The sequence below is a fragment of the Numenius arquata genome, chromosome Z (assembly GCF_964106895.1).
Source record: "Numenius arquata chromosome Z, bNumArq3.hap1.1, whole genome shotgun sequence".
NCBI classification, from domain to species: Eukaryota; Metazoa; Chordata; class Aves; order Charadriiformes; family Scolopacidae; genus Numenius; species Numenius arquata.
The window spans coordinates 25,882,078-26,003,973 of record NC_133616.1 but is presented as its reverse complement, the minus strand read 5'-3'; the positions used below and the strand labels follow the sequence as shown (position 1 = coordinate 26,003,973).

At 39.7% G+C, this 121,896-nt stretch overlaps 2 protein-coding genes across 3 annotated transcripts; one reads left to right on the top strand and one right to left on the bottom strand.

Moving 5' to 3' along the window:
• The first annotated feature begins 1,783 nt into the window (after positions 1-1,783).
• SCAMP1 (secretory carrier membrane protein 1) lies at positions 1,784-44,048 on the top strand. Of its 2 annotated transcripts, XM_074165967.1 has the most exons (9): positions 1,784-1,962; positions 16,099-16,176; positions 22,086-22,184; positions 22,456-22,567; positions 26,179-26,307; positions 35,393-35,552; positions 36,765-36,866; positions 38,771-38,888; positions 40,692-44,048. In XM_074165967.1, the coding sequence occupies exons 1-9, from the start codon at positions 1,906-1,908 to the stop codon at positions 40,854-40,856; spliced, it is 1,020 nt and encodes a 339-aa protein (XP_074022068.1). In that variant the 5' UTR covers positions 1,784-1,905; the 3' UTR covers positions 40,857-44,048. The 2 variants fall into 2 exon arrangements, with proteins under 2 accessions (XP_074022068.1, XP_074022069.1); XM_074165968.1 differs by lacking the exon at positions 16,099-16,176 and having other exon boundaries at positions 1,906-1,962.
• Positions 44,049-51,336: 7,288 nt separating this feature from the next.
• On the bottom strand, positions 51,337-67,013 carry LHFPL2 (LHFPL tetraspan subfamily member 2). Its single transcript, XM_074166758.1, has 2 exons — positions 66,584-67,013; positions 51,337-51,593 (listed from the first exon to the last, which is right to left on the bottom strand). Exons 1-2 carry the CDS (start codon positions 67,011-67,013, stop codon positions 51,337-51,339), a joined length of 687 nt encoding a protein of 228 aa, XP_074022859.1.
• Between the last annotated feature and the right edge of the window lie 54,883 nt (positions 67,014-121,896).

Sequence of the window (121,896 nt, the reverse complement as noted above, 5' to 3'; positions counted from 1 at the left end):
TGATGATATATGTAGAGCCATTAAAATACATAAAAGTGTTAACATTCTGAGTTAGCCTTCAAAAAACCCTGGATAGTGTGCCCCACAGTTAGTCTATGATTATTACATGGGGAAAAAAAATCACATTGGAATACCAAAAAGTTACAAGGCTAGTTTTACTCTCATAGCAATTTTTTTTCATCTCATCTGCCTCAAATCTCTTTTTTTTTTTTTTTTGCATTGAAATTAAAGTTCAAATCACTTCTTTAGAAAGCATGTAAAGAAATTCAGGATTCACTGGTTTTAAGTGTTGCATCAATGTAGACTTTTTGATACTAAGCATATGGGATTTCAGATTGCAACCATAGCTCTGAACCAAAGGTTCTTCAGTGCTTCAAACAGCTGCTCCCATTTATTTGCATCATTTGGACCAGCTTCTTCAAACTGCTGTGTCAGTGTTTCTGAGGAAGTACTTGAAAAGTCTTTCAAACAGTTCAAAATGGTTGAAGACTTCCAAGAACCCCTTTTAATGTGTCCACCCATGGAAACAGGCCTTTGTGACCATGGTTCAAAGCCATACCTTACCTACAGCCCATGCTGAACCTTTGTACAAGACACCTGAGAAGCCTCACGCTCGGCAAGATGTCTATCATGTCAACAGAAGGGAACAAGAGAGTAAAATTGTGTCTTGTCAAATAAGCCTCACATTTGAAGGCTTTCTTGCCTCCACATGTGCACTTCATTCCAGGCCAGATGGCCTCTCCTGACCCACTCTGGGGAAAGGAACCTTGAAATGAAGGGATTCATTTTCTTCTTCCTTACAAAGTTTGTTAAGATTTCCTTCTAATAATCCTATGAATGCTTAAATAAATAAATAAATAAAATACCATCTGTTTGAATTAACATAATTTCTTGGGAGTATTTGATTAGACAGCGCAGTACGTGGAAGTCATCAGTCAGGCAAGTGATGTATGACTGCTAATCTGTAAATACCTAACAAAAATAATTCTTGCTTGTTTGCTAAACCTGTGTCCACCCTCTCCCTAAACAGAGAGATCGCACCGTGCGCAGGTACTCCTCTCATCCAGCCCCCTGGAGCGGCCTGTTCTGTGCTGTTGCCATAGAAAATGGGAAGGAAGCCTCCAGTTAGGGAAGAGGTCACTCTTAAGCAGCGATATTATTTAAGTATCAGCCAGCCAGCATCCTGGGTAGAGGAAAAGGAGAGGCCACGCAACCTCCTCCCTGTGGGGAACGCCCGCAGGGCACCGAGCAGCCCTGAGATAGGGCTACCAAAGGCTGGGGGGGGGGGGGGGGGGGGGGGCGCGCGTGCGTGTGTTGGCCTACGCTGGCCCGGCCGGCATCTCGGAGCTGCCCGGGCGGGCGCCTCTCCCTGAGGAGAGGCCCCGCTCCCGCCATGGCCGCTGGCAACGTCCGCACGCCCTTTCCAGCTGCCGCGCCGGGAAGCCGCGGGCCTCCTTCCCCGCCCCTGGCTCCCGGTGACAACCGAGGGCGTCGAGACAGAACTCCCTCTGAGTCCCCCATCAGCCCAGCGGCGAGCGGCCAACAGCCCTCCTCACCAGCAAGTCTCCAACCCCCGCCCACCCCCCACGTCCCCAGGAATGGGCTCTCCCACGCCCCTCCTTCCCCGCTCTGGGAATGGGCTCTCCCAAGCCCTGGTTCCTGCCCGCCCCGGGAACGGCTGCTCCCCCTCCCTTCCAGGGCCGTCCCGCTCCGCAACCTCACTTCCGGGGCGGCCATTTTGGGAGGTCGGCATTCCGTCTGGCTGGTGGGTGGAGGAGGGGGCGGGCTCGGGCCCGGGCCGCAGCGGCTGGTGACAGCGGCGGCGGAGGGGTGGGGGGGGCAGCCGGCGATTGTCGGGGCCGCTGCAAGGGAAGAGCCGCCACCCGGTGATCGCAGCGCCCGGCCATGTCGGACTTCGACAGCAACCCCTTCGCCGACCCGGACCTCAACAACCCCTTCAAGGTGAGGCTGGGGGGGGGGGCGGCGGCGGCCGGCCCTGAGCTTGCCTCGGTGTGGCGGCTGGGAGGGAGGGAAGGGCGGGCCCCGGCCCATCTACCGCTGCGTGCGGGGCCCGGGGACCGCTCCCGCCAGGGAAGATGGAGAAGGGCCGGCGCTGCGGGGCGGCCTCGGGGGGGGGGGGGGGGGTAGGGGTGGGAGGTGCTGGGCGGCAGCGGCAGGGGGGTACTGCCCGCCGCGGGGTTGCGGGCATGGCGGCTCTGGGAGGGGGGTAAACAGCCGTTTTGGAAGCCCTAGAAAGGGGTACGGGCGTTTTACAAGTTCAGGTTTCCGTGTTTCTTTCTGTTGGCTAAAATAATACAAATCGCGTTTCAGGTGCGTTGTTTTGAAGAAGGGGGGTGAAAAAAAGGTGTATTGATTTTGGCGGTAACTTTGTGTGTCTATAATACAACTACATTCTTTATTCTTCCACTTGACTGACCCAGATACCTAAGCTTAGTGATTTTATGCCCTTTTTGCTGTCAAGCCTGCCCCCAGCCCCCATAAGCCTACCTGCTTCTTTACGTTATTTCTGAGGCACGTAGGGAACTGATGGCTAGGCATAAGTTCTGCCCTGCATCTCGAAATGCTGCGCTGTAATGTATTCTAAAGCTTTTAGCTTTTGCACCATTGACCTGTCATACAGCCGAGAATTGTTGTTTACGCACTGTTCTGGCTTCAGCTGTCAAGATGAGCTGACCTCCTTGGATGCTTCCTCTCCTTATCTTTTCTTTCTTTGTCATTCAAATCCAGTTCAACTGATTTATTGGGCTACTTAATTTAATGATCGTCCTGAACTTTTTTCACCACTTTTATTTAATGCTGACACTTTAAAGCACACACGTACTATGTAGCAGAAAATTTAGGATTTAAGCTGAAATAATTAAGCCTTTTAAAAAACAAGCAGTCACATTTCAAGCATACTTCTGTGCAGGTAGCTGCTGGAAGCATAGTGTTATTGACATTTATTCACTGAAGTCTGTCTGAAACATTTTTTATGGTCATAAAATTTAGTTGGTAGTGTTCTTGAGGCTAGACACTGTGTTTTTACTTCATGTGTGACACAGTGCAGTGACCTTCCAGATGAACAGCAACCCTGGCATTGAGGTTGCTGCCAACAATAGTTTGGACTGGCACCAGTGGCAGTGAGCACTGTTCTTTTACATACCTTTTGGCACCAAGCACTGAAAAGGTGTAGTTGTTCTAGAATATGTCTTAAGCAACAAAAATATGTGATACTTTTCCTTGCTTTTTGTAATAACATCTAGCAAAATTCGTTATGTATCCAGAGAGGTTAGGGGTATCGAAGCAGTATAGTTGCCCCTGAACCAGCCCAGGCAGCTTGTCCTATGCAGTGTTTCTGAGACCTCAGCTAGGGACCTACCTCAGCCATACTTACAGTTGGAAGGCATTGCTTAGAGTGCAGTAGTTTATTACAATTTCTCTTCAGGGAAAGACTTCTATTGTAGCTGTCAGGCAGAATCCACACTCTACTTCTCATCTGCAATGCATCATGATAAAAGGATATTATAAGAACTTCTCTGGTGCTTGAAGCTCACTGTTAAACATACTTCTGGATTACTTTTACTTGCAGGAAGTAGTTGTTGTTTTAGGAAGACTATATGCTTTTCCTTTTTTGGAGGGTTTTTTTAATTCTTTCAATTTCTTCTGCCTTCCATCACATTCCACTGCTTGCAAAGGTAATCTTTACTAATCCACACATTTACTTGATGGAGCAGAAGGCCTCACGTATAAATCAAGCTTTGATTGTCATCTTGCAGGCATAACAACTTGGAAATTAGTGGATGTTAATACGTGTCTGCATGTAGGTTTTATCTGACTGTGTTTTAAAATACTTTCCACATAGAACCAGTATTTCCAGATGGACCCTGACAACCTAAGTCACCTGAACGCCTTATTCAAATGTACCCATATTTTTATTTGACTGTGCTTGATCATTTTATGATGAGATTAGTTATTTTCCTACTTTTGAAGTCACTTCCTGTGCTTGTGTAAAATCAAAAAGTAGTATGGCAAAGAATAGGGAGGGGAGCATCACGTGGAAGAGTTGTTGCCAAGGTCTAAAGATAGACCCTTCTTTTTCTTAAATATTTGGGTTTTACTAATTGTCTATCATCTACTTGTGAGATTTCCTGTGACTATTCTCATGTCTCTTTAATAAAAAGTTTCCAGCAGGGTTTTTTACATCATGTTGAATAAATTAAGTATGTTCTATGGGATGATAAAGGTAAGGCAGAAACATCTACTTTGCTCAGTATTTTGGGTAGTTAATTCTTTTGGAAACCTGAAATTAAATTATGTTTCTTGTTTGGTATCTCCTGAAAGTAATGAAATTTAGTTTGTAAAATAGAATTTATTGTTTCAAGTACTAACCTGCTTGGGTTGACCATAAAACATTGTTGATTTTGAGACAGTGGCTGCTTAACCTCTGCTTTTTTTTTGGTATTCTTTTAAAAAGAAAAAACCCAAAGGCTGGTATGCTTTTGAAGTGATAGTATTGCTCTGTAAATAGTAGTCTTCTGGATGCTGCACCATCAAACCAAGAGGTGTTTTTGTTTGAAAGACAATGAAACAGAAACTAAGAGTCTAATATTAAAAAGCTTTTGATCACATGAAAGTTGTGCAGAAGGAAAAGTGTCCATGTACCCTACAAATGGAGATGTGATAATCCTGCATAATTTGATGTAGCAGCATTATGAAGAAATACACATTTGGTGTAGCGTCAAGTATCACAAATGAAAGTGTACTGATAGTGAAAACTGTTTTATTTCTCTCACTGAGTAACCCGTGTCACAGCTTGTGAGCATGAGTTCACACGTGATAGAGTTATGACTGACGAACGATGCAGTCCCACAGCAGCCAAACAGGGTGAGCAGAGCAAGTCCGGTGATCGTAACTGCCTTCAGCCAAGAGTCTAGACAAATCCATAGAGAGAAGGCAGATCTGAGCCCAAGTTGGAAAGTCAAAGTTGAGATCAGTATCGGGTCCAGCAAAAGAAACAAGGGTTGACCAACCCTGATGATGACCAGGCCAGTCCTTAGTGAATGTGGCAGGTCTGACCACCTAGGAGGGATTTGGGCATCCTGAAGGCCATGACAGTTTATTCTTGAATAGACTGTCTTCTTTTCTGTAGCTGTCTTAAAAAAAAAAAAAAAAAAAAAAAAAAGAAGCAAGCTACATTAATGTCATACAATAGGGGATAGTTGTAGTCTCCTATCTTGGGAGATGATACAGATGCAAAGGTTCTGAAACTGCAGTCTGTTGAAATCTAGTGCAAGTTTCATTTACTCTGAAACAATTCAGCAATTCATCCACAATAAAAACGTGGTTTACTTTCTTGGGTTTTTTTGTGGTTTTTTTTTTTTTTCCTTCTACAAGTTAATGGTATTATTACTAAGAGAAGAAATTCTTTTTTTATATACAGAGCTATGGATTTCACAGGCTTTTGCTTGGCTGACAGTAAAAGAGGGCTGGCTCTTACAGTCATCAAATATATGAAACACTTCTGAGTCACTGTGGAATCTAGACTGTAAAAACTGGTTTCTGTGAGGAATTCTGTTGGGTCAGTTCGTCTGATGTGTTTAGAGATCTGAGCAGGTGCAGGTATTTGATACTATAGAAATTGTGATAGGACTGAAAACAAAGATACATTTCTTTTTAAATGTGAATGGTGACCATTACGTAGAAACCAAATGACAAAGTGATGCGAACAGAATGCTCCATGTTCTTGTTCATTTACAGCATGGAAGGGAACAGTCATGGAAACCCTAAAATGTATGTAATGTTAATTATGTGAGTAGTTTCTTTGAGTGGGATTAGGTATCCAAACTGTGGTTAGCTGTGAGTTGCTGCTCCAAAAAGACATGGGTCTTTTGTAGTTCTGTCATGAGTGCCATTCTTGTGTGGATGTCTGAAAATGGCATTAAGCACCTAAATTGCTCTCACTGAGGTCATAGGATTACTTGAGTCAGTAGAGATAAGTATGTTAGAGCTTAAATTCACTACAGAGGTAATTCCAGTTATAATTTGGATATTACACTTAATCTGACTCACATGAGCACAAATGGATCTTCTCTCTGGTCTGGCAGGAAGTACAGGCTGGAGGTTTGATGCTGAAGCTAATAGTGTGCATGACTGTTGTGTGGCAGCAGAATCTATACAGTTTTACCTTGACTACTCAAATGAAGCTAAAGTGATAAAAACCTACAGAAAGAAAGAGAAGTCTTTATTTTTGAAGGATCAAAAGGACCTTGATTAGTTGAAGTGTTCTGCTTTAGAATTTAAGAGTTTTGTTGTCTGCCTATATATATAACTGAGTTTTAATTCTTTTGTATGACTATAAAATACACCCAATTAAGTTGTCTGTCTTTAAATTAGTAAAGGACATAAAATACAAATATTTTTCTGACTTTATTACCTGGTTTCCCTTTATGACTTCAAAATTTATAAATTCCACTGAACCTTGTGTGATTTAGTGCTGAACATCATGGTATTGGATGTGTCCTTTAGCTGTCCTACATGGTAGTTAACTTTCAGGAGTACACTTCATCAATGCTTTAACTGCTCTCTTACCTATTAAAACTGTTAAGTATTTTAATAGATACTCAATATTGGTTATAGCTGCATTTTTTTCCCCCAGATTTTCAGTAAAGTATTAGCACATACTGCGTTAGTATTATTGCATTATATATTGAGATTTAATGTTACAAAGGGGAACATAACTCACCCTTCAGTGCTGACGAGGGAGAAAGATTAGGAATAACTATAAGATGGAGAAGATGCTTTGTTAGGCATCCAATACTCCTTTGCAAGATGGGACCAGTGCAAACTTTGGGACAAATTAGGCCTTGTGAGCCTGTGAAGTTCTTCTTGGTTTCAGAGATGGGGAATTTGTCTTGCGCAGTAGCTCAGAACCTTTCATAGCTCTGCTTCCATCAGATAATGTGGCGTATAACGGACACTGCTTGAGAGCCTAGTATAAGAAACCCCAGTCTGCTACTTTTGTGTTAGCCTATGTAATAATTGTGTTCTGAGAATGCTAGAGTGAAAATCTTTTGAATGTAATTCTGCGAGGTGGATGGGAAATGGCTGATCAGTGAATGAGATGTTGAACTGGAAATTGTGAAAGAACTGTTGTAGTGGTTACCTAGTTTCTGTTTCATTGGTTTTTTTGTTTTGGGTTTTGTTTTGGGTTGTTTTTGTTTTTGTTTTTTTTTTTTTTAATTAGAAGTACATAAATAGTCTTTCCTTTGCCTCCAAGTCATTAATTCTACCAGGTGTTACATGTGTAACCTTTGAGGATACTTCTTTCTTGTAATAAGTGGTTTTTAATCATAGGTTAAAATAGACTATTGTAGGTGCAAGGCATTAAGGCTTCCTTTATACTGTTAAATGTAAACTGTTTATGCTGCTAATGTATTATTAGGATAGTGGAACGTGAAATCTCAATTAAGTTGCTGATTGTGAATTTTCTGTAACTTTACTTGTTCTTGGTTGTGGGGTGATGAAGGAACAAGTAGAGCGTGAAGGAAGAGCAATGTTTGATGCTGCATCAAAACATCAGTAACTTCTTGAAACTTTTCCATGTGCAGCTTGTTGTAGCATGACCAGGGAGGAAAAGCCTTTGGGGAGTTTAGCTGTCTGATTTATACCAACTGTTTACTGAACATGTGCAAATTGCAATTTCAGAGGCTTAATCTGGCTGAATGTACAGTGTTACAGGACCGAAAGACACATCATTCATGTGCAGGCTATCTTTTCCAAGTGTCAGGTCCTAATTTAAAAACTGAGACCCAACCGTTAACACAGAGGAAAAAAGCTTTGATATCCATTGCTGGCCAAACAATTTTTTTCTCTCAATTTTGTTCTCAAAAGATAAGCTTTGTCAGAAATCTCTCCCAGAAACTGCTCACGACGACATACTGAAAGCAAAGTATATTATATGGAGAGTTTCAACTGAAACAGCAACAGCTTTGATTGTTCTCCGGAACTCATTTGTGAAAAGTAGGATGGATAGTTTTCTTTTTGATCAAGAAATCAAAAAACTTAGGCCAACAACCATGATTTCAGGTGTCTTTCATTGCATTTTTGCTTAATTTTCTGAGCTAGTCATGTGATCTTGGGAAGTACTCAACAGAAATCAGGAAGTTACTATAAAAAAAAAAGAAAACCACAACACAAAACAATGCCAAAACTCAAGATAAATTCTTACTGGAAAGTGTACAACTAGTATTATTCATATTTAGAAAAGGCTAATATGACGTGGGTATTTGTAATAATTAATGGAGAGCTTATCTTGAATCGAAAAGAGTAGCATGTAGCATTATTTTCAAGTAGCAAAACAAAGCCTTTCAGTACAAGTGGTAAGGATAACAAATCCTAGTTGGTCAAGATTGACTTTGCTAGATTTGTGGATCTAATCTCATGATTTCCCCAGGGTGGATTCACCAGTCTGCTTTCAGTCCTAGTAGACCTCTAGCTTCTGCTTCTATTCTATATGCGCTCAGAGTTTTTTGAAGGTGTAACATATTTGCTGAGCATGTTGAGTAGCTCGGAGTATAAGACTGGGGCAGTGCCTCCTTTGCTTTCTGGGAACTACCTTCCAAGCACAAAAAGCCACAGGGAAAATGCTTAGCTAGGTGAAGGTGGTTATGGAATGGTAAATGCCAGAGAAGTTCGCAAACTGAAGGCTGGTTGAGGTCAGTGACTGGTAAAGCAGTTAGGTTGGATAAAGTTAGTTGTGGGGATCTTGAATTAAAAGACAAAAATTGTGTGATGGCAGAGCTGAAGGGTGACGTACACTGACTGATGAGGGAGGTGATAGGATTGATAAAATAACTTATTGATATTTTAAAGGGACTTAATCTTCTAAGAGATTTTTGATGAAGAGAACTCTTTTCTCTGCTTGTCTTGAAACTTAGTCCAGTCATTAAGGGATCATTCTTAGCCTTTGCACTTAACATAAAACTAAGATCCAAAATGAAGATTTCAAGAGTCGCCTTCAGTACCTTTTTCTTCCCTCAGCTGTGGAACTATATAACTGATAAGGTGTTTTGCATATTTTGTTTTTCTGACTTAATTCACTAAAAATAATTAATCCTCTTCTTTATAATTCATTTTCGTGTTCATAGTATCTTGTTTCTCCTTAGTCTTTTTTTTCCTAGGATGAGTCAGGTGTAATTCTGACAGTTTACTCAGATATTATATTTGGTGCTATCCCATGTAAATTCAAAATAGAAAAAAGGGGGGAAATAAAGAAAAATTCTGTCACTTCGAAGTACAGCTTTTCAGTTTTATACTTTTTTCAAAACAACATGATTATTATATTCCTCTGATGTACAATACTGCTGGTATCCAAGTATTGGAAGATACTTTGTTGTCTTGCTTACTTGTCCTTGTCAACCAGTGTTAAAAATTGAGCTTATTATCCCATTCCCTTAGTAGTTACCTTTGTTCCTTTTGTTCTTTTCCTTATAAAAGCATCTTATGCATTTTTCCCTCTTTCTTTCCTACTTCTTTTTTTTTTATTAAGGAAAGGTGATTTTTATTTGAAATTCTTGTTTTCAGTTGCTGATGTTTTAAAACCATTATAATATCTATCCAAATCAGTGTTTAGAATGAGTATTTATAAATCCTGTTTCTTAACCTCTGCTATACGATGTTCTTTGCTGGTCCTTGGAAGCGAAACATACTGAAAGAAATAAAATGTTCTGCGCAGGGCACAGATGTCACTTATGTACTTCCATTTAGGAAAAAAAAGGCAGCACAAGCCCATATTATTGTTGTTATATTTTTAGCCTGCTTTTTTTGCTCTTTTATTCCATGTTAAATTATTTCTTTGGCCTTTTTGGTAGAAGAATGGACGTACCTCAAAAGTGTTAAAAACTTTTAACAACCTGAAGGACAGTTTGAGGGGAGGATTTCCAGTTCACTACTTTACTTAAAAGAATTCAGAATCACAGCTAGCAACATAAACTTAGCTGATGGTATTTTTAAGAATATTATTGGGTTATGTATAAAGAATCATTACAGATGTTTCTACTTCTTCAGCCTTTAATTTGCTGATCTCTTTTGTATTAATGAAACCTGGCAGCTGATGACTAGTTTTAGTCTCCTAGACAACAGAGGTCTCTGCTCCCTTTAATTTGATTTTTTAAAAGCTGTGAAAACTTGTGTAGAGTAGATTATTCTGCTCCATTTTAAACATTCTCAGTTGTAATTAATTGAGTTTGCGTACCCTCTGTGCTAACTGCGTATGCAGGTTTTTTTATCTGTATCTGAGTGGTGTGAGCGTAGTTTGTTCACCTGACACAGGAGGCATTTTTAATAGTTCTGTAGGTAGGTGCTAATGTCAATGTGGGATATAAATGTGTTGTGTTCTCCGCTTTTGTTTTGCTGGATTGTGTTTGGTTTGGGTTTTTTTTTTCTGACTGACTTTTCCATTCTTGATGTAAATACTGGAGTGCTTCTTGTACCTGACCTCTAGTGATTCAAAGAGCGTGTGATGCTAGTCTTTGCTTTTGAGGTTGACATTATAGGAGAGAGACTACAAGAAGCAGGTAAAATGAAAAATTTGATGGGAAACTGTTAATTAGCTTCTGCTGGTTTCTTAAAACTCCATTTTCCTGAACTAATTCAGATCTTGAAAATGTCACCTGAAATTACTCTGTGTTGCTTCAGTGCACCAGTAGCTACAGTAGCAGGGTGTGAAACATGGCCTTTTCTTCGATTCTGTTTCGTGGTTGGTATCGGTAAAGGTTAAATAAAAAGATCAGAAAATCACAGGACTGAACTGGCAGGATCTTGGGTGAAATAACACTGGAGAAGGAAGTGTGAACTGGGAAGAGGGAACAAGGAGTTGGACGAGATGAGAATTACAGGAATCGGGGACTGGGACTGGCTGGATGTCTGAGGAAAATCAGGTTGTGGTAAGGAATAAGTGCAAGGGCAGGTCCGATTCAGGCAGAAGTACTGGTCCACCGGGACGTAGCTTTCTCAGTCAGAGATAGGACCAGGCATTGTACAGTTGCTGCGTTCAGTGGCTTACATCAGATATTTAAAATCTGTCCCAAAAATTCCCTGTCTTTTGTGTCTGCAGAAAATAACCCAATTTTTAATCGCTTAAATCATGCAGCAGGTTGAGGTCTCTGGATACATGATGGTTCCAGCAATGCTGCTGCTTTGTGTTGGTGTCTGTATATTTTCACCTATTGGAACTTGTCTTTGTGGCTTTTTTTTCTGTTTCTTAGTATTAAAAAACAAAAATAACTTGTTTTAACTTTATTATATGGAAAAATAATTTATGCAAACCCAGTTTTACTTATTCCTGTAGAACATTAAAGTTTTCACTGTTTTGAACTGCTAGAATATGTCATGCAACATAGAAATTTGATAGCATTCATTGAAGTGCCACTTTTTCTTTGGGTATGTGGTCCTGCATAACATTTATTGTTCATGTTCATTATTCAAACGCTGATTGACTTCTAAATTCTATTACTCTGCAGCAGTGGTATGAGGACTTCACAGTTTTTCCTTGCTGTTTTTAGACGGGTTGGCATTTGCTCCATTTTTAAAATGAGATGCAAGGAATGTAAGGTGAAAGATTCAAAGTAATTCTTTGTGTTCCTTCTGATCAGGAATAACCAGGTTCTAATCTCTTCAGAAACACTGTAAGTGTTTTGAAAAATGAAGTGCAGCTCTCGTTGGTGCCAGTTGTTCAATGAACCGTACATATTCAGAACAATTTGAAGTCTAGCAGCCTATACCTGGGCACCTAGACTATGAAGGGCTTGTTTCTTTCTATGCTGAGGATAGTTCTAGCATTAGAGAAGATTGCAGTGAGTGAGTATAGGAGAGATACAGATCTCCAGGCTAGTACTTACCTCCTCCAGCTATGAGGTTACTCTTCTTTTCCTGTGATCTCTGGTTCACTTCTCCTTGAGTCTTTCTGCTTGTGGAAGAAATCAGGCCATGAACTTCTGCTGAAGTCCAGACTGTGTGATTGAGGTTTTCTGAGAGCAGAATTTGAATGCTACTTGCCATGGCGGGGTTCAATTTGTGTATTTCAATACAATTATAATTATTTCTCTTACTAGGTACTGAAACTATTCTTATATAGAGCTGATAATGAATGTCATGCAGGTTTTTTCAGAGTTGCTGCTACTTTTGCAAACAGTAGCAGTATTTGGCAAAAGTATAGCAATTGTTAATTGAAAACGAGAATAGACTTAAATGGAGGGCTTCTTGCTCTACTCACTGTGTGTATTTAAGCATACAACGTATTTTAGATTTTTTGACGTAGTAAGCTTTTTTGGCTCAGCATATGTTTTCTGTTGTTTGTCAGTGTTAGAATGTCACAATAGCTGTGTCGTGGGGTCTGAGAAACTTCTTTCCCCTGATCATCTCTAAAACACTCAGAGAAAAAAGGCTTTCTTTCATCAGATATTTATTATTGTTTGCATATCGTACTTCTAAATATAGGTTGCTCTTCTGTATTTGACTTGACCATTCTTTCCTGCTTTTTGGAAATCTGCTTTTCAGTGTCTAAGTCTGTTATTCTAGTTACTCAAATAATGGCATTTATTGTCTTTCGCGGGCACATTTGGGCTGAGTTATTTGGTTAGTAGTGTACTCTTAAAACACAGATATGTAGCGTTGAAATGTACTTTTTAAACAGCTAATTTAACTTAAAAGTACTAAGTGCTATTCCAGTTTTAATAATGTAGACATACTGGTTTCACGAAGTGGCTGATGGTTAACTATCACTAGTTTCATATGTGCCTATACTTGAATATTTTTATGTGTGGAAGAGGGAATTAAATGAGAGCATTGGTGGAAGAGGTACCATACTTAAAGCATGAACAGAGTATTTTATGCTCTGCTAATTCACACTGATGTGTAAAGGCTAGAATACTGGGTCTGACTAGGATGGAGTTAATTTTTTTTGGTAGCAGTCCCTATGGTGCTGTGTTTCAGATTTGTGACCAAAACAGTGCTGGTAAGGCACCAGTCTTTTACCTGTTACTGAACAGTGCTGGCACAGCATCAAGGCCTTCTCAGTTTCACCCTCTGCTTCCCCCTGGGAGTAGGCTGGGGTTGGGCAAGGGGTTGGGAGGGGAGACAGACAGGACAGCAGACGCTGACTGACCAAAGGGATATTCTATACTGGCTCCAGAGGAGGGCCACTAAAATGATCAGGGGGTTGGAGTACCTCTGCTATGAGGACAGGCTGAGGGAGCTGGGGTTGTTCAGCCTGGAGAGGAGGGGTTGTTCAGCCTGGAGAGGAGGAGGCTCCGGGGAGACCTAATAGCAACCTTCCAGTACCTGAGGGGGGCCTACAGGAAGGGTGGGGAGGGTCTGTTTACAAAGGCTTGCAGTGACAGGACAAGGGGCAATGGCTTTAAGCTGGAAAAGAGCAGATTTAGATTGGATATTAGGAACAAGTTCTTTACTCTGAGGGTGGTGGAACACTGGAACAGGTTGCCCAGCGAGGTGGTTGAGGCCCATTCCCTGGAGATATTCAAGGTGAGGCTTGACGAGGCCCTGGGCAACCTGGTCTAGTTGGGGGTGTCCCCTGCTGACTGTGGGAAGGTTGGACTAGATGACCTTTGGAGGTCCCTTCCGGCTCAGACCATTCTATGATTCCATGATTCTACTGTTGCCATCATGCTTGGCGATAACATTGGTGGTGCAGTTGTGGATACTCCAAGGTAGCCATTGCTCAGAGGCTGGTTGGGCATCAGTCTGCTGTTGGGAGGTGGTTAGTGATTGCCTTTGTGACACTTGTGGAGCTTTGTTGCCTTTTTTTTTTTTTTCTGTCCCTCCTCCCCCCTTATTATTGTCTCTTTCTCAACACCCGCAAGGTCTACGTGCTTCTGCCCTTCTGATTCTCTTCCACGTCCTACTGGTGAGATCAGTGAGTTAGTGATTAGGTGGTGGCTTAGCTGCTGGCTAGGGTGGACCCACCACAGTAAGTTAAAAGTTTTCAGCTGTATACAGCTTTTTACCATCCTGTATGCTGAATTATGAAAGTGTCTGTCTTGTATTAACTTTAAGTTCATCAGTTTTGATCTTGCACTGACACGTCTAGTAAACTAACTAGTAAACTAATGCCTAATTCAAATGTCAGATTTAATTCTTCCCATTTTTTTAAGATCTTTTTATTCAATGTTCCAAATAATTCATAGTTGAATTTTGAAAACAAACATTCTGCACACTCACGCACTGTCACAAAATATTGTGCAGACGAACAACAAAAACAAGGTAATGAAAGAACATGTTACAGTGAATTAGTCCATGCAAGACCTGATGAGATTTTAGTTGGAAGAGTGCATTCAAGTCTGGGATGGTAACTAAAAAATACGGCAAACTTGTGGGGGAGACTGTCACCAGGGTGGCTTTATTGAAACTACTGATTATGGTGTAAGTCAAATGTAGGAAAGCTGATTTTTAATTGCATGTAACATTGCTTTGTATACATTTATAGAAAGGGTGATTGCTGTTCAGTCAGCATTAAAATACTGCTTTGCAGCTAAATGTATGCTTTAGCCAAATGTGGTAGCATTTTATCTGACGAGAAGGATAGCTTTTGTGTATACTTATGCCTGTGAGTTTGATTAAAATATACAACAATTTTTTATTTTTGAAGCAATCGTTTTCTTGTCAAACTTTTTTAATAGTAAATTTAAAACAAATTACCTCATATTAATAAATCTATGACTATAGCTAATGGAAAAACCAAACCTGTTCTCATTTGTTGTATCTTTCAGGATTTTAGAGTTGATAGATACTCTGCCCTGGTTTTTTTTTTTTCCTAGCTGTGAATAGGTTCACTGCAGTTATTAAGAAAATACTGTTCCTACATATGTGAATTGAGTTACTGCTGTCAAGACTAAGCTAATGCTAAAATAGATGCTGATTCTAAGAACCTAGATTTTATTTTTCAGTAGCTTAATAGTTCATGTATTTACTTAAGTGTAGATTAAGTCACTTACTGTATTTTTTAAAAATTAGACACATTTCATGTAGACATTTTAAATGTAGCTGACTGACAGAAATATGAATGTAAATGTATATAAATGTAAATACTTATCTTCTTTGCAGTCTTTATCAACTCCAGTTTATTTTCTGATCTTGAACTCAACTGTTGCAATTAAGAAAATAATGTGTATCTAGACATAACAGTTATAAATAAGTAAATAATGTATTTCCAGCTATTTTGTGTATTTGATGTACATATAAAATATTGTACACTTGTTTTATGCATTTATGTAAATATAAATGTAACCAACCATATTAAATAAATGGATTTATTAATTTTCAAGAAAATTAACCTTTCATCCATTCTTACGTTCTGAAGATGCAAAAACCTTAAATTAATCCACAGCAACAGCGTATTGAAACCAGGCATCACATGGAATAAGTACAATTTTTCTTCATACGCAGTTAGTGTAGTCTATGGTAGCGGGCACATCTGCTCTTCTGCAGAACCAAGCCTGCCTGTCTCTAGCACAGAGAAATGTTTCACTCCTGAAATCACTTTATCAAGCTAGACCACAAGCATTCCTTACTGTATAGTTCATTGGAGGAAAAAATTTACATTTCTTTCTTAATTTTACCAGTTCAGGTAGATGCTGAACCAGAGGTGCTTTGGGCATTATGGGAGACTGTTTAATCAGCTTCATTTTTCTGAAATGCTTTTTTGATCCCTGAAGGTGTTGGAAAAAACCAAGAGTTACAGAAAGCTCTTTTCTTCTATTTTGCTTTTTGGGTGTATAGTTACGGAGTCCAGTGGTAAATATAACAGGATATAGTTTTCTTCACTTCTCTATTGAGAGCTATTCTCCTTATAAATCAGACTTATGACAGATGGAGTTTCTTTTAGGCTGTGTTAATCTAGGTTTATAAGAAGCTCAGAATGGAATTATGTCATTTTGGAGACAGAGGCAGATGTTTACAGACTTTTTTAGTGAAAACAAACCTCTTCTATATTGAAACAAAAGCTGAGTTTTATATGATAGGATATGTGTTGATTTGTTGCTCATATACACGTGCATACATTTACAGAACTGTTTTCTCTTCTAGGATCCTTCTGTTACACAAGTGACAAGAAATGTTCCTCCAGGGCTAGATGAGTACAATCCTTTCTCTGATTCAAGAACAGTAAGCACATTTATTTCTTAATCATGCTCTTAATCTTTTTAGGTAATATTTGTGAGGTATTGTTTTCAGAGTTTCAGACTGATGTAAAACATGTGATGAGTTGCTAGAGGTAATAGAAGATGTGTAAGGATGGATAGCCTCATAACGTCTTTAGAGGATTCAGTGGGTAGGTTGACTTAAGTGAACTTTGACCTATTAAGGAAGAGTGGTTCTCTGAAAGGAGGCCAAAACAGAACTGAGTTTTCCCCCTGTTCAGTAAGACTTGTGGTAGTCTGTCCATATGCTTTTCTGAATTTTACTCGCTTTAAAGCTTGTGAGTGTGGCACACTTCCCCAGTGTCTTGCTTTTGATTTGCATTTCACTTAGTTAAAGTGCTGCTCAGAATAAGGAAAACATTGTGGTTCAGTAACAGTACACAGGCTATGAGTAGTTGTGCTGTAGTAAAAGCAGTAATTTATGTCCCAGAAACAGTTGCTTTTTGCCTCTAATCTGTATAATTTTAATTTACTTTGTGCTTATTTTCACCCATGGCAGTGAAAACACAATGAATGGGGCAGTAAGTTCATACTCTAACACCATTTTTCAGTCATTACTTTTGATAGTGAAAATCTCGTGCGAGATTAGCAAAATATATGGATTATTACTGTCTGGCAGTACAACTTATAAACATTCAAATACTGTATTTTTCAAATGTAGGCTTTTTTCCTATGGCAAATCTAATAGTGCTGATAGGGAATGTTGGTATTTGAGTTTTTGTAGTGCAGGAGTAAGGTTTCATACAGTGTTAAAATGCTAGACTGGAAGAAGCTTGTTTTTGAGTATGTCTTGGATCAGCTGTTTTAAGGCAGAGTATTTACAACTAGCAACAATATTAAATAAGTCTCCAAATTTTTTTTTCTCCTAAGTCACAATATCACAAATTATATTTGACAATCTTTTTGAAGCTTGAAGAATTTCAAAATTCCTTTGTATTGACTATAAGTTATAAAGACAGTAGGTCTTGTTTAAAAACAACCTACTACCTTTCTCTACCTTAGAGAATGCTACCTTTGTCCTGGGTAGCATTCTCTAAGCAATCCTGCTTCAGCAGGGGAGTTGGACTAGATGATCTATATGGTCCCTTCCAACTCTAAAAAAAAATTCAGAGAAATTCAGTGAAAAAATAATACAAAGCTACTCTGACTTTTTTTATTACATATGTACTTATTTTAACATGCAGCTCTGTGGGAGAAGGAAAACTGAACTATATGGCTAAGGTTATCTGGCCTTGAACACTCAGCTGTGCACGTATAAAAAAGATCTAATTGCGTATTACAGATGTCACTTATATAGAAAATCAGGAGGATGGAGAAAGTCAGTGTTCAGATCTACTGAATATGTGCTATATTCATGCACTGTGATTCAATTAATAGTCTATAGGATGTTACAAAATTAATAAAAACTGAATTTGCTGAATTGAATGAGCAGTTCATTCAACTCAGCTGAAATGAATGAGCAGTTCTCTTTCTGTAGAGGAAAAGAGCTTTCACAGGTTTTCTTGCATAAAGCAAGACTGAAAGAATAAAGTATATATTCAGCTACGAGTTCAGTAATAATCAACCTTTAGATGATGCTCCCCTTCCCTTTCTCTGTACCTTGTGGATGCTGAATATGTAACTATTTAATCTAACGTGCATTTGTAGAAATGTGCTTAGGTACCTGAGGATATGCTCACAATTCCATGCGCTCACCACTCTTTTCCTACCAGCTTTGCGTGTAAGAGAAGGGCTTACAACGTGTGTACAAATAAATGTATGTCACAGGACTAAGGGAAGAGACAATGGAAGTGAATGCCTTTAGAGATCAGATAAACAGAGGTAGAAGCAGGGTCTGTGAATTTTAGGCTTGAGGTATTACAATGTCCGTCTGAGAAGGGATAGAAATTACTCTGCATTTTGTGTGCTACTCAAAGAAAAAACATCCAAATAGTTTCTGAGGGCTTTGATTTGCTGCTGTTCTTTTTTTTTTCTGCCTTTGTTGGGCAGCTGAGTCATCTTGAACAGTTTCGTGCAGGTTTCTACATCTGAAAACCATAATGGCGCTAGTGAGCAGAAAGGATACGGCCTGGTGGTAGCAAAATATGTCCTGGAAATTTCTGTGCTGTTTAGTTTGAGAATTGCTGTAAGACTTAAAATTATGTTTTTTTCACTATGAGGAAAAATGTCTAGTTGTAGTTTTTAAGGAAGCTGAGAATGGTATGCTTCAATTAGAAATCCAAATTTCTAGTGGTAAGATGGTATCTAACAGCCTGTAGCGTTAACACAGCATTTATCTTCTTTCTCCCTTCCCTCCAAATTCAAGTTAATAAAGCTTGGTGGACTGCAAAAATAGCTCTCCTTTGCAAATCCAGACAGGGATGTTCCTTCTGTGAGAAGGTGACTTCAAACTCTGAATACTGACATTTGTTAGCTTAGTTCAGTTGTGTTCATTTTGTTCTGCCTTTGCCAAGGGAGGTACTTCCTATCAGTTCTTTCTTGATTATCAGGATAGGACAGGAGAGGAAAAAAAAAGCATATTCTACTTTTTCTCAGTATTTCTTATTCTAAATTTTTTTTTCTTAATATTTCATTGCTTTTTCTCGGTCAGTTTAGATCCCTCACTTCACAATGGGAAATTTGGTAGGAAAATAACATGTCAGATACGATGAGGAAAGTGAATGGACATAGGAAATTTTAGGTCTGAAGTGTCACCACCTTGATACCTAACTGAGAATTTTTATTTTTATTTTTTTTGTTTCTTAACAAATTTCAAAGCTTGTCTTATTTTTGATTGTTAAATACAATGCTTGCAAATCCGTCTCCATGTCAGAATGTAAGGAACCTACTGTATGCTAGCTAATATTCCAGTAAATACTTTTACTGGAATTTTTTTTTGCAGCTTTTTTTATGAAGTTAGCTTAATTCTTAATTGACCTAACTTCAGAGATGGTAATTAGAGAAAACCTGTGCTTACTCTATATTTGGAAATTTGGAAATTGATGTGAGACATTAACTTCTGGAATTTTGCTTTGTACTGCCTTTTTAATAACTGTACAAAAAACTGTCTGCCTTAGTGTTTGGTCTAGCAAGCCAGTAAGTGATTATTTATGACTTTTAATTGCATATATAAAGCAACACTTGTTTTCATTAAGGCTTAGTATGCGTAACCTCTGTTCTCCCTGGTTCTTGTTTGTTTGCCATGTATGCATTTATACTGAACTTCTGTTTTTCCAGTCACTGCTGAATAGTGGAAAACATATTTATAGGAAAAAGGAAGATATTAAGTGGTTTCTGACAAAATGTTATCACAAATTACTTTTTTCTTCTTTCTTTTGCTGTCCTCTGTACCCCTCCCTTACATTATCTAGTATTGGACAGACGTAGGTAGTATGTCAGTTGAACTGTATTTAGAAGTCCATGCAGTTCTCCAGATCTGCTGCACGATGCTAGAGCTTGAAGATACACCTGATGTAACTTCAGTACCTCTTGCTTCTAGGACGATGCCAAATTTTACAGCTGTTTTAGGAGAATCCCGAAGTGTACAGCTGTGTTTTACAGATTTTTTTTTGTTGTTGTTGTTTGGGTTTCTTGGGGGTTTTTTTGGTAGCTGAATGATTTTCCAAGGCAGCTAGATACTTCTATTTGTTTCACCTTAAGTAGCTGGGAGGTGGGGGGGTTGCTTCTCAGCTTTGATTAGGAGTATAAAAATGAGTACTTCAGTCTGATAGGAAGACATAGTGCAACCTGAGTTTAAAACGCTTGCGTGCTGGTCACTTTTTAAGAGTCACCTTTTAAGAGCCCAGGAGCAGGCAATTCCAAAGTGTCGGAAGTCAAGCAAGCAGGGCAGAAGCCTGGCTTCGATGAGCAGGGATCTTCTAGAATTTAGGTGGAAAAGGAAAGTGTACAGACATTGGAAGCAAGGACAGGCAACACGAGAGGACTACAGAAGTGCTATTCCCCACTGTAGGGAGGAAATTTGTATGGCTGGAGCTCAGTTAGAGTTAAAGCTGGCCAGCACTGTAAAGGACAACAAAAAGGGCTTTTTAAAATACGTTAACAGCAAAAGGAGGATCAGGGATTACATTGGCCCGTTGCTTGATGTAGTGGTTTTGCCTTAGCTGGCAACATAGAACCATATGGGGAGAATCAGAGGAAAGAGGCAAAACTCATAGGTTGAGATAAAGACAGTTTAACAGAGCAGTGAAGGAAAAAGGAAAACAACAATAATAATGATAGAGGAATATACAAAATGTGATTAATGTACCACTGCTCACCCACTGGAACCAGAAGCCCAGCAATTTCTGTCCCCTCCCCCACTATATACTGGGCATGGCCTTACATGGTATCAAATACCTGTTTGATTAGTTTTGGGTCAGCCTCCCCCTAGTGCCTTGTGAAAATTAACCCCATACCTGCCAGAACCAGGCCACTTGATAAGTTTGGTCACCTCACAAATAGGGATGTAGACAAAGCAGAGCTGTTTAATGCCTTCTTCGAACTGATGATGGGCCCTGGGGGGATGATAACTCCCAGCCGACTCTGAAGTTGTTTGAGACTGGCTGCTCCAGCTGGATACACATAAGTCTATGGGGCCTGATGAGATCCATCCTAGGATACTGAAGGAGCTGGCCAATGTTATTATGGGACCTCTCTCCATTTTTTTTTTTTTTTCCAATGGTCTTAGGAGTTTGGAAAGGTACCAGTTGACTGGAAGCTGGCAAAGGTTGTCCCAATTTTCAAGAAGAGCAAGAAGGAAGACTGTGGTAATTACAGGCCTGTTAGGCTCACTTCAGTACCTGGTAAAATTATGGAGAAGGTCATCTGGGAGTTACCGAAAAACACTTGAGAGACAATGCAGTCATTGGTCATAGCCAGCATAGGTTCATGAGGGGAAAGTCCTGCTTAACTAACTTAATTTCCTTTTATGACAAGGTCACAGGTCTAGTTGACCAAGGGAAGCCAGTAGATGTGGTGGTTTTAGATTTTAGCAAAGCTTTTGATACTGTCTCTCATGGTATCCTGCTGGACAGAATGTCCAGCACACAGCTCCATAAGTCCATATTACGCTGGGTGAGCAATTGGCTGATGGGTCAGACTCAAAGAGGTATAGTAAACGGGGTTACATCAGGCTGGTGGCCAGTCACTGGTGGGGTTCCCCAGGGCTGAATTTTAGGATCAGTGCTCTTCCGTGTTTTTGTGAATGATCTGGGCGCAGATGCCTGTTGTGCATTGGATTGTGATCTTTGACTAGTAACCTAGAAAAATAAAACACATTAAAGCAATATTGAACTTCCATCATTTGAGGTAGATTTGAGCAGTGACACTATGTTCCCCTGTGCACACGTTAGGAAGCTAATTATGAAAACACAGTAGCATACACAAAAAAGGAATGGCTTTTTCTGTACTAGAGGAAGAAATGCAGTATTTCAGCAGCTGGCTGTATCCTGTGAATACAGTAGTTGGAATGGAACTCTAGTTAGCCAGGTGATACAGGCCTTTGTTAAGTAGAAAGCTCTGGAAGACATTACTAATAAATGGCATTGTGTTTCAGAATATGAATAGATCACTGTTAAATACTGCAATTCTCTTAAACAGTAGCTGTTCATGTCTGAACAAAATTAAAATTCTGTTTACTTTCTACTGATACCTAAAATTCCCTGTGTGTTTATGGCAACTAGTGCATTGTAAAAACAAATAAGCAGAACATTGAATTACAGAATATAGTTAACTTCTTTTTCCTAAAGGTTATAAATATTTCAGGCAGCATATCAGATTTTCAGTTTATCAGTAACACTTCGTTTAAGACAACTAGATTGGTTCTTACAGAGTTAATGAAAAGATGTTTATTAGAATAGGAAACTGGTTTCCTATAATTGTCTCTTGTTTTCTTAGCCTCCTCCAGGAAATGTGAAAATGCCTAATGTACCCAGTACTCAGCCAGCAATAATGAAACCAACAGAAGAACCACCTGCTTACACACAAATTGCAAAGGTTTGTCTGTAACTTTCAGGCACTAGGTTCTTTTTAATTATAATTATTTAAGTACACTTCTGGAATAATGTCTTTTATAAATAAGCATTGCTTTCCTAATAATTTATGAAAATTAATACTGCTTTTAAGTAATTGGTTAATGCATGAATTTGTGCAAAATAGGCCAGTCTTCATCCATAGCTGTAGATGCTTAATTATAGAAGACAGACTTGAAATACTTATTTTGTGTTTATATTTGTTATCAATAACTAACAATGCTTGTTTTGTTCAGGAGCATGCCTTGGCCCAGGCAGAACTGCTAAAGCGTCAAGAAGAACTGGAAAGAAAAGCAGCTGAACTAGATCGCAGAGAAAGAGAAATGCAGAGTCTCAATCAGCAGGGGGGTATGCATGAAAAAAATACTTCTTTAAATTGCAGAAGTCTCCCTTTTTCTTAGAAACTGGTTTAGTTTTACAGTGAAATTGTGAAACAGATCAAAGAGGGAGTTTTATAATCTCTTCAGGAAGAGAAAGTTTATGTTCCTTGAGACAGTACATACAGTGAATAAAAACTGGCCTGCCCGGTGCAGATTTTCACTGGAAAAATTTTAAATGTGGCCTCTGTTACATGTTACTCTCTGCTATGAGCTGTTTTTATTATACGTTAATATCTAAGTAATACTATTGAATAGAAATGGAGCATTTTCAGAAGTAATAAAAGTAACTTCATCTTTGATTTCTCTTCTGTAAGTACTTATATCTGTAGGACTTTCCTGTTTTGAAACATTTTCTTATCTTTTGCTGTTACAGACATAATATTCTATGCAAGTAGCAGAAAGATCTATTATTAATCTTTTATTCATTTTTCATATGACACTTTGGAACCCATAGTCAAGATCAGTATCTCATTTTACCACAAACTGTAAGTGTGCTGTGCAAAACCATTAGTTTTTATACAGCACTTTCACAAGTGAGAAGATTTACATCCTCTTAACTGAAGATACTTTGCTAGAAGTAGATCTGTGGGAATATTCCTTTTCCAAAGGAAGAACTTCAGACTGAAGTTAGGAAAAAACCCCGAAACACAAAACACTGTGTGCAAGGTTGACTTTGTGGAGTCTTCTCACTTGGATTTGGAATTCTGACTGTTTCTTTTCCACGTGTGCTAGTTTTTTTTGAATATGCAGTGGTGCAATTCCAGATTGCTTAATTGCTTAGTAATTCAAATTCTCAGGGAATTCTATGGAATGGAATATTTTCAGTTGGAAGGAACCTACAGTGATCTAGTCCAACTGCCTGACCGCTTCAGGGTTGACCAAAAGTTAAAGCATATTATTAAAGGCATTGTCCAAATGCCTCTTAAACACTGACAGATCTGGGGCGTTGACCACCTCTCTAGGAAGCTTGTTCCAGTGTTTGACCACCCTCTCGGTAAAGAAATGCTTCCTCATGTCCAGTGTAAACCTCCCCTGGTGCTGCTTTGAACCATTCCCACGAGTCCTGTCACTGGATCCCAGGGAGAAGAGCTCATCACCGCCCTCTCCACTTCCCCTCCCCAGGAAGGTGGAGAGATCAGTCATATGCCAGTCATATGCTAGGATCTGTGAATGGGAACTGCTATTCTTCTTCTAACGAGCAGAATCATGGTGGTACTGTCCCTTCATTAAACCACTTTTATTTTCTCAGTATTTGTTCTTTCCAATCTCTCTATTAAATCTCTGTACCTGTTCTTGCAGATAATGATTTTTTTGGTTCTTATTTCATTTCCTTCTCTGTGTATTGATCTTCATCTAATTTCACTAACTTATATTGTGATGGTCTGGATTGATTACTTTTCTCTTCCAGGCTTTAGGGACAGTTTTGTTCATCTGTATCTTAGGAAACATAACCCTGATACCCCATGCATGTTTCAGGATATTTATAAAATGGTTATTTGTTATTAGGTTGCAGTTGCTCACATCAAAGTACTTGAAGCATCCATGAGGAATCTAAAGGATTCTTTAGGAAGGCTGAAATAGAAGAGAGAGCTCTTAAAGCTTTAGAGAAGGTACTATTTTTTACCAAAAGACTGTGTAAAAGGTTCTTCAAATCAGGAATTGTATGTTGTGACTGAGAAGAAAAACATTCTTTTCCTTTTAATTTTTTTTTTTTGTTAAATTTTGCACAGTCATTTGAACTCCTTTGGAAACACTGTAGAGTTTTCTTGATCAGAGGACAGTGTCATTTGCAATACTCTAGCTATTTGCTTTCAATTAAGATGCTGGCTGCACATCTAGGACACTGTCATATGCAATTGACTACAGTGGAAAGATCTTCAAGCTGGTAGGTCAGCTCAGATTGATGCCTTCGATCTTCTCTGCTCAGGTCCTGTACAGCATTGCATTTGAGCTAATTGAAGTGTGCTGCTTCCTATTTTAGCTAGTTCATTTGGGCATGCCTGAAAATCCCTTTCTGTGCTTGCATTAAGCTAGTTTGAACCTGCATTCCCAGTGTAGGCATGCCATTGAAGTTATTTTAATAGATCTAGAGCTGGTAACTTCTGTTAATGTAATAACTCTGAGCTGGCTCTTTGCTTATCAAGGTACTCATGCTCCAACACTGTATCCAAAGCGTATTTAGAAACAGACCATTTCGGTTTTGATCTCAAACCATCTCACCAAGCTGTCTTTCAGTCTTAGTTGAAAATTTTGAAAACCTGTACCGCAGCAGTGGGAAAGTGCATGAAATACAATTTTAAAATAACTCGAATTATTATAAGATACCTGAATTTTTCCTTAACTCTGTCTTGAAACTACCAGTCCTGAGAGAAATAACTACGTACTGTGGAATGAAGATTTGAATTATTCTCAGATGTTTTTCACATAAGAAATCCCAAAGTTGTTTTTAATATGGATGGAAGTGTTACTTGATTATCTTCTCCATGTTCCCTCAGCCAGTCCCCTGCTCTGAAAGGCTTGGTAAAAATTTCAGTAAAAGAGGCAGAAACTTAGCAGATACTCAGTGCTTTGGACCTGCTTGGGCAGAGCTGACAGCTTCGTCTTGTTTGGGTGGGGAAACAAATAAATAATGCAAGTATGTAAGCTTTGCAAGTTTTCTTATCACATGAACTGCTAGTAAAGACATGGTTGAAGTTAGAAATTGCAAGCAAAACCTGGTCAGAATTTCAAATAAAGGTGCCTTTAGGTTAATCTCTAGTTTAGCTCTACTTCTGCAACATGGTAATTTGTATGTCTCTTGGATCCAGAATTTTAAATGCTATGGTAAAGGTTTGTTATATTTCTTATCTCAGTTGAATCTCTGAGTCTGTGGTTGGTATGACTTGTGTTTGGCAGAATGTATTCTCTGGCCTGTGAGTAGATCAGCATACAGGAAATGCAGTGTCTTGATTCTCTGTCCTTTGTGGTGTCCTCGCTTTGTCACACAACTGTCAAAATACAATGATGCTGTAGGGTGTCTTCTTGTAACAAAAGTAGTTTAGACCATTTCAGTAGCTGCCTTTCTTGAGGCTTAGGTAAAGCTTTGACTGCAAACTACATTGGGAAGTAGTTTGATGTGTTAGAGAGAGCCTGGTGTTAAAAATAATAGGATTCTGAGAATGCAGAATGCTTTTCAGTCCCCAGTCTCTGTTCAACAAAGTATTTGAGTATGGTGGGACTTGAGGGAGATGTGCATTTAGAAGTCAAGGAACTCTACCTGAATCTGGTTTTTTTTGTGAAGACTTCTCTTTTCTCATTACTTTAGGGGAATTGTCAGATGCCTCCTTAGTCTTTTACATAGGTAAAATATTGTACTTTCCTTGATCTCTCTGCACTTCACTGTATTTTATTTCTGAAGTTTATTTTCAGTATTGTGTGAAGGTTGCTGATAAAACTCTTGGCTTTTGGTAGCCCAAGTTATCCATATGCTTGTGAAACACATGCATAAAACAATTTGAACAAGTATAAGTGTCTATCTCTTTCTAGTGTACAGAGATGAAAACTATATTATAAAGCACTTTTTTTTTTCCTGTTTTGCAGGTAGAAAAAATAACTGGCCACCTCTTCCTGAGAATTTTCCAGTAGGTCCTTGTTTCTACCAGGACTTCTCTGTAGACATTCCTGTAGAATTCCAGAAGACGGTAAAGATTATGTACTATTTGTGGATGTGTAAGTATTTTTTTTAAAGAAAAAACCAAAATGCCTATTCAAACTTGATGATAAATGCCTGCTACTTTGACCTCTGTAATGAGAAATTGTTTTAAATTGAGAAGTTAAATGTTGAAGTGAAATCTTTTCATTAGCTTCAGTTTTAAAAGTACTGAATTATTTCACGAAAATTCCATGGAAAAAAAGGAGGAGGATTATCCTAAGGCAGTTTGGTTCAAGTATATTGCAGCTTTCTGGTTTAAGTATCTCTGTTGTTGTAAAATGAGCTTTGACCATTTATTAACTTAGAAATGATTTCACTGTTCTTAAAGTCAGTTTATATATTAAGAAATATCATTCACAATCATTGTTAATAGATTTGTGTGTCTAAGAAGTATAATATCCCCTTGCTTTAATATACATAGTTTTATATAGGTTTTTAGTCCTTAGTGGAGACTTAATATGGTATTAGTCTATTTAAAAAAAAGAGCGTAAATTAACTGAAGAATCAGTCCCTGTTAAAACTGTCCTTTGCACACCAAGAATGCTCTATACCATCTTTGTGGGATTAATTTTGCCCTCATTCAGGTGTTGTGTTTTGACTGAAGAAATGCTGGATGAACCAAATATACAAATTCCACAACATTTGTTTCTTCTGCCTTGTCCAGTGTGATGAGAACCTAATAATTACTCTGAGACTGAGGACATTCCAAAGATTTAGGCACTTTGATGCCTTAAATATATTTGTAGCATACTAAGGGAATGTGAGTTTCAGAACTTTTCTGTATTTTTTTTCAGGGCTTCAGATTTAGTTAGCAAATCTCCCTAATTTTACCTGTTAATCTGGTAATCTTATTACTGTGATTTAACCACTTAATTGAAGTGCATAGAATGAGCGGTCAGCATTGAATAAAGTGAATTCCGTTTCATTATAATCCACAGTTTTCTATATTCATTGTTGGGTCATTAATCTTCAAATAAGCAACTAAATCCACTGTGGAATGTGTGACTAGTCACTCTCATAAATCTGACAGATACAGAGATTTATATGTAATCTAAGATCAAGTACTCAAAAATTTTAAGACAGTTACTAATTCTGGCCATTTGTAGGACTGAGTTCTGAAAGTGCCGCATGTTTCAAGCATAAGGTGAAGTTGAGTAGTGAGAGTTGGAATATTAATGCTGTTTTTGTCTTTTTCCTTCTGATGGCATTAAATAAAGGAAGCAGCAATGATACACTATTTCAAGATACATAGGAGTTGTACTTTTATACCAAGATGACAGGTTGTCTTCTAGGCAGACTGAGATTTTAACTGACTCCTATTCCTTTATACTTCTTTAGCTCAAAATACTCTCTGATTTAGGGATTACTCAGGAAGGAAGGAGAAGGGCATAATAAAGGAAAAGAAAAACAAAATCTATCTCAGGCAAAAAAAAAGATTGAGTACAGAATTCTGTGCCTTAGGGCTGGCTGTTGAATCAGTCCTTGTGACTCTTCTTTCCCAGGATCATATCTACATGGTTCTAAGGATTCATTTTTCATTAGAAGCATTCATATGCTTCTTCAGTGGAGGCACTTATTACCATAGCAAACCAGCCTGCTTCTGCTTGCTGCTCCACCCTACGTTTTATTTCTCCTTCCAGAACTTCCTAGTTCTTGTAAGGCCTAGGGGTTCTGTCAACATAATCACATTTGGATAAATCTAGTACTACGTGCTCAGCACTTTGTAAAGTAGGTTAGTTTTCCTCTTCCTTTTTAGCAGCCCTAAGAACAAACCTTTCTGGTTCAGTTTTCTGTATGTTTCCATGGTTAGTAGCAATTTGTATATCCTTATTCTTTGGCTTTATGTATCTGAGGAAACTTTTTCATCTGTTTCAGATCTATATGCTCTTTATCTTATGAGAAAACAAGTCTGTTTCTATACCTATTCCATGTATTGATCCATCTTTTCCTCTATTTTTATCAGAAGTTGAGTTTCTGATTCCTTGATGTGGTTTTATCTTTGTACGTATTTGTTTTGTTTTGTTGGGGTTTTTTTCCCTAGGGAGGGTTTTTTTATTTTTTCTGACTGAGTGCTCCCATGCTTTGTGAACTACAGCAGTCAATTAGCAATGACTTCTGTCAGCTGCCAGTGGAGCTTTTCTGTTCTGCTTGGTTTTGTAACCATTGCTGCTTTAGCAGCTTGCAGATAGAATGACAGTTTTCTGGGTTTTTAACAACGAGCACTACTTTTTAGATCTTCCTATGCTGTTAGTAGTGAAGCGTCCCATGTCTCTTGACCTGCATGTAACACCAAAAAGTTTTGGCTCAAAAGCCCATGTTTTCCAGCTACTTTCCCCATAGGCTGATAGCATGTTCAAAATGAGCAATTCTGATTTTCAAAGAATACTTCTTATTTGAAGTTACAAACTGAAGAGCTGTTTAATCTCATGGAAAGCTTTTGTGGCATTTGGGTTTGTTACTTTATATAGGTTGTGAATGTTTCCATTTTCTATGAACAAGACTTTTAATGGTTTTCAAGACCAATGACTTAAACTGTAGATTCCATTACAAAAATAATGCCCTGAAGTGCCAACTTTTATGGCATTTTTTCTGTTCTGGAGAGCTTAATCTCATCCATCCTTCTGTCTGAGGATACTTATAATAGCACATATATCAGTCTGTCTTCATGTTTGTTCTACCTGTTCCTGAGAACCTCCAAGGATGGACACTTCATAAAGTCCCTCTAAGCCTGTTCTAGTGTCTTGCTGTCTTTTATCATTACAAGATGTTTCCCAGTATATAATTTAATTCTTCCTTCCTGTGTTTGATCTTCCCTTTTCTGTCCACTGTTATTATGGAGAACACATTTATGCCCATTAGTCATCTCCTTTTGGCTAAATTAGCATAGTTTCCTCAGCCTTTCTTTGTAGGTTATGTTTTCTAGGGGTCTGATTGTTTGTTTGCTGACTCACAGATTCACTGCTTGGTCCACACCATATTGTTATGGTTATTTTAGTGTGTAGCATCAAGAATTTTACAATGTGAACTGTGTCTAGTATTTTAGCTGAAGTCCTATTGTACTGTCTAGAGAAAGAAAACACCTTCACATTTCTGATGTGCTTATGTTACATGCTGATCCAAGCCTGCTTTAGAATATGTTCTTTCCTGTGGAAAATACTTTTTTGTTTGTAAGGTGTGTTTGCACATCTTGCCCACCCCCTCACGAAAAAGAGCAGAACAGAAAAGGAACAAAAGCCTATACTAGATTTTAAGCCACTCAGTGCTCCAAGGTTGTGTGTGATCAGACTTCACCAGCTTTGCCCTCACTTTTCAGTTGTTTGTGGCTTCAAAACCCTCCTTTTTGTAGGCATTGCATTCCCCTTGAGGCAGTCCGTTACAGGGTGACAGTCCAGCTGATTCCTGAGAAGAACCACAGTCTTTTGTTATGTTTCCTAGAGAGGACCTTGGTTTCCTGAGAATACCATCAATAAAACATTACTGAAATGAAACTTACTGCAAAAATCCATTTTCATGCAGTCCCAAGAGGGACTCCAGAATAATCATCTCGATAATGTAGATGCCAAGTAGTGTCAGTACAACCTTGGTCTTTATCTACAATTTCAAATACACTTTCAGACATTATCTATAGTTTTTTTTTTGCTGTCGTTCATTTTTGTTTGTTTTTTCAGACACTTTATCTACACTTTCAAATATACTTGCAAACACTAATGGATGATAAAGTGTAGTTAATTAAGACAGGGAATGTATATCTAAGCGGGATTCTTTTATACAAGGAAGTTTAATAAAAATGAACTTGAGTCTGGATGATAGAGTGGTTTAGGTTGGAAGGGACCTTAAAGATCATCTAGTTCCAATCCCCCTGCCATGGGCAGGGACACCTCCCACTAGAGCAGGTTGCTCAAAGCCCCATCCAGCCTGGCCTTGAATACCCCCAGGGATGGAGCATCCACAGCTTCTCTGAGCAACCTGTTCCAGTGTCTCACCACCCTCAAAGTAAAGACTTTTTTCCTAATATCTAATCTAAATCTCCCCTCTTTCAGTTTAAAACTGTTACCTCATATCCTATCACTTCACTCCCTGACACAGAGTCCCTCCCCATCTTTCCTGTAGGTTCATTTTAGGTACTGGAAGGCTGCTGTAAGGTCTCCCTGCAGCCTCCTCTTCTCCAAACTGAACAGCCCCAACTCTGTCAGCCTGTCTTCATAGGAGAGCTGCTCCAGCCATCTGATCATCTTGGTGGCTGTCCTCTGGACTCGCTTCAACAGGTGCATGTCCTTCTTATGGTTGGGGCCCCCAGAGCTGGACACAATACTGCAGGTGGGGTCTCACCAGAGTGGAGCAGAGGGACAGAATCAGCTCCCTTGACCTGCTGGCCATGCTGCTAGTGATGCAGCCCAGGATGCGGTTGGCTTTCTGGGCTGCAAGAGCGCATTGGCAACTCGTGTTGAGCTTGTCATCCACCAACACCCCTAAGTCCTTCTCTTCAGGGCTGCTCTCAAACCATTCTCCATCCAACCTGTATTTGTGCTTGGGATTGCCCTAACTGATATGCAGGGCATTGGAATAGGCTGCCCAGGGAGGTGGTTGAGTCACCATCCCTGGATATGTTTAAGAGACGTTTAGATGTGGTGTTGGGGGATATGGTATAGGGGAGAACTTTGTAGAGTAGGGTAGATGGTTGGACTCGATGATCCCAAGGGTCTCTTCCAACCTAGACGATTCTATGATTCTATGACCTTGCATTTGGCCTTGTTGGACTTTGTGAGATTCACATGGGCCCACTTCTCAAGCTTGTTCAGGTCCCTCTGGATGGCATCCCTTCTGTCCAGCGTATGGACCACTCTCACAGCTTGGTGTCATCAGCAAACTTGCTGAGGCTGCACTTAATCCCACTGTCCATGTCACTGACAAAGATGTTAAACAGCACTGGTCCCAGTACTGACCCCTGAGGAATGCCACTTGTCACTGGCCACCACTTGGACATTGAACCGTTGACCGCAACCCTTTGAGTGCGGCTATCCAGCCAATTCCTTATCCACTGGGTGGTACATCTGTCAAATCCATGTCTCTCCAATATAGAGACAAGGATGCTGTTCAGGACAGTGTCAAATGCTTTGCAGAAGTCCAGGTAGATGATGCCAGTTGCTCTTCCCTTACCTGTCAACACTTTAACCCTATTGTAGAAGGCCACCAAATTTGTCAGATACGGTTTGCCTCTAGTGAAGCCATGTTGGCTGTCAGCAATCACCTCCTTATTTTCCATGTGCTTTAGCAGAGTTTCCAGCAGGATCCGCTCCATGATCTTCCCAGGCATAGAGGTGAGACTGAGTGGGCTGTAGTTGCCTGGGTCTTGCTTTTTTTCCCTTTTAAAAATGGATGTTATATTTCCCCTTTTCCACTCAGTGGGAGCTTCACTGGACTGCCATGACTTCTCAAATATGATGGATAGTGGTGTAGCAATTTCATTTGTGAGTTCCGTAAGGACCTGCGGATGCATCTCATCAGGTCCCACAGATCTGTGCACGTTCAGATCTCAAATCTGATCTTCTCCTGCTGTTCCTTGTTCTCCCAATCTCTGCCTTTGCCTTCTGCGACTTGGGCAGTGTGGCTAGAGCATTTGCTGGTGAAGTCTGAGGCAAAAAGTCGTTGAGCACCTTAGCCTTGTCCATGTCCCAGGTGACCAGGTCTCCTGGTCCAGGTTTTCTTCCAGACAGGGCCCACATTTTCCCTAGTCTTCCTTTTATCACTGACATTCCTATAGAAGCTTTTCTTATTGCCCTTGAAGTACCTGGCCAGATTTAATTCTGTCTGGGCTTTAGCTTTCCTAACTGATCCCTGGCTGTTCGGACAATTTCTCTGTTTTCTTCCCAGGCTACCTGTCCTTGATTCCACCCTCTGTAGGCTTCCTTTTTTTGTTTGAGTTTGTCCAGGAGCTCCTTGTTCATCCATGCAGCCCTCCTTGTGTTTTTGCTTGACTTCGTTTTTGTGGGGATGCCTGACTTCGTTTTTGTGGGGATGCCTTGCTCCTGAGCTTGAAGGAGGTGATCTTTCAATATTAACCAGATTCCTTGGGCCCCTCTTCCCTCCAGGGCTTTATTCCACAGCACTCTGCCAAGCAGATCCCTGAAGAAGCCAAAGTCTGCTGTCCTGAAGTCCAGGGTAGTGAGTTTAGTGTGTGCCTTCCTCACTGCCCTAAGGATCTTGAACTCCACCATCTCATGGTCACTGCAGCCAAGGCTACCCTTGGGCTTCACATTCCCCACCAGCCCCTGCTTGCTGGTGAGAACTAAGTCCAGCATGGCACCTCTCCTTGTTGGCTCCTCTATCACTTGAGAAGGAAGTTATCATTGATGCATTCTAGGAACCTCCTGGATTGCTTATGCCCTGCTGTGTTGTCCCTCCAACAGATATCAGGGTGGCTGAAGTCCCCCATGAGGACCAGGGCTTGTGAATGTGAAGCTGCTCTTATCTGTCTACAGAGGGCCTCATCCACTCGGTCTTCCTGGTCAGGTGGCCTCTAGCAGACCCCCGCTGCAATGTCATCTGTCCCTGCCCTCCCTTTAATCCTGACCCATAAGTTCTCCATCAGCTCCTCAGCAGAGTTCCATGCTCTCCAGCTGGTCATTGACATAGAGGGCAACGCCGCCTCCTCATCTCCCCAGCCTGTCCTTCCCGAAGAGCCTGTATACTTCCATTCCAACAGTGCAGTCGTAGGAGCCATCCCACCATGTCTCCATGGTGCCAATAAGATCATAGCCCTCCAGGGACATGCACGTCTATAACTCCGCTTCTTTATTCCCCATGCCACGTGTGTTTGTGTAGAGGCATTTAAATTGGGCCCCTGATGAGGCTGGCTTTCTGGCTGGTATTCCTTTGTGCTGCACTCCAGGTGCTCTCCTCCTGACCTGTGAGCCTTTATTAAGGATCCTGTGAATTACTTTCCTGTGAATATTTATTAAACTATTGTAACTTCTCACTGTTGACTCATATTCCGGCGTGGATGCCCTTTTTTTTTTTCTATCCTCAACCGCTTCCACAGCTTAATGAGGAGGCTTTCTTAGATCACTTCACATTAAGTACTGTGTTGGTATAGCTGTGAAGTTATTGTCAGATAGACATTGCATGTTGCAGACTTCTGCCAAAGCCCTAGGTTATTTCAGCCCTCAGGTGGTCATTGTCTTCAAATAACTTGTATCATGGTTTAATTTGAAGAGGCAAATAGGTGGAAGGTACTTAAAACCATTACGCTGAACATAAACGCACCTGTCTGTTCGTACAGCCGCAAAGCTTATCTGCATCACTTAGTGGGGCTGTTGGCTTAAAGAACAAAAGCTTTTCTGTACCTTGCAGCAGGCAGAGAGAAGGGCAAGTGGAGAGAAAGGGAGAATTGTCAGCTAAGTCCCAAGTCTTCGTCAGTAGCTTGCTAGTACTCCATTTTTACGGCTGAGTTTCTCCATGACAGTAGTGAAGTAGGCCCCCTGTGTTGCTGGTTTTACTGTGTTCCTAAGTATCAGTAGCGGGTGTGGGGTTTCAGCCCTCTTCTGCACTGGTGGTATTCTTTCAAAATTTGTCCTGTTACCATCGTTGCAATTACAAAAAAAAGTATTAATTTTCAGAAAGTTCAAATTCCACTAGAATGTGGAATTTTCACGTAATCTAGAGGGTCTCCCTGCTTTCCAGCGTTTACTAAAAAAAGAAAGATTAACCCTTAGTAAGTTTTCTCAGATTTATCAAAGGAAGCAGGAATTCAGATTTGTATCTTGTATTGTACTTTACGAGGCATACACACACAAATTCCGAAATGAGTTGCTTTGCTGACTTCTTGGAACAGTGCCAAGATATGTAGGTGCATTAAATGCTTTTTATTTAAAACTACAAAGTTTTCTGTTTCTGGTGACTCTTAGAGGAAAATATGGTTTATTTGAGGGAAGTGTTTTGAGTTTCATCAGCCTTTCATGCAAATGATGTGGGCATTTTGCTTTAAGATTTTTTTTTCTCACTAAGTTGATAATAGCGCTTATTAAAGTATTAGTTAAGAGGGCAGCAAAGAGTGAGTCTTTTTCAGGATCTTTATTATCTTTTATTAACTTTACCTTCCAGTAGAAGGACTAAAATGTTTCTCTGAACTTAAATAGAAAAAAATGTTGCCGTTTGTGCACTCTGAATTATAAATACTCTACTTTATCCTTGTCCACAAGTAGAGAAACTGTCATCCCGGATAGCAAAATCACTGCTGAATCACTGGTTACTGCTGAACAATGACAGAAATTCACATTAATTTAAGTCTGGCAGAATCACATGAAGTAGTTGTCCTGTTTCTTAATACTACCATATTTTTTCTGTTCTCGGAACAAAATGTATTTGAAATAAACTGTGAAGTCGTAGTGCCAGTGCATTTTCTTTAGTAGAAATTCAGTAGTTAACCTGTAATAAGGTCTGCCAATGAGAAAATGCTAGTATGGAGCGAAGAACGGAGCATCAAAAAGGCAGATGTTTAAGACAAATGTTACAAGAAATATTTGAATATGCAGTATGTATTAAAGCATCTACAGTAGCTTCTGGCAGGTATTGTTTTACTGAGAAACATTTTTACTAAGTGGGCTTTCTTTTTGGCTTTATTACATGGAAGACAAAGCTTTTCATTGAAAGATTTTTTTTTTGAAATTTTTATTTTCAAATTAGAATGTGTACAGTACTAAATTTGTGATGCATTTTATATCATTTATAAGCTTTCTCAAAATATTCACTAGTCAAATACACGTATCCAGTTATTACTGTAGAAAAAGTATTAATTATTGCAGCTGTAGAAACCTCTTTTTTCATTATTTTAAGATTGAAAATGTTTTCTTTTTATGATAGGACTTTTTCCTTTACCATATACCTGATAGTAGTTGAATTTTCACGTTCAGTACTTTCACTTGGGAATTACAGGGTTTACCTGAAAGTTAGAAAACTGTATAAAAATCTTATTGCTGGGGGTATTGATTTACTGTCAGCATGCTGATGTTTTGTTAAAAATGCTCACTTTGGCTATTATTTTAACAGTTGTAATAATTTATTGTATAAATGTAACTTAAGACTATTTTGCTTTTGCTTCTACAGTCCATACAGTGACACTGTTTCTTAATATCTTTGGATGTTTGGCCTGGTTCTACGTTGATGCTACGCGAGGGGTTGATTTTGGATTGAGTATTCTCTGGTTCTTGCTTTTTACCCCTTGTTCTTTTGTCTGCTGGTACAGACCACTCTATGGAGCTTTCAGGTAACGACTTCAGCTTGACTTAGGGTATTTAAAAATTTGTCAAAATGCATTAACGTTCCAGAATTTGCTTGATATCGTTATGATAATCCTTTCATAGGCTGTCATTAGAAACATATAGTACGTTTGCCATTAATTCAGTGGTTGCATTTGAAACATAGATGGCAATAGTTAGGAATATCATGGAATATCTTCTGAAGTATTTATAGCTTCTATCATTGACAAAACATTTGTAGGATATACTAAATGTATTTGTATTGGGATAATAACCATTTAAAGGAAAATTCTTACTACATCTCTATCTCTTCACACCAAAAAGGGGGGCGGGGGAGGGAGGGGGGAGTTTTCTGTGAAAATTGGCATGTAGGTCCTCTAAATCCTGTAGTCTTACAGTACAGTCTTGGGATTATTTTTTTTTTTTTTAACATTGAAGTGATGCAGGATATTGTCAGTTAAAATGCACTAGTTCTTGTAGAGGAAGACTGATGGCCAGAAACTGCGGTTGAGCGTAACCTTTAGACTAAATGAGATGTTTCTTTTTTGCTAACTGAAGACATACTGCTGTACCCACGCATCTTTGAGCAATCATATAGTTTAACTTGCATTTGCTCTCTAGTAGATTGGTTTAGGTTTTTGTTGGGTTGTTTGGTTGGTTGGTGTTTTTTTTACTTTCAGTCTTTGTCAGGCTGGCATTTTAGTAATTTAAGCAGCAAACCTATTTTGTATACTTTGCTTTTAAGCTGCTTCAGTATTCCGGTCTGTGCTATGTTTCAGTAATTCCATATTAGATTTTTTTTCCTTTTACAAGTAAAATACTTTCTTCCCATCCTGCCAGCACTGTGAACTTCAGCCTGAGCAGAATTCTGTTCTTCATGCATTGTAGCAAAACTTCTATGTTTAGTGTAAGAGGCCCTGCTGTGTGCTGAACAGAACATTAAGGAATAGTGTCTTGCTGCTATTCTCGCCTCTGTTAGAGGTGCAAGTGGTAAAAATACCAAATACATTAAAGAAGGAGCAGCTCTTTTAAATAAACACTGTACAAAACCACAGAATACTTTAAGTCACTGTCATGAATGAAATGAATGGATAAATAAATAAAAATAAATAACTTTCACTCTAGTTAATACAGAAAAAAAAATTTAGATTGGTATTGCAGTATTTGCAAAAAGTCACTAATTTCCTGGTTGCTTTAATCTTTTTTCCCCCTTCTTTCAGGAGTGACAGTTCATTTAGGTTCTTTGTGTTCTTCTTTGTATATATCTGTCAGTTTGCTGTACATGTACTTCAAGCTGCAGGATTTCAAAGATGGGGGAACTGGTGAGTATTCTGTTTGCTGTAGCATTGTACTATCTGTAAGACAAACACTAATATTTGATATTGCAACTGCAATGCAGTCTGTTTTTTAAAAAAAATAAAATATCTTGTGCTCACTGGAACTGTTACATTTAGCACTCAAAAACATCTTTGGAGCACTCCTAACTAGGAAAGGTGGGTGAAATACATCCCAAGAGGGTAAGGTACTTCTGTTATTAGGCTGGTCAAAATATTATCCTTCAGTGTAAACCACTTTGAACAATTCTTTTATACATTACATCCTCTAGTTTGGTGGTGTGTGGAGGTGTTGTTTGCTCTATATTAAAGATAAAGACATAAGCAAAACTTGAGAAAATGAAAATAAGTTAGATGGTAATAATATACCATTTGCATATTATTTTTTATCATTACTTATTTCTAATTATATCAATATACTTACTACTTATTAAGGAAATCTATGGCTAAAATTTGAAAAGTGAGTCAAAAATGTATTTGGGTGTATATAGTGGTATATATTTGAAAAGCTTATTTGTCTGAGTCGGCTCCTTTTTCTGTAATAGTTCATTTTTTCTTTTTGATGCTTGTAAGTATATGAGCTTTCACATGAATATTCTATGTATATTAGCTTTTATTTGAGTTTTCGAGGTCTGATACTTAGATTTTACAAGGAAAAGCTATTGGGAATCAGTCACCATCCTTGGAAAATAAACTAACAAACTTGAATTGACTAAAAGCATGGCTGTAGTAACCAGCTGGCAGCATAGAGAGCTATGACGGGCAGTACTGTAGCTGGGTAATACTTCTCTGTACCAGTGCTTTTTCCTGCTAACCTCCAAGCATACATAAGGCAGACAAAACAGGGTTGCTTTAGACCTGTAGTGTAAGGAAAGATTCTGTTTTATTATTTTTGCTTTTGAATCCACAATTTTGCTTTTTCACAGATACATGGATTGAGTTTAACAAAATAAAAAAGTATTTTAGAGGGTCAACTGTCCCAAGTATGTGGAGTGTGCTTTTAAGGATACCTGGGGAAGGGGTATGAAAAGAATATTAGAAAATGTTAATTATCAGAAATTGTCAGAAAATGCTAATTACAGTTTAAATTCTGGAGTTTTGTGATAGCATCCAGTTGGACATAGGTGATATCAAAGCAATTTGAAACAGGTAGAGGAAAGTTTTAAGGTTGTTCAGGTTTACAGAATTTTTTTGCTGCTTTTTTTTTTTCTGTGGAAGAATCTTTTCCATCTTAATGTTTTATTTTCCTTTAGGCAGCCTGCTTTTGTGGTTGCAAGTTTGATATTGTATTTTTCTGTCAGTATTTCAGTGTTGAAGAATGGGCGAATGTTTGAAGTAGATACTGATATAGCAATCTTTTCTATTAGTTAATCTAGTAGTGTAGCTACTTCAAAAAACTGTCATATTAACCTCAATGGAGAAAGCATTGCTGTGTGGATACAGTTAAATGAGGCTTTCCACATAGCAGCTCTGCATGTAAACCATGGTTTTGGTTTATATTTAAAGAAGTTAGAAGATATATTTTTAGGGACATTTTTACTTCCACAAAATTATGTAGTCTTAAATCAGTCTGAAATGACAGCATGACCAAAAAGAAAACAAAACCCAAATGTTGATGTGCAACTCTAATTCTTCACAGTTCTTCTCAAGGATAGTGATCTTTACTACAATTTTTTGTATAGTTTCACTGCATGCATGAGGAAAAATGGAAACTAAGCTCTAAAAGCTAGTTGTAGAACTGATATACGCTTATGAAAAATTCCGATGACTTTTCCTTCAAAAATATTCACAGCTGATCAGAACCAGGAGAGTATAAAACTTCCCTTGGTATGGGTACCTGTGGTTGAATGGTTCATGTGCTGTGTTACTGAAGTTTGTCTTTTTTCTTTCAGTGGGTGGATTTCATCTCTTACTGGTCTTAATAAGAGTATTCCTGTTGGCATTATGATGATAATCATAGCTGCACTTTTCACAGCATCTGCTGTTATCTCATTAGTTATGTTCAAAAAGGTACGTTACGTGTTACTCCCTTCCTCTGTTTCTTATACTTGACCTGGATTTTGCTTTCCTGCATAAGAGAGGTGCTTTCTCACAAAGTAATGGGGATTAAAGTACATTCCTGGGGTTGTGCCTTATGTATTAACAACTGTACTTTTTTGATTATGCTGTTTGTACAACGCACACAGTTTCTGCAAACTAAAAAGGGGAAGGATAGCTCTGAATGAGAGAATTTGGGAGGTAGCCCACAATGAAAGGGTACCTGAATGCACTGGCCATGATGATTGTACCTGGAGATACCAGGTTGTAATTTTCAAATCTGTGGTGATTCACCAGGCTGAGTGAAGTGTGATTCAAATGATTGCACAGTTTCAGCTCTTAGCTAAATCATTCCTGTTCATATCAATAGAAGATGCCTGGCATCTCAGAAAAGGATTTTTATTTCTCTGTTTATATTATTTTAACGTTTTATTGTCACTTAATGATTGCATAACATGAAAGCTCAAAGAAAGATGCTTATTTCCCTTTGTTCCTTTTTGTGAATTTCTAGAAGACCTAAGTTTAGATACTATTGTGCTAGTAAGTTTTTGTTATCGTTTAGAATAAATGTAACTGAGAATTTTGATGATGATATGCTGGCAATTCTAATAATTCAACCTCAGTTAACACTTAAAAATTTTTCACATGCCCAAACTTTTCTCACCTATTTACAGTAAGTTAGAAACTTTAAGCATTGCCTGGAGATCTCCCTTCTCCTTTTTTCTGCACAAATACTCAGGTACAGGAGAAAGAAACAAGCAAGTAAAATGTATGGTGGAGCATTTTTTTTACACTCTTCCTACCATATGCATCTCGATTCTTTTAAAAAACCTGCATACTCAGATGTGACCTGGTGTATCTTTATGGGTGAGAAATAGTGACATTTATAATAAAGAAAAAATGTTACAACATTAATTTTCCTGTTACGCTTGAATGAAGAAGTCTTTGCAATATTATTTGACTTTATTGTGACTTCATTGAATATGAGTCAGAAATAGCATTTTAACTTGAATACTCAGGTAATTGGAAGTTACTCAGGATTTGTTTTTTTGTTGTACTAGAGATTATACACTGTTTTGTTTAGAGTATTTATAAATTGTATTGTTTAAGACCTCTGTTTATTATGCAGAGCTATTGGTCATCACACTAGTTTAGTGGTTGCATAATTGGCATTATTAGAATATTTTATACTTTTTAAGAGTCAGTCATAGCCTTGCTTGTTCTTGTAACAGTATGAATCAGAGAAATTAATTTTTTAAAAAAAATTGATGTAGAAAAAAGTTCACCAAAATGTTATTAACACAGTGGATTCAAAACTACTTTTTTGGGCTTGTTTCCTGCTGGTTTTTTTTAACATGCATCCTTACTAACTCTTTTAAAGAGTATGACAAGTTGTATGCAAATAGAGACAGAAGACATTTTTGCAATCTGTGAGCCCTGCATTCATGCTAAGGATGCAGCCTGTTTATGTATTTAAATATGTTATTTCAGACAGCAGATACCACACACATTCTAGTAAAGACCTTTGAGATCTCTCTGAATTTGCAAAAGGTTACAGGTATTCCTACAGTCGAACTGTTCATATAGCAGGGCAATCAAAATTTATAGGACTTCTGGAAAAAAAGCGCAGTTTTCTCATTCTGGATGCTCCCAAACACACGAGCAAATGAGATTTCCCCACCACACAGCTCTACTTTGTGTTTGAGACTTTGCTATTAATCTACCAAGAAATGGAAGGTTCAGCACCATATTTTCACTGCTTTTCCCCCTCCCCAGGTGCATGGTCTGTACCGCACGACCGGTGCTAGTTTTGAGAAAGCGCAGCAGGAGTTTGCAACAGGAGTGATGTCCAACAAAACCGTACAAACTGCTGCAGCCAACGCCGCATCAACAGCAGCCACCAGTGCAGCTCAAAACGCATTCAAGGGTAACCGAATGTAGGGAAACATAAAAAGTCATCACAGTTCTCTTTGAGTGTACTTTATTTTCCAGTCACCTATTATATCCCCGAAAAGCCTAGATGAAAATTCACACAGCATGTTTGTCTCTTCTGCAGCTGTGCATGGGTAAAATGGGAAATGTTTCATTTATTTTATTATAAACTTACTTATTTTAAAAAGATAACCATTCTTTGCCCTTCTTTGAGATGTTGCAATTCTAGAATATAAAGCCTTCTGTATTTTATGGGGGATAAATTATTTCAACAATTGGCTTGAGAATGAATTGTGGCAGATAATGATCAAATAAACGCATTAAGAATTTGGAAGGTTTTTTAGTGGTTCACTCCGGTATTTTATTTAACTTCAGGAAAGCACTTTGGATTAATTATTTTTCTTCATAAGAACTTTTTTTTCCCTATTTGCACTCCAAGAAGTGGGGTAGACTGAGAGACGTAGAAAGTTAGGTTTGGCTACTGCTTTTGTAATTTCAGCAGCTGCTGGAGGACAAATACAAGTAGGGTAGATACTATAAATTCTTGGGTTTTTTTGTTTTTTTTTTTTAGGATAAGTCTTTTGATATAAACCTGTAAGTTTGCATGAATACTGTTGAGTTATCTATCTTGTTTAAATAGTGTTTTGGTCCAGAATTTACATGCGCCACTTTATAATTATAGCGTGCGTTTGTATCTATTTTCATGGAGTATTCTCTACCTGTGAGAAATGACTATGGTGCATAAACATTCTCTGTCATAGAATGTGTAATGCAGTGTACAGTTTAAGGAAGTTACCCGGTGGTTTCAATCACAGAGCTAAATGATTATATATTTGCTATTTTTCGTTTCGGTATTCATGTCTTGGGATAATAATTTTGCTGGAAAAGAAACCAATATTGACTTCTAGAACACTAGTTTCTTGCCCCCCTTCCCTCTTCTACATGCAGTGGTATTTTTGTTGTGTTTGGGATTTTTGGGGGGTTTGTTTATTTTTTAAGTGTAGATTTGTGTTTAACAGTGGTACTAAATCTCTAGCCTAGTCAGTCTGTTTACGGCTTGTCCAAAAACCTAAATATGCAGTATTTAATTTTCTAACATGAATATTGTCTAAACCCAAGCTTTTTAACCAATGGCATTTAACAGATACTTGAATTCATTTTGACATTAACTCAGCCATCTCTGTGATGTGATTTAAACTGGGGGTGGGGAAAAAAAACAGCTTTTAAACTATTTTGAGTTGGAAAAGTGAGAAATCTTAATTTTTAACAAAGATAAATTTTAACTCGTTGAACCGGAGGCCTGAGAGGTTAAATGGGTGCTGTGGAACTGAACAATCCACAATGGTACATACCATCATAATATTCTAGAATATAATCAGGTCTTAGTATAATGTCATGTTTCTCTCCTTTGAAGACTCTTTGTGTTCTTGGATTGCCTCATGAGTCTTATGCACAATACTTGGGCTGTTTTTTCAAACTCTGTTTTAGAAAATGAAAGCGGGAAGGACCACATCCCACAGCCTGTATAAGTATAGTCTGTGGCTGAAATTGATTCAGCTCTTAAGGTGAATCACTTTTACTAAGAGCATAAAATTCTGAGGACCTCCATGTTCTGAATGTGGACCGACTTTTGTAGGTTCTTGTTCACTACACTTTATTCATTATAACAGAAGAGCATTACAAAAAATAAAACCTCTAGCTTAATCCCTGCATCAGTATTGTACTGTTAGCATGAAGTCCCTATTAGTCTCATTTCTTTTAATAATTTCTTTAAATCCAACTTGAGTTTGGATAAATGTCGTAGTTTCATGTGTGCCGAAGTTTATATTAACAAATATACTTGCTTCTAAATGTCCTCTGCATCATAGAAGTTAAAAGCAAATTAAATATTCTGTGTAATAGGGGCTCTAAAATTTTGTACTAGTGGACATGCTAGCATTGAACTTAAATTTGTGTGGAATGTTATTAAAAGCTTTCCAGATAAAGGCCACCGTTTTCTGTTGGGATCAGGCCTCATCCTTCTAGCAGCTGTATACCGAGATTGTTCTTTTCATGACCTTTTAAACTGAACTAGAAGGTTGTATCTAGAAAGTCTACTATGGATTACTTTAAAATCTAAATTTCAGCAATTCTCTTGGGCCGGAATCCCAGGGATCTCATCCTTGCAATTTAAGTTGAAGATTGCATAATAACATACATTACCGGAACGTATTGTGGAAAAAAACCAGTAGGAATAAAACCTGAATTTGGCAGGTAGATTTTTTTTCCCAAATGTTTAAAGGCTCTTTGAGAAAACAGATTTAATGTTCTGTGTATAGGGAGCACGGATGTATAATGTCATGGGTTGAATGTTGTTCAGATTTAAACCTCCGAAGTGAAATTCAAGGTTCAGTTACATGTGACTTGTTTAAACCAGAAATCTCTGACACTTTGCAGCCCAGAGGGGAGGGAGAAGTTTGCGTTTAGCTTTGACAACAGAAGGCTGATACTTGTTAAAATATTTTGTACCTAATGAAAATTAGATTTTGCAGTCTCTCTTGATTAATATCAGAGTATGGCGCCCACTTAAGTTGTCATTTTGTAGTATTGTGGCAAATTGAGTACAAAGTTTAAACACTGGAATGTCAGTAGTCATTGATCTGTAATTTAGAAGTTGGTTTTATTTATCTGAGGGATGTTTGTATATTTTGTAAATTACTAACAATGCTCTGCCATCCTGGTGAATGTCACAGTTCTGTACAAATGCACTTCTGTCCCTCTGTTGCATGTCTGAGTAGTTTAGAAGTTTTGTATATTTATTGTATTAACACAGTGTAATAGAATAAAAAAAAACTTTTTTCCTGGGTGTTTGCTCTGTATAGTTTCGACCAATATGGGGATATTTCTTCTAACAGTCAGGTTAACGTGCAGGGCAGATGATCTGTGTAAAAGTTTCACTTGGTTTTTATAATTCTGTATATAAATGCTGTAATTCTGCTGAAATGGGGAAGCAAAATGTCTGCTATCAAAATAATAACATTAAGGAATGGGGAATTGGTCTACTCAACTGTTATGAAGAACATTCTTAAACCCTTGCAGCCCACCTTCTTGTGCTGTAAACTCACAAGGGTTAAAATCTAAATGTGTTCTGTCATTACTGAATGAAATTCTACAAGTATTAACTGAATCCTGAAACTCTGTTGAAAGTAAAATGAAGTTGCTGAAAACAGCGTTGCTTCGGTAGTGTTTATTTTCCTAATTTCTGCTTACAAATTGACATTTCTGTATCACTGCTGTGTCTTGATTTTTCATTTTGTTTTTTGGGCACCATCACAGTCACCACAGGGTTTGGTTTTGTTTCTTTTTTTTTTAATAATATCAACTGTAACACCTCCTCTCCAGTACCGGATTTATTACTGGGTTTTCTTTTGAAGGGTGAAAGGAGTTCCTGTAGAGCAGCGTAACATGACATTTGCAAATGCACAATAGAGAGGACAGCGCTCTGAGGTACGGTCAGGATTATTTTGGGAGATGGCAGATGTGAGTTTTTGAAGACGCTCGCACACATCACTTAGTAGGGAAATTCTTCATCAGCTTGACCTGTTTCTTCATAATTCACAGATCTAGGATGGCAGTGGCAAGCACAATTGTGCAGCACGAACCAGTCATTTTATGGTTAGAATTATTACACAATTTAAGTGCTGTTGTGGGGAGATAATTCTTCTGGTTTGCTGGGGCTCGTTTTTGTCAAGAAGTCATAAGCAGGAAGCAGGGAGGGCATGCACGCACACACAGAGAAAACAGCACAGGGAAGAGAACTGTGGTTAAAGATACTCAGTGATGCTTCTGGGAAGGTGTTTCTGTGAAGGAAAGGGCATGCACCTGGAGCACTACAGTTATGGATCAGTAGTAAGGCACAGTGGATCAGATAATTTAAAAAAATGTGTGTTAGGTTTCACTCTGTTACGTTAAAATGTATTAAGAATTAGCTCGCACCTTTTTTTTTTCCTGCAAATTAATTTTATGCCTGCAGGTAGCTTTTATTCTCATCAGTAGAAAAATCAGGAGGACTTACGAAAGAAGTGGTGCAGGCTTCTTACCTCTGCAGCAGAATACTAGTTTAACTTTATGCTAAGATTAAACTAGATACCATGTCATGCACTACCGAGGCAGGGGGCCAGGGACGGGGCGGGGAAGTGTTGATGGGAATGATGACTTGTGGATCACGCTGCCATGCCTTCTGTTCTGGAAATAAATAAATAAATTGTCCAGCTGTTTAATGGAAGCATATACAGCTCATCTAAAATGTGCTTTTTCTTGGATGAATGGATAGTGATTAAAAAACAGTGATTTTAATTTCTTTGTTTTACTGTCCCTCAATATAGAATGAGGGGTAATCATTTTAAAGAGGGGAGATTTAGATTAGCTATCAGGAAGAAATCCTTTCCTGTGAGGGTGGTGAGACACTGGAACAGGTTGCCCAGGGAGGTTGTGGCTGCCCCATCCCTGGAAGTGTTTAAGGCCAGGCTGGATGGGGCTGTGAGCAACCTGCTCTAGTGGAGGTGTCCCTGCCCATGGCAGGGGGTTGGAACTCAATCTTTAAGGTCCCTTCCAACTCTAAGCATTCTATAATTCTGTGCTTTGTTACCCTCAGTTCAGGAAGGGAAACTTTCAGCCAGTGAGATGGGAAAGTTTGGGCTGATTTTTGGCGATGGAGGCTGTATGGGTAACTGGCAGCGCGCTTGGAATGGGGCTGATGTGTGCCTGGAAAACACAGCCTGCTGTGGAGCCCAGTGGCTTGTCACCAGGCTCTCTGCTCTTCTGCTCGGTAACAGGCACAGCAGGGCTGGGGGTGGGACATGCTGGCTGGAGCCCAGGCTGTTTTGAAAACCAGCTGCCCCTGACCACTAATGATGCCGCTGCGGCATCGGCTGCTCTGCCACTGTCTCTCTCAGCTGACATTTGCTGCAAGTAGATTTTTTTACAATGTTTATAGCCTAATTAAGCAACCGTGTGCCATCTGAGCTGTAGTTGTTGAGGCTGTGCCAAAGCACGTGTTGCCGTTTTGCAGCGCAGGGCTGTTGTCTGTGCTACAGACATGGATTTGGTGTTCTGGAGAAAAAAGTGGAGATGCTGGATTGGGCAGTGGATGAGGGGATGCTTTCTGTCCACAGTAAGAGACCAATTGGAAATGGTCTGAAGAATGTGATTAAATTTGGAATTATTTTTTCTTTACCTTTCTCAGCTAGACCACATTCCCGATCCCACTGCATCTGAGCCATGCCTAAAGCTGGTCAGGGACACCGATTCCCACGCTCTCGGGATTTCACTGACATGAAGGTACCACAAATCAAGTAAAAGGCATCTATTTGAAATTAAACTTTTGGGAATCACAAGATCAAAACAACATTTTTATGTGTCTGTCCCTCTGATATTAACAAAATAATACATTCACTTTCTCATTTCTAAACCTAGCTGGAGCTTGGGGAAGAAGTTGCTAGAACACAGACATCTGTAATAATTCACACAATTAGAGAACTGAACTCTGTGTTCTGTATTGCCAACTCCATTAACTTTACTGAAAAAGGGAGGCAATATTCTTAGCTACACAAATCGGTACTTCTTTGTGTTGCTTTTGGCAGTAATTTGTATTTGTAGAATAACAGCTAACTGCTGTATCAGTACCTGCAACTGCTGTGGTGGGGCATTCAGTGTCACCTGTCCCCTAACTTCTGGACTGAAGGTTTCCAAATGTTCCAAGTTTTAACCAAGAGCTACTTCTTGGAAGTTTAGAAACTGTTGGAAGTGTAATTAAACTAAAGGCAATTATTATATGTAAATTTAATAGAAATGGACCATAGCAATTTATGAGACAAAGGTGACATCCTGGCTTCTATTTAAAAACTGCTGAAAGCCTTACTCCCCGTTCTGCGATAAATTTGCTTGGAGAACAAGCAAATTGGGCAGGTAACTTCTGTGTAGTGTTTGTCCGGTCACAGGTGAAAGGGAAGCCACGTTGTGGCAAATGCCATTTTAAAAGTCTGTGGGATTGAGCAGTATTTGTGCTGAACATCTGCTACCCCTTTCCGTGAGAATGGAACTGCAGTGCTTTAGTTGCAAAACGAAAAACATTTGTCAGACGTACATTCAATTAGAAAGTCTGTTTAATGCAACTGTATTGTATAATACATAGCTACAGCTTCAGATCACATACTTTTTCATCAGTAAGTGGTAATAATAGGTAAAAATCAAGATGGAAATCTGAAACACTAACAACATCAGTGGGCTGGGATCTTAAATGCTATTAAAGCTACAATTAAAGCTCCCTTGCTGTGGCTTTACTTGTCCAATATGCTTGAATTAAGGTAGTCAGACTCCTGTTAAAAGTTTGAAAAAAACTCACATTTTAATCAAAATTTAGATTAAAAAATAACACATTAGGTACATCATTCATGCTAACAAATGTACATAGTGGTGACTCAAGAACAGAAACACAGTACCACAAATAAACCATGGCTCAAAGCCCACTCCAGCTGGATTGCCACAGCCACCCTCCCTGCGCGGAGCAGCTGCGGCCTCTACCTTTGCTGCCACGCTCTGCGTTTGTTGGGCTCCGTCCTTTCCCGGAGGCGGGCAGCACCAGCGCCCACTGCTTCCAAGGAGGACTTCAGCTCCTCCTCTCCCCTTCCCCCCCGGGATGCGGGATTCTCTGATGCGGGATAGCAATGCAAAATGGAAATGATTTGGCTGAAAAAAATTCTCAGAAGCCAGAGAACTTTATTGAGTAGAACAGACACAGAGGTGATAGAGACAACCCAGAAATAGCTCAGCAGCGATGTTTTTTTGCAGTGCCACACTGTACATAAAGCACATTAAGAAACCTTGCTGAGCCTTTTCAGCTTTTAGATTGTATAGTGCCAGAGACGGACACAGCTTCACATTTATATTATCTGTATTGTGTAGATCTGAGTATTTCAAATCAATCTAGGAAAGATTTTTGTTTAAGCTGCGTTTACTCGTGTTGTTTTCATTTTCAAAATCAGGGATTCCATTGCATTACTCTAGTCTTCAGCTTGTCCACACCACCAAAACTCCAGCCGCTTCTTCACTGGGAAGTCCCTTTTCAAATCTCTTGTTTAAAAGCAAAAACTAAGGAAAAAATAAAAACCACAACAAAACCCATTCCTGGTATTGCACATCTCACACAAGTTTGTGTATATATATATATATTTTAAATATGCTACAATTTAAAAAAAAAAATCTATGGCACTTTACAGAGTACAGGTTTACGAAGTTGATCAAACCACAGATGTTTGAAGAATTCTTCAATACCACAAAACCAAAGTTAAACTAAACTAATTGGCACACAGGTTTTAAAGAATCCACAGCAAATTCTTCTAGAGCCTACGCAGTGCATGTACATTGAGAAGCAGTTACACTCCGCAGCCCCCTCATGAAATTAATTAAATTAGCTTTAAGCTGATTTCTCTTCTTTTTTCTTTCGGTGTTTTTCTTTTTTTTTTTTTCCCCCAAATACCTTTGAAAGCTACTGCTGAGGTGAACTTCAGGAACAACTTTAAACAGCTGTCAAGTTTAGTGAGTGCACCCTACACCTGATAACAACCTCCAGAAAAAAAAAATCTGCAATATATACCATCTTATCACTTGCTAGAAAAACAGAACCCTGAGAAAAGAAATTCTGATTATTTTTTTTTTTCTGTTATTTCTTCCCAGCCTGTCTTCTATCTGTGCTATGTGATGAACATGGATATTCTTGCAAGTTAGTTGATTATGTTGTCGCAGCGCAAGTTGATAGTAATACCAGCAACAAGCAGAAAAGCTGGTTCTTCTTGGTTACAAATGCAAACAAAAGCAAAACATGCCACTGAAAATATCTCCTTTGTACTTAAAAACTGCACTATTAAAAATTTTTCAAGCGTTCTGTAGATCACAGCAGAGGTCAGCTAGTAACGTAAATGAAGGTTGATCATTGTTTACTTCTAAGGCAAAGCAGTATCCCCTCTATAACTTTTGGAAGAACTGACCTTATTCTGACTGATCAAGTGCTCAAGCCAAAGCAGCATTTGTCACCCTAATATTGTGTCAAGATTTATGGGCAGTGGTGACGTGGACGCTCGATTGCTACCCACCTAAGAAAAGCTAAAACCCTAAATCTATTTCATAATTAATTCTTACCTGATCTATATGCTATTCTTACTCTTCCTGCGCACCCTCTCCCCCGCCCCCCGCGCCTCCTTTCCCAACTGGTGGCCCAGCCTCTGTGGTGCACACTCCAGCAGAGGGCTCAGGAGGAACACCACAAGGACGGTGTGACTCCCCTTGCCAGGCCTGGCGGCTCTGCTGGGCCCGAGGGACAGCCAAGTGCCTGCCCTTCAGAGGGGATGCTTCTGTGTACAGGGAAAAAAAAGCCAAGGAGAAGACCACCGGTGTGGACAGGACATGCCAGCTGTGATTTTCATCCTTGAGACACCGCTTCGTGAAAGTCACTTTGTGCTAAATCACATCTTGCTTTGTGCAGGCAGTTGGTAGAAATGGTTCCAGACCATAACTTTTGTGTTTTTTTTAAAATTAAATATTTTTTAAAAAAGTGATTTACCCGTTTTACACTAAAATACGGTGGAAGCGGGTGTCAGGAGCAGGTGAAGGCAGGAAGAGGCTAGATTAAAACAATCTCTTTTTAATACCAGCAGAAGCTGGCCTTGTTTGTTGCAGAGCAGCCCAGAGATCACCCCCACATCCATCCCACCCGTGGCTGGAAGGTGCCCCGGACAGGGACAGGCGCAGGCTGGCAGCTGGCCCTGGTTTGCTCCACAGATAGTCCGGGCCGAGGCGGTGTCTGAGCAGGGACCGAGGGCTGCTCCACCACCACCACCACCACTGCTAGTGCTCACCCGTGCTCCTGGCTCGCCCTGGGCTGGTGGTCCTTGCCTGCTGAACAGCTCTTGTATTGCCAGTCCCTTCAGCAGTGTGCTGTAGTCAGGTATCTACCTGTACAGTAACAGCATTTTTTTTAATACCTATAAATAACTAATGGCACAAACAAGAATCTCTGCTCCATATTATAGAGTGAAGTGACGGAGAGTAACATTGTCACAGGGAGATGTTAAGCTAACAAGACGTAAGGAAGAGGAGTCTAAAATTCACTTAGTGTTGCATTAGAACTACTTCTCAGATGAATTATCCCCAACGCTCATATGGCACAGTTGCACCATTCCTTCGTTTTTTAAAATATATTTTAAATTTGTTTTCAGAAGTAGTTCTAGTAAGTGATGCAACACCACAAGTAATACAACCAACTGCCTTTGAGAAAGGAATGTCATTTGTGGCAAGGTCTGTTTTTAGTTCTGCTGATTTAGTTGGAAAAAGGTCCATACTACGTGTGGTTTTAAAAAAAGGGAAGAGATCTTCCCAGCCTTGTAGAATTTGGCAAGACTTCCTGAAAAATGTAAATTTCTTAAGGACTCATGTGGCTCTGGGTCATGAGACAGACTGATCTGTAGACTAGGAATGAGGTTTCACTGGCAAGAAAAAGAATAATACTGTTGAAGTTCAACGTGTGTTCTACATTTTCAGGAGAGGCTACAGCCCAGGCTAGGCTGTTGGCATTCACAGGTAACGCCCAGCTGTCCTGTGGGGAGTTCTCATTTGCTTGGGATTTCAGGACTTTTAATAAAGGCTGTAGAAATATTTCTAACAATGGTTATTTCAAACAATTTTATCAGAATCAGGTGAAAGCCAATGTAAGAACAGCTTCTCTGTTTAGTCAATGGAAACAAAATCATTTACTTGCTACGTAACAAGTGGTGCACACCTTGCACTGTAAGTTTCGAGACAAAGAAGCCTGGCAGGGACTCAACTTTTTAAATGCTTTAAGATTGGTGTAAACTTGGCGTCACGTCAACATTGCTCTCTCCAAGGTATACTTACTATCTGAGAAGGCACTGTATTTTTAGGTCAGTCCAGTACCAAAAAGCACCTCAATGAAAAGTATGGTACCAAACCAGGTGGTGGTGGAATATTCACAGGTGAGGGGAGCCCTTAGAAACAAAGCCTAACTAAAATAGGCTTCTCTTTTGTATGATAAAAAAAAAAAAATAAATGTGCTGGCTTTTAAAATTTTAAATCCAAATTCTTCAAAGTGACCAAGGTGGGTAAGGCAATCCGATCAATCAGAATTTGTCAGCTATAACAACAACATTCCTGCTATATACACGTGATTCCTCACCTCCCCAGCCAGATTAATATATTCCACTATGTCCTGATCATAGAATGAAACTAAAAATATCCCCAAGTATTTACATTCTGCTTTCTCTGGATCCTTCCTCTGATCCTCATTGCCCAGCAAGGAAGAAAGACCATTTCAGTAGTTCAGGGCTGGAATGCATGGGGCTCAGTCACACAAATGGTGGAAACGGGTAAGCGGATCTGCTTTTCCAGTCAATGGAAAGCAGATTAAGATCCAGGCACTGGTGTTTTTTCCCCGCTGGCGTTAAAGGAGGCAGATAAGGTTTTTTCCTTCTTCTATTTCTTCTTGCACTTTGTCACTGGATGTGGCTATTTCAGCTTGCGCCGAGAAGACCGCACAGATGAACGTCAGAATAGTGCCACCAATGGCTGTGTAGAAAGCCCAGCCCAAGGAGCAGTCTCCTAGTTTGTAAGCAGAAGCGTAAGGTCCACAATAGCTTATTGCTTTCTGGCATCCCCAACCGGCAGGGTAAAGTATCAAGCCTAAAATAAGGAAGAGGCCTAGAAATAAAAACAGAAAGACAGAAGTTTAACAGATGTTCAGTTTAGCACCAAATGCAACACGTGTAGTAACGGTTATCATGGTCACTCCTTACTCCTAAATACCAGGATTAGGAGGAGAAGACTCATCCTCATCCATCCAACCTTCCACTACTGATTGTTTCCTAGTGTACACCATGCAGTGCTCTACCTTAACGTGGAGCTACCTTGTGTTTTTTCTTACAAAAGGCTTATTTCATATGATAATGGCCTAAATCCTCCTTTCAGTCTCCGTATTCCTTCTACATCCTTTGTTTTCTCATGGAGCTTGCAAAACATTCGAGCATCTCAACCTACTGTTTATATTTGCACTTTTCAAATCCTTAGGAATGTTTGCCTCCACTTTTGAGTTTGTGTTCAGCTAGCCCTCATTCAGCTTTATTTAGTCATTCATCATAAACACTTTTGCCTTTTTTCCTGTGGATTTTTCCTACATTGATTTTCTTGCCTGGAAAAAGAAATAATAATAATAAATAAATACAATAATTTAAATATAAAATAATATAATAATTTAAATATAAAAATAATAATTTCACACTGCACCTGCTTGTTTGGTCACATTATGGCGTAGCACAAAAATAATATTGCTAGTTCAGTAAGCTGCTTTCGTAACGAAGGGATTCTGGAGTCAGCCCCAAACAAACAGGTGGAAGTACCCACAATAACCAGTGCGTGGGTAACACCGGGATCCTCTAAACAGGCGATCGACGGCTGCAGAAGGAAAGCACGTTTCTAGCGACGCAGGAGTAAAAGCCTCAACTCCCCAGAGACCCTGTGCCTCAGGCTGGAAGTAAAAACCTCAGAGTAGATGGTTTGCCTGGCTGATCATCTCTCATATTCCTAGCTGTCTCTCCTCTGAGGACCACTCTTTATCTAAGCAGTGAAGGGCTTCCTTTAGGAAATTAAAATTCACATTACAGTCCCTGCACACATGATGGGTCTTTGCGCAATGCCGAGAGATTTAATCAAAATGCCTAATGTGCTGCTGGCGACACTGCTCTCTTACGGGCCTGGCTGAAAAAATGACAGATCTCCCTCCTGCAAGGTATGTAAGGAGGAGCTAAACATCAGGGCAGCTCATAGGTATCAAAATTTACTTTCTGTTTTGTTTAAAATTTTACTCAGAAGAACAGGAAGAATTATGAAAAGTAGTTTTTGCTTAAACACAATCAGTTTATCCAGAAAATGAATACAGCCTTCCAAATCCCATTAATACTATTTATTTGTCCTGCACTGTAAAACCCTTTATTCAACCTGGCACCTTGACAAAAATAGCTGGTAAAGGTGCTGTTACCATCTAGCAGTGGGCTGAAAGTTGTGGTTTTTATGTATGGTGCTTGTTCATCCATTAGATTTTATCTAATCCTGAAATTTCTACCAAGTAGTTCTTCTTTTTCCCTGTACTAAGAAGATTACCAGGAACAGCTGTAAAGACTTGTTTGCATCTTCTTCTATTCAGTCAGACTAGCCTGTTCTGTGGCATGTTCGGTTTCCCTAATTGTTTGTTTAAAGAAATTCAGCCAGATACAAGAAAACTTCCTCACTCAGGAAGAAAAGCTGTGTCCTAGCTAGTAAGCAGTTAAAGTACACAAAATGCAAACCCCATCATCCAACTGTCTAAAATTAATGTCTATGAATGCCAGACATTTCACAAAAGAAAGTCCTTCCTCCAGCGTTTTTCTAACGATGACACAACACCATGGGCATGAATGAACTGAATGTCATTATTCTTTGGGGCAGCAAAATCCATTAGCGAGTGATATCCATTCTCTTGTGAAGGGATTTCATCTTTGCTTACATTTAAGAACCAATGACAATTTTTATGCAGTGTTTCCTGGCTGATTGGCCAAACTACATTAAGTATAAAGTATTGCTTTATCTTGGACAGACCTGGATAAGCTGTGCTTTCATCCTGCTGAGCCCAGCAGCTGTTTCAGACTAAACACCAGCAGTTCCTTCTCCTCTACTCATCACTAGTTTCCTGTTCTGCGTTACTGGCATGACCATGCTATGTATTTTTCTGACTGTACACTGGTATGGGCTAGTTGCCATTTTCTCTAACGATCACAAGCCCTTTGGTAGTTAAAAATCACCATCACTGAATTAAGAAGCCGGAGCTGAAATGCCAATGTAGCTGCTGCCAACAAGGAAGTTTTAAAAATTTATCACTCCATCACTCGCAAGCCTAGAGAGTCTAAGTTTAACAGCAAACCTGGCTTGTGGCTGAGACACAAGCAGGACTGAGAAACTACACCCACCTCTTTTTACCAAAACTAGAGCACTGAACAACTCCTGAAAGCTACTGCTTCATAGTATGTACGTCCCGAGCTGAAAAGGCATTACCCAAAACTCAACCCCCCCAAAAGGCTGCAGCCCTGCTGTCAAGTGTAGTCATCAGGACTTTACTGAATTGAAATTTTTTTGGTAAGTGTAGAAATATTAGACGACAGCCCATAATTTGATAATTTCAGCTGTTTTCTCACAGATGAAAACAAAATTTGGAGAAAAGTCTTAACTACGGACTCGAATATGGTTAGAGTCTCACCCGATTTTTCCCTTAGCTAACTCTGTGAATGCTATACTGGCCTAGCATAATAAAAGAAAAAAAAAAAAAGTTATGTTTTCACTACCAAACCTACCTTCTACTACTCCATTTCAGGGCAGACAGAAAGCTTCTCAGGACATGCACCTTTTCTCACTATCACTAATATTTACCATCATTTCTCATTTCATTAATACCTGGTTCGTACTTGCTAGGAAAAGTGAATAAAGATGGATGATTCAACCAAGCCAATTCAACATATCCACAACAAAAACATCACTCCTTGGATTTCACACACACTAACGGCGAGTGGAGAGGCACAGATTTCCTCATCGCGTATTCAGCTCAAAGCTCCAACACCCAGCGCAATGGCTGAGCTGCACAGGGTGCATAGATCCCTTCCCCACTCTCCCTACCTGCCCAAAAATGGGTGCTCGAGTGAAAAGATCAAGAGAAGCTTTTCCTCCTGCTTCCAAGCAACTACAAAATAAACAGTCACAGGCTACAGAGCTCATCTCAATGACTCCTGCAGCTTAAACAAAATAGACAGAAGATGCTTTACCACCCACCAACAGAGCAAATCATGGGCTAAGCAGAAGCCAGCAATCCAAGGCACTTATCTGTCCAACTACTTGTAACCAGAGCAGCAGCTTCCAGAGACTCCACAAAGAGAAACACTCCTCTGCTCCTGGGAACAGGGATGAAGAAGGAAGGGAAGGAAAAATGCCCATGTGGAAAGAATAAGATAAAGACACAGCAGAGATAGCAAGGGCAGAAGTTGTGGTGCTGCTTGGAAAGTCACGGTCTGCTTTTAAACAGGCAAAAGGGTTAAATGCAATACGAAAGGCTTTGCAGTCTCTGTGCTCTTCCACCTTTGACCTAAGGAGCACCGCACAACCATTTTATGCAACATGAAAAAACCAGAGGGCTGTTTCTACAGCAAACAGCGTGGCCTTGATCTACATCTAACACACGTACAAGAAGCTGCAGTTGAGCAAAACCCACTGAGACGACAGTCTGTGGCCAGATGATCCACAAGGGGAAAAAAATATGGTTAATTCTCAGCACTGATTTCCCATATCAGTGTCTACAGGGCAGAGCCTGGTGAGGTCCCTTACGTCTCTTTGCTTCTTTGACAGAAGTTTAAGCTTAACTGCTTATATCCCTGTCTTTCTGTGGCTGCTGCTCAGTCCCCAGGGCTCGCCTGCCTGCAGTTCCCTCATTTCGGTTATTTATTTGCATTACCACAGAGCCTGCCAGCTCTGCTCACAGTTCCTGCCTCCAGTAGCTGACAATCTGCTTTTCAGACAGGAGACACACAGATGGAGCACAAGGCACAAGCGAGACAACCTCGAACAGCATACTGGCAATAGCATCATCACATCCACAGACAGTCTTCAGAGAAACGTTGAAGGAAGAGACGTGGGTTTTGAGTTGCTCGTGGACAGCAGAAACCCGCATCGGTGCGTGAAGCTTTGTCTTCGAAGAGTCCCCGGGGGAAAGGCAGAGGAGGGCGCCGGAAGGGCCGCACTGAGCCAGGAGCAAAGTACCTTGCCAGGGAATGAAACAGGGTGGAGAGCGTGGCCTGGAGCTCACAAGGGGCTGGAAAGCGGAGCCACGCGCCTTACTCCTGGCATGCGCTCATACGCACAGCGCACAGGAACACAAGACCAGCTCCTAGTACAGTCTACAGATCTGTATATAAAAGTTGCTCTCTGGATTGATTGACTATTATAATTCCCAGGTTTCTTGAATTCGATTCAGTTATTCTTACACTTGACTCACTCAAATACTACTTCTGCATTTAATCTGTATTGTGCAGCTTTCTAAGCCATGTAATGCTGTAAATTAAGATTAAAGCACTTAAGCTTTTGTTAGCCATAGCAGTACCAAGCTCAGTTTTGTGTTGTATAATTTTATGCCAGCATAATGTGATAAAGCAACAATTATCTCATGTCGACAGTTTGCCCTGAGATGTATATTGCAGAAGGATAGTAAATATTCATGATAGAGATTTCTTTTTCTTAATACATCGGTTTTTGCTCTTGTCCCAGTATCTCTGAAGAGAGGGCAATGTTCCAGAGGAAGAACAGAGAACAAAAATTGAGTGCTCTGTCTGAAGAAAAGTTTTCTGCAACAAATCCTTTCAGTTCTTCATGCTGACATGCAGTAAATGAGAGTTTTAATTCACAGCCAATCTACCTGTGGAAGTATTGCTGTTTGTTCTCCCTGCTGGGAGGAACAAATTCATTTTGAAAACATTACAAGCTGTTTTCCACTGTGCTCCTCTACAGGCTCACAGAGCGCAGGCTTGCTCTGGTATAGACTTTACCCCCTCTCTGAGCACAACTTCAGTGTTGGGAGTGCAGCTTCTGCTGTACACGTACTCTTGCTACTACTTCTTAATTAGCTCCATCCCACTTCTTTAACTTATCATGGTAATTTTTCATAATTACATTTTCCTTTTTGTTAGTTGTTGCAAGCTCTCAGTTACCTTTCCTCTTAGGCTTCCTTAAAACAGAGGTCTGAAAGAATGCTACACGGTGCTGCCAGATGCCCAGGAATGACAACAGAAAACTATTTAAATTACTCTTTTATCCAGAGACCTCATCTAAAACTCTTTACGTCTGTCAGCAGAGAACATTTTCCCATCTTTCACTGAAGGCAATTTGCCCACATAATATTTTATTATCAATCCCTAACTATCTGCTTTCAAAAACAAGCCTTAAGACATACAGAATTCAGATGAGATTTAGGTTTTATTGGATTAGACTAAAATATATTTCCTGATTGATTACAACACAGACAACCTATTAAACACCAGCCATTCTATATTCAAACGATGTAAAAGCAACTCCTTTCTCCCAAAATGCCAAAGCAAAACGTTACAGCGTACTGTGAAATATCGATATAAATAGAGCAGACTGCACCCCCGTGCTACAACGTTTCTGAAGACAGTCAATAATGCTTTTTCTATAGAAGAAGCCTTTTTGTATCTGTGCGCCAAGAACTTTTCCCCTTTTAAGGACCTGGAACTGCAGCAATCACTCCTCCTGTTTTTATACAGTGTCAGCTGCCAGGCTGACATTGTGGAAAACCAGCAGACCAATCTATCGTTCTGGGCATTTGTATGTCACATTACATGCTGGGGTCAGATCTGAGTAAAAGCTTTTTCATTCCATCCATGGAAGCAACTTTCAAGACAGGGGTTAGGCAGATGCTTGTTTAGCTAAGTGAATGCATTCTATTTAGTTTTGACAGTCCCCTGTGCAGCTGCTGTTGTGCCATATTAAACAACAGCATACACTAACAAAGCCAATTTCCATTGCAAAGCCTGAAACTATCTTCTCATTTCCTAGAAAAATAGCAAAAAAGCTTTTAAATGCTGCTGAAGAAACAGGAAATTAAGCAGCTGTGATCAATGAGGTGGCACTGCAACCGGCTCCCATGGAGCAGGCACAGCTGAGCAACAACCTTTCAGGAGAGGAAGCGAAAAAGGGTGAAGGCCGGGAGGGATTAGCCTTGCACAACACCGTGCAGGCCGGTGGCTTCCTCAGTGGCAGCGATCCTGGTCATTCTCCTCTCCTGCGCAACCACAGGAGATAAACGCCCAGCCCAAGGGCATTGTACCAGCCGGGCAAAATAAACCTGGCTTTATTGCTCATATTCCCAAATGTGCCAATAAGCTACCTGAATACCTGAGCAATTTCACGTGTAAAGTATTCATACAGATGTACTACGCTGGCCTAACCCAAGAAGGCTTTCACATATGCAAACTATCCCTGACAAACCCCTACCCCAAGCAGAATACTACCAGGTTGCCATTTGCATGCTTTTGACCGCTTCAGCCACCGACAGACAACCGAAGCGCCAGCCTCCTACTCAGCAGCTGGGTAACAAACACCTTCAGCCCCGTGAAATGATTCAGTAATCCCATTTTAATCAGATGAGAGCTAACGAGGTGGACGTAGGCCAGCTGATGTGGTGGTCTCGGCACTCCACATGTAGGATGTAGGAAAAGGGTGAGGGTAGTGCTGAGATGCTGGAGGGGAACTGCACAGGATGCTCTCCATCCTCCTGGATGACTGCCAGACCCACTGAACACAAGCAGCTGACCAGAGGCAAGAAGGTCTTTGCCCAAAAACAAAGGGGAGACTCTGCAAGCCCTAGAGCCTTGGAGTCGGCCTGTGGCCCTTTTGGAAACACTGCACGAAAAATGAAAGAAAAGTTCATAACATCAAACAGATAAACGCTTTAAAAAAGCCTACCTGGACACTACACTCAATGCAGGTTTGCACAAGCAGAGTGGATCTGGGATAAGTTGGAAGCATGGCTGTTGAGGGTGGGGAGGGCTGCTGGTGGACTGTGCTCCGAGGCAAGGTCCATACCTGCAATCGCTTCAGAGGACTGCAGCCTTATAGAGATTTCAGTGTGCCTGGGATACCCTAAGCTGAGGCAGAAGAATGAATTGTTTATAAACAGGTGATGGCTTAAAACCTGCACAGATATTTTTTTCCCTTTAGAATTGTCTCAGGGTCATATAAGGGTAAGCAGTTACCAGAAGAAAAAGCAGTTCCCTAACCACTGCCTTCCCCAAGCTAAGGAAAAGGATAATATCTCCACTCTTTTCAACAGTAAATTATCTATACCATTTGCTTATGTGTCTTTTCCCATTTATTAAGCAAATCAAAGACGCTCATTCATAACCAAACCTATGCAAACATATGTAAAATTCTGATGGCCCTACTGATGACCCTGGAAACAGGGACAGGACTACAGTGCAGAGGGCTACTGGTGGGAGACAACTATTAAGTATGTTTTGCTACCTACAGAAAAACACCAAAATAAGTCAGTTCATCAGCTTGACATGGGTTGTTTTGGCAGAATGACATCATATGGGGGATTCAGGGTTTGGTTTATTCAATATTAGTGTGATCTAACTGCCTGGACTTCTCTGTAATGAAACATGACTCTGCAGACTCCTGTTTTTAGGAGAGGGAAGGGCAAATTCACCATTAGCTTTTAATAATTTTTATACGTGTGGTGAGGGTGCCCATTAGTTGGGAGGGAAGGAAATGCAGAGGCTCAAAGTAAGATCAGCCCCAAGCCCTGAAATGACACCACTGCCTCTTTGCTGCCCATCAGCCACGTGGAGTCATGTCACCACCCTAAAGGAGCTCCTGTGTGGTGGATGCTAACCCTGCAATTAAGTCAAGATAAAGCACCTTATAGGGGAAAAGCCAAATGTTTATAAGTTTTCAGCAATGCAGAGGTAACTGAAGACCTCTCCAGTCGTAGGACCACTGCTCAGGCACAGTTGCAAGGGCTGGTCACTTCTCACATTCTACTTTAAAAGCCAATGAAGCATTGAGTGTTTTTAATCTAGGACAGCCCAATAAAAGGCTTGAAGCTGTGAAATGAGAAGCTCAGCTGTGGATGGTAAATTCAGGAGGTTACTGAGTCAGGAAAGGAAGTATCAGGCCACATCAATTATTCTGTCCATGAAAGAAGCAGAGGAGAAGACCCAGTACATTTCATACCACTCACCATAACCTTTTCCCCTGCTGTTTAAGCAGTGAGCGCCACGACCTCCAAACCATCAATCACTTGTGCTGAATCAGCAGAAAGGGAGTGAAATCCACCACCTGCTGACCGTAGCCCTTTAAATGAGGACAAAGCAACAACCTGCCTTGGCTTAAGCAAAGAGGTAAAAGGCCACCTTTCCTCAATGCTGATCCCACAGCATTAACGAGATCTTGGGGGTTGCAGGGGAAGGAGCTGCAGATGATCTAAGGCTCAGCAAGAAGGAAAAGGGGAAGGGGAGGCAGGAAGGGAAAAATTTTGGATGGCTTCATGGGTCGTACAGCAGCAGAGTGCAGTTGAGGAAGGAAGCAAAGCTCAAAACCACCGATTTCCTTCATCACTACACCAGGCACACCAAGGACAGGAGCTAAGCATAAATTAGCCTTCTGTCTTGAAAGAGTCACTCTCATCTTTCTTCTTTCATCTGAGTAAAAACACAGCATTTCTTGAGTTTAAATATTTTCCTAGTGTTTGCATCCTATATGCAAACAGCAGCATCAGTCTTGGCTCTGAGGCCTGGAAGCAAAAATTCAAGCAAAAATCCGACGCTCCTGCTACCCCCTTGGCGTCTTGGGGGACAGACAGCACTCTCTTACTCCCGCATGGCCAGGAAAGGGGTGTAAAGAAGTTCTCAGCATCTCACCTATGCCAGCAGAGGTAAGGGACCTCGGTGTGCACATGCGCCACAGTAAAACACTTCTCAGTGGGTAGCGTGAGAGTCTCACACTGAGCACTGTTTGATGGAAGAGATTTATGCTTGCTGAGAAAATCAGCTGCCAAACTTAATCACTGAAAACCTGTATTTTTGGTTTATTTTTCCACTCTGTTTACAATCTGCTGGGTGTTGTCAGGTTCCCACATGCCCACCTTGGTAATGCAGGAGATGAGCCGGCCTCCAAATCTAACAGAACACTGAAATCTCACTTTATTTCTTTGAAGTTACTAATACTCTCCCTCAGGCTCAACAGCAATTTAGTACTTGAACTCAATTTTCCTTCCCTGGCATATTCCAACACAGCAGTCCCCTTCGCTTGAACTTTCAGCAGCCAAGTGTGTATTAGATGTCATGCTGGCATTTGGCCATATAGGTTACAGGAAGCACTATACCGCAGACAGCAAAAGCAGTTCAGACTGTCAGGATTTCCATTATAAATCCCCCTCCCCCACTTTTTTCTTTCTTCCCACCCCAAGAATTCAGAATTCTGGCATCAGAAAAGAAAAACTGTGAGCGGAATCCAAAAGGAAATATACTTTTTGAAAAATGCATGCTCTGCATTTTAGAAAGACAAACAAGAAGTTTCCTTGCCTTCGAGGGCAAAACCACTCTCACTCTGCTCTCCTGCTGCCTGGGCTCCCCGGCCGAGCAACAGCTTCCGTCGCCTGCAGCAACGTGAGCTCACAAGGTGCTTTCCTCCTTGCTCGCCAGCTTGGCCCTTTCTCGGAGTCTGAGAAAATGGTCTTTTTTACAGCGTGCTGCTGCCTACAACTGAATATCCTAAACTACTCGGCAACCATCATGACCTTTCGCATGACACTCTGAGCATCAAAGAACTCTGGCAGCCTCGTGCCCCCTCCACAGCAGCTAACTGCTCCTTCTGCATTTTCTCCCCTCTCCGAGGAAAGCCCTGGCTGACCTCCTACTTCCTCCTCCACAACTCCCAATGGCCTCCTTACCTTCCAACAGCCAGGAGCAGGCAGCCGCAGGGCCGGATCCTACTTCATACACCCCCACAAGCAGCTCCAGATCCTCTTCCCCTTCAGGTGGTTCCCATCACGCTCTGCTGAGGCCACCTTTCTAATCACCCAGCCTCCCAAACGGAAATGATGACCAATAAGTATAACACGCTGAGCTGTTTCTTAGTGCAAGAGATGTAAAAAAACCCTCTCACAGCTGCCTTCAAACTCTGTTTCATTTTAGAAAATTGTGGAGAAGTTTCCTTGCATTTGAGGGTAAAGCTGCACTCCTGGAACTGTAATATTGTCCAGGGACTGTGGTAGTTTCTGATGGAGGAACTCCCCAAGATACCACAGCAGGAACAGGGGAAGACATGAATAGTAATAAAAGGGGAAAAATAAGAAATCATGGAAAGGACAGAGGAATGAACATAGGAGAGCTTGTGAGACACCTGAAAACACGAAGTACCATGGAAGAGATGTCACTGCTTGGGACTGGGCAGGACAAGGGCCAGGGTGGAAAACAGCCTCCCAGAGCAAAGCAGGGGTACAAGAGGAAATGCTGGGCAGGAACAAAGTAGGGTGAAATGTTAAGGAAACCTCAGCCTTGGGTGATGAGAGGAGAATACTAAAGCAGGACCCTGGAAAGAAAGAAGCCAAGTCATTCCCCAGCAATACTGGAGGAGAAACTGCTGGGGTGAGGGAGGGAAGCCCAAAACTCGCAGCAAACATCTGGGCCCAAGCAGACAGGCTCTGACGAAGTGGCCAGGGGAAGCCTAATGCTCCTGGCCCACCTGCAGTGGTCTTTGAAGACACAAACCTCTGGTTTGGCTGACTGGATGTATATCTGCTAACGGCGTAACTGCCAGCCTGGCCCAGGCTGCTCAGCCACAAGGCAGCAGCACACAGCCATGCGTTCACCCGACCGAGCCAGAGACACCCCTCGGCACGTGGCTGGGACACAGCTGGTCTCCTGACCGATGCAACCCAATTTTTACATGCTGGGTTTTTTTCACTTGTCTCTCAGAAACCCATTTAGTCAAGCCCCACTTGAGCTAGGAGACAGCGGACCATGAACAGAGAAAGTGGTGAGGGAGGGGGGGGTGACCTGCGAGAGGCCTATCAGATGAAGCCACCAGCACTCTGGAAAGACTTTAGAGAGGAGCAGCTATTTTATGCCCTTTCAATCAACCTGCCTGGCAATGCAGCCCTGGAGTAACAGACGCTGAACTCCCAAACCCAGCCGCCTCCCTGGCACGCCACTAGCCTTCCTCCTCCGCTCTCCCCGAAGCCTTCCCAGGCCCACGATGGTGTGGCTCCCCACAAGGAAACGCGGGGGTCTGCTCGACTTTTGTGGTTGAGATAATGTACTTGCTGCTATTTAGCTTCCGCCTCCCGGCACAGGGTCGGCACACTGGTGGGTTGTGGCTCACCGGCAAAGTCAGGCTGTGGGAAAGGGGCCATATCTGCCCAGCCACGACACCGGGGGCCAGCTCTGCCCAGCTGTGCCCTTAGAGGTAGGAAAAAAAATTAAAAGAATAAAAAAAGTCAAGAAAAAGCCAAAAAAAAAAAAGCCAAGTTGATGAACTTCACCAAGGAAACTGTGTCAGAGATGGAAACCAAATCTGGTTTAGGCTCTGTCCAGGTTATGTTTAGATTATATTATTAAGCACTAAAGTGAAGCACCCAAGCCCAACTAAGACTTGTAAACACATATGCCACTACCCTATATGCATACCAAGATATGTCAATGGGAAATCTAGTTATATCTGCCCATGGCAGGGGGGTTGGAACTCAATGATCTTTAAGGTCCCTTTCAACCTGAACCATTCTATGATTATGATCTAGTGTCTCTAGTTGTATTTACTTCCTATAACTAGATTATTAATGTGAAAATGTACTTTGAATTGGTTCTTATTAGCTACTGTATAATAACATGCTGCCTCTTCTAGCCTCTGCATTTCAAGTGATTCACAGACTGCAAAAATAGAGTACTTTTCCCAAAAAGACATTCAAATGAAAGTCTCCCTGGTCTTTTTGCTGCTGGGTAGTAATTATCTATTTAATTACATAGCTCCACTCTTTGCACTCTCTATTGTAGGGAAAAGATGCTTTTCCTGATGAAACAATCCTCAAACAGCTCCAAAACCAGGGCCAATGATTACTGTTTCTACAGCTCCAGAATGAAAGGTGCTGCAGTCTGAAAATAAGTGGTAGAAGGTCTTGCTCTATAACAAGGAAATTACAAGAGTTTAAACGAGAGCCATATTTTCTTTCTTTATGGCTTTTTCTTTGTAATTTTCTGCCACAAAAAAAAACCCTCTAAGGACCAGATTTGTGGGGGGCTCTTTCCTGTTGACCTAAATGAGAGTTTGCGCATTTGTCCAAGGGCCATAACAGAAGAGATGTTGCTTTCTGTTCTGTAATTTCACCGTAGGCATCATCCAGGTCACAACCAGTGTTGCTATACTGAAAAGATATATCCGGTGTCTGTTACTGTTTTTTCATTATGAATTCCAGGAATAAATGAACTTCTTGTATGTTTTTAATTATATTAAATCTCCACTGCAAAGACAAAGAGATTTTAAATGAGATTAAGTCTGCAAGATCCTGAGTTCCTGTAGATGACTACCATGGGTGCATCTCATCTTTGAAAATGAGATGTTTGACATACTTGCAAATATTGGACTGATACAGGGTGATAAACAAAACAATTTTGTGAGTTCTTCTCCTACGTTTATTAAAAACATAAGTGTTCACATTTGAAAGAATGATCTTACGCTTAAGACGATTAAGGCAGGGTTATATCTCATTCTCTGGTCAGGGCATTCGTCTAGCTATAATCCCTTACGGATTAACCATGCCGACAACTGTCCTTGAACAACTTGTTTAAGCAAGCTGAAGCAAATTTTCCAAAACTCAGGAACTGAGAAATTTGAAATTAACAGCTGCGATAAGTCATAAAGAAAATAATTTAAACCAAGTAAGCAGATGCTGTAATGCTACTGGCACAAAAGTAGTAGTGGACCCAATAAAGCTAATCTTGAGAAAACAAGTTGCTAGCCACAAGACGCCTGGCTGCAAATACTGGCAGGAGTACTTCTCATAGCAACGGTTTCAGTAACGTGACCCTTCTGTTACCCGGTTTCATGCTGTGTCATTTATCTGAATTAAAAGAAAGGAAGTGCTTCTATCCTCAGCTCAAAAAGGACTGATCTATCCCCTGACATGTAAGAAATGCTTTGTTGACCGTATTGTTCAATTCTTGAGGACACAAGCCCCGTTGCAGGTACAGGTGGTTTGATAACAAAACATAAAACTGTCTTTGCACATATTTTCTCACAAATGTATGGTCTCCAGAACAGTATTCTAACATACAAGAGCCTACTTCCTGCTGATCTTGATGTTAGACTAGGTATTTTGAGATGGTATCAGAGCTGTAAGTAATCTTTTCAGCAGATCCAAGTCTGACATGCCAAACATCTACTTACACTGCTAGCCAATCTCTCCCATACAAATAACCCTCCAACAGTAAAGAAGTAATGTCATCTCCTGAAAAACAGGTTTCATGGGTTATTTCTGAAGTACAGGCTAAGAAAGAAAGAAGCTAAAACCTTCCCTGGCTTAATCTGCACTGCAGAGCTGGTTCCTTGTCACACTGGTTCTGGCAGATTCTGTAAACCAGGAGAGACTACAGCAAAACCTGTAATTTTTATCTAAAGGAAATTCATCTGCAAATTGTATGCCATCGTGAACTGAAGCATCTTGAGCCAGCTCAGGGATCTAATTCTGCCCCCGAAGCACTAACCTTACATTGTGGGTGACATGAAATAAGTAGAATACTTTTATACCGAGGATGCATGAAGTGGAAGATGGTGAGAGCCACCACGCTAGGAGTCAGTGCCAGCCAATCCCTGGCCCGTACCACTGGCTCTGGAGGGCTGCAGCAGGCAGAAAATTCATTTTTTGCCTGCCTCCCCATGTGCCTTTAGAATAAGATTAATTTAGGTCTCAACTAAGCAAACCAGATTCATAAATGTTGAACACCTATCATTACACCTCCTGTCTAGGTATAGCCACCACAGACGTGTTTGGCCACCTCAGTGGAGGTAGGGAGGGGAGAAGTCAGATTCATATTTCAAGCAAACAAGTTAAAATCCCTTATTTTTGTTGTAACAAAACCATTTTATGAATTGAAAACATCTGCTTAAGAGCACCACCAAGAGGGAAAGAGGAGGTGGCCCTGCTCATTCCCTCCTTCCTCGCAGGTCTCTGAGGGCTGCCAGAGGCAGGGCAGAAGACCACTCTCCTCCTCCAGACAACCACACGCACACAGCACAAAAGATGAAAACCTGCCTATGGGACAGGCTCTCCCCACAGCTCACTGGCGAGTACAGAAAGCCAAATACTTCTCCAATGTCGGTTTACTAACAGTCATTTAATCTCTGTAAAATCCATGGGTTTAAGCGTTTCTGCTTGAATCTACGAAATCTGTAGAACTTATTCATCTTTCCAGGAGAAGCACAACTGATACTCGGACAGTGAAAAGATAAGCTCACTGGGCTGTGTAACTTCACCTGAACAATAAGCTGGCTAAAGGAAGGGTTTATTGTAAGGTATTGCTTGTCAAGCTCCCAGCCTTGAGGGAGGCTGCCTCGCCTGAAGCACTGGAGAACTGGGTGTGTGCCTGCAGGCTCTTCTTATCCCTGGGGTGGTATTTGCTCTCATTGCAGTCATGAAGCCTCTGAGACACTGAGAGAACTGCCTTTGGTCCAAGAAAGCCTTACTAAAGCAGTGAGAGGGAGATAGACTGCCTTAACGCAAGTATTAACTTTGCTCTCTGCTGGTAACAAAGGAGAGAAGTTTTTGTTACAGAAAGAAATTCAAACAGAGGGACAAAACTGAACAGCAAACAAAAGCAACACCGGTCAGTTCATTTTGGCACACATCAGGCTGAAATCCTGCTGCCAATGTCAATGCATTACATGCTGTGTAGCTATAAATTTCCGTTGTGTTTGAATAAGCACCACCATATAGAAACGCTTTGGTTCTGCCTAACACAGCCTGTCTGTAGACAGGACGAAATCACTGTATTTCTTCAGTTAAATGGCCCCAAAATCAAAATCTTTAGTTGCTCTCAAAGCACACGTACCTGCAATCCCTTGTAGCAGCCCGCAGACATTAAAAATGCTTTTCTTCATAATACTCTGCACACACATAGTAAAGACAGACACAAACGCCACGGCACAGAGAATCATGATTCCCACAGCTAGGAAAATAGCGGTTGCCTGCCAGAACCCACTGGCAATCTCATTGAAGTTTTCGGCGTAAGGACCACAAAGCGTGTCTCGTCTAGAAAGCTGCATGTGGGAGATTCTGGTGCAGCGCCCGTAGATGCCCAGCGTTGGATGGTAAGGCTCCTGCGACCCCCCCGTTCTGTTGTCCACATCTTCAGAGCTTGAAGGCTTTGCTTTGCCAATCAGCCAGTCGGCGCTCATAAAAGCAATGAGCTCTGCGAAGGCCACCACAATACTCAGGAGAGTCCATAGCATTGACCGACAAGTTACAATGACATGACACATATTGATGTCCAGTGCTTTTGATCAGTGCAGCTGACAGTCTCAAAATCCAGGCACAAGGCAGAAAAAATGAAATTATGAAAGAAAAAAGGGACCCAAGGAAAAATCACTGTGGCTGCTTTGCCTGCTGTTCCAGCTCTCACAAAGGCCAAGATGAAATTTCTCAGGAGAAAAAGTGAACGGCCCCAAGTTTTGCAAGCAGTGCAGTCATTTGTTCTCTCCCTTTAGTTCCTCCTTTTTTCTTTCTGGGATGCTGAGCTCTGAAGTACGCTTTTCTTTCTTAATATTCATACTGGCACATGACGCTGCAGGCTGGCGGGGGAGGCCACAAGGACTGCCCACTGTTTGACATCACACACCTACAAGAAAAAAAGAGACAACACATCAGCAGTGGAAAAAAGTCTTCGTTTCCACCCCCACAACGAGCCAAGATCTCGCACAGATCCACATTAACATGCAAAAGCTCTAGCAAGGGCCCGTCAAACAGAGCCTGCTGGAAACCTCATGGGTTTGTCCCAGGGGAGTGATTAATCTCCCGCTGCTCGGCCGTACTTATGGTATCTGCTCTACACCATCCCATTCCGGGAGTTTGTCGAGCACTTCGCAAGCAAAGGTCTTAGTAACCCAGCTGTCCCACCCACTCCTACCACCACGCCCCCCAATCATCTTCTCAGGTCGAAATTACCAAGGTTGCTGGCAGTGACCCAGCAAAATGTTCGTACACGTTTAAGCAGTTTCACAGACGTGCGGCTCCTGCCTTCAGTTTGGGGAGGCAGCACGGGGCGCCTTCGGGAAGGAAGCTGGGCACAGCTCCATGTGCCATGGGCACCAGGGTCCAAGGAGCAACGAAGGAACCTTGTTCCAACGCTCTGGGCTTCTGCTGACTGCAGCTGAGCCAACCCCGGCCTCAAGAGACGATGAGCAAGATTGCAGCTGGGGAGAGCCCGCCCTGGGATGAGGTGACCCAAGCCCATCCCTTTGAAGCCTGGGTTTTGTGGGAGTGGTGCTTCCCAGGTTCTGTGCCCAGCTCTGCAACCCTGTTTCAGAAAAAAAAAAAAAAAAAAAAAAAAAGAGTCTGCCTGCAGGTGTGTCACACGCCTCACCGTGAACTGATGCCAGCACTGGCAGCCTCTGGTGACTTGCGCCACTGTAAACAGGAATCTGCGGAAAAACGCCCCGGTGGCTGCCACGTGGCCAAGAGCCCCGGAGACAGAGACTGCCAGTCAGCCTTGAGCTTCTTGACTCCTCTCAGTTCCCCCCTTCCACGGTCCTCTGCAAGCTGAGACTGCAGCAAAACGTTCCCCAGGGCTTTCAACGGCAGTTGATGACATTCCCAGAGTTACACTTCTCTTAATACAAGAGGCAACCAGAGATCGCTATACTTCCAACTCGTATCCAGATACTGGCTTCAAAATAACAAACGGGTCATCGCACACGCCTCTGCGCTCCAACCGAAACCGCGTCGCCCGAAAGCAAGGGCAGGGGGGAGCAGGAAATGCCCTCACGTTACCCCTTCCGTGATGAGAATGTAGCACTTCCAAGTTTTCCTTACAAAAAAACCAAATAGTGACAATGAACTGGAAGCAAGAGAGTGGAGAACCAGATCTGGAGCTCACTGCTGCGCTGCTGCCAAACACAAAGGGGTCGTCAGATGCCCGAGAAACAGACATCCCCAGTTGTTTTTTTTAGCTTTGTCAGGGGGTTGGTATTTAATTTTTTAGGAGCTTCGAGCCCAGTGGTTGAATGCTAGTCCTGCTGAACGCAAACCAAAACACATACCCACAACTTCAACACATTCACAATTTCATCCAGCAATTTCTCCTCTAGTAGTTGTAGTGAATCATCCGCAAGATTTTATCCGCCTTTCTCCTCCTTGTCTAGATCTGCAGACTCCGCTGGTACTAGCAGATACACAGACTTAAGCTGCTGTGCCAACAATTGAATTTTGTCTCCCTTAGTTTGACGTTACAGCATTGCCTTAAAAAAAGGCAAAAGATATTTAGATGTGCTTTTAGCCATACTGAGATAACAGTCCAGCTCATTTTCCGTTTTTGGGGGAAAGCACGAACATTTCAAGCAACCTGACATACTCATAACTTGAATACACCCTTTGTAATAACTGAGAGCTGAAGTGTCAATCTGCCAAAGAAAAGTTCATTTTCTCAGTATTTCCACTTTAAATAACAACTGGAATGTAGGAAATGTCCACGACAAACCTACAGTCTTCTGATGTCATCTGCATAATTAAAGGCAATTTAATAAAAAATGTCTTTATTTCTTACGAGAAGTTCCAAAAAGCTCTAGAATATGTATGAAGTTCCAAAAAGCTCTAGAATATGTATTTCTGCGCAAGCACCCCACCCGTGTGAACTCCTCAACTTTCTCCTGGATTTTAATTAAGGTGCAAGTGATATAAGAGTTGAATACTCATCATAGCTGTTACTGTTTACCCTGTACCTGCTGAGCATAAAATCAGACAAAAATTTGAGCAATCTGGTCTATTGGGAGGTGTCCCTGACCATGGCAGGGGGGCTGGAACTAGATGATCTTTAAGGTCCCTTCCAACCTAAACCATTCTATGATTCTATAATACTGTTCATTGAACACAGATGAGAACAAAGTTCGTATTTACTTAAGTAGGTTGAAATTCCACTAACAGCCATAAAACTACGGCACTGATAACAAACGTGGGATACTGTATTCAGGTCGGAAGACCAAACCATGGGATTCCTTTCCATTTGAAATGCAACGCAAGAATAAATTGCAGTACCATTTTAAAACATGGTATCTCCATAAGTCACTGCATAAGCAAAATAGCCTGTCTAAAGAGGATATTGACGTCATGTCAAATCTCAGGACTTCACTGGGACATACACTTCCCTGTTTCGCAACACAGGGAAACTTCACAGCTCCTGAAAGTTAGTAAATGTCATCAATAACTACAGTTCAACAGAATATATTTTGCTTTCCAATGAAACCTTCACAATTCTGCTTTTCCCAGGTAACGAGTATTTTATTCTGGTACAAAATGTATCTCCAGAGCAACGTATCATTATTCATGGGAGAACTTCTGCATAAATTTATTCTTGCACTAGTGATGCCCTCAAACAGGAGTGCCACTCACCTACAGCTCCTTTTTGCGAACAGACGTACAGAAACATACAAAGTATGATGGTGGGACCGGACAAGGGGCAGAGTCCACTCTCCTACAACTCCTGTTCATGAGCAGATGGACAGAAACATATAAAGTAGGATGGTGCATAGTCCTGAGGAGGGACAGGGGCATTTCTTCTTTGTGGGACTTTGAAAGGAAAGATTGCAGATACAGTACTGGAGATAAGTTACAGTTCAGTCACATTTGCGTAGTTAACCTTTTCCTTCCAACACACCCCACCTCAAGTTTCCAGATGAACCTAACCAATTCTCACAGGGCTCCAACACGATGATTGTGCCATACGGCAAAGCCTTTCCAGCTACAGAGTGTGTTAAATAATGGTACTTCATGAAGATTCCCTCCAGGACTCTGCTCACTCCTCTTCTTCCATTTTTGCTGAACAGAAACTCAAGCTAGGCCCTTGTGAGTTTCAAAATTGGCTGCTTTATTCCTCCTCGCAGTTTCCCATCCCTCAACAAATTTTTTCCATGACAGAACTGTGTGTTCTTCACAGCAAACCACTCAGTATCCACTTCTGACTGACTGTCAAAATATTTGCTTTGACAGCCCAAATTCAAAATATACAACAGTTCTTTAACCCCTTTGGTATTAACTCATTCAAAATAATTTTCACTGAGGAAGCAGACTACAAAAGGTAGGCTCGTCCCTTACTCATTTGGGCCTCCCCCTACTTTTACTATTGCATGCAGTTGTACAGATGTGGAAGGAGGCTGTCTGTGCTGGGGAAGGGGGTGCCCCAGGAAGGAAACAGCCCTGCATGGCAAGCACCATCCCACCCCACCATACAGCCCACCATTCCTTGGCTGGACAGCACAGCTCTTGGAAGGGTCAGAACTATACCTCCAGTCTCATTTACACTGCTCCCTGCACCATGCTCATGGTCAGGCTCTCCATTAAGTGAAGTCTAACGCAGTGAAAAGATGTCAGTGAGAGCATCAGATCCTCACAGCATCCAGAGAGAAAAAAAAAACAGAGTTCTTGCATGAAAAAATCTTTTGGTTGTTCTAATTTAACAAAACAAACCATCTTAAAATATCCCTAAAACTTTCATCCTCTTTAGATGCAACTTTGACGGCCAGATACTCTGCCTCCAGTTTTACTTTCACATCTCTAGCTCAGACTATTCAGCCATTGCCTTTTACTACACAACGTTGCTATATGCTAAGTAAATAAATAACATCTATTTTTCTGAACTAGATAGGGAAACACACTTGCCTCCATTACGCTTACACTGCCAAAACCAGAAAGTCAGAAGTTGATCCAAATTGTAATATTTGAATTAAGGTTTTGATTTTAGAGATGTTGAGCTGCAGGGTTTTGCTTTGGCATACCAGGCAGATAGGAAGGAACAGCTGCAAAGTTCAAATCTGAGTCAATCACATACTATGGCTGTTTATTTTACAAAGGTGTCCTACAAGCAGCGTACAAGAGACCCACAAGTACCTTCCAGAACACTGTTATGGCCAGTCCTTATGGTTTAGGGCCATGCTCTCCTTATGGTTTGACTGAAGACAGGGCGCTTAGACTAAACCCTACAATTCAGCCTTCACCCTTCCCAGCCTGGTTCCATCAGCTCAAGAGTGAGAATAAATCATCTTTAGATAAGTGACTTTTGGCTTGGCTTAAACAAACAGCTAAATGTAAGGCCACACAGACTGCTGAAACAGTCCCAATTTATAAAACAAATCCAGGCACAATCAGACATTTTCTTCTAAAGCTGGCTATAGTCCGAAGCACAACTACATGGAGGAGTTTCTAAACCCTATTTACAATACACAAGTTTGAGCATCTCATAACCCAAAACGTGCAAATCTCAGAAGCCTGGGTTCTGCTTTCTCTGAAACATTATTTGTTAGCAGTTATAAACACTGTGAAAATGCTTTGAACTGTGAGGGTGAAGTGGCTCCTATTTATGTTGATGTTTGCAGACTCATTATTTAAAACAAACAGAAAGAGGCTCACACACTAAGACTCAATTACCTCAAACTGACCCCCACCCAGGTTCACATGAGCTCCCATCCTTAGGTCTTGCTGGACAAGCAAGCTGGTCACCTCTTGAGCTCACCCTGCCTGGCAGAGTGAGGCAGCCACCAAACCATGAAGGCAGTAGGGACAACACTTAGAAAACATGGGATGAGCATTAGAGATTATTCGTTTTCTGGATGAATGATAAATGTAAGTAAATAAACTTTTCCTCCCACTTGGTCCCCTCACAGGAGATGCATTCTTCCAGGAGCTGCCGCCCAGGAGGAGAGGGCAGGCTCCTGCTGACTTCCACTCAGTCTTCAAATTAGTGGACCAGACACCAAGCAGCACTTCTCAGGAGATACCACCATGAACATCAACCCACCTTGCTAAATATGCACCTCTACATTTCTGTCCCCACACCCTTAGAGGTGACTTGCAAATGTAAGAGCAAATGTAAGAAAAGGTACATTCATAACATTCCCCTGTCACAAGAGAAAAGGGACAAGGATTAGTACCTAAAGAAAGACAAGTTGTCCCAAAAGGTTTGGAGTAAGCTTTCTCTGCAGACCACAAGGAGCTTTGCTGGCACTGACTTCTGGTAAGCAGTACATAGTCACCACGGGAAGCACCTGGACCGAGAACAGGGAAGGTCACTCGGATGCTTCAGTGTGTCTTTGTTTTGTTTTTAAAGGCAACACATTTCAAAGTCATCGAAAATATTCAGGGTCAGATAATGAAACAGGAGAAGGTACTTTAAAGCTGAAGTGGTTGCAAAGCTTCAGACAAACAGCTGAGAATAAGCAAAGGATTCTCTCCCCCTCCATTCACATCCATATTTTCATCAAATTATTGCCTACTGAAACAACATTCCAGAGCAGAGCTTTTTCACTTGAAGAACAGAAAGCAAAGCTTTGATTAGTCGTCACTTGTGAATTAAAGGAGACCAAACATTTGCATATCTCAGAAATATTTAACTGTTATAAACCTGCACAGGCATATTAACGAGTGCATTATTGTGACAGGCTGTTGAAAACATGCCATACTCTGTTCATAGACAGATGCATTTCACTGGTAGCAGAAGAAATGGAGACTTAGAATGCATCATGTCTTGCTCCTGTTGGCACAATATAAGATGTGAAATATAACTAAAATATTTTGCAAAATAGTTAAAACTCACTGAAGTACCCTAATCAAATCCTTATTTTCCTTGCCTTTCATTTGAATTATGCCCTGTTTACTTCAGCCTTTTTCTACCAAAGACAGAGCCTGTTGATGCAAAATCTTTCAATTAAACTATCCCTCATGTGCCCAAATACCCAAATTCTATGTACCACAACAGGTAAAAAAAAAAAAAAAAAAAAAAAAAAAAAAAAAAAAGAAAGACAAAAAAACTGCTGACAGTGACTGTTCTCCTGATGCAGCATGAGATGGTTATTCCACACGATCTTGCAAGTGGGCTTCTTCCTATCATGCTATGGAAAATGCCATCTAATTACAGGTGGATTTGTTTCTAGAATACATCACTGTAAAAGAAATGAATATAAAACTTATTTCCAACTTTTAAAAAAAGCAGTTGAAATGTACTATTCTCTTCCTGACCTCATTAAAAGCCATGGCAAAACTCCCACTGACTTTAATGGGGCCAATACATCACTGAAAAATCACTAGAAGAATGAGAGTTTCCAAATTTTCAGACCAACTGCAGGGGAGGTTTAAACACAGGATTCATTTCCCTCTTCCCTCATCCAGACAAAACTTTGCTTATTGTCCCCCCACTAAGAGGAGATCAAGCTAACTCGGATTTCCAGCATCTCCTCTGAACCGCAAATTCTCAAGCAGATTTGTTCCATTGCTCTGTATTTATTGACTTACAAAATTCCTTAAACCTGCAGCCATTACGTTGTGTTTTGAAAACTTACTCAAGATCTTTTGCAATTCCAAAATTTATTAAAACCTATGAGGCTAAGAAAAGCTAACGTGTAGTATTTCTATTGTTGCTATCTCCAGAGAAAATTACACATCACATAAAAAATCATCACTAAGGGAGCAATCCTGGCTACAATTAGTGATAGCCTAACTGCTCAGGAATTTACCAACTGGGAGTGGAATCGTTGAGTTTCCTTTCATACTTCAACTCCTCACTAGCTCACTGAAGTCTCAGTCTTCAAGAGTCTCATCTGAAGCCCCCTTTCTTGGTTACCCACAATATCACACCTATCAATCAGACTCAAGTATTCACTGTGTTGCAATTACTTCTTACAACATCTCTTAACTACAGCTTCTAAAGGACTGGCCAGGGAGAAAGGGTGATTAGGAGGAAAATGGGAAGTCAGAAGGGAAGTCCTACTAATATTTGGTAGCAAACAAATCCTTGCTATTTTTATACTAAGGATTTTTACCTTAAAAGGAAGCTAGGCTTTGGCTGTTTAAATAGTTAACAGCATGTGCATGAGCTAGAGCATCAGCCCAGAAACCTTGGAATCTGTGCTTGCTGTAAAAAACAATTCACTCCCATGAGTTCATAGTGACAGATTTGGAACTGCTCTTAATAATTTATGAATATTGTATTAAGATATTTATTATACTAATATATTGGTTATTGTTTAATATGAGACTGGTGAGAAAAACAGTCAGGAAAGGAAAGAATGACTCAGTTATGCCACTTCTCAGCAAACTCTGGAGAATTACTTACTAAAAAGACAATACTAAGACAGGAAAAGCCTCACAAACACAGCACATCAAAGATGCAAGGACTGTTTAGGAAGGAACAGTCTCTCAAACTGAAGGGAAGAGAAGCTGTTTTGGACAAACAAGCTTAAGAAAAAGGGATCTATTGGAGGTGCCTGTTGAAGTTAGGCCAACATGGGACTTTAGGCAAAGCAGATACCCCTGCAAACAGCCTTGGTTCCTTGTATGAAGGAAACACTGCTTCAGTTAATGCTCAAAAGGAAACCATTGCCATATCTCCCTTCACAGTTGTGGCCGCATTAGCAGAGCGACCACAAAGGTTATGGATCTCCAGCCTGTCTGAACAGTCTGGGGTGAATCATTCTGCTGTGGAGAGAAGACCTGAGGCTGTAGCCCCGAGGACTGCCCTTTGGGAGCAGGAAGGACCCAGAGGTATTTGCACTGTTACTCACCGCATATGCCGGTAAACAATACCCTGTGTCAGTCCCTCCAGAAAGCCACCAGTTAGCAAGTCACCTTACAGGTATCAACTATTCCCCACCTTCATGATGCGTAACGTTCCCACAGCACGGAAAGGAGGCACTTCCAGCAGAACAGGGTGCACTTTGGATCCGAGCCATACAGCTCAAGAAAACCACCCAGCTACAGTACCAGCGACAGATGAGAACCTATCATGTTTCAAAATGTATGTATTCATTTATGTTCCTCTTAATTCAAACTGAAAGTGAAACATCCTTCAAAAATTATCAATACAGACGAGCAGCTCAGCACAGTAACGCATACAAACTCGTGCACATGACAGGAGCACCATTATTGAGCAAACACTGATTTTCAGTGTGCTGGAGCTGAGGAGAACCAGTAGTGACTCAAGATAACTGAAAAGCATCGTGATGGATCAGAGCTGGAAAGGCATGGAGACATCTGAAACATCTGGGCACCACATACAACAGTAAATTTGAAAAAAGTGCATGAAAATCCTTTTATCTGGTCTGAAAAGAGGCAATGTACTTGGAGAAACACATACACACAATACCTCTGCGAACATCTACTGAGTGTGAGCTTTAATCATTATTAATGGCTAACCATTTAACCACGGCCAAGACAAAAAACTGAAATGAGATGTTTCTGATACTGCATATTTCATTAATTAATAATTGTAGGAATACTGTGTTCAGTTGGGATCACTACACTTTAAAATGGAAGCTCACTGCAAAGAGCTCGGAAAAATCTAGCCTAATAATTCAAATTCTGGAAACCCCATTTTAGAGCAAGAAACAAAAAGAAACATGATTTATTTTAGCAACTGGATTCAATTCTAAAGCCAAGATTAGACATAACTTCTACAAGCTGAGCCACATACAAAATTCCGTCGTTTCATGCATTTTGACTTGCTAGACTAGGTATCAATAGCAGTCCTTTTCTATTATTAAAATGTATACAACTGTTAAAATTAATAACTAGTAAAATTTTTTAAAAGCTGGAAAGGGCCAGAGGAAAAAAAACATCTGCACTTTCCTTAACTTCACTTTCTCTGAAAACGCTCTATCATCTCTCTGCCACTGATGTCCTGCGGTTTCTGTCACAGCAGCACTTAATGGAGCAAACAAAAACTGTACCTGTGTAGGGATATGCATATACGTAGGATACTGCTACACCTTCCTGCCATCTAGATACACAGGAAAAATGAAAGGATGAAGGCATTATTAACCATCCCAGTTTTCAAGATGGGATGTTCCTCAGTCATATAACAAAGTCTGTAGCAACACTGGGAACTGAACCTGAATGCTGGGTTTGCCATTTGCCATTACAAACCCTAAAACTTTGGGGGTTTAATATACTTCTTAGGGTCATGCACTGTGCCAACCACTTCTCTTGTCATCCCTCAAACACAAACCTCAGCTATTCCTCTCACTTTGAGTCTCCAGCACTGACATGCTGCCTGCAAAGGTACTCCTTCTTCTCCACCAAGTATGACCATGGACAAATGATACTAAATGAAATGATCATATCTCCAACAGTAACTTTGATTTTCCTGGTTGTTGAGAAACAGTTTTGTTATTAAACTGTATTTTTTTTCTGAAAGTATTCACAGTTGAAATAGGTAATTTTCATAGCAATATGCCCACAACAGCTTGTCCATCCTACCAGGAAATACAAATTCAACTGCAAGGAAACAGCCTTCTCTACTTGTAATTTAGAGAAGAACAGAATTTCAGTCATAAGACCTATAGGGGATGATTCTGCCCACGTGCATACCTTATTGAAGAGAACGAAGCTAGGACAATAGCAGGTATTCAACAGGTCCCACAAGGTTATAGAGAGTGAACTTACTTCAGGACAGACAGCCTTTTTATGTATTGGGTTGGTGAGTTTTCTTTTTAAAGAAAACTGACATTAATCCTTTTGAAAGCAAATACAGTCTACAAACTAGTGTAGACAAAGCATCTGATTGTGCTATTGCCAAAAGGTGGAAAGTTCTTGATTATGTCTTCCCCTTGGGAAATGCAAATAAATCAAAATCAAACCTGCATATCTGAAGATCTCCCAATGCCTAGATAGACATCTATTAGTCAGAAAACGTCCTTGTATACTACCAGCTTTAAGAAAGTCTGTCCGCTCTGCAAGTTTCAAACGTTTAATTGGATTCTGAAAATGACCTTTAAATGTAGGATTACCTATTAATCTCCTTGTTGCATTTCAAGCTCTATATAAATTAGAACTTCAGTGCAAAATTAAAAGTACAGTGCACATACACAGTACAAGAAACAGTTTCATTAACTGTCCATCATGCAACTTGCTGTTTCAAAACAATTCTAAACATTGCACTGCATTTTGTATATTGATAATGGCAATTATTAGCATTAGTTGGTTCTTTAAAATACATGGTTGCAAATTATAAATTTTATCTTCCATGTCCTAATAAATGCCCTCCAAGAAAACGAACTTATTTCATCAGGGACAAAATTAAGCAGATCTGAATAAATCATCAACAGCACTTATAAAATGGAAATAAAATCTGGTCATGCAGATCAGGCATTTACTTAAACATTTATCAGAATTTTACTCAGAATCTTATCTCATGAATCCACAAAGGTCTTTCAGTGCACAGTGCCACCACTTGCATATATTCCTGTTCAGAATATTTTCCTCAAATACATGTCTCGGTTACGCTGTGGAACAGACTTCCTACATGCAGCTGGACATTTATCTCTATCTCAGGTGGGCAGAACAAGCTCTTCTGCCAATCTTCATCTATATGGTTAGGTTAAGACTGTAGAATTAATAGTTCAGATAAAGCAATCAAATAATCAAAACCATTTGAACTTAAAATGTAATATACTGAGAAAACCAGTATTTTCTCATATTTTTTTTTCCTTTTTCAAGACATTTAGCCCTGTGTTCTCTCACTGTTGAGTGACAAAGTTATGAGATTGGTCCAAAGCATCAAGGGAGAGAAAAGAAAGAAAAAAATCTAAATAGACTACCTAAACATGGAGAGGATAAAAACATGCAGGTAGAGAGCAAAAGGCCAGTCCTATAATCTCTGCAGCTAGTTTTGCCAGCAGGGTTTTGTTTTGTTTAATGTACTGAAATACTTCCCAATGACTGCTACACATTATTAAAGTGTCAGATCTCTGATAATGCATAAAATCTTGCTGTTAGACACAGTTAAAGTTTTATCTTGTCTATACATAGTACAAAAAGCTTGGAAATGTTCTCTCCTTACAAAACAACTTTGCATTCTTCCTGCATAAAAACTGAATTGGGAGATTTATCTATTTTTCATTATAGAAAAGATTATGGTACACTAGAGTTCTTATTTTATTTAGAGTTAATCAGTAAAAATACCCATATCAAAAGCTGACCTTCAAAAATTATCGTAATCTCAAAGCATTAAGAAAAAATATTTCTGTTACAAATTCAACAATCCACTGAATAAAACAAAATGGAAACAAAGCATTTTGCATGCACATCCAGTACCCCGCCAGTATCCAAGCGCTGCTGGATGAGTAGTGTCTGCAACACATGCAGGAGAAAATCAATTTGGCAGCTACTGCACCAAAGTGGCACAGCAGGTTCCCCTTTCTTATCCATAAGCCAGGGAGTACAATTCAACACAAAATTGGACATAAAATTAATTAATCAGTGTTTAGTGAATAGCATCTTTAAAAAAGTAAGGGGTTATTTCTTTCAGGGCATTGTTTTTCTTTTAAACTTGAATTCATTGTCTACAATAAGATTTGACAGATCAGTTTGGTATTTTGCACAGGACAAATTCCAAAAATACATTGGTTGGTGTACACTACACTTTCTGCTCTAGGGTAAAACAGAGCTTTCCAAGTTTAAAAAGAAAACACTAGCAGGTTGAACCAACCATTTGAGTCCTTGCTCCTGCAATCACTTTTGGTTTTGTATTTTGTGAGCTGTCAAGATGGCACACAAGTAGAAGAGCAGAAGCTCTCAAAGATCAGTTACAATAAGATCGTATAAAAGGTACTTAGCAAGTTGGTTGGTTTGTAGAGAAAAACCCAAACAAACATGACAGGTTTGGTTAGATTAGGCGTGTGTGCCTGTAATGTAAAACTAACATGCTGGTCACAGTTATATCTAGAGAAACAATCCTCTCCCTTGTTTTCAAACCCATATTTATGTTTAAATTTATTTTTTTTTTTTACAGGAAGCTATAAAAAGAAACAATAAGCAGAAAGTTCTTAAACCACAAGCAAATGCAAGGAAGAGATAAGGTGAAATACTAAAAATAAATCTGCAGCAGTTGTGAGTTGGTGAGGAAGGAAAGTAACGGTAAAACATCCATGTCTTTATGCAAATACACTTAAAAAGAAAATAAAGAAATAGGAATCAGCTGGTGAGAGGAAGAGCATGGTAGAACAAAACATGCAATGGGAATGCAAACACAGGCTGTTACAATAACCTGCGCAGGAAAGTTGCATGCCTCAGAGAAGGTCAATACGCTAGTAATATGTTCAATGAGTGTGTGCTGAAATATGAAAAGGAACAACAGAAACTATGGACATTCAGTTGCACCTCTACAGAGACTGATGCACTCGTTCATGCTCCAAGCACCTGGCTGCTGAAGGGCAACACTCAGAAAGCCTGTGCCATTCTCCAGGGAAAGAAACCCAGCAGGGGAGCTCAGCAGCACCACCGCTTCTTGACAATGCTGGAGAAACACAAGCTCTGCCTGACCTGGGGCAGGTTTGACTCGAGAAGATGTCCTCACTCCAGGTGCCTCTGAGCTGCAGATACTTTATACCACTCACCAGTACAAAAACTGACATAACCAGAAGTCTTATAATACAAATGTTAAATGATGACCTAGGAAATGTGATACTGGATTTTATAAGAAGCTGTAGAAGAATGGCAGATAATTGAAATGTATGCAAAAGAATGGTCAGTGATGGCTTAACCTTTGAAAACTCTTGGGGAATTTTTAAAAAGAAGTTTAATACAGAAGATTGGAATTTATCAAACATAGCAGTAACCTTTCAACATTGAAGAATGTAGTGCTGGGGGGAAAAAAATAATCAACGCAGTCTCAACTAAGACCAAGAAACAGGACACCTGTGAACTTTCCCTTAAGCCCATGAAGAATATGAGATTATGGAAATAAGTCTAACCTTTCTACGGTGTGTTCCTTTAGACTGACAGAAAAGCCAAAGCTTAAACTATTATTTCTTTGTGAGGAAAAGATAAGAAGGGCCTTGGGACAAGCAGGCAGTTATCCCTGCATAGCAATTTAAACTATATTTTGTCTCCTGAAAATACTAGGAAGACATGGACAGAAGAATGTGCTGAGTTAGGCTAAAACTGGATACATCTCTTTATTGGACCCCAATCAACCCAGTTTCCTAAGGGTAGGCTACCACTGAAACTCATAACTGAGGGAGCAAAGCATTCAAGAGTTCAGTACAGCTACTAGGACTCAGAAGTTTTACATCACACTTCAGAGTCATGCCCTTATGATCATGATGAGCAAATATGAATATTGTTTAGAAGGCAGGAATTATCCTAAGCTTGGTTTTGAAATCATTGAAAAATAACTGTTCAGCAGCACTATACTGAGAAAAACAAGGATGACTTGTCCATTTTCTCTTCTGCTTTCTGAGACAGCAGAGAAAAAAGCATTCGTTAGTTTTGTCAGTACTGTACTTCTGTGGTAGTTAATCACTCAAGAACAAGCAATGCCTTTGTAAGACAAATGAGGCATGGAAACAATTAACACAGAAAACCTCTATTTGCCTTTTCTCCCTCCCTTCCTTGGTAGACATGCATTTGCATCAACAGCGGAAAACAGGGGATACTGCAACACTTCGCTACTGCACCTTTCTTAAAAGCACCTATGCTGATTTTAAAATTATACTATCAACTCAGTTGATTAAGTATGGTAGCATATAAAGAAGATATATTTTTAAAAGAGATTTATATTTAACTTGATAAAATTCAGCATTAGCATAGAGCAGATTTTTAAATCTGACAATACTACTACACGTACATCTAAATTAATTCAAAGTCATGCTCCACCACAGTGTCTCAGGGAGGTGAGCGTTATTCCAGTACTGATAAACTGTTATGCATGCTGTCAAACAGATGCACCATAAAAAAATAGACAGAGAAAATAGAGAACACGCTCCCACCCACTTTTTCCCCCCCGTAATGAAAGCAAGAAACTGAAGCCCATTTGACTCCAACAACAAAATCCAGGCAATGCTCACTGGGCAGGAGTGATGGGGGTGTGTGTTTTGTTTTGTTTTACTTTGAAAAGATTTGCTAGATATATTCTGCAGTAACTTGTCATGCATAATATTATTTAGCTCCTAGTTAAATAAAATTGTGGCTTAAAGCACAAAACGAATACAGACTAACACTGATCTTTCAACTGGTAAAGTGCTTTCATGTACCCACCAGAATATTAAGACACAAATCCCTCTGGTTAGTGACATTTTTGAATTTGACTGCCAGAAGAAACTAATATACAACATCAAGGTTGTAGATGTATCAGGCTCCTCAACTACAGCAAAAGTTTTGAAACAGTAAATATGTTTGCACAGACATTTTTGTTTTCCCTCAGCAGAAAGATTTCATAGGATATACTTAGAAATGCTCAGTATCATTTAAAAATTCTAACGTCATCACCAACAGTTTATGAACTCATTATTTCCATAAGGCTTGCCTTGCTAGTTGATCACAGGAATACAAGCTTCTTTTCAGCATTACAACTGTAATCTTAGAAACAAAACAACAAACTGACTCAGTTACTATGTTTTCACTTGGATCGGCTGGTATTCAGGAAGTGAGACTCTAATTACGAATCATTGGAGAGAGCCCTCGAAATGATAACTGACCTTTTAAAAGTTCAGAAGAATAAACATGCATCATGAAATCCCTGGGAAACAGCTTCTTAAAGAAAATAGGTAATGGAGAAACTTAGTTGACTGCATGTCTGTCACATCCTGACTTTAATGTTTTGGCCACGAGAAGTCTGAGCGCCAGCCCTCTCAATAAAACAGGGACACTTGTTTTTCCTTTTCACAATTAAAACCGACGTTACATTATATTCACGCTGCCCATACATGCTCTAACATTAGAAGACCATCTATGTCAAAAAATTCTTGTGCTGTGTTGCAACATTGTGAGCTGGGGCAGCAGTTAACACCAAGTCCACCAAGCAGCTATCAGAAGGTACAAACAATTAGGGGCTTTCCAAGACTGCATTTCAAAAAAACCCGACACATCAGAAAAGACAATGAAAAACATACAGTAAGCTAAAACTGATTAAATCAAAGGTAACCTTTACAACCTCTCACTGTAAGGCAGACGTATCTTAAGTAGAGGAATTCAAGAAGCATCTCATTGAAGTGAGTCAGTAATTGGGCCTGCCTATAGCAATTACATATCATAAACACAATGAACTTACGACTTGAAGCCTTTGTATGTATCCAGGACTATGAATTAACTGATATCAATGAGACTAAATAAGGAAAAGTGCAGTAATAGAATACTGATGCATTTTGGAACAGCTTTGCTGCTTTCTCAGCCAGAAATGGTACTCAAGAAGGAGATAATATTTTGCTGCATCTCAAAAATGTATGGATTTGCTCAGATGACCAGAAAATTACAGACAGATCTAGAATGTTTCTGGTAAAGGGAAAAATAAAAGGAGGGGCGGTGATAGGGGTGGTGAAGGGACCAGAAGGAACCCTACTTCAAAACTGTCCCATTCTCCTCTTCTCAGATAGCAGGAGGTGATGAATGAAGTTTTGTTTTTATGTTTAAAAAAATAATTGAAGCATCCAGGAATCTGGAAATAGAAGTAACACAGAACACTACTCAGTTATTTCTTGCAAGTACAACATAAAATACCATGAAATAAAAAAAATCAACACTCAACAAGGGCAAGTAGCAAGAAAGAGAAGTCAAGTCTATAAACACAGAGTGAAGAACATGTAGCAGCATTACAGAAAAGGATCCATCTCTAAAACGGGTCACAATTGAGTAGAAGTCAAAAGTATGACAAGATGACAAAAGCAAAACTAACAACTTCTACTTCAAGGATGTGCTGGCACTCTTACGAGGACACAGAAGGAAGTGATTCCACACACTGTCAATGCATCCAGCTTTTTGCTTTACACTTTAGCAGAAGATGTAGACAAGACAAGAGATTAGAATACAGCAACAAGAATGGCCAGAGATCTTAAAAAAGTGTCGTATCACAGAAGATCCAAGGAGCCTTAATTCATAGGAAAGAGTAGGTCTATAGAATGGTATTAAGTGAGGTAATACAACTAGGTTCCTAGAAAGAGAGTTCACAAACAGTGCATCAACCCTTAATAGACAGATGTTTTATCCAAAAAACAATTTTGTCCTTAAGTATGAGACACAAGCTAATTGGCATACTTGTAAAAACAACTGCACTGCTGAATAGAAAGAAAATAGAAAATAGAATAGAAGGAACCAAAAAAATCCTGTGTGGGGTTAACTTTCAAAAATCTGCATACAGACTTTCTCTACCTTTATCCCAGTTTCAAGTTTCAGCAAGAGCTACAAAGGCAGCTGTGGCTGGGGTAAGCTTGCATGGCTGGACAGAAGCGCAGTAAGAATTTCAGGGTGATCTGAAAAGAGCTTTCTTTTATGCTCCAATCAGTCAAACTTGAGAATCATGCCCTTCACATGGCTAGTTTGAAAACTGCAGGACAATAAATCAACCAAATCAAAACAGGATGTGCAGGGCAGTCACTGTGTTTCTAGAACACCTCCACTGGGATGCAGACACAAGACACCCATGGGGTTTTGCAGTAACTTCCAGCCCAGGCAATGCACATGCTCAAAATGGTTCAGAACTAACTATAAAACTGAATCCCATAACACAGTCTGCTGCGTGGCTTCGTGGTGGCTGCAGGAACCCTCAAGAAAAGCTTTGTACACCATCACAACCCAAGGATATTCTTCCTCAAGTCTTAGTTGTGCCAGCATAGAGCTTTCACCGGGTAGTAGCTAAGGCTGCAGAAAGTAACTATGCAAGTGTTAAGAATAAAGTTCAACTGATACAGTTGCTTTTTGGAGAATTTCGAGTTGGGTAAGGGCTTCCCTTCACAGGAAAGGGGAATGAAATTTGTTGCAATTCAGCCTAGAACCCCAGCACAGGTTCCATTTATCCACCAAAATGTAAGTTCTGCCTTAGAACAGAGATTGTTCAACACTTTCCACTCTTAAAACACATTTTTCATTGCTTACAACTTTGCCAAAATAGCAGTTTGGGCTGAAACTTTCCACACCAGATGCCTGCCTGAGGCTGAATTTTCTTGCACAAGTTTCAGCCAAACGGTTTGAATGTTTTAGAAAATGAAGCTACATTTTTCAGCATTAAAAGCTTCTGGTGACCTTTTCTTCAAGAAGGAAAGACATTCCTGCCAGATTTCAAATGCCTGTTAGCTTGATAGAGAAGTAAGATTTGTAATAGGGAATAAAATCTTCTATTCTATCAGCTGCTATGTGACATTGAGGGGTGCGCATCTACCCTCATTTGGCAGTTGTAAGCCTTTCCTAAGTTTGTCTAGTGACTCAAACCTCTACAGACTGCACCCTCACTTTGCACACCTTTCCCTTAAGCTGGACTCCTGACCAGAACAGCAGAGCAGCGTCACCATCCCCAGGGACAACATGTGATTTCAATCAGCTGTACACCAAGAAGACCAGAGCTGGGATCAGAGCTGAAGACAGGGCGTGCTTTTCTCTCTCCTGCCAGTGGCTGGGCTATGCAGATGGCCAGGCTGGGGGGCTGCTCTGGAAGGAAACAGTGGAAGAGCTTCAAAACCTAAACCCAGAAAAACAACCCACCAAACAAACACACACAAACAATAACAACAGCCACACCATGGCTGGAGACTGGGTGGGCTGAAGGAATGAAATGAGCTGTAAGAATATGGAGAATTTGGATCAGGGAGACAGGACAAACTGCTGAAGGAACAGACAGGGTCTGTCCTGGGGGAGCCCAACTACCCAGGGAGAACGACCAGGCGTTAATGATGAGAGGTAAAAAGCATCTATAATTGTACAGAATTTATTTTGCGCAAGCAACCTCAAATCCAGCATCTCCTTACCTTCTAAAACTCCGCGTGGCAGCTTTCTTAAAGCTCCCTCATTCGGCATCTGCAATGCTACTTTAAAATGTCCACACGCACTATTGCAAAGAGTGAACTTAGATGCTATAGCTGAGCCAGCCTAGCAGGGACTCCTTGGAGGCTAAACCTGACCTTTTCTTTCCTATTCCCAGGTACATTTTCCTTCTGCTTCCCTTGATCATTCTGGTGGCCACTAGATCACTCCACTGAGTCCACCAACCCACCAAAAACCTAACCCAGAAGAGAAGGGGAGGAAAGAAAAGCCAGGAAGCAACTACACAGGCATCTTCTCAGGGAGCAAGTTGAACTTGCTCCCACTGAAGATGAGAAGCACCCCAGCTGGCAGTAGGAAGGGGGCAGGACCACACGACAGGGGGTGGGTGGGGAGGAGACCAAGACCCTCCCCTTCTTTTCAGATAATAGCATCACAAGCTGAAGGATATTTATTACAAAAACTATAGCATGACATATCAAAACTTTAGAAGCAAGAATGCTGTTGGCTTACCTAAAGCTAAGCCATTATCTCTGTTTATAGACAAGCAATGTTTCACTAACAACTGCTTAAACCTCCCCACCGATTAGGGCCCCTAGAAACAGAAGCTTCTTCTAGAAAACATGACAAAACTATTGATATTTCTTTGTTCACAGTCACAACTCTGGAGTCATGTGCTGAATTCACTTCAGCAATGTTTCAGTGACTCACAGGCTGGTGTGCAGTATATTCCCCACTAAGAACTCAGCTTTATTGTTTATCTCATATCTGTGCTGTTTAAAAACAATATAGTTTTATTTAGTCTCTCTTATTTTTCTGTAGTGCAGTCACACTGGTCCAATTGTACCCAGTGGGCACCCCGCCCACTTCAAGATTAAAACTAGAAAAATAATCCATCTGTTTTCATTAAAAAGTTCTTCCTCCTTCACCCACGTTTCAACTGAACTCGTATTCAGACACCACACTCCAGACAAAGTTTTGAAGAGTTTTCTTTCTACCAATTTTTCCTAAACAACAGCCTGCCGACCCCATCCCCACTCCAGCCCCTGACAATTCTTGCAAAAATATGCATTTTAACCCATCTCAAAAAAAGGGGTATGTGATCCAGCTCCCAGCTGTAATGCTTGTGTTTGAAAATAATAGCAGCATGGTGGTCAAAGAAGAAGCGCCTCTGGTTACAGACAAAACAGCCCAGCCTTCGTTTGGCTCTGACACTGAGCAGAAGGTCTGCTCTGACCAGAACCAGCAACTCTAGTGCTGGCACACCAGAAGTCTCATGGCCTCACCAGCCCTAAGACACTTATCGGGGAACCGTGGTTCTGGGCGAGACCCCCCCTAAAGTTTCAGAGATACCTGGGGAGGGAAAGATTCCATCATACCACAGGCTCGGTGCAGGGATGCTAATTGTAAATGTAAGGCTACATCCTGGAGCATGCAGAAAGACATGCACAGCTTAGCTTCCCAAATGGTTCCCTGCAGTTCAATCCTTATTTCACAGACATACAGAGCTGGCTGTGGCCTTTTCCCCCTCCACAATCCTCCTGGACAGAGCTGGGTCTGAATCACAGATCTGCAGCAGAAAGTGTCCTGGAGCAGGGAAGGGATAGCCACACCGCTCTCCAGCTACAGACTAGCACCATTCATCACACCAGCTGACAGATCAGACTTGTGCGCTGGGGAAAAGGAAAAGCAACAAAAAACCCACCACACACAGAGAGATCTGCAGCAAGAATGAAAGATTCTTGCATCACATTCTTCTTCTTATGCTGCATTCAGGGCCTTTTTGGCCCCAACTCTCTTCCTGACCTCATCTACCATGACTATCCTCCAAGTCCTGTTTCAAAGCTCATTTCCTCAAGGGAAATCAACAGTAGAAATTGCAGCTACACATGCACATTTGAAAACACTAAATATGCACAGACTGTCCAAGCAAGCTCTCAGAGAATGAGCTTCCAGTTGGTTTAGTCATTCAGTTATAGCAATCTACTTTGTTTCAGCCTGTTCTTATCTTCAAGACATTAATTTTATTGCAGGATGCTTTCTGGAGCCAGAGCACTGTTGAAATCAGAACATCAGACACTAAATCCTGACATGGGATTAATGAGAGAAGGCCTCTGTTGGAGGCTTCTCTGGGCTCTAGGAAGGTAAAATATACTTGTTGACAGCCTCCATCTCTTTATAGACCGTCAAGTGCAGAGTGCTTTTATTACTACATACATAATTGCAAATGTCTTTACTCTCAATCATGTGAGTTGTGTATACTAATCCTAAATTCAAAATGTGTCCTCTCAGAGTTTTAAACAATCAACGTGAACACCTACATCTGAAAGTCCCAACTGCAATCAATATGTAATTAAAAAATTTAACAAATGTTGCAAGTGTATATCATAAACAAAAATAGAGTATGTCTGTAAGTATCTATAAGTGCATACAGTAAAGAAAGCAGCAAGAGTCAGCTTCAAAATAATAAGAGCATTAGTAAATCTTAAAAAAAAAATAAATCACCTTTTCCTTTTTCCTTTCAGGAAGAGCATATATTAACTGAATAATTTGGTTTTCAGATAACAGACAGGAAAGAATTTCTCTGAGAGAGATGAAAGGATTTAGGTAACACTGTATATACAATTAGAATTCCCAAATGTTTGCATCACTGGCAGTTCCTGTGGGTGCTGGGGGAAAGATTAAGCTTGATTAAATTGCAGATTGTGCAAGTTTATTTATGGACTCAGCTGTGAAACTAAGAATAAAAATCTATTTGAAACAAAGCTATTATCTGTTAATCTGTTGGTAAAATATCTGGAGTCAGTTTCCCAATTATTTTCAATTTAAATCCATTGTTTTAATGTGAGCTGAGAAATAAAGGAAGTCTAGTGAAAGCGTTAGGTGGGGAAGTGAAGGGACAAGCAAAATTCTTTCAGTCCAAGAGTCTGAAGCAGAGATTTCACTGCCCATTTGGCCAAAACACCCATGTGTGTCACATGGCTCTAATTTGTGTAATGACCTATTCAAGCTCAAACACCATTTATTTTCAGAACTAATTACTTACCACCACATGCATTTTGTCATCATAAGATTTTGCTAACATGGAAATATTTCCTGGATAGCTTGGAAGCCCCACAGTCTTCTAAGTCAGATGCCCAGAAGGTTGACTGAAAAATTGATACCCTAAGAAATTAACCCCCTAACAATGTATTTCAACAAAGAAACCGGAGGTCAGAGAGAGAAGGACATAGAAATTCAGCAGAACATTCCTTACAGTCTATTTTTCTCCCAAGACTGCCCAGGACCACCAGACAACCAGCTGTATTCCTATTTTCATGGGGACCTGAAGTACTCCTTACTGACAAAGTAGGTTTCAACCCTAATCTAACAATACTGAATACAGACTTGAAAGATGTATAAGAGTTTACTCTCAGTTCCAGCAGAGGCAGGATTTAACCTGTTTGACCCACTTCCCAGAATACTTTATAGGGAGGAGCACATTCGGCAATTTTTAAATTTCAAAGCTGTAAGAGAAAATCTGACATGGACTTGGGTTTGACCCCCTCATTGCACCATGCCCCTGAGATGAAAAAATTGCTTCTGTTCCTAGAAGATTTCAGACAGTCCAAAAGCTAGCATTTCTTTTCACAAGTTTGATTTAGAGGCATTACAAAAGATTGTCAAATTAACTCAAAATGTAGCTAAAAGAAAGGCTGCAGCTTTTGCTGCTAACATGGTGAGAACAACAAAAGCCTTAAAACAATTAAAATTGCAAGTCAGAGCATGAAATATTCCAGCCTTTGATATTTTTTTTTGCATTGTCTCAGTTTCTCTAGGCTTTTAAAATGCCATAAATTGCCTCTGTGCCAGAGAAGTTGCCTTTCCAACTCGCAATTCTAAGCGCTTGTTTATGTGAAATACACTGCTGAGTTAGCCTTCACCTCTCAGGTTTAATCATAAATTATACTGCCAGGCAGATTTCGTGAGAGCTTTTAGTACCGATTTAGCCACAGAGATTGAAAAAAAAAAAGAATGCCGAAAATGGGAAAAACCACAATTATTGATGGAACATTCTCCTACTTAAACAATGTGTTAAGAAGTCTTCTAAAGCAAATTCTGTTGCAGTCACCTAGGCAAAAGACAGAACTCAGCCCTTTAGGGCCTTTCCCAGTGTAACACAGGCTGAACGAATCAAATTTGCAAAACACCTTGACAGCAATGAATGGGTTTGTGCAGGGTGGAGCTAACTGGCAAGAAGTGACCTCTGTGAATAGTATATGACAACAAGGGAGGTGTTCTGAGGTGGGTTAAGCAGCCATTTGAGGACAAAAGTCCCAGGTTCATAGGTTAGCATGCCCAAAGTGAGTATGGGAAAGTGAAGCTTTACACAGTGTATTTGGGGTATCTTCTCAGCCGTTCACCTCATTCTCCTTAACAGAGGCCTCCGGCAGTAACAGGAAAAGTACAACAGCTTTCCTTGCTTGCTTTTTGGTAATGCCAACATCATTCACATAACAGCCTGTAAGAATATGCTTCTTTTTAAATTCTCCTTACTTACATAATAAGCATACAAATGTGCCTGGGTTTTGTGTCTATAGTAATGAATCTCTGTTTTGCAGGATTAAAGATTATAGTGAACTACTTAAAAAAAAAAGAAAAAAGAAAACAACCCACAGAAAAGCCTTTTGAGAGAACTCTTCTTGCTATGAAGAGTCCTTACAAGTTGAATTTCAATGCTTCCAACGTCCACATTCTGAAAAACACCATTCACAAAGCTGAAAACAACCCATTATTCTTCGACTGCAGCCATCAGCTAGTCCTGACAAATGTTTGAAACAAAATTGAAAAGAATATTCAAAATGTACCCAATTCAGTCAAGTTACTGCACTGCTTGCAAACTTTCATTAGAACTTATAGATCTCTCTCTAATCCCACAGAGTTAAAAGAAAGTGACATATGAAAAATATGTACAGTAGTTTTAATAAAATTTACTCTCTAGTATAGTAAGTTGTATTCAGTTACTAGACATGTTATTTTTCACGTGAAGTGAAAATAATCTTTTAACGGCCTTCGTAGCTTAACATAAATTCATTTATTTGTTGTTAGCTGTCCTTCTAAAAAATAAAAATAAAAATTGAGCTTCTTAGGTGTGGGTTGAATTGATTTTCCTATTCTGCTTCATTGCAATTTTAATCTATACTTTTCAATTTCTGTCTAAATAGCTTCCTTCTATAGAGTTATAATATTTGTGAAAGAGAAAAAGAGGGATACTTCTATTTATCTTCCCCTCCCCTGTCACTCATCTCTCCCCCACAAAGTGCAATCTACAGGCTCTTCATTTATGAATCTTGTTGGTATTATCCTAAGAACAAGGGAAAACGCTTTCTATCTGTTAAGACTATCTTTTGGCAAGTCAAAGACTTTTCCTTATACAAAAAGGTGCTGCTTGAAGTCAGATTTCTCTTTCAAGTAGGAAGGATGCAAGGTTAATTTAAATTTTCCTTATGCTGTTTTGCAAGTTCTTGAAAATTGTACTTAAAGCCAAGGACTGAGTTCTGATAATAGGAAGAACTTTGATATGGTCATCAAAACTTTAAATTGCCTCCTTCAATAACCAGGATGAGAACATTTTAACAGATAAAGAAAGCAGAAGAATGAAGGTCCGGTTCACAGATACTTAAAAAACAGACTATACAAGTCATCATACAATTCCATAGGGGTTTATTTGACCTTGGTCTACCAGTATAGTCATAATATGGTCAATGCACCACAATGGTAGCAAGACAAGTAGTTAACATTTTTCCAGTGGATGCTCTTAACACTTTGTCACACAGATACTCAACCTATCTGCCTGTCAACATACATCTCTGTAACATACCCTTAGGAAGAACAAATTTCCACTGCAAGATCTCCTATCTCAAAATGATCCTGCATTAAGCTTTAGAAAACCTGTGAGAAACTTTTTTTCAATCTCTAAGCAAAGATGATGGTTCTTTGTAATCCTGTACCTTCTACTCCAAAGAAAAGCTCTGCTGCTGATCTTTTGCAAAACTCATCACATGACTGATGTCAGGCTGGAGCAACTGCGGAAGCTCACCCCATCCGAAGATGGAAGAATGGTGAAAACAGAAAGCTTGCAAATCGATGCAATAATGAAACATAAAGACATTAATAGCTCATGTATATGTGAGATGTAACCACCTAACCTCACAAAAAAGATTTTCAATTTGTTTTTTTAAAAAAAGATAATCATTGTGATTCCGTGTTTGGGAACTACAATCTCACAGAATAATGCTCTGCATAATCGTTTTTCTTCTGCACAAATATTTACATTGTATTAGTGGAAGAGTAACCCATACTCTTCCCTCCCTGGATTAAAGCATCACCACCAAGTTATACAAGAAGTCATGGCTAACTGGAAACAGCTGCTAAGCCACTTGTATCTCTGTTGCTTTGTAATACCCACTAATAACTCAGAAGGATCATATCTTACATCTGCTTTTCTTCTCTTCTACATCAAAGTCTTAACAGATAGCAGATAGCTATAAGTGAAGTTGTCATAGAAGCTAGGTCTCCAGGAGAGGCACAGAAAGCCATCCTGTGGTTGCTGCAGATGTTCCTCTCTGTACGTTTACTAATAGCTGCCTGCTGAGTTTTAACATTCTTGGAGCCACAGTTTCCAGATGTCTCCTCCAAAATTAATACAAACAACCGGGAAGTTTACAAAAGTGAGATGATCTAAAAATTTCTCTTACAATTTTTTCCCTGCAACTTCTGATATCCGTAGAGGAATTGTACACAACACCACGGATTTGCTGCCCTAACACTAACACACACAACAACAGCATACCCATAGAAGTGTTGCAGAAGACCTCGTATCATTAATCACCACTTTCCTGTAGCAGAGGGAGCCCTTCATGCTCACCAGCAGCAGTCAAACCACCGGGCCGCACTGCCTCCTCCTGGAGCCAAGCGTTCTGCTCGTATGTATCAGCATGCCAAAATGGGGAGCTAAGCCTGACATTAATGCCCATCACCTCAGAGTCGATATCTGTAAGTCTGACAGCACAAAATGAGATACAGAACTCAACACACTAAAATGTAATGATAATTTACCGCAACATAGACTTGACCAACGTTTTTCTGGCCATCCAATCCTACACTGCCCTCGAGCAAAGGCATCTACTTTATCTTCCAAAGAAGTCCTTTGAACACAGGAGAGAAACTAAGATATATTATTCACATATACAAACTTTCAAATCATGTTTTATTATAAAATGAAACCCTGCCAAGTCCCTTTATCAAATTCATCAAATATTTTCCCATTTTTCTGGAAGAATGAATGCAGCCAGCCTATTATTTAAAAAAATAAAATCAAACAAAACAGATTGTACTGAGGAACACAGCTTCAGTGATTACTGTATTTTATTCAAGGACTCAAATTGCTTCCAGCCAGCAACCCACAACAATGGCCTCTGAGTATGCATACAGGCATTTATTTTTCAGTGACAATTTTATGAAGATGTACACACACAAAACAGGTCCCATGCAGGCAGTATTTACAGCCTCCCTTGCCTCCCACCAGAAATTTTTCTTCTTCTTTAAACAAAGAACTACTGCTTTTCCTAATGGAATGAACATTTCTAAAGCCCCGGAAATCTAGCTGCAATTAGGCAATATAAATCAAACCACTGTAATGAAGCACACAGATGACCCAGTTTAACCAACATATCAGGAAGGTTTTTTTGGAAGTATTTCTAGCAATTTTTAGCATTAGCATACAGTATATTTTTGTCTGTCAGACAGCTATTCTCCTTTTCTGCAAAAAAATAAGTAAAAAAAAAAAAAGAAACCAACCAAAAAATATGCAAGATAAAACAAAACAAAACAAACACCTTACACAGTACAGCTAAAAGCCATAGTCTGTATGGGAAACAGAAATCATTCAAACTTTCCTCCAAGAGACAGCACCGCAACAGTTAAGAATAATCACTTCAAACACAGACACGGCTTCCAAGATCTTGACCTAATATCAGCGAACAAGGGCACAACTCAGGGCTTTCAAATGAAAGCCAGCTACTTCCCTCTTGGCTGTTTCAGAGCAAACAAATCTGACTCTTGTTTGCACTAGCAATTCCATTCTTGTTAAAGTCTGTGGTACACACCTATGAAAAATACTGATTTTATGAACTTTCAGGTTTTAAGAAAGTTCAGGGAAAATTCATCATCAGCTTGATATCAGCCAGTGTCAGCTGGTAAATGGCAAGTTGAAACAATTGCAAACTGTTCTGGAGAATGCTTCACGCAAGTTAAAAAGAGATTTGATGAAAGCACATTTCAAAACAGTCTTGGCCCAATATCCTTTCCCAAACAAGCATCATGTACTTGCTATTGACCAACATTCAAACCATTGCTATGGGAGCTTGTCCATCAGTCTCCCATCTGCTCAGCACCTCTCTATTTTCCTTCCCTTTTTGAGCTAAAAGTCATCTTTAAAATGTGAGGCTGATAGCAGTAAGACTTAAAACCTGAGACAACAGATTCTGCCAAGAACGACTGTTTTTTATTAATCCTGGGATGAGATTAATTAACAACAAAGCAATCATTCACTTTCAGGAAGAACCTCTTTTAACTTACGGATGAAGCTTCACTGTCCCCTCTCCAGTCCTACACCACCACAGAATAAAAGTTGTTGCTCTTACTAAAGTCACAATAGTATCATCTTTTTAGAGAAAGAATTACATATTGTCTCTTAAACCTAAAATTAATGTTTGAGTACTAATTATTTTTTGTAACATGTAAATGTCAGCTTACAACAGAACAACAAAGAACTGCATGAAGCAACTCTGCATTTCAAAGGTGGCAGCTACGGGTAAACAAAATACTGTGCTAGAATCCTGTACTGTCAGAAGCTACATAATTTATAGCTTCTACAACACTGCAAACTCCAGAGAATATTCCTACCATGGCTGAAAAGAACCAGAAGTTAAGCAACACTGAATGCTTTTCTCTGAATACCACTGCAGGAAGGCTTTCCACTCAGCAAAGAAAAGGCTGGATTCTGCTCCTGATTCAGTAGTATTCAATATGCTGCACACAACTTCCAAAACGTCTGTGTGATTTAGAGTCCCAAGTTGTTTTGTGGGGTTTTTTTTCTCTTCTGCAAAACCATAGTTCCCCTTAGCCTTTTGTACTTTAGAAAGGACAAGTCACCTACTGAGGATTGCTCTGGACTGAAAGCTGAGCTCACCCTTCAGCCAAAGGGGCACAAATCAACATACCTTTTCAAAGGAGCAAGCAGGCAGTTCTGCCCAGCTATAGCTAACAGTAGTATTGGATAACACTAATGCTAACATTTGAAAATTAAAGATGATGATAATGATCTGGGACAATGCCTCGTATTTTGTTAAATTTATAAAGGCAGTATGTTAATCAGCATAGCTGCCATCAACCTTTATTGTGCAACTGTAAGCCATCATGCACAAGTCAGCAAAATGCTTTAGCAACTGGAAAACTCAGTCTAGACCTTTATCAAAAGAGGATCAGAATAATAAGATCACAAAGACTTGTGCATGCATTTAATTAAAATAATATGTTCTTTACTACAGTATGTACTTCATCACACTTCAGCAAACAATGAACAAACTCAATTCCATCACTGTTTAAATAACATTTCCATGGCAAATACATCTATTTCATTATCATAAATTTAGATCAGATGATAAACATTTTACTCAACAAACTTTTTTCTAGACTATGCCATAGAAACATCAGACTGTTAAGGCTTTTAGAGATATATTTGAGTCTGACTAGCTCTTTCTCTTCTTCCTCAAATCACAGAATTTAAAGAAATGAAGTTGTAAGCTGTAAACTACCCAAAACTATTTAGAAATTAAAAAGCAGGAGAACTGGAGCAGTTCACAATTCAACAGATTTTTCCATCTAAATGCACTTACGTCCCAAAGAGCACTGCTATTGTTCCAAAGATAACGAGGGCAATGACAAAAGGTCCAATGTTTTATCTACTGTTTTCTATCTCTGCTCTCATCTTCTCCAAGAGTTCTAAAACATCTGAGACTAATATTTGTTACATTTCTCTCTGGGCCTCTTTTAACCCTGTGATTTATAGACTCTAGAGGTGAAAAAAATGCCTCAAATATAATGAGGTGGAAGAAATAAAACTTCTTAATAGTGTTCTAGTAACAAGCTTTTTGCAGGCTTTTTGAAATAACATGCCAAATTCTGTCAAGTTCTAGAAGAGCCTTTTAGGATGAGGTGTGTCTCAGCACACACTCCATTGTTAAGGGTGTAGTCACCGCTCACTGAAGCCAAGAGGAGTTTCTCACTTACCTTCAGTGGACTCTGGACAGAGGTGCACCAGTAACTCTGGTTACTACAGATACGGAGATAAACGTCATAGGAACAGCTCTGGAAAAAGCCACAGCTGTTTCTCACTTCAAGCATTAAATCCAGGTGGATCATGTAACAACTCTTACAGTTGTGCTGATTATTCCAAGTTTGAACACAGCCAACATTTTTAAGAAATGCCTGAAAAACCTGGGTGGATTAGGCCACCCTGGTTGGAAAATCTGACTAAAGACATAACTTCATATAATTCTTGCTGATTTAGGCATGCTGCAAATTGCTGGACCCTTACAATAGACACTGCATCATCACACCCTTTGCCAGTTAGGAAACAGGACTAACACACACACACAAACAGCAAAGAATATGGATTTGATCTATGTTTGATCTACAGATTAAACACTAGTGGAAAATGGACACATTTTCTCTTCAACTAAGAGTCTGCTATTCCAAGTCTCATTTCTCATGGACAAGAATGGAAATAATCATACAAATACTGAAAGCCCAGTTTTATGGATCTATTTTGGAAAGTGATCCTTTTATTAAATACATGATATTTTACAATACACTAGCTTCCAGTGAATTAAACTGTAAAGATCTGTGTCCATTATTTAATACCTTATGTTTAACCAATATGAAGTCAAACTTATATTGTCCCTTAGTGAAGGATGGGTATAATTACTTAAATCAATGCTTATAATTTCATCACCTGGCACAGAAAACAAAGTTCGATCATCAAAATACCACTGCACAGTTCCTGGTGATATTAATTTCCTTTTTATTAGCATGGATAACACCACAAAAATATGCTGCTAGGTGAATCTACAAGCATGATCCTGTAAAGAAATGTGCAACTATAGCCGATACCGATCGAAACTAAGGGAGCTTAGATGATTTCCAGCTCTTGTGATTTTATAATGAGTCATATCTGGTGTTTTCCTTGAGTCATACAATGTCCATAATTACATTTTACAATTTTGTTGCTGTGGTGAGGGGATAAGGAATCTGCCTTTTTACATATATGCATCCAGACATGAAGCATGCAGGTGACACCCTTGGTCACATGCCAGACTACTGTGTATCAGATTTTGCTGCACAAAAAGCAAGAGATTGTTACAAAAGTGCTTTTCATCTATTACTAATCATTTCTTAGTGACAGTGCACTAAGATCCACATACATGAATTCCAGCATGTCTTCTTTGTTGTGTATTTTCACTAATGAGAGAGCTCCCCTTTTTTTTTCTTTCAGAGGAAAACAAGCATTTATTTATTGGACAGCTTACGATTGGAATGTCATACCATTGCTACCACAAATAAGCATGAACAAATGAAAAAACTGCAAGCTAAATTTTCTGCCTTTTTTTCCCCCTTTATCAACCAAATACATTTAATGAGTAGTACCACTAAGAAAAAAACATTGGCCAGGCCTCTGTTGTTAAAAACTGCTAATTCTGTTGCATAATTTCAAGACCACTCAAATGCTATTCAGGATGCAAGTGATCATGTAAGAATTGACATTACCTACATAGGAAGGGGAGAGGAAAAGAATACAATTGCTTGCAATAAAAACATACTTACACATTTTACAACTCGACTCCTCTGAATATGCTCAAAACTGTTACTAAGTTTTTGAAAAGCAACTGCCACAAACAAATTGCCTTTCGATGTTCACATAACCTCTGTAAATCCTAACCATTGTCTGAAGCATATGCCACTATTCCAGCAATGACCAAAATAGTTTAAATCAGCAGAGGAACAAGAAAAGAAAAAAAAACCTTCTCCTGTCCTCATTTCCAACACTGAAAGTACTAAAACTCTCTCTCAGCTTGCACCCAGCGGGAAGCAATTCTGCTTCAGCAACGGATAGAGTAGATGAACTAATAGATCTCCGTCACATCAAATGTTGATGTCATATAACAAGGAAAGCCAAAAAAACCCCTAAGTAAACTCTCTCCACAATACAGATTGAAGCAAGCACGAATTTAAGGGTTCCACAGAGCTGAATGCACTAAAGGAAATGTAAAACCAAAGATGAGCTTCTAGAGCATGCTGTTATTTGCTAAAATGAGTAAGATTGCGCTCAAGCTGCAGTTCTTACAAAGATCTCCATCTGGTCTCAGCAAACAGGGGAGAAAAGTGATGCAATTTTTAAGGCACCCGCATCCTCAAAGCCAGACACTCATCACCTAGGTGTCAGCCAGCTCTTACACAAGTCTTCTCAAATAATTGCTTCCCAGCAAGACCCGAAGCTGGCTCCCTTTAACGTCTGTTAATCTAATTGGTTCCCGTGAGCCTGTAACAATTAAACCTGTTGTTGCAAGAAGCAACAGGGAAAGGGGATTTTACATATCCACGGCTGGGCTATTAGCAGAACAAATGGACTGCATCTGACTCAAGGGCTCTCACCAAAACCCAGTTATTAAGCTGTGAGAACAAGCCCTAAATGAAGCTGATGACCTCAGCAACTGGGCTAGGCTCAAAGCCTGTATACTAATCAGATGCCCTGTCACAACAGCAATCATAAGGAGGGGGCAAAGGCTTCAGTACTTCTGTAGTCGGTAAATTTAACAATCCTGGAGGAAGGTATGACTACAGTCATGGCAAACATGAAGTGGATCACTCATTCAAAGTGAAAATAGAATTTTTGTATGATACATTATGAAATTGGCAATTTTTAGTTGGCCTGTATTAAGAAAGAAAAAAAAAAACACAGAATCAAAGTCCCTGTTTAGATTCAAAATATTTTTACAGTAAGGGAAGTATTGCAACAGCTGAGCAAACTCAGCTTTATACTTATGCAAAATACTTCAGTGGATTTAAATTAGAAGTAACTTTTTTTTTTTCCCCAGAAGAAAAAGTAAAAAAGCAACTAAGTGATACCCAGCTCAGTATCCGTCCAGTCCCATTTCCACAGACAGTTACGGATGTATATCTTTCTCTGTAGTCACAGGAGATTCTCACCTTCAGGAGGAGTTCTCAAACATCGAAACAATGTGCATAAGAGTTTGCAGAGCAGGAATTGTAATATCTTCTCTGTCATCATCATCCAGCATAAGAAGAGGAACTAACACTTCGTCATAAGTTTTGTAGTTCTCTCAGCCCAAACATCTTACCTCCTGAGAAAGCAAGAAAGCCCTGCAGTTTTTATCCAGTGTGCCAGATTCATGTCCCATACAGCTAATTTCTCATCCTTTCTACAGTCTAGTTTTAAAAAGACTTAATGAAACACTTTATGGAGTATTTTTGCCCTGTGCTCTCTTCTATGCTTCCTACACCAATATTACCAATATACACCAAAGTACACCTAAGCAGCTGGGCACAACGCTGTACTGAGGTGACACCACCATGACCCTTGCAAGTTCCTCTTGCAACACTCTAACAGATTATGGGCCTCACACTTGGACACCTGAGAGTTTACTAGCTCCCATCTTAGGAACAACAAGTGTTCTTTACCTTATGGGAGCCAGGGAATTAACAGATTTCCGCCTTTTTTTCTTTAAGAACTCTCTAGGCACTGGCTTTTATTTTTTAAACTGTTTTGTTTGCTATTCATCCCTTTCTTAACCTGTTCCTCTTAATTTTCACCAACCTTTGTGAAAGTCCACAAAGCCAACTTTTAAAGCAGAAATGTTTCTAGCAGATAAATTGAGACTTTACTACTCATAAGTGAATGCAGAAACTCTTCCCTTTTCAAGAATATTATTGAAGAAGGCCTATGTATCTTATGCATCTGAAATCCTTTTTTTTTTTTTTCCTTTCTGGATGTTTCCTTAGACGATCATAATTACAGACATCTACATTCTTAACATCAGCCAACAATTCATCAGTTAAATAATTCCTTTTCTCTGATGACTGCAAAACACTCCAAACATATATTAATGATGCTTTATAATCATTCTGAATCAAACTAGTCAGCATTAGAAGGTTGCTCATGGTACACAGAGCTATTTAATGCTCCAACAGGTAAAACTGTTAAAAGTATGCCAATTTAACCAGGTTTCTTTTAAGGCTACTCAAATACCTGGAAACACCCAAGACTCCTGACAGGCTTTCTGTAGGTACGAAATTCTGAGCTGTGCCTCCGGGCACATTTGAAAACAGCACTAAGGATTTATTCACATCTTTGGGCTTAGAAATAGCTTTTAAGTTACAGTCTTGCTAGACCGTCATCTCATGAAATGTCATTTTACATCATTTCCAGTTAATAAGGCTGATCCTCTCTAGTACCTTCAGTGCTTTCAGAAATTACTCTATTTCCACTGAGCTTTTATTTACTTATTTACCTCACTTTCATTTCCGCTCTGCCTAGAGTGAACTCTTCCATAGCGCAGACAAGATGGAACAGAAAAAGATCTTGATTCACCATGAACACCTTCTTCCTGCCTGGCACAGTATATATAACCCCAGTGGTTCATTGATAAGAGTGACAGGTGAGCTGCTACAGGCACAGCAGTGGAGGCAGACCACTGCCAGTGTCACAATACAGGACAGACATGAATACAAACAAGCTACATCCAGGCCTAGAACAACACAGTAATCTTTCAGACCGTCACAAAACATGTTAAATATGATGATTTTGCACTGCTAATCCCAATTCTTATCTCACTGTTGTTAGTTGAGTAGCATCCTAAAAGAGAAGTGATGAATTTTTGAAATCATTTGCTGAAACGTAGCACCAATTAGAGTGTGTTATTACTGTTCACTGATTTCCTTTACTAAGAAGGAACTGTACACACACACTGGTGATTGAAAGAAGTAAAAATAAATGGGATAAGGACTTTCCAAGCAAGAGTCATGGCATTTGGTCAATTCTCTTTTGATTTACTTAGATGTTGCATGTGTAGAATAAGCAGCATCCCCTCTGTATTTCACAAACATTATTATGCCAGCAGTATGTCTGAGGTGAAGTCCCTCCAGCTGTCAGGAAAACAGTCATCAAAAAAAATTCAGTAACAACGAAAAACAGCTTGATAACCAGCCATCAGAAGATGGACTGGTGAGATGCCAGGGAGGTAGACTTACAAAATGCTTTAATTGCATTAACTATAATGTTGCCTTACATATGTGCATGCAAGAATACTTTATTATCATACACCTAATGGATTTGACAGTTTCAGGAAGGGATATGAACTGTATCCAATTTCCAGAGAGAAATATGCTCAACGCAATCTGGAAAACTAGTTGGATTTCAAGGGATGTTTTCAACCTCCCTAGTATAGAATTTCTTGTTGTTCTTCTCAGCTTCAACTTTTCCAATACACACACACACAAAAAAAAAAATTATCTGCAGAAAAGGATTTTTTCCTCATTTAATAAAATTTACAAATCTTTAGAGACTATAAACCTTTTCATTTTCTACTGCATTAAATTTTACCCCCAAAAGAATCTTTATGAAAATATTTATCTTCCTGTATTATTTGTCTAAGAGGTGGATTTTAAAAAGATCCAGTAAAGGACAATTGCAACCTTCTACCAACTACACAAAACTATTTTGCTTTTGGGGGATGAGGGGAGAGAGAAAAAAAGTGACATTAAAACTGCAAAATGGAAGAAAATCATCAGCCTACATTTGGTATAGCAATTTTTTTCAATTACAGCAGCATCCGATTTTATCAGGAGTAATAACTATGCTTCATAGCTATGTTATATTAAATAGTTTTCATAGCTATATTTTATTTCATATAATAACTATATTTCATAGAATACCATTCTAATATTTCAGAACAATAAGATATTGATTTTAAAGACATTTTTCACAGGCATCTTGAAGCATTTTAGGATGCATGTATAGCATAAGAAGACATTCACCTTTGGTTCAGGCATGCTACCTGTTACCTCCTCCCATCCATTCCTCCTATTCATTCCATTGCACTGAAAGTCCATGATATTCTTTCCCTGTTGTTTACTCTTTGTCCTAAGTCCTTCCCCATTACTTTGCAGGGTGCTGTGATTGTTGGGCTGAAGGAAGCCTCCAGGGTCAGGGTTTCCTGACTACATGTATCAGTAGATGTCCTTGATAAATCACATGTCTATTGACCTCGTGCTGTTTTAAAAATCAGTGAAGTAGTGATTTGGGTGGTTCTCTGGCATTCGTAAAAAGTTCAGCTAGTGACATTTGCTCACCAGGCAGCCCAGTTCTCAGTTCATAACTCTCATTGAATGCTTTTTCCATGGTCTGGCTGCATAAATTATTGGGGGGAAAAAAATACATACTGTTTTCTTATGCTTCAATTCCACAATGTATTTAGACATATGGGCTTGAACAGCCATCAACAGGTTACTCGCAAGCTTGCTTAGAGACCCTAATACCTCCCTCCTTTTAATAGCTTTGGAAAGTAATCTAACAGCTCCACTAGCTTAAGCTAGAGAGGGCCAGAAGGATATAAGAGAAGAATTCCTCTGTGGGACATAGAGAAAAAGGGTAAGTCAGCCTCAAGAAATGAAAAAGGAACTGTTTCTTTCAAGCAGCTCAGTTCTACTTGGACATAAAGTACTTGGCTCCACTGTTGAGCTCTGTGCACTGCTCTACTTTCTGTGTAAGTAACTCTAATCACAGGGTAGAAAGCAGGTTTCAATGATAATATGTCAGGTGAATCCTGACAATGAGTCCTTCTCCATCTATATACACGACTTCTTTCACTGACAGCTTCTTTTCAAGAATATCTCTTTTCCCAGACTTTGTGATGGCCCTGTTTCTAAGAAATTATTTGCATGTACAGTCATACAAATCTGCTTATCTTCAGACACATCTAGAGAACACAATTTGCAGATCCTGTACTTCTAAAATAAATCAGTGTGCTGTAGTATGTGGTAGAAAGAAGGAGGGAAAAAAGAAAGGTAAAACACAGTCTATTTAGCACATCTGAAAATGAGCTCAAGCTCTTTTTAGTTCCAGCAGCTGCCTATAATGGAAAAAATGAAGATTGGCTGTTGCCAGAAAAGTGGGCAGTAAGAAATAACAGATGTGAAGTTTCAGCAACATCATTGGCTAGGTCAGTTATACAGACAGCTTCAGAGCCGGGGTCCCCGTTGGGCTGCAGTGTTCTCAGAGGCATGCTTGCTTTTTGAGCTGCTGAACTGCTCCCCTTGCTTAGCTCCATTTACTCAGTGACCTCACCCATGAATGCAATCGACAGGAAATATTCACATCCTCGCAAGCATGTGTGGGCTGTTTGTAAAAGCTCCTAGATTAAAGTTAGTCACTAAATTTTCTAAATAATTTTAACATCTCACTTCTCTTCCTCTATCCTGCTCACCCCTCTTTATTTCATGGACACTTGGGGCGAGTGGGAAAGAAAAGATAGGTCCTTCAAAACAAGATCTTATTACCTGAGGCTCACAAAGTAAGATCAAAGAAACCAGTCTAATCTGGTGCATACATTTTTAAAGAGAAAGGGCAGCGGGTGAAAAATGCCCTTCAAAGAGTCAACTCCAATTACAGAAGTCATTCTCAAACAAGAAGGAAGTTTCTTGACAGAGTTAAAGGGAAAATTATGAATAGAAGGTCTGCAGAATATATCACATCAAGAGCAACTTCTGTCAGCTCAATTTGCAAGATTAAGTTGACTTCAATTTAAATTAAAACTAAATGCAATCAAAGTTATATTTAGGCATCAGAAATAACCCATGAAATTGTCATGTGGATCACAAAGATGACTGCTACTTCAGAAAAACCAGTTATAAAACTATATTAGAAAAAAATACTTCCAGTGAAGAATATGCAACAGCAGCAACTGCCATCAGCAGAATTGAAGTTGGGCTGTCACATGCATTGCAAGCCATTCTTCTGATAGGTTCAAAGTCTGGTTGTAAAATGCAGCTCTTAATAAGCCTAGGTTTTTATGCTATGTCTCATCTGGTGTATTTATTACCTGCTGCTGAAAGAAACAGTACTACTCTCCCCACCTACTTCCAGCTGCTTATTCCCTCTTTGTCTCTTGTGTTACATCTAGTAATTTCTCAGCCACAGGACAAGCCAGGCTGGCATAGTCATCTGATATAGTTTTCCTTCCCAGGCATGGAAGGTTTTTTATTGAATTAGCTGCTTACCTTGAACTCACCTTGGGGCTGGGACTGACGTGAGAGAAGGGAAGAACTGGCTGAAGTACTGCCCTTTTTGGCACCAGCCTGCAGTTGCGCAAGACCAGATGCAACATTAAACCATGCTCTGAATAGTACTACTAGCTTTCTTCTTGCGGAGTGAATATTCAAGTGTCTTCAGGATTCCATGGCACACAGTGAGTCCCTGAGAATTAATATCACAGCATGAGAGAAACTCTGCAAATGAAAATAGTAATGCTATAGCAACTGAAGGATCCCACAAGCACCAAAGCACAGTGAAATGAAATGATGTGCAATATCTGGACAAAAAGCCTTGCAATCTAAACACACAAAAAGAGTAAGAAATGAATTAACTTTCCTAATATCACTTAGCAGATTAATAACAGAGGCGGAAACTGAATGCAAGAGTCAGGACAGGCAGCTTTATCCACTATGCCACACTTTTTCTTGTGGCTGCAATTGCTATTTACTCACTGCTTGTGGCGTGGCACCTCTATGTCAAGAACTGCACTAGGTTCCAGAAATAACAAAATTAAAATTAGCCATTGTACTTGTTGCTCCATAAGCAAATTATCAGTTCAATGTGGTTTACAGCATCTGAAAGTTCCCACTGCCTTCCCAAGGAAAGAACTCCAAACCTTAATGTATTCCTGACTCAGTAACTCGTCCTCTTTCCCCTCTGATGATAGACAAAAGGAAAGAAAGCGAAAAAATGTCCACTGCTATTTTTCTTTCTATTAAATGGAAGCAGGGTGTAATTTTGGATTAGTGCTTTAAACCGTTTTAATGTTCTCAAAAGAAGGAATATGCAAAGATAAATTATATGAAAAAGAAAAAAAGGCAAAGCACAAAGACATAAAAGAGATTGCTCAGAGAGGAAAAGCAATAGAAATCTATATCTTCCTACTGACTCTGTTAAAAAAAACAAAACAAAACCAAAAACAAACAAGAAACACTGCCTACTGCTCTATTTTTGGATTCCAGAGGTAAAAAAACCACCCTGCCTCTGTGCTGTTATGTACATAGCACAAAACTGTACTGATATAAACAAAACCATATATCCCAAACCAAACATAAAACCCCCAAAAGAACTCCCTGTCCCCATATGTATTCTGCTGTGAACTACATGGGATTAACATACAGGGACCTTGTAGTCACCTCGATAATATTACCAATTTTTCTATTTCGGGCTTCATCAGAAACCTAGAACAAAATTCTTGAAGTCAGAAAGCACTGTCATGAGGCAGACAAAGTTCAGCACATATGTAAGATGACAGCTAGAACACCTTCAGCAAACCACGGCTTTCCTTTCTCTGCAGGTTATCATGACATGAGGAAAGACCTTCAGAAAGCATTCTGCCTGCTTTCCTTCACCTTGGTTTCTCCCAGTTGTTCCAAAAGGCAGAAGCACAACCCTTATCCTCCAGTGCCAATAGGGACTCTATGCAGGAAAGCTAGGTAACTATCATTATCTGAAAAGGAACCGGACTGGCTGGTCAAAACATTTTTTTTCACGTAGCACAAAAGAATATTTGTCACATCAGCTGGCAGGTTCCAGGGTAGCTGGGATACCAAAAGTCCGTGGTCCAAGAACTGCCTCTATGTATCAACCTGTGCCAAAAATACTAAGTGGCTGGTGAAACTTCAGCTATTAAAAGAGGGGATCAAACCTCCAAATCTTCAAAGATTAATCTCACTATCAACCATCAGAGTCCCCAGGTTATCATTCCCCAACCACATTAAACACCCGTCGCCTTCCAATGATGTCCAACACCAGCATCTATTGCAGCATTTGACCTCTACTGAGGCATTTCACTGGAGCATGGACTACCACTAGCTGTGGTGTGCAGGTCCTGAAAGGAGCTTAGCAACCCTGCACTAAGCAGTCAATTCTTGATTAATATTATTTTAATTTTACATATGAAAACTGGTGCTTTGTTGCCTAATACAATTTCGGAGTCTTTCACGTTTATCAGAAATGGAATTGTAAGCCTGTATCCTACTCATATTGCAACAAAAGGAACATACACACAAGTCAGGGAGTATGTGAATGCTCCTATAATTAAATAGTAACCTTGGGGAGAAGAGGAAAGAGTAAGCAAAATATCAAAGATTTCATTAAGAGCTTATCAAAAGGCAATTTTATCGTTTAAATTTTTATCTCAATTGTTTATTTCTTACTTCCAGTTACTATTTTATTAATTACTTTATTGGAACCGAATTGAAGATTTTTATGGATTTAAGTGCTTACTTATTTTCAAATGTTTCCCCAAGACAACTTATGCAATGCCTATGAAGAAAACTCAACTCAGCCTTTGCTGTGCTCATTAGCACATCTGGAGAGAAACTATATTATTTACATACTTCATTATGAAGGAAAAGTTATATTTTCCATTTTCTTTCAAAATATTAGACCTGCATAGAGCTAATCTTATTAACTGTGCAATTTTACCATCACCTCTATACCTAAGCCTCTACATTGGCTTCCCACCAATGCTGCTGACAGTTGCTCAAGTCGTTGTTTAAGTTAGCTTCAATGCATGTGCTAGTGTTTTTGTTACATTGCTAAGAATTACAGGGCTGCCCTCTTAACTGGTCTGAGGCACATTACTATAAAACAGGCCATGTTATTTGTAACACTACCCAAAAAGCAATTTTAAATTAAAAAGAAGTCTCTATTTCTTAACTAGCAGCTTCTTAAAGAGATTCAAACTTGAAAGAACGAATACCTATATTTTTTGTTAGACAAACTATATAAACTGTCTATGATGTACACTGTCAGTGATGTACACTATGATGTACACTGTCTATGATGTACACTATGATGTACATCATAGACATATGATATACACTGATGTACAGCGTCAGACAGAGTACCATGCAGTACACAGTTCAGTTGTCAGTCCCAGCAACTGCTGTGAAAGTTTAATATGGTATCTCACTGTAATCTGTAATATGACCAAGGTTCCAGTTCAGCAAAAGCTGGTGCTTCAGCTTTTTCCCTGTTCAACAAAACTCTCAAACATGTCTTTAGTTTCTAAACAAAGAGCATTTTAACTGTATTTCAATAGCCCTGACGCTTATCTTCTGATTCTCTAGTGAATCAGGGCCTAGTGTAAGAGCACCCCACCAGAACAGCCACCATATTAATCAGAAAATAACATCAGCACTCTGTAAAGAAGGAAATGATTTCAGTTTGAAGTCATGCAATTAAATACCTAAAAAACTAGAAGTTGCTTCACATGAATTATTAAGTTGTTTATAAGACTACTTTTAAACACACTTGAGTCACCAACAAGCAGCAGTCATAAGCAAGTTTTAGAGTTACTTTTAAAAACACCGAGTATATTTTCTTTAAATTTCCCTTAAACAATAGGTATGTTTAGCTTGTCAGAAGGATAGATTTTATTCTCAGAATTTTTGGGACAAGCGACTTCTGAATACCAGGCATATAGTATCATCAGATCCTACACATGAAGAGGCACAGACCAGAATTGTGCACTGTAGACTCATAAAGAAACTTCACAATAGTTTCGGCTGTTTGTGGGATCACATAGGTACATGCACTGGAGTGGTACCTGTTGGGTTAATACATCTGTTTCAACGTAGTGGCACACACGTGTTGTAGAACACTTAACTTCACAGAGCATGAATAAATGTCTCACACTGGCACATATGAAAATTAAGCCACATAAATCCATCCATATACATGTAGATATCTCAGCAAGGACAAAACTGGTTGATGAGGTTCAATCTAGTTTGAATTCCTTCTTGCACAGTTCTTTGTGATCCTGAAATTTAATGTGACTCCTATTAAGTCTACACTTGAGGGCTAAGACAAAAGATGGATTTTTCTATGGGAACTTGAACATCGTCTGGGTCTTTCTGGTATCCACCATGACAAAAAATATCCTAGATAACTGAACACATTAAAAGCGGGCAAGGGTCTGTAACATTTATTCTAGAGTACTAAACAAACCATTTTAAATACCAAAACCATACCACTTATTTTTGAGGACTCTTGAATTCCCTGGCAAGCATTTACAGAAGCAGGAAAGAACAAATTTTGTTCTTACCAAAGAGGAGGAATAAGCTGGATGGAAAGTGCACAGGAACTATCAATTCATGCCACTTGTGTGCTGATGACCCCACAAATACAGTAGTTTAGTCCCGAGAATTGTCAGGGGTTGGAGATAAATAGGGGTAGATAAACAGTGGGCAAAAAGGAACTATATGAAATCAACTGAAAAATTCCCTTTAAAATTCACTTATTTGCTTTTCCTGGTAAAATACAAGCAGAAATAGAAAGGAGATAGTAAATATAGAACTACATGGAGGTAAATGTTCTAAACTGATAAATTCCTTCAAAGTTTCAACTAAATAGTATTTCTAAAATTTAAGTACGATACAAACATCATTTTCAGAGGTCATTAGAGCAAAAACGAAGACAAAAACACAGCAAGAATTTCTCACTGTATTGCATTTGGTTCTTGGTGACCAAATTCAACAGTACATACAACCAAATGCATGGCTGCTAAAAACTTACATTTGCTGCCAACAGCACTGTAATTAAACAAGATCCCATAAACACAAAATATTTCACATAAACTGACTCTGCTATGGAAACCAGAGAAACAGAAATAGTACATTAGTCCAAATAACTATCTATTGACAAGAAACCACAGTTGCTTTTTGAAAGTAATAGTTATTACTAGTATTATTAGTAGAAAGTTATTGCTATTATTATTACTACTATTAAGTACAATTAACAGTTGGTGAGTTTATCTCTGCATTTGTGAGGCTCTCTTTGCCAGCCTACACCTACAGCCAGGGAAGTGCAAATAATATATTTATAAATACATTACTAAACAAAATTCCCTTTAAAAAGTGTTTGAAATTTTTAAAGTTCTTCCTTAGAGTCTTCCTGCATTCTTCTCTTGTCAAAACAAGTACATAATTGGCACATAGGATGCAAAGAATCAGCAACGAGCAGGGTGCAAGGGATCAACAAAATGATCTACTTTTACAAAGGACACCACCGTTTGCATGAGCTAAGAACCATAGGCATTAGCTTGGGAGTTTAAAGAAAGAAAAACTGCAGCTTGCAGTAATTCATTAACTTACCTTAGGTTTGCACGTATTCTAGAATGATATCTGATTTTATAATTGCTTAACGTATACACTGGCGTGATTCTGAGAAGTCTGGATTCAGGCATCATTCATTTAATACAACGGATCACAGTGTATGTTACTGCTTCAACAAGTACTGCTTGAACTATTCTGCTTGAAATACTTTAAGTTCACTGTTTTCTAAATCAAGGTGGTGGTGGGAAGGAAGTTTCACTTATGAAAAGCAGTCACTGAGACAACCTCCTCTTCACCTTCATAAAATCTCTGGTTAAAAGTCAGATGAATGCTCTGAACAGGAACTTGGTGCTCAGAAGAAAATATTCAAAAGGCATAACCTACTGCACAACCTCCATCCCTCAAACAGCAGTCAAACTTCAAAGTCAGACAGCATGTGAAAATACCAGATAATATAAGCTGAATTTCATTTACTCACCACTGTTCCAAGTCCTTAGCTCTTGGTCAACCACTTCAGATGCCTGGCAATACCTAGAGAAATAATTGACATAAAATGTAAGAAAGGTACAGAGCCAAAAACATTAAAACAATATTTACTATTAGTATTGGTGGCTGGAATGGTACAACTCTACTTGTAAGAGATTATATGCACATGGGTAACATTTCATTACCAGGACACTTCTGCTTTGCTAGAAATGCAGCATTCTAGACATCACTCTAACCTCTAAGGAGCTAAGAAAAATAAGCACATGTGATGTGAAGAAGAAATCCATAAACCGCTAAGCATGCACAAAATTGCATCTTTTTCTCTTCCTCTGTTTCACTAATAAAGTGTGCCAAGATTTGAAAACACATTTAAAATTATTTGCATATTCTATTCCGATTTATAACAACACTTTAAAATCAGATATGGCTGAGGAAGGACTCCCAAAAGTTCCTAAACCACTGGAATAAAAACCTAAAGTACACAGCATGTTCACCCCACAAGCTTGCGAAACGCACCTCCAAACCCCTTCTCCCATGCAACATACATATTTCATGGAATTCAGCAAAGACAAACATCAAGTCCTGCACCTGAGATGGGCTAACCCCTTGGAGAGACTGGCACTGACTAGCCAGGGCGCAGCTCTCTGAAATGGAGCTGGAGGTATGGGTAAACAGTGGACTAAACATGAGCCAGCAGTGAGCCCTACCAGCAAGGGAGGCCAAGAATATCCTGGGGAGTATCTACAGGTGAAGTTCCTCCTAATAAGCAATTATTCGCCTTTAGCCAGAACTTGAGGAATATATGTCTGGAATACCACATCCCATTTGGGATCACCAATACCAAAAACTAATAAGGTAATAACAGTAAGACTGCTAAGACCAATTTAGTGATGCTGAACTACAGGATTTCCCACAATAATAACAAATTCTGCATTTTTATACATACATCAGGACAGGCTATATGAAAAACCTCCCTCTAATGGAAGGTCAGTAGACTCTAACGAAAAGAGGTACTTTGGCCTTGGTGAAGACGGTTTAACAACAGAAAAATTGGTGCAGAACTCCTAACAAAGCGTGCTGCCGAGGATAGAGGAAAATACATTGGGAGCACTGGAAAGTCAAGCATGGCTTAAAATGGCCTCTGAATTCCTGGCACATAGAATATTCCTCCAGAAAAAAAAAAAAAACAAAACCAAAAAAACCACAACAGACTGGACTAAGTAGCTGTGATTACTCCAGCTTTTCTCTTCTGTCTCAAAAGCAGTTAACATGACGATGAAAATACAGCAGTGTTAGCAAAGACAGAGACTACGTTTCATGAAGAAAAAAGGCCAAATTGTTTTCTTTTAGACTCAAGCACGCTTGCTCAAAATGCATGCTCAATTTTAAGTATGTAAAAACGATGGATTGCTTGGACAATTAGAATTAAGTGGTGCTTTTAAGGAAAATTTCCTTGCCTGAAGTCTGGGCTCCCTAAGAAATAGAAGCAGTAGGGGCAGGGTGAGACAGGATCAGCCCATTAAGGAGGCTGTAGAAGCCTTCTCTCACAGATCCATCCACCCGCCAAAGGCACAGCAATGATTTCCCTCACACACACACAAGAAATATAAAAAAAAAAAAAAAAAAAAAAGGAGGAGATTTAGTATTGTATTAAAAAGAAAGGCTCTTTTTGCCACCCCGTTTGTGACGAAGCTAACAAAAAGAAACTCCACATGCCTTCCACTGCCCCATCACCACACAGGCAGTGTGCACTTTCCTTTTGCCGCAGATGGCCAAAATGAAACCCAAATCCTCCCAAACAAATCAAGATGAGAAAAACACATGTATGCTCTCACTCTTTCTCACAGATTTTGCAATAGCTAAGATGGATTTCTACAACAGTTGGCAAAAATACATAAAATCCATTTCTTCCCTTCTACTCAACTGGCTGTAAATTTCACTGCATGGACACCTACCCACCTCCAGCCCAGCCCAGCCCAGCCCAGCCCCGCCCCCCCCCCCCAAAAAGAAGAGAAAAAAGAGAAGAAAAAAGAGAAGAAAACATTACATTCTTAATTTTTAGCTCCTTTCTTATTCGTAAGGGAGAAATGCTTCAGCATAATTCAGGGAGAAAGAGTGTCCATACCAAGCAAAGTCATTGATTTAAACTTTCATTTACAGTCAACAGGAGAAGCAAATAGGCTGGACTCTGTTAAAGGAACATGGTTTGATAACATCCCCTTGTCACATACCCTGGCTTTGTACACAACAGGAATTGAGTATACTTAGGCTCCACAGCAAAAATAAAATAAAAAAAGAACACAGATATATCCGCTGTATCTTAAAACATCCTTTTCAAGTAGCTTTTTCTTCAGACATACTACTGTGCGATACTTCCATGTATTATATAACAACAAGTATCCAAATCAAAGAAATATTTACTTACTTCAGGAAGGTTTGTATGACCAATTATGTCACTATGAATAGAAATAAGGCATTCAATGGCTTCTTTGTCTTTTGCTATCAATGTACAACATTATAAAATAAAAAAAAACACATACTGTTTAATAGGCGTCATTAAGGCTACAGTCAGAAATAACAACAAAACAAAAAGGAGAAAGTATTTTCTTAAGGGATACACTGCTAGCAGGTTAAAAAAACCCTCTAAATTAATTACAATGTTAATCATCATAGGAAACTAACAGCTTGAGATATACAATAGATTTTTAAACATTTCTTCTGAGGCTGATTATTCTGTTTCATGCAAACCTACAAAAGAAAAAAATTTCCAATTTTGTTTTTTGCGTTATCTACCTAATTTTTTAAATCTACATGATCATGCTACATAACTATACGTATGTAACTTAAGGCAAATTCAGAAGAGCATTCCATATAGACCAACATAATTTGCAAGCTATTTCAATGAGAACAAAAAAATTCTCACTTTTTTGCATTATAAAAAAATATTTCACCCAATTGCACCTGCCTTGAAGTTTATACCTAATAAAAGACAGATGTACTTCTAATACACTGCTGATCCCTGCTCTTAATTCCTCTTTTCCCACTGCACCATCTTAACCAAGAAAGAGGTACAGCGTAGTTTTACACGTCATTAAAATGTTTAAACCAAATATTATATTTTTATAATCCTAGGAATTCCCACAAAACTAAACAGGATAAATACAGAAGCATTAAGTGACCTGCACTGTGAATGAAAAGATCCCTCTTAGCTTGTTACCTAATACAATAAGCACCTGAGTGATACGTGAAGCAAACTACCACATTTGTTCAATAAGCCAGTCATTACTAACTGAAGTAAAATGTATGCAAATTTATTTTTAGTAATGTTATCCTGTAAGATGAATTTTGTCTTCTAGGGCTTATTTTTCCTAAGCATAAAACTTTATTTGAAGTTCGTAATATGGAACATTAGCCAGGAGCCTGATCCCACATTCACTGAAATCAGTGGAAGCTCTTATCTTTACTGTTACCCATGAGGGCAAAAGGGCATAAACTGTTTACTTTGAAGGCTGTGTAAAAGCACTTAAGTTCACTCTACATCATGCTTCTTGAGTCACATCTCTGTGTCACAGGGAGAGCAAAGCAAAAAGGCAAGTCACCCTCCCATGGCAACACCATGAGTTACACTACAGCCAGTGCTTTGGCCTTGCTCCATACCACCCACCACCTCCACCAGCCCAAGGCAGCAAAACCCAGCAGCTTTACAGCAGCATCTCCAGCAAGAACATCTACAGTCACTAAAAAAGTTCCTTGGCTCCGTTCTGGCCACAAAGCTGCTCTAAGCAGCTGCAGCTTGGCCACCATCAAGAAGGACCAGAAAAGAAGCGACTTAGACTGCTGCCTGCACACGGATGGTCCACCCCACAGGAGCTGGGATGGGAACAGGGACACAGGTAACACAGCTCCAATGATGGCCCCAGGCTGGGCTGAAACAGGCTCCTGGACCCCAGGCAGGAGCATAGGCAGGATCCGGGGGAGGCCAAAGTCCCTTGGTGCTCCAGAGGCACTGACGGCCCTGGCCTTGGGTCACTAATTCAATGCTCTAACCAGCAGCAGGCTCCTCAGCAATCAGCTAAGAATCACTTGGCAAGCTCAGGCCATTCTTCTTCCTAAATGTCAGCTGGCTTAATAAATAACAATTTCTGGTGAGTATTATTAGCATCCGAATTATTGCCCCCAGATTACCACACTGAGGCCTGCAAAATGGTAAGTTTACAAATAAAGCCGTCTGCTGGCAGAAGTGGAACAGAACGACTCCAAAAGAGACAGCTCAGTTATCTTTTCCTGAAGGCCTGGAGATGGCAACGGTGGAGTTTTGCTAAGGCGTAAGCAATTAATGCACTGTTTTATTTAATCAGTAGACAGCCTGAGCCTGTTGCAGAAGGCTCTAGAGCATTCCCATCATGATAGTCTGGGAAAAAAAGACATTATCTCACACAGACACACACACTCTTCAAACCAGCAGCTGTGGGGTTTGTTTTGTTTTCAATCCAACACCTACTTCTCAGGCCAAAGTTATAGTCAGAGTATCATCCTAGTGAAACAAGCTGTGACTACTACAAATTTGTGGCACATTAAAATGCCCAAATTGCCTTGTAAAATTCCTATGTTTTCCAGTACTCCTGTACCATGACAGAATTAGGAACCTGTTTGTTTTGTGGTTTCAAACTTAAGAAAAAAACACCTTAAGCACAATCCTCCCATGCCCTCCCCCCAAAGAAAAGCAGACTTGTTTCCTTTACATTTATGACAAGATATCTAGCAAAGCAACCAAACGCAGAAGTAGGGGCTGACTTACTAAGACACAAACAAGCTGTTAAGAGTCCTAAAAATACAATTTCAAATTCCTCTACGACGTCAGGAAAACAACATTGTTTACCTTCAGCATATATTCTATACCGGACTAATTTCCATGCCTTCCTCACAGCTTTCATCTTCATAGATGCAATAAAAAAATCCCACATAAAAAGTAGGTTATCAAATTAAAGCACACACAGGTACTACCTGTGACCTTCCACCGGTGAAAAGCTGCTTTTTAATCATGAAACACTTCAGTGATTCATGCAATGATTTTGCTAAGTGACAAAATATAAAACTTAGGCGATTCAATGTGACCTCAAAGCAAAGTTCATTTTACTGAAAATAGTCCATCTGAACATTGTCTAACCAATAGGCCTATCATGTACTCAAGACCTTAATTCAAAGCTAAAAATACTGCTTAGCACATATCAGCTTGTTTATTTTCATGTCTTCTCCAGCTCAAGTCTCAGAACTGATTTTCAGTCCTGTAAAAAAACAAACCCAAAACCCAAAATAAAGAAAAATTAAAATAGAGATGAGACCCTGAGCAACATTCTGTCTTGAGTGTTTCAGTAAAATCATGTTATGGAAACGAAAATCCTTACTTAAGTCTTATTTGCCCAGTTTTTCCTGCTCTGGAGAACATCCTGAAGTTTCTACAGAACTCTGAAAGTCCTGAGCCATCCCCATCCAGCCTGCTTTTCCAACAGGAGCCTACAAGCCCACGAAGAGGTGCTCCTTTGATGCTAACCCAAGGAAGGGGAAATGAGCTAGCCGCTGCTTGCTAAGAGTTAAAAATTATACTCATTTTGCAGATGGAACAATTAGCTAGCCCCGGGGATGGTGGGAACTGAACAGCAACTAAGAAATATGTTAACTGTGGTTTTGTTTACCACAAAGCAGCTTTCCTTTGCCTTTTTAATTTTTGTCATTTTAAGCTTTCTCTGGAGTCAATTTGCTTAAACACTGCTAGAGAGGATCTTCTTTTCAGAAAATGTCCTGGTAATACAAGAAATAAAACATCTGGACTTAGCTTTTCCTGAAGCCAGTAACATCATCTTTGAAGACTGGCACACTTTGTAAGAAGTTCTAATTATTCTTTAAATTCCTCTAAAAATTCTTTAAATTATTCTTTAAAATACATTTCTCAGTAAAACTGAGATACAACTTCTTGACAAGATATCCCAGTGATAACACTTTATTTTCTCTAGATTTCTGCTATTCTTTTTACTACCTAAAAGATTGTGAAAGACTGTCTCCACATATGGATGTACACACACAGAGAATCACACCTAAAAAGGTCTCCTGATTCAGAGGGCCAAAAGAGATCTCATTTTCTGCTTTTCTGTTCCCTTTCAAGATTATGACAAATTAATTCTTTAAGAATACATACTGATTGTTTCCTTTAACATTTCCTATACAAAGGTACTTGTAAGGCTGACCAGGAGTGTCATAGGCCAATTTCAGATTCAAATAACGAGCTTGCAGAATAATCCATGAAGGATTCAATTCAAATAGGAATGGCTGGTGGGGGTAAGAAGGCTACCCAACTTTTTTTTTTACCAGCTGAGGATAAAACCGATCGTTGCCTTCAGTGTTTCCTTCCAACATGTATAATTCTAACTATAAATAATTGAATATAAATTTTAGTCAGACATGTTTCCCTTGGATATGCATTCTTAGGCTTCCTTCTTGCTTACTTTCTATCACTGATTAACCTTTACATTCCCAAAGGTAGATATCCAATGTGCAATAAAGTTTATGGTAATTCTAAGATCACCTCCTGAAATTCTTTACTGAAACTCATGAGGGGGTGTTTACCTGACCCTTTTACGCTTGATGCAAAAAGTTTTTAAACTCTTTGATGTCTTCTCCATTGACTTTTATCAACAACTTGCTTTCCTTCTGTCTCCAGTTGAGAAACTGAGATGGTGATATGAATCAGTTCATTTAACTTGGGCTCGGTTAATAACTTTAAAAAAAAAACAACTGAACTTTCTCATTAAACAATGATTTTCTAAATTACAGCAATGAATTAGGGGGGGAAAAAGTGTCTTACAGCTCAAGTGGCATTCTCCACCAGATTCATGGAGTTCTAAAGCTTACTGGTGGCTTGAATTCCTAGAGAATGGTTATTTAATATGCATATATTGCTCTGAGAAGAGAAGACCTTCAGGAGCACCCTGTAACTGACCTTGAGCCTGTTGGGCAATACCTCTAACACGATGTGGGGGTAATGAATGCCAGTTTCATCTTAGAATATATCAAAAAAGTTATCATCAGCCTAGAGGACAGTATTACTAAAGACTCCAGTACTTTGAACACTACAAAGAATTCTTATTATCTGTATGTGAGGGGCAGGGGAAGACATCCAAGTTGGATTAGGAACATGGAAGGAATACTGTACTGATCATGGGTAGAGAGCTAAGGAAATATATTAGGTCTTGCCTTCTTTAGCCTAAAATAATGAAGTATAATTGTTTCCTACAGTTACTGTAGGCAGCTAATTAGCAAGGAGAAAGATGAGACATTTAAATTAAAAGCCAACATTGCAGCAGGAACAAAATAACTGTGAATTGACTGTGAATAAGATGCACGTTAAGCAGTGATTTCTAAGCCATTTGAAAGAGCAAGATTCTGCAACAGCCTTTCAACAACAAAAAGCAGTGTGGTGGGTTGACCTTGGCTAGATGCCTGGTGCACACCAAGCTGCTCTATCACACCTCTCCTCAGCAAAGCAGGGTGGGGAAAAATTAGGATGGAAAAAAACCTCGGTGGTCAAGTTAACGGCAGTTTAAAAAGGCCAAAGCAAACGCAAAGGCCATGGCATGGATGAAAAGGGAATAAAAAAGAAGATTTATTCTGTACTTCCCATCAGAAGGTAATGTCCAGCCACTTCCCAGATAATAGGACTTCAGTACATGTATGTTGCAGTAATGAATGCCCTCCCTTGCCCCTCCTTTCTCTTAGCTTTTATTGCTAAGCAGATGTCATATGGTATGGAATATCCCTTTGGTCAGTTTGGGTCAGCTGTTTGGGCTATGTCCCCTCCCAAGGTCTTGCCCACTCCCATCCTACTGCTGAGGTGGGAATGTTGGAGAGCCTTGATGCTGTGGGAGCACTGCTCAGCAGTAGCCAAAATACCAGTGTGTTATCAACACCTTTCTAGCTACCAATACAGAAACCAGCACTTACGAGGGCTGCTATGGGAAAAATTAACTCCACGTCAGTCAAACCCAACAGAAGCAGAGGCAAGAAACATTCTTATCTTTAAGTCAGAGGCAGATGACATGATGAAAGGAATCGCATACAGCCTGATGGCCTGCAATAAAAAGGGAACAAACTCCCTTACAAGGGCCATCTCATTCAAAGATCTGTTATTTTAGAGTGTGTTAGCATATCTTCCAATCACCTCTCAGAAAGAATGTATTTAATAGCTTAAAGCCACCCCAAGACCCACTGTTAGAATGAAGACACACATACTAAGTCCATTTAAAATACTCTCAAAGTATTAAACATCAAAAATGCAGTTTCTTCTTTAAGCTTTATCAGCCCCTTACAGAACTACTGGTTGTATCCCATGCTTTTGATTATTCAAGGCTGCAGACAACAAAGTCTTGATCAAGCAAAAGATACCTACATCAACTACATTCACAAAGTTATGTTTAAAGAACATGAAATACTTAGCCATTTATGTCATTCTAGACAAAGGCTAAAAAACAAAACATAGGGGTATAAAGATGTTTATTTTGAATGCTATTATCTCTTTTTTTCTTTTGCAAAGTGTATAAACAAAGTAATATCCATGAAAGAAAGTTATTTTGAAACAAAACATGAAAAACTAAGGTCAAGCAGACCTCCCCAAAAACAAAGAAAAGGAAGAAATTGGTCACTTCACAAAGCACAAGCAAAACAGCCTCAGGAAATCCATATGAAAGATTTTTTTAAAGAATACATAAACTCTGCTATAATCTTCACAGATCTCTCCAGCAGTCAAGCTAAGAGACAACACCTCTCTGGAACATAACAAACATTTCTGAAAGTTCCTTCTGTTCCCTCCATCTCTCAAAATATTGTATTTTGCTATTTTATTAGCCATGAACATTTTAATTGGCATTGGCAATTTGCTTGTTACCAGAATAAACATAATCATGAATGTGCAAGGTGAGAAGTTAAGGAACAGCCAAGAAGGCAGTGAGATGGAGGACTGCCATTCCTACTCATTGGAAGGAAGGAAGGAAAATGCATCACTACTAATTTCCTTTCGCCCCACTTCAAGTTTGGGGGGCAACTCTATTATTTTCCAGAAAAAAAACCTACTTGCAGCTCAGTTCACAGCCCTCTTAAGCCTTCAATATAACGTGATAAGGCTAATTTTAAAAATTCTAAAGAGTTTTTAAATCTTCCAAGGAACCACTATAAACCCTGAAACAAGACATAATCTTGTCTACTTAATCAAGTTTGTCAAAATTTAAGAAGCAACAAATTTGTTAGGTTCTTCCCCCTTCCCCTCTTTTTTTGCAAGTTCAGGAAGGCAAATTATTTCCAGGCTACACTGGAAATAACTGAAATAATATTTCAGTTAATAACTGAAATAAGTTTCAAATAACTGAAAAGAATCTTATATGTATAAGCTACACATTTTAACTTCGGTTTCAATTCTGCAGCAACTGAAAATCCAGATTCCTACTAGCGGACACTATTTTTCAAGACCTATAAAGATATGAGAGAGGGCAGTCACACTAGGAACAGTTATCAATAGCCCTGTTTCCATGAGCTTTCTTACCAATTATGAAGAAATTCATTCCAAAAACAAGAATCTGGCAATTCCTTAAGTCTCCCTAACTGTCCAATGCACTGATTCAAAATCATAATTCTGCAAAAGTTTGAAGCTGTAAGTTCCAGAGTCCCTAAATACTAAACTTTTCTCCCTCAAAACTTGCTTGCTGAAGTAGTTGTATGGACTATCTTTTAAAGTGATTTTTCCAATGAAGGCTGAGGTTTATAACACAACATCAGTAAGTTTTCTGACATAATTGCTTTCTTATGGTATTCCAGCAATTGAACATTGACGTGAAATCTCTTACAGGCAGAGCTGGCTGGTTTAAATCATTGCTTTTGAAAGCACACAGATGATATGCAGCTACTTTACTCCCCAATATCCTTTAAAGCATCAAAAGAGCTCTGAAATAAAGGAAGAAAATTACACATATATACACAATCTCTTTTTCATATTCATACACATAATATATCCCAGCTCCATTCAGATGGTCCCCTGAGGTTTCCACTCTCAAGAAAGAGTTAAATATCTGAAACAGAGACTTTTATTTTACATTTATTAGTGCTGTTTTCAAAGGACCATTCAGAGAATGAAGCCTAAGAAAAATGCAAATTCTCCACTCCACGCTCGGCTAACAAAGCATCCAATCAGTTCCCACTGAGCTCCAGTTCGTTTTGTGTCCACATGTAAGTGATTAAGAGTACATTGTTTGAAACTTAATTCCACATCTGTTCTTCTGTGGGACTTGGAAAACAGATGAATTTTTCTGACAATTGTTTGCAGAGTGGATAATCACAAGCATGTGTAATAGTATCCCAAAGTGCAAGGGGAAAACACCATGAGTCTAAGAAGCTTTTTTTGCTGAATGTTTTTGTTTCTTTTCTAAGTAAGATAAAAAAATAAGATGCTTTCAGATGGAAGTCATTATTAAATGCTTGAGAAGTCATCCACTATAACTAAAAAGGCAAACAAAAAATCCAGCTTTTCTTCCTAAAGGTCATAATTTCATGTCCCAGTAGTTCACCCAAAGAGCCAAAATCCATTTTATCGCCTCTCAGGTAACTTCTAAAAATTAGGCAGAGGTGGTAAAATCCTACAGAACAACTCAGAAAATACACGGTTTCGTCATGGAGCTCTGCAGTTGTGAGAGAACATTCCAGTATGAGAGTCAGCATCTTTTGAATGGATCACACATTTAAGTGATAAGGATGTATTTTCTTTTGATCTCTATAAAATGCTGATAAGCACAGAAAGGAAGAATAGATAACAACTCTTCACTGTATTTGCTAATACAAGTGCTGACAGCATCAAAGCATCCTGGGGAATGTTAGGTTCAAGAAAGCGCTTTTTCCACGCAAGATGCAGTTATGCTGAGGAAATCTGCCAGTTTGCTGTGAATGCTAAATTCCACATTTGCTCAAGAAATAACAGGACAAGTTAATGAAGGAAAGATCCACTGACAGCCATTAAATGCAACAACTGCATCCTTTCACCCAATAAATCCCTCAAGATGCAGAGCAGTGGAAACTATGAAAGCACCAGTGTAAACTTTCTCTGTACTTTACACCATTGACTATTATCAGATACTCGGTTAAATGAACCTCTGGTCAACTATTTTATTTATGGCCTTACGACATTACCTCAGACCTGCGTTTGACCTATATATATAACAAATGCAAGAGTGACCTTATCTACAGTGATTGAGAAAGAAATTCAGAGTGAAGGCTCAGGGTAGATGAAAGACACTTTTTATTTTCTTTTAATTTTACTTAATTCTAAGCTTAATGTAACAATTAGTCATCTATAAGGACACGTCAAAGAAAGGTCAAAATTTCAGTTCAGTCACACTAAACTGATGACCCAGTCAAAGAAACCAGATACTGCTGCCAACTCCTACAACGTTACTGTGAACTTCCCAATACTTGTTAATTTCTTAAAACTGGATGCCAGAGATATGCGATTACGTCACATTATAAGAGGTGTTTTCAAACTTTTCTCCACAGTCATTAAGACTAGAAACATGGACAACAACAGAAGCTCAACAAGAAAAAAAAAACAAACAAATAACAAAACAAAACAAAAACCACCACACCAAACCACAACACTTTATCTGTAAAATAAGAAGCGTCATTATTTTTGGTTCTGTTTCCCCCCCGCCACGCTGGTACTGGCAACAGTGGAAACCAGGTTAAAGATGAGTAGTCCCATATGTGTCCAGTGCTGAAACACTGCGTCACCCCAGTTGAAAAAGATGAAGAACATGAATGAGAATGAGAGAGACTTCCTAAAGTGAAAAAGGAGAAAAGGTGCAGAAGAAATCTAGTTCAGATTTAGTAAAAAATATTTTTTTTACATATTCTTTATGTAAAAAATATGTAAAAAAGAATATGTATATTCTAGTTCAGAATATTCATGTAAAAAGAAACTATACAGATAAGGAAAAAAAAATCTGCTTTCTACAGCAAAGGACACTGTTGGGTTCTAAAAGGATTCTGCTCCACAAAATTGCTATCTGACATTACTTAATTAGGACTTCCAATTCCATAAGTCAGAAGGCACAAAGAGGACCCGCTGCATATGATAATTATATATTTTCAATTTCATTATGTAACTTAAAGAATATCACAAAGGGAAGATTTATAATGGAAAGCATGTGATCAGACAGCATTGTGCTTTGGAAGAAAGGCTCCTATCAAACCTGAATTAAAGCCACCAAAACATTAAAAATTACTAACATTAAAAGCAATATTGTTTGCTAGGGATTAAAATATAACAAATGTCCTTACTTATACATAAAAAGTAGGCAGGTTATGCAGGCATAATTACCATACCCATCAGCAAAATGTAAACAATAATGACTAAGA

Coding starts and splice junctions, on each gene's coding strand:
- SCAMP1 (XM_074165967.1), top strand. CDS start 1,906: ATGTCGGACTTCGACAGCAACCCCTTCGCCGACCCGGACCTCAACAAC. Junction 1,963..16,098: donor ACCTCAACAACCCCTTCAAG/GTGAGGCTGGGG, acceptor TTTCTCTTCTAG/GATCCTTCTGTTACACAAGT. Junction 36,867..38,770: donor TTTCAAAGATGGGGGAACTG/GTGAGTATTCTG, acceptor TTTTTCTTTCAG/TGGGTGGATTTCATCTCTTA.
- LHFPL2 (XM_074166758.1), bottom strand. CDS start 67,013: ATGTGTCATGTCATTGTAACTTGTCGGTCAATGCTATGGACTCTCCTG. Junction 51,594..66,583: donor GCTGCTACAAGGGATTGCAG/GTACGTGTGCTT, acceptor TTTTATTTCTAG/GCCTCTTCCTTATTTTAGGC.